General features: G+C 41.2%; 1 protein-coding gene across 3 annotated transcripts; it reads right to left on the minus strand.

Moving 5' to 3' along the window:
- Positions 1–62,314: 62,314 nt before the first annotated feature.
- On the minus strand, positions 62,315–113,879 carry bcl11ba (BCL11 transcription factor B a). Of its 3 annotated transcripts, none has more exons than XM_061243794.1 (4): positions 112,868–113,879; positions 99,884–100,262; positions 65,565–67,396; positions 62,315–63,590 (listed from the first exon to the last, which is right to left on the minus strand). In XM_061243794.1, the coding sequence occupies exons 1-4, from the start codon at positions 112,923–112,925 to the stop codon at positions 63,568–63,570; spliced, it is 2,292 nt and encodes a 763-aa protein (XP_061099778.1). In that variant the 5' UTR covers positions 112,926–113,879; the 3' UTR covers positions 62,315–63,567. The 3 variants fall into 3 exon arrangements, with proteins under 3 accessions (XP_061099778.1, XP_061099771.1, XP_061099764.1); XM_061243787.1 differs by having other exon boundaries at positions 62,315–62,789; positions 99,884–100,265; positions 112,868–113,877; XM_061243780.1 differs by having other exon boundaries at positions 99,884–100,265; positions 112,868–113,875.
- Between the last annotated feature and the right edge of the window lie 8,017 nt (positions 113,880–121,896).

Consider the following 121,896-nt stretch of genomic DNA (forward strand, 5'->3'; position numbering starts at 1 on the left):
GCAGTAGATGATAGATGCAGACCAATTAACACCCTTTCGTTTATGCTGCACTGTTGGATTCCAAATGTAACAAATCTATCAGCCAGACTTGGAACCAGCACTCTCGCTGTCCTCTGAGAGCTGCAAAAATCACCCGGAGAAGGACGCAAAACACCCCACCGCGCTCTCTATCTCCGCAAACCCGCAACTCCAAGCTCTCCAAGCCTCCTTCCACTCGCAACTTATTGGCAGCTCCGTCGGATAAGCAACCGAGTCCAACTCCGCGTCTCAAAAATGAGATTCTGCGTCATGACATCATTGTGCCTCTCAAACCCCACCCTCCTGGTGAGATGGTGTGCGTCCTGATCCCCAGAGCAGAGGAAGAGTTGAGTCACGTCGCTTCATCTGGTGGAATAACCTGACACAGCGCGCGAGAAGTCCCTTCCCTGCGCCTGGCAGTTGGTTCCCTGCCTTTTCCATCATCACATTCCATTCCATTACGGCTAAGCGGCTCCCTCCTCGGGAGCGCTGTTTTTATGCATGTGATTATCGATACGCATTAAATGTATTGACCCCACATTTCTCGTGAAGGACACGGCATGCTCTGGGGCTTTCCTCTTTTTTCCCATTCTTCGTATTGATTTTTAGCCGGAGTTCTCTGATGTAATCAAATTAAGGTCCTGCCTGATACGGGGTCTGCATACGACCCTTTCCGTTCTTCTAAAGAAAGGCAAAGTCGTGTGCAGTTCTCAGTGCATCTACATTAATTACTAAATTGTATCCGTCTGTTCACACATCTTTTTCCATTACAGTTAACGGGTGTGAGGTTAGAAATTCTATACATCTGAAAATACCGAAAGATCTCTAATTATGCGTCACTTACTTCATTAAAGTCTACTGTGATAGCACAACTATTTCATTGAAGTCGATGTGTTTTTTTTTTTTGGCTCATGACAGCTGATATAACTTGTCCTGCGGTTTTGAAGTATATGCCAGACTTGCCTGAGGGAAAGTACAGTGGGCGAGGTCATGCCTGGACCCTAAATCTTGTGAATGCCAAACTGCAGAACTCATAATGTAGGTTTGACTAGCGCTAAGTGCCAAAATACAGCTATCGCACAAAATGTAAAACCCATGGGTGTTGGAGCTTTCTGACAATGACACCCGTGCTAGCATTTTTTACGGTCAACGTAGAATATGGATTTATGGGGGAAACTATTTCCTTGGTTTGAAACTTTCAAATCAATGTATGAGGCATTATTCTGTCTTGATTATTGAAAATCTGTACGTCGCTCCTTTGGTCTATGTTACATATTTAAATGACAGTTTCAACTGTGCGGCAGTGACTGTCCCTTTTGTGCACTGACTCACCCGAGAAGGAAACTGTTAGCAGCCTTCTTTCTTTCTACAGAAACCATACTCTGTCATGGGCTTGTTTTAAGAATGTTTTCAATATTATTACCTTCTTTGAAAGTGTACCATCTGCATTGAATTCACCATTGTGGTTTGACATTTAATTAACATGTCAAAAAATATTTTGGTCATCATCTTGAGTTTCCCAGGGCTATTTGCCCACAAGACAAAAATGTTCCCATGAATTATAGCCACTCCTCTTTGCTTTTTTTTTTTTGTTTGAGCAGGACATGGAGACACTTGTAGTACAGTCTGGGTTACCGGGTTTGTTTTAGCTCCAGTATGAAAACTGTGTCACCAGGCCTTACCATCATAAAATAACATTCATTAGGGAGTTAATGTCAATCAGCGATGAAGGCTTGAGATTCTAAATATGACCAGCGATTCCACCGTGATTGACACACATGTACGAATGCACACATAGTTTCTCAGAACTCCGGCACAGAAAAAAAGAACTTCAGAAGAAACATAAATCAAGCAGCGATTCAGCGCTGTCTAGCAGTGAAACAAAATATGTGTGGATATGTCTGTATGTAGTTTCAGATTCGATTCAGAAAACGGAAGACAATTATGAGGAGACAATTACGCATTGCAATTTATTGTACACTTGTGGAACTTACTCATAAACTTCCTCTCCAAAGGTGACTTTGAAGGCATTCTGCATTTGGCTTCCAGTACCAGAAACGTTAAATTAAGTTTAATGCACTGTAAAGATTTCTCCAGCTCTAAAATATCAGTCTTAGTCAATATGTGTATATCATAATATAAGGTAATGTAATACAGTACTTATCTATAGTTTTTTTTCCATTTTAGTCATAAAACGGGGATGCAGAAAGGCTGAGATATAAATAAGGGATCAGCGTACAGAAAGTGCTTTGGCAGGGTATAGACCCTCTGGACACATGGGGATTAGGTTATGAGTGATCAAAGACCTATGGCCTCTATACATCTGAAGCATGCAGATTATGCAAAATACAGAAAAGCAATCACCAGATAATAATAATAATCATCATCATCATCATCAGCATCATCGTCATCGTCATCGTCATCGTCATCATCATCTTCAGTGTCAGGTTCATGACTCATAATATCGTGATGTTTTTGATTAGCAGTGCTGAGACTAGGGTCTAGTGAATGTTAGGTTGACATTTCCTGGACAGAAACTGTTGCCATTAGTCATTTCTGGGCCTGTGGGCCTGTTTTGTTTTCTTCACTAAAGTGTAGATTGAATCTAATTTCCCTGCAGAATGGTACAATGTATTTTTGTTACTGTTTACATATAAAATTAATAAATGGAAGGAGAGCAGGTTCACAGCTTTAGGATCAGTTGTTGAAGAGTATTCTTGTTTCAAATATATGGGTACATTTAGAAATGTGTTCATTCAATCTTTAAACTGTGTCAACTACATTATTTAACACTCCCATTTAATGAAAATGTTGGCCATTCCCTCTGCTGAAATTGCACTGGGCAGTATCACACAGTTGGCACAGGCAACACTCCCAATCAAGCAGAGAAGTCACTCTTGAGCAGTGAAGAGGGGAAAATCCTCCACACCGAATCCCTGCCTCCCTCGGCAGTATTAAGATGCCCTGTCCCTCAGGGCTGGCTGCCACGTGGATACAGAATGTGTTTAATCCCACACCGCGAGGTGTATCAGTGCAGAGAGCGCTAGTGCTTTAGCTGGACACGTCATCTGACACCACCCACCTCAGCCTGGTACTATTTCATCACAATATTTTCAGGTGATGTGAAGAGAAAAATTCATCATTTTTTTTAGTTTATGAAAGAAAGGTACAATTTTGTTAGGAAAACCTTCATATCAATCACATCACAAAGGTTCTTTTCTCATCCCAATTTGATTATTTTATGGTCGTTTAAATATTAATTTCCATGTTCAGATATGTAATAAAAAGAATGCAGTTAAAAGGAATGCATTTCATAAGTACTAATTTATTAAATCAGTGAATGCATTCTATTGTTAACCATTTAAGAGGTGAAGGCAATTCAGGTTAATTAATTACTTTGCTCAAGGGTAAAAGCTTTTGTTTTTATGGATGGGGAAAGTGAATCTCTTTATACAGATATGTACATTGTGAACTGGCTATCTTAGGTGGAACAGAGATCCTACTTTTTTATTGCATTGCAAAATCATTACATTTATGCAAATGTAGCATTTTATACTTGCAAGAGTTGCACCATTCCTACAAAAGCATAATGATGTTATTGCCGTGGAATTGGACTGATCGCTGAATGCCATGAGAGTAACAGTCAGGTCCAGGACCTATTGTGCTTCTGAACAACCTAAAGCTCTTCTTCTAGGACAGAGACATTTCGGTGAGATTATTATTGTTAACTCAAACCCCTCAAAAAAGTCTCGGTATTCAGCAGAATAGGTAGTACTTGTGTATGGTTGAATATATTGCCCCACTAACCACCAAGACCCTGTATGATTCAGGAATCTGGAGAGTTTTTCTACCTTACTATATGTAACCTTCATGTGATTAATTCAGACATGTTTCTGCATGGTTTTATCACATATCACTGTATCTTCAATTGATGTTCTACTCTGGATGTTCGCTGTTATGTTGCAAAGCATGTTCATTTGATGTTACATCCCCTATAACTCACATTGCTTCCAGTGTATATCCTTTGTGATGCACAATGTAACATTTCCTTTGTTAGGAGAGGCATATCAAATGAAAATTTGATTGACTGACTTTGAACATTTGACAGATCGAGCACTGGTCATAAGAATTTAATTAAAAGCAACTCGTATCCCCCATGCACACATCAAAATATCCTGAATTCCGCAGAGACACGTACAATCCTCAAGTGCATCATAGCGATATACAGTCTGACAAAAATATTTAAAAAATTGCTTTTATCACAAACAATGATTTGTTGTCAAGAGTAGTTTGTGAACATGTTGGGAATATAAACATTTACAAACATTTAGGTGCAACTACTTGACCAGTTGCAGTACGTGAATTGATTCCTGACAAGCAGATACAGACAAGTGATCACTGTACATGGTTTTCCTTGCCTATTGTAAGCCAGTTTAGAGCCTGTTTAAAATGGGAAGGCTAAGGATCACATATTAATATAGGCAACTTTAAAATTTCATGATCCATGATCAATAATGGTTCTATGGCTGGTCTGTCTCTCATTACCTTGATATAAATGTTGAATTTAAATTGATTCACAGTAAAAAGTGATAAATAATAATTAAAAAAGTAATAAAACGACAAACAAAAAAAAGCTTACTTTACGGTCAATACAGTACATAGCTAAAATGGTATATCTGGAAAAAATATGTATTTTATATGGTTTTATATGGTTACAAGATCTATGTTGAAGCCTGGAGGCCCTTTAAATTAACGTGGGCCTAAGAGAGACGGAAAATCACTCTCAAACGATTTTCCTTAATAACAGTGATTCCGCCTTTTGTACATAATTTGTATTTTTGCTTTCATGCTGCATCTTTGGTCACTGTAACTTCACTTAATTCCTACCTTTCCTGATTTAAACGCTTCTCTTTTAACTAAATGCAGTCAAGGCGAGTGGGGAATGGTGCTCTCTCCCACTTACTGCATTAAAATCGCCCTCATATGTTCCCTGAAATTGAAAGTGTCCAGTGTGTTATTTAAATAACACAGAGACTCAATTCTCTTTTTTCCCACTTTATTTTTGAAGACAACTGCAAGCTGGGCGATAAGCTCCTTGGTTGCCAGCCCTTCCTCTTCAACATGATTTGAATAACGAGCTTTGAATAAGTGGACAGCCCTGGAAAACCAATGGTGTGCCTTTAAGAAAGCAGCTGTGCTAAAGTAAATTATTTTGATTGACGTTACAAGGAAATTTCCAACCTAGCTGATTTAATTGCAGATGCCAGGGGGCATCATCGGGGGCCAGGTAACAGCGCTTTTTGAGTGTTTTTTTGATCTCCACGTCTCCCTATAGTAGCGTCCGCACGGGCACTGAGGGCTACAGGGCAGGAGAACAAAGGGAATTTTATGTCTCTGAATTCCAGTTCCTTGCCTTTGAAATGAAGCCTCTGGAATGGGCAATAAAAGTGTGAAAATGGATTTCCAAGCTCATTTGATGTTAAGTCTTTAGTGTCAAGAGCGGCACATTCATTGATAAAAAAAGAAAAGTAGCAGCATCTTCTAACAAACAGCACTCGCCTTCCCCAAATGGAAGAGGTGTGGACGGGTTTCCAAATGGGCCTGGAGGATTAGGGAGGGGGGCCTGAGGAGAAGCACGTCCTGCGTCAGACGCCCTGAGCTCGGAGCAGCATGAGAGGCCTGAGCTAGGCTGATGGAGGCCTGTTTCCCAGCCCTGACCAGTCTGACCAGGCCCTCTCTGGCCCTCAGCACCCTAACCCCTGTGTATTCATCAGTTGTAAGCTTACATTTCAACACCAACCAGGGCTGTCCGTCCACTTAAGGGACCAGTCAATCATGCCGATATGAAACAGCGACTGTGTTGAACCATCAAATGCCACTCCCTCCTGGGTACGCAGGGTTGTTACAAATTTTCTCTCAGAGGTCACATCCACGTGATCGCACGAGTGTACATATGCAGATACATGCTCGCACACACACTCACAAACGCACACACACACTCTCACACATTAGAGTGCACCACTACACCAGTGGTGAAGTAGTTTAAACTTTCATTTGCGGGGTTGGCACTTAGAGTACAAGCTAAAATAAGCCAAAAATTTTCTGCATTTAATAATGAAAAAGTAATATGTTAAATTAGCCCTTTAATGTGTTTGATGTGAAGGTCAATCCACTTGGAATCGAGTACTGAATATGCCCTGCTGGGAAGGGTCACAGGATACTTGAATATCGCAATTTTCTCCTCAAGTTGGTAAATATTGTTAACCAAAGATTTTTAACTAAGTAATACTCAGTGAATATGTCATGTAAATGCAAGACAGTGTATGCAATTACACAGTATATTAGGTGCAAATTGCCACTGTATTTGCAATTTCTGAATGAAATTGCCATTGACACAGGTGAAAAAGATGGATCCCTGGTATAGCAATGAGAGTCAGTCTCCACTCACTGCCTCCAAAAAACTTTTTTTTTCTTCTGGTTAGGGCAGCGCAAATGAAAGGATGTGAGACTTTAATGACTTCAGCCTTGAAGTTAATAAGCAGCGGACCCCTGGCCCAGATTCCTGACCACATTGATGTCTGGGGGCAGGGAGATGAGTTGGATGGCCACTGAGGGGATTGCTTGCTCATCATCTTCTGATAGATGAAAAAATGTAAACCAGCCCCAACCTCCACAGCTCGACATAAATTTGTCCGATTCCCTTTGAAAAATGGAAAGAGAAAAAAGATTGTTAGGCTTTGTTACATTCTTTTATGTACTTGCGCTGGCTTCATAAACAGAATATATAATACACTGTGATTTACCTCTAGAGGGTTCTTTGACACTTTGATAAAAGGCAGCTCACCATTAGCCCCTAAGTATTAGGTTTAGGCTCATCATCCTCAACTGGCTCATATCTGTCAATCTGGCCTGGATTAAATTTTAATTACAGCAAGGCTGCCCTTACAGTGACTTTAATTACACACCAAATAGCCAGACCAAAGAATAATTAAAGAATGAACTAGCATGCCCAGGGAGCATTGTCTTTCAGACATTATAACATTTTAGGCAACATCCGGAACATACATGCTCGTAACACTAGACATAGAGAACCAGGCCTTGAAACCAAGAGGACCATCAATATCTCATGCTTTCCTGTTTCTCTTGCTCTTAATGTGCATGCTATTTCCACACTGCGTTGCCCTGTCCAGCTAGCTCTAATCAAACCTTGGAATGAAGCTCAAACTACACAAGACTATTACTTTATTGATAGCACTGTGAAATGCAGTATGCAAGCATTGCATGGTTAGGCACATGAGGTGCATAGTAAAGGCTGGTTTACACTCCGTCGGGCGACCATAGTCAATGGCAGGCAACTTTAGTATGTTCATGAACATTCTGCGATTTCAGTCTCACAACCAAGCATAAACCTGCCTGAAGAGATAGCTACTGTAGGCCATCTCACAACTTCTTTCTTATCTGGTGCACACACATAGTGAAACCGTGATGAAGATTTAGCGAGAAAACTACAGGGGATGTTAAGACTGAAGAATTTCCCCAATAATTATGCTGATTTGAATCACTTGCTCGGAACATTCACATCATAATGCATTGTATTGTAAAACGGAAATGTTATATACAACACTTAATTTAAGAGTAACTCACAGGTGAACTGTATTCACGTTTGTACTGATAAGGTCTTACATCACCCCAGAACTAAATCCCTTTTAATGAGGTATTGGTGAATACAATAGACCTTTAATCAAATGACCCACCTCACAGACACATTCTCTCTTGTCTATTTAGTGTTAAAGATATCCCTTAGTCTAAACTGTCTCTCACTCAACCTTTTCTTCTTTCATATCTGTCTTATTGATGTGATTTATCACTAGAGGGCGGAAATCATTCCGGCTTTAAAAAAGCATAATGCTGTTTATACCAAAAAAATTAAATTAAAATTGTAATAGTTTTTTCAAAGTTATTTCCCTCCAAAAGAAAAATGTGTATCTTTATACTAGCAGTGGAAGAAAGAACAGCAAGGGACATTGCCTTCTTTGAACATATTCATGAGGTTTTGTCACTTCAATCATTTTAATGGATTTTCAGATATTAGCACAAAATGTGCAATTAAATGGTTGAGAGATAAAAAGTGTGCTTATGAATAAAAGCCAACAAAAAGCTCTTTAAGATAATAGATATTATTTGAAACAATTACCCCCGAAGGACAAACATTTAATTCAAAAAACCTTCCTTCAGGTGCAAGTAGTGATAAAAATCTAAAGGGTTGCCAGTACTGCTTCATTATCACTATACAGCGAGCTTGGTGATTTTTATGTGTGAGGGTCTTCTTGTTGAAACAGTGAAAACAAGAAGACCCTTATTTGTTAAAATGCTAAATGTCAAGGTTTGCAGAATATAGGATTGGTTCATGTTACTATTGCTGGGTGTCAGGAATAAAGCTAAGGCTGTACTATAGATACATCCCATTCCCTGATGCAGAACTAAGCCATGCCATCTTCTTATGTGGTGTCAGATTGTTTCAGAGGGATGATAATAGCCAATATAGAACACTTTCTCGAGGCAACACATTTAAAGAAGCATTTAATACTGTAGATGCTGCCAGTTTTTTATTCAATTCCAGTTACTTTAGTGACCACTGAACAATGTGCCATGTATGCATGTACACATAAAGTCCAGTGTCTAAATTATTAATCATTTTTAATCTTCCGTAATGCTATTAGAATTTAGTTTTAACACATACAGTACACTTGAAGTTTAAGGCTGCTCCATTATAAATCCTTGTTACAGAGTTGTCAAATTCATTACTTCACAAAATAATGAATAACAATAATAATAATGACAATGGTTTTCAATAATGGACTGGATGCATTCCGCATTTGTCCTTTAGTCATCTAAATCCGTTTAAAAGCGGTTTGTTATCAATGATGTGGTCAATAATGATTGACAATTATATAGTCATGGTTCCGTGATCATTTTATTGCATTGCTCTACTGTACTCCACATCTTCTTATTGGTCAAATTGTACAGAAATTATTTTCTTATCAAAAGAACAATAAAATTGAATTGGCAAGTTGCAAATAAACGCTAAATGACTATGCTTATAAACATATTGTTTATTAGCCAATGTTAATCAACACAGCAGAATGTGATCATTTCTGGAACCATGTTCCATTGTTTGAGATATTGTTTTTTGTAATATGGTTTTAACCACCATAATGGATATGAGTGACTGCAGGCCAGGCATATCGAACAATGCACTAATTATTGGGTGCTATAATTTAAATGGTCAGTGGTGATGGTCACTTGAACTTCAAGTTGCGATGGTCAGTTGAATTCATTTTCTGTGATTGGTGGTAACCTGAATATACACCATTATATTGATCACGTGCTGGGATCACACTATCACACCAGCCTGTGAACCCATCCCTATATGGCAATTTGTCAGTCTCTGGATGTTCATTTGTTTTAAAATGTTTTAAAGTCGTATGGACAAAAGGTCATTCATGGCCCCAACATAATTTTTTTCATACGCTTCTTTTTATTTAAAAAAACTGGTTGAGTAGAGTGATAGATTTATTTTGACTTGTACATGTTTGTACTTGAATATACATATTGGTTACAATGTGTGTGTACAGTAAGTGCCCGCATATTGTATTTTCAATGATGTTGGCTAAACAGAATGGCAGCATTCATCATGTGAAATATACAATTTTAGGTAATTTCCTGTAGAAATACCTGAATGTCTGACATTTTATGGTGTGGATTTATGCCAAAAAAATTGTCTCCAAAATGAAGTCTTCAAAATAGCCTGGCTAAAAGGGCCAGGGTACATTTGACACAATCCCAGGATTCTCAACAATCTTCAGGGTCTATTTTTTTCTCCAGAGACCCTATCTCCTGTACGCAGCTACATCCCTTAATTGACTTTGCATAAAAGCTTGCAGAGCTGGGATAATAATGGATAAATAAATGTAAACTTTGCATAGGGAAATTGAGTAACACAAGAGCTTGAACAGAAAAAAAAGGAAGATGGAGAAACGCTCTGAAAATAATATTTCTCAGTACAAGACTAAATATTAGAAGTGCAGCCACAGCTGGGGGCTTGTTGGTTGTGTATTACCAAGCTCTTGTTTGCTGAATCAGGGGGAAGCGGCTTCTGGAGGAATACCAAAACGTAGAAAATGTCTGATACACAAACACTTTATTGTGATTTATCTAGCCAATTCATATTTATCCGTTGAATACAGCACAAAGCAAGCATATAAATCCCCAAGCCACTAACTAAATAAATAATTGCCTTGAACTCTGTCATTGTGAGTAAAATAATCGACAGTTGTCTGGCCCAGCAATATGTAATATTCGATCTAAACTGTTTGTATAAAGAAAAAACACTTTATTATTAATCCAAAGAATTACTAAATATAGTGTCTGTATATCTAGAAACTGAGTAATAGTAAATCACCTTGGCATGATTCACATAATTCTGATTGACAGATAGGTGGACACCAAGGTTTTATTAGACGGTGTCTGTGGTTAGTTCTGTTGATTATATACTGTACTGTTGTCGGATCTTAAAAAGTTACATTTATTTTCCGCTGAAGCAGTTTCTACAATATGATTTCATACTTTGTGCAGTTTATTATTTCACTGTTCTGCTGAATATTTCTTATAACTGGTTTGTATACCCATTTTACATTACATGTTCAATCATTCACTTACATTCAGGTTCAAACCCCAGTGTAGTCACAATACGATCCGTGCAGGTGTCGGGCCCTCGAACAAGGCCCTTAACCCCACATTGCTCCAGGGGGGGTTGTCCCTTGGTTAGTCTCATCAACTGGAAGACACTTTGGATAAAAGTGTGAGCTAAATGTAATCTAATGTAATGCTACATGCAATGGAGCCATGCCTTAGTTTATTAAATAAACAAAGCTTTGCTTATTTGAGCCAGGGTACTGCAGTAATATGACAGTTATTGAGCCAGGGTACTGCAATGCTTATGCAGCTGATTGGCCAATCTAGTCACTTTTGTGTGAAAGGAATGCCCATCAAACTGAAGCCCTCCCTCCTACAGCAGGTTAATGCTAGTACAGCTAGCTGCATGTCACCCAATGGAACTTCTGGCCACATTTTTCATGCTCAGAGTGAGTCATTTCACCAAGGAATAATGCTTTAGCTGGACATGCTACACCGGAGGCCCAGAATCAGCTGCTTTTGAAACCAAAGATTACCAGCATATTTTTACACATAATAGGCGGCCTTTTACACATAAAAGGGTGGCCTGTAGAGCAGTTACAGGTTAAGTTACATGATTGGGACCCGCAAGGTCGGTGGTTCGAATCCCGGTGTAGCCAGTATAAGACCCGCACAGCCCTTGTGCAAGGCCTTTAACCCTGCATTGCTCCAGGGGGATTGTCTCCTGCTTACAGACAAGCACAATAATAGAACATCAGTATTCTGACTTGACCTTGTCTAATGACCTGACAATGATGAAAAATTCTATTTGTAAATTCCTCTAGAGAGAGGATACAATTTGGCTGGATACTGAATCCACCCTGTCTGGCACCAACAATCATTCCAGGGCCAAGATCACATTTCTTCCCAATTCTGACATTTGGTCTGGAAAACAGCGGAACCCCTTCATCATGTCTGCATGCTTTTATGCATTTAGTTACTGCCACAAGATTGGCTGATTAAATACTTGCAGTTACAAGCTGGTGTACAGGTCTACCTAATAAAGTGATCAATGAGTGTATATTCCAAAGAAAAGTTTATATGCTCATAATCTATTCCTGGCTCTGAATGTCCCTGAACCAAAAGACAACAAGTTAGACAAGCCATATTCATGAACAGAAATTACATTTACTTTAAAATTCTTAAATGATAGCATATTAGGACATGGCTTAATATGGGAAACAGGAGATTTTTGAATGGGTGAACATCATGACAGATGTGTGAACCAAACCCTAGTGAGTCACTCCACAACACAACAGTATTACCACATAATCAAATGGCTCTGTCTCTTGGCAGGGTAGAATATCCTTCTTCAATGCTGTTCCAAACAGTATCACCCTATCCTACAGGCATGATCGTTCCAGTATTATTCAAAAATAATTATATTTTAAATAGGCATTTACATATCTATAGCATTCCTTTTTCAGTCACGGGAGTTGTGATACTGAATTATTGTGTGTTTGATTCAGGCATGTATGGTGAATGGGTGGTTAGGGAGAGATGTAAACTATATTTAAACACTGATTAAAATTAGTTTTTATATTTGAAGTAAGAGCATTTATTTTTTATGTCGCTGTAACATTTTCTGTATATCTGGAAGGGTACAGTCATATAGCTGCCACCTCTTCTAAATCAGATTCCATGGACCACTGGCATAGGCATGGGTGGGCCAGGGTGGGCCACAGCCACATAGTATCCTGGTTCACCCATCTATCTTGGATGAACCATCACACCCAATCGTGAATGGCTACCTACGCCATTATGCAGAAAATACAAATATTTCTGGCTATGCTCCCGTTAACCAGAGTGCTTTACTGTACCAAGGACTGGTGTTTTAGTTGGATTACCAGGATTACCATTAAACATACATAATGAAACATACATAAATCATTATAATATTTCAAGCTTTAATTCACATTAGGCCATGGTTACGTATGAAATTGATGTAACTGTAAGACGCAATCCTACTGTATGCGTCTTACTCCTGACATTCCCATTCCATTCAGAAATGCAGGGACTGGCATTAAGTGAAACTACATTTAACTGTGGAGAGTAGAATCTGAAGGTAAAAAAAGAATTAGATGCATTTGGGAAAACGGTTTATAACTCGTAATTAGGGCCACCATTTTGTCTCCTCTTGTTTTCTCGCATTATACTTCAGTCCTCCACCAGCGAAAGGTTGCGATAGCCTCTTTGTCAAGCCCCTTCTCAAACAATTATCCCATTTCCACCACCTCAATAATCAAAATTGATAAATTAATTGCCACTAATTAAGCACAGGCAATGATTGACAGTGATGTTTACAAGTGGCACACATGTTAAATTCAGTTTGATTACTACCCACGGACAGGCTGCAGTGTTTTTAAATGTTGTACAGGGGCATGCTAGGTTTTGTTAGAGACAGTGGAGAATGCCCGCATTCAAAATTAAGAGCTGTTATAACAATATACCTGCACAAATCACACAAAAACGTTAAGTAAAAAAATCTAATCATGACTCAACTAGTTAACTGATCATGGTCTTCAATCAAGACCTTAAGTAGAATCAGGTGTCTTAGTGCTAGGCTAAAACAAAAAGCTGCTTTATATGGATGCATTTTTCTTTTTACTGCAGTGATACTCAATCCTGTTCCTGGAGAGCCACAGAGTCTGCTGATTATTATTTTTTCCTTAAAGGGGAAGTTCACCCAAGAATTAAATTAACATACAGTATGTTTCAACTTTCCCTGACAACTGAGAGTATTTATCTGTCCTGATAATTTCAATGAAATGTGGTGAATTTTCTAGATTTTATGACTTTTTTAGCTTTATTCTCTTTTTTTCTGGTAATGAACCTGCTGAAAATGTACATTTGATAAACTCCACAGCAACGTCCCTCTGCAAATATAATGCCACAGTTACTCACGAACATCAACAGCGCTCAAAAATGCACATTTTAATTGAAATGACTCTTTCTACTGCAGGAACTCGGCAACTGTATCTGCCAATTTTTGGGTGAACTGCCCCTTTAAGATCAACGACTGATTCAGACGCAAGAAACCAGGTGGCCCAGAATTAATTGTGTAATCAACTGCTTTATCTGATCAATTTCTGTGCTGCTGAAATGCTGAGGAACAAAAGCCAGCCCAAGTCAAGACTCTGAGTTCTGAGTCTGAAGATTCATTTCTTCAGGCTGTACCTTAACTCTTTTGCAGGAGTCTCCTAATCTTTTGTCACTTGCACGTGTCTTTAGCCCCTTGTGTTTCGTACCATAATCTAGGACTTTAATTTGTATTTGTCTCGGTACCATAGTTCATGAAGTTGTAGATGCCTTGGTATGGTAGTTACAGACGTGACCTATCTAAATGGTTGGCATTTATATAGCGCCTTTATCCAAAGCGCTGTACAATTGATGCTTCTCATTCACCCATTCCTACACACACTCACACACCAATGGCGATTGGCTTCCATGCAAGGCGCCGACCAGCTCATCAGGAGCATTTGGGGGTTAGGTGTCTTGCTCAGGGGATCGAACCGGCAACGACTACCAGACAACTGCTCTTACTGCCTGAGCCATGTCGCCATGTGACCTACCTACCTTGTGAACTGGACTTATGTTCATGGCCTTATTCATAAATCATTTTAAATTGTGGTGGGAAGTCCCAAGAGACGACTGAATCCATGATGAAATTAAATGCTTTGCCAATCTGCATCATTTTGTGTCTGTAAATCCATTCCAAAGTTGTTTATGTAAGAGATTCTTCATTATACAGGACTGGGTCCATAGATAGCTTTACGAGAAACAATATACAATGAATATAATTGTGAGTTGGCCTTCTTCTCTTGATCTCTTGAATGATTTGACATCATTTTGTGAGATACAAACAGGTGGAATTACCGCCTTGAAATTATGGACAATGAGCTGCAGTTGAAGATTGATTTTAATTGTCTCTGACTTTGGGAGTCAAAAATTCATGCTAACAACTCAAAATTCAAGCTGAAGGCTTTCTCACATAAAATGTATCTCCTCTCTAAACAAAACTGAAGTTATATCGGCTGTGGGTTGTTTTCTGGGGGGATATGGGGCTGAGATGTTCTGCTCTATCTCATTTTAATACATAAACAACCAATGATACTGTGACGTTTAGAATTCAACCATGAACCAAGTATAGCGGTCACCTGTTAGTAAAGTCATGTGAAAGACAGGAATTAACTATTTGTTCCTACAAATTAAGCTCTGTGTCACTGTATAGGTAAAGCAAAAAGGCATTTAATAGCCCTGGTGTAAAATCCAGCTATGACCATCTTGAAATATACCTTCTGTGTGTTTCAAAACATAGCTTGAGCTGGTCTAACTGGTCAACCAGCTACCAGCTGTTTCAAAAACCTAGCTTGAGCTGTTTTTTTTTCAGCAGGGAGTATTCATTTATCTCAATGTATTTGTATATATTTATATAAATGAATATCATTGCGATGGTCACCATTAATTTGGACCCCTCCTCAATACAATACAAATACTGCAAATGCAGGAAATATTTTCATTTCTCCAGGTCCTCTACATACGAGCTGTGAATGCAGAGAAGAGCAGCCCTCTCTCTATGAGAAAAGCCCAGCTCCATCAGCAGGTAGTTTTCACACACAGCCTCGTTTTCTCTGGCCATCGTTAGAACGGACGGAGAGTTCACGGCCCTCTCCTCCAGCCTGCCCAGCAGTGCCAGCCTTCAGTTCATGATTTTAAGAGATGATTATTTAACCAGGGCCGCATTGTTGATTTTATTATATAAGTCAATAATCTCTTCTATTCCCCAGATTTGGTTAATCTTCCTAATTACAAATTAGCATTCTCCGCATACCAGTCGTAGATTTCCAAATTAACACCCCCGCTTCCTGGGGACGGTGAATCAGCCATGCTCACTAATTCCTCCGCGGACCGCCTGACGCACGGCAGATTTTAATAGGCCATTTTTTCCCCTCTTCTTCTGCTTTTTTTCCTCCGCAATTGTCTGGTTTACAAAATTAAAAAAAGATGACTGCAGTTCTGGCTTGTACCCCCCTCCTCCCCTCCCTCCCTCCCTCCCCACCACACGCCACCCACCCTCAGCTGGAGCAGGTTCTGATCAGGAGCATTAATAACAATTAAGGACCTAAGTAGTGAGGTGGTGCTGGAGTGGTCTCCCTTGCCTTCTGCCATTATGGAAGGCTACGGGTTTGAATATTAGTAGTGACTGACATTCATAAGGTGGTGGTGGAGCAATGCAGTTTCAATTAGCGGGAAAAAGCTCAAGTGTAGGTAGGGCCTGTCAAAACGGAAAGGAGGGTGTAAAAGGGAGAAGACAAATTAATTATGATCTGGAAAGCAAATGCAGCAAGTTCTGGAGGATTAGCACACATGACTGCCTGCATACAGCAAAGTCAACTTTATAGGAGGTGGTAGTTTAGGGGGAAATTATGCGTTCATTTAAGTGTCTCACATTCTGTGAAGAATACTTCTTGATATGCGAACACTGATGCTTAAAACACTATGCCTGTCACACGTGCATTAGGTTTGACGACTAATTCAAAACTATTAGCATTAATTAGCTGTTCGTGGAATATTTGTGTTTCGTGAACAAATTTCATTTTATTGTTAGGGCAAAATATGATTAAAATATCAGTTACACCTATAGTTGAGCTTCATTATGTAACGTGTAATTTGAAGATACGAAACCTGCCTGTGCATATAATGTATTAAGGTTATAAAAGGACAATTAAGAACATGTTTCCTATTTGTTTTGACAACGATACATTTAAAGTGAGGTCAGTGCATTCCTTGTTTTTGTAATATGGGCTACATTCCTCTAGGGGCAGCACCAGGTCAGGCTGGCAGAAATTGGATAGAAGGAGAGTTGAGTCAGTTGGGCTTGACTTGCTCTTCCCTCCCCTGCCCTGTGCTTTGTGAATATCAGGGTTTAGATTCCTTCTCCCGCAGCAAGCGTGAGGGGAAAAAAACGCATTTATGGTCCCTCATCAAATAGAAAGTTGAGGGCAACAAGGGGAGAAATAAACAGATTTGAAAAAGCAATCAACATTTCCCTAAAGCTTGGAAGCTGATTTGCATCCGATTCCGAGATCATGTTTTATTTATCAGTAATCACAACCAATCAGGGGAGAAATTAATCAATGAAGGCGCTAGCAGGAGCTATATCTGGCCATCTGGGGGGTCGCAATTGGCCCCCCTCCTCTGCACCCCCCTCCCCCCCATATATGCTCCCCCCACCCCCTTCCGCTGGGCTTGTCATGGGCCCATATTTAGGTGACTGATTTTTTTTTCCCAATGAGCTCTAAGGAACTCCATATGGCCAGGATCAAAGGTGTTGCTGGGTGCATGGTTCTGCTTTATTGCCAGCCGCTGCTGTTAATTAGAAAACAAGATCAGAGGCAGTATTAAAATCCAATTAAATTGATATGAACAGATTGCCAAGTGATGTTCGCTAATGTATAATTGAGCACCATGCAAATTTCAGTGGCTGCCTTTTGTTTTTTGTGTCTCTCCCTTCTATCTCCCTTGCACAGAATGAGCAATGGAGCTTGAAAGTTTTTTTTTTTTTTTTTTTTTTTTTTTTTTTTGCTGGAGTAAAAGATAAACAAGTTAATGCCATGAGATGGGGGTATTGCTTTCATCAGTTAAGTTAAAGCGATATCCTCTGGATGTGGCGTTGCTGCACTGTCTGCACAGCAGCCCTGCATTCCTCCCGCCGGAGCTCACAGGAGAATGTGGCCGGGCAGGAGAGGTGGTGGCCATGCCTGTCAGAACACGCCAAAATTCGATTCTCACAAGACGAGGAGGTGAGCAGTCACAACAGCCACAGAGAGACTGGTCTAGTGAGAACCCTGATATGGGCAGGTAGTCTATCAGGTCAGCTAGACCCCTTGCTATCTTTGACACTTGGAAGTGCTTTACTGTTGGACTATATTGATTAGGGGTAAGCATGACCATGCTGTATTGACCATCAATGACTATGTTAAAGTGAGTAGCTTCAATTTTAAACCTGATACGGACTTGAACACATTGTCTGAGATACCTGCAATGAGATGGTTTACTTTATGTTTGTCACTTGTTTACTGTATATCTCTTAAGCAGAAACTATCTCTTCAAACAGTTTCCCAGTGCATATATATTTCCATGCTTTTAATATATAATAAAATATTGGCATTTAAGAATAGTCTTAGTGGCCAAAAATGTGTTTAAAGTAGTATTATTTGCAATATACTATCAACAGAATGGTATTGTATTTCAACTGTGATGATTTGGATGAAGCACCAATATTTTCTCTGTGTATTTCCTGTGAAAATAAATGATTTGGTCATTGAACCAGGTGTAATCTGAGGTGTGCAAACCTGCACTATAGCAACAATCTGTCTTTTTCTACAGTAGGTCTAACCTAAACAAATATAGTTGACATGGACAAGTGTCTATTCATATAGAGTAATACGTATATGCTGGGTAATGAATATGATTGACTTCATCCAGCCAAGTTGTACAGGATTCCTTGTAGATCCCAGTGCATTAGCTCCATCCAATAGCATGCCAGGCCCACTGCCTACAGGCGAGAAATGAGAGACACTCCACTCCTCAGATCAGTACACACCCTGCTGTAGAACTGTTTGGCCTGTAATACGGGTAATGTTCGCTGATTTGTAGGTGAGCGCACCAAAGGAACATTTGATCTGGAGGTAGAGTGCTGCTTTTGTGGATACTCGTGGCATAACAGCGACTCGAGAGGCATAGTTGCTGATTCCAAATTGGGCAGAAAGAAGGTCAGGAAAACAAAATTTTGCTCCAAGTGTGGTCAGGAGTCTCCTGGAGCTATGTATAATTAGCCATAGTGATGCCCAGGGAAGGAGACGTTCAGTTGGATGCCCCCCACCCACATTGCCCATTAGCGACTCCTCCGGTATCTGGTACTGGTCACTTGGGTACCCGCAGCTGGCCTGGAACAGCTGCCCAAGAAACGCAGCCATTGGTTGGCACAATAGCTGCATTGGCCCAGCTAACGAGCTGTGCGGTTGCCTATAACACATGCACACACTTTGCTGAAATAAAGAACGTTTCAGCGACGGAATACCAAACTGTGAAAAAAAGTATGAACAGCAATTCAGAGGGATTTCAATTGTTTGAGAAACTAATTACAGGTTTTGTTTTGTTTCTAATCAAATGTGCAGTTTTGACAGTTCAGACCAATCCAATTTACAAAATCTACATTTTCTTTAATGTTTCGCTCAACATGTCATTTTATTTTCCTCATATTTAAACATTGAAAAAACGTTCCTCCAAAATCTGTTGTGACATTGGCCTGCAGTGACATTGTGTACATTTCATCACATAGACTGGGGCACAGTTAATCCTGAAAATGAGATCCCATAGCATGTTCTTCCCCCTACATATTACATTTCTCCTTCATGAGTGTCATGTTCCTAAGCAACTGGGGAATGACTTTGCAAAAGGTAAAAAAAAGCAGAATAGCCTTGCTTTAAGTAGCACGTTTCCAACTGTGTATTGATATTCAGAGATATCACAGAAGAAATGTTACTCCATGACAGAGCAGCATAACATTGAAAGTCAGTGGTACACATCGGTAACAGGTTTTGTCTGCAAAGGGCAACAAAATATATAAAGTTATTAATACAGAATGCATTACTCCTAATCTGCGCACGTTATTTTCATCTACCATATTGACCTATGCAAATTCCGCCTGATCATTAGCGATGAGGATTTGTGAGGGAAAATGTGGGAAATGTAATTAAATCAGGACCTTGAGAGAGAAAATACTCAGCTTTCTGGAGACAACTACTAATCAAATGAGTGATCCGAGCTCTCTGATACCCATAGTGTCTGCCTACCCAGAGCCCGGCCTCGGAAAAGTTGAGAAGTACTTCCAGCTGGTGGCCTTTGTCTCGCCGTTCCTCCTCTGCAGCTCCCAATGAAAGGTCCTCGGAATCACATGAAGAAAAATCGGCAGCCCACATAATGGCATGCTAATGTGATTGTCAGGAAATAAAAACTTGAGTATCGGAAATTGCACCGATGCTCAGCCGTAAAGCAATGGGGAGAAGAAAAAAAAAAATCGAGAAATATGCTCGCCTTTATGAATAGCAATAAAATCTCAATAAATACAGATAAAAAGGAAATGCGAAATATGTTAAGTGTACGGTAAAGCGCGGTGGTTACTGTAAGAATGTGGCGTGTTGTTTGGGGTGGGTGGGGGTGGCGGTAGTGGTGTGAAAGCAGAGATCTGATTGCAGACTTTGGATCTCCATTCGATATTTGTTTCTGTGATTAAGAGCTTACTGCAGTATGTGAAAACAAGTGCGAGGCAGAACTGTATTAATTCAGTAACAGACAACAGCACCAGTTTCTCAATGACTGATCATTTTGTGCCTTCTATTTTAAAATAAAACAAAATCTATTTTGTCACGACTGCCTGTGCTAGGCTTTTCCATACATAGTATTACTTTTCAGACGAGGGCGAATACTAGTCAAACGTTTCTTTCTACAAATATTTTTTGTAGAAAGAATGGCGTGTAAAGGTCCTCAGTATGTGAATGCCTCAAATGAGTTATTCTGAGTTTGACTTGAAGACGCAATTTGGCTTTTTATACTTGGTCATCCTGAATAGGTGGCCTTGCAAATCAGATAAAAACCTGAAGCAAATAATCTCTTAAAATATTAAAGGAATATAAAGTAGTGAACATTATTAAGAAGGGGGCACATCAGAGAGAAATCCCCTTTGGTTCAGATGTGTCACAGTACATTATACAGACCAACTTAGCATGCATTTAAAGAACATTAATGTAAGACTGTAACATAAACGTCCAGCCATTACCATTAAATTATGCGCTGGAAATTCTCCCTTTATTAAAGTCATATTTTGTGACGCCAGATGGTACTGCCCTGTGCAAGAGAGGAGAAGATAATTAAAACCGACACCTTCTTCTACTACTGTTTCTGATGGTGCGGTCGCTGTCTTTACACACCAGACCTGTACTGTACCGTCGCACAACCGTCTCTTGTGTCCGAAGGCGTTACCATTCCTCAGCACATGTATGTACAGTATACCTGTGTGTGTGTGTCTGCGTGTGCGTGCATGCATGAATGTGTGTGCACGTGGCAGTCAGAATATATGGCTTTGCAGCCACACAAAGCTTTTCACTGGAAGCTCCTATCAACTTTTCTTTCATCTGACAGATAAATGTAGAATTTTCCTCTAAAAGCAGAGCTCCCCATTTCATTTGTTATTAAGGATGGATATTTTTATTCTTATTTTGAACAATATGCATCAAAAATGTATTTGCAATAAGCTAGAGCAACAAGATGTCAATTCCTCCTTTTTTAACTTCCTGTTTATTTGTGCAAACGATGAGGAATTACATTGAACCGACACTGCACAAAAATTCTCATGATTAAAATACAAACAACTTCCACAACAAATTAGCCATATTCATGCAAGTTTTAATAATTGTTTTTAATTAAAGCATGCCAGGCTATTCCCACGATGATGCTCCACACAGAAACAGAGTACTTCTGTAAGGATTTTTAGATCCATTAATGTGTGTATTAGCAGCTCTAGATAAATACTTTAATTACATTTTCAGAGTTAATTTAACTATGTTCATTTAATCGCATGCACTTATGCAGAAGTGCATGCTGGTGCCACAACTCTCTATAAATTGTCCTATGAGCAGAGTTGGGGTTAGGTATTGTAGGTAAGGCAATATGAGGTTATTGATTCTATGAATTCATTACTTAGTATTTATATAGTGCTCACTGGCCGGCGAATCAAAGCACTTTAGAGGGGGAAACTTGTTTCAATCATCACCAATGCGCAGCACCTACCTGGGTGAGGCACGGCAGCCATTTTAAACTAGACACTCACCACACATCAGCTGAGGAGGAGAGGGATTGATGATTTTAGCCAATTAAATCTGGGGATGATTTTGTGAAAAGTTGAGAGAGCCAGGTTGGGAATTTAGTTGTGTTTGTGTGTGTGAAAAAAACTGAGGTTGAAGAACAGGGATGTGACCATTAGGCAAATAAAATCATAATACAAATATTAGAAAATATGAACACAATCAATGAATATTCTCAATACGTGTGTGTAAGAAAAACATGTATCTAATAGCCTTACATATTTTCACATATTTTTTTCCCTTTTTACCCAAATCATTTATCCCTCACAGTGACAAATCTAAACCATGGCTAATTGCACATGCTCTGTTTGTATCTCATGACCTAATGAGTAACATGAGTACATTCCTTATTAAGTACTACATTACTAAGTAAGAAGCTGTTTTGTTGAACATTACCTTAATAATCCTGTTAATAACAGGCTTATTTTCTGTTTGTACAAATCAGGAGTAAACATACATAGCTAAATGCAGCTTACAGCAGCCGGAGATGAGAGGAAAATGAAGGCCGATAAAGCGCACTCAGATAGGGTGATATGACACCTAATTGGCCCAGATATCACAGCATGAAATATTCATAATGTGATGGAAAAAAAAACACTTTTAAAGGGAATTTTGGATGTAATGATGAGGTTGGAGTATTTTATCTCAGCTTTGACTATGATACGCCCCACTGACATACTTATTTCAAGCCTTACAACACCTGCTTACCCTCCCCCTCCTGTCTAACCAACCCAAAGTAAGGCAGCGCTGGAACTGAACACAGTCCAACTGCCAGCGAGAAACTAGAACTCACCAGATCCAGAGGTACCGGCACGCACCATTCTGACCTATTTCATGAATCAATGTGACAGTAACAGATTTCAGGTTGAGATAGAGAGCAACATTCATCTGAAATATGTGGATGGGGACAAGATAAAGAAAGCATGGAATTTTGCCCAGTCAGATGTGACCACCTTGTTCAACAATCAATCTGGTCACCTTTCTTGCATAATTTATGTAATATCCTATTACATTCATGCAATTATTGTCATTATTATTTTTTTGTTGTTGTTATGATTATTATTAAGCAAAGTTAATGAAAAAAATTTTGTCCCATTATTCTTCCCAATAAATATGGTATATGTACCTATACCATTGCCACTGCGTCATGCACACTTTTTGCAATGAGCACTGCAGCGAAATCGCACACACTCCTCTGATGCATTCACAACACAACAACAAGCCAAGCTATTTCCTTCAATGCAGGTCACACAGAACTACAGAAGAGCTGGCACCAATCAGAGGAGGTTCATACCTGGTAACCTGTGAGGATGTGCGCATTGATTGAGACAAATTAATGCGGCACGCACACAGGGGAACCAATACGAAAGGGTAATGTTCCAGTCCCTTAGTTTTCTCTCCTATCTCTCTGTGGCTTCTATGGATGTTTGGACCAAAGACAATGACCTGATGACTGAAAATAATTTATATGGGGTTAGGTATTGTAAGTAAGGCAATATGAGGTCCTTTATTTCCTTTATGAATTAATTACTTGCATTTATATAGCCCTCAGTGGCCGGCGACTCAATGCACTTTAGAGTGAGGGGGAAAGTTGCCTCAACCATCACCAATATCCAGCACCTACCTGGGTGAGGCACGGCAGCCATTTTGAACCAGACACTCACCACTCATCAGCTGAGGTGGAGAGGGATAGATGATATTAAATCTGGGGATGATTTGGTGGCAGGTTGAGAGAGCCAGGTTTGGGAATTTAGTTGTGTTTGTGCGAGTGTATGAGTCTGCAAAAAAAGGTTCAAGAATGGGGGTGTGACCTTAATGAAATACATAATAAACATTTTGGAAAATATTAACATAATCAATGAATATTCTCAATAAGTATGTTTAAGAAACATTTCTCTAATAGCCTTAAATATTTTCACGTTTAAATGTTTTTTCAGGTCTTAAATGTTAACACACGCGTAGGCCCAAAACCCGGCATCACTTTATACTTGAAAATGTGTGATATAAAATAAGAAATGTCACTGTGGCATCAATATTCTGTATAGCATGATGCACATCTCAAAATGATTCCAAAATGCTTTCATTAGATTTTTTCATCGCTGCATTTATCCAACAGAAACGGGCAGCTCTGTAAAACATTTCACTTTATTTACATTTGCACTGGTGGCAACAATTTCCTAAAACAATATGATTCATGAATACAATATGTCTGCGAGGGCTTCAAACATCGCATCGCCCCTAATCTATTCCCCATATTAAGGGAAGGAAAGTCAGTCTGTCACTAATTTGTGTCATCAAAGAAAACTCTTTTACATTTTTTTCTCCCTGCCACAATCACTAGGGGACAAAATGGATGATAAACTCCCACCTTCCTTTGCCTTATTGCTTAAGCGAGCATGAAGCGTACAGTGACAATGTCACATGCTCCCTGAGTTTCCTGCCACACACACACACGCGCACACACACACAGGATGTACAATGACATGATCTTCTTTTCTCCTTTTCCCCACTGCTCCCACGACTCAAATTAGCCCAGACAGTGTAAGGAGGTAAGCCTGATTAATATTGAATGTGTCCCTCTTTACAGTTTCTTTCCCTCACACCAGTGATTCTCATCTGCACAGACAAACCACCAAAAAGCAGTTATCCTCTCTACTACACATTCCTCATACATTGGTAATACAACTCAAACCTGTGAGTGTGTGTCCATATATACTCATACGCATCATTTTGTGTGTTTTTATTATTATTTTTTAAAATAACTACACGTCTTACATGTTTAATAAACCTGGGGATTTCTAGCACGGTAACAAGTGTATGCGGACATGAGCTTGCCATCTCACACAAAAGTGCGTATGATATTATTATATTTTTTCCCGTTCTAAATATGAAAACCATATTTCCGTCAATAAGCAGGGGCAAAAATTAAAGCGTATTTACAATGCGTGTTTGCCTGCTGCCAGGAATGCGAGCACTCCCCATTCCCAGCACTTACAAGGCATTGTTCTGCAAATCCCCACTCTCATCCTCGCTAAACTGCATCCTGCCCAGATATGTGTTCCTTTGGAACGGTTTAGAACTGTACTATTTTGAAGTGGGTTCCATAAGGTATTCCTGAGCTTCCTCGGCTGGCACCAGCCTTGTCCAAGAGGAGACAAAAAACACACACACTCACAGGCGCGCACACACACACACACACTAAAAAGCGGGCATTTGAAAGAGCCAGCATCCACCACCATTGCCAGGAATTCATGCGGATGCCAGGCTGCCCCCTGCTGTAGCAATCTGGAAGAATTACACTAAAAGGCAAGACAAAAAGAATATAAAACCTTCCTGGTCGGAACAGAGAGATCTCCCAGACCTCGACACGAGTGTGCTCGGCGTCATAAGGAGTGACATCAGGAGCACACAAAGAGGACTTGGCGATGGGCACATTAGAGCCTTTTGTGCACACAGACCTTGGCACATTTCACCTTAATGAGTGGCTTCCAGCTCTGCACCTCTCTATAGTTCCCCTCTTTTTAATGGATTTGCTATTCTGATTTGCCTGAGCGTGATTGGTTTGTGTCTGAGCTTGGCGCTAACGCCCTGGCCTTGGTCAGACGCAAACGCGCGCCCCTGAGCCCCCCGAAAGCGGGGAGCGCAGGAAAGGGGGGGGGGGGAAGAAAGATGGGAGAAAAAAAACAAAACCACAACGGTTTCCTTCGTTGTTTTATCCGCGAGTAATTAAATCCGTTTTTCTCCCTTTTTTTCCCTTTTCTGTTAACCGGCGCTTGTAAAATTTGGCCGCAAGATGCGTACAAAGTGGACACAACGGCAGCCAAACTATACCCATAGGAGCCCTCAGTGCTGACATCCAAACCAAGTTGGACAGGAATATTTCAGAATGAGCGCTGTTCGCGGTACAGAGCTTCATGTTCAGGGATATGAATATAGGTTTGAAAACAAGTACAACCTCCGGACTTATGCTACCATCATCTGTTATCTTACTGGTGCCATTAGACCCACAGGATATGTTTTGCAAATGCGCTAAAAACAATCTATGAATGAAATGTCAATTAAAAGTTCAAGTATTGAACATGTAAAAAGTTTTAGAAATGGAGAGGAAAGCTTAGTTTCATGATAGCATTTAATTCAATCCACATATTTTTTAGTTCTCAGTGATTAAATAGATATTGCTTCTATAGCAGCTTTAATCTCACGATTAACAAATCAATTCAGAAAACCTGTGTACAAACATACTGTACTCAACATGTCTCAACAGGACTCCTGACAGCAGGCCTAATCATATAGGGAACTGGCCACTCCTCCAGGAAATTTTGAAAGGGTCAGACGTCGCAGTCCATGGACGTCCAGAAGAGGAGAGCAAAGCACAGTTATTTGTATTATTTTTTAACATAGGCCTATTTAGTTAAGATCATGTAAATCTTCACACTTTATTCCAATTCCTGAACCAACGCATGCCTATTTCTGCAGTGGAATGAGTGGATGGGAAGAGAATAAGACCAACCCTTAGCCAGAGTCTGGACAGCCCAGCCATTTTACCTGACAGTGATTTCTTCATCTGACAGTAATTTTAGCCCCCTAAGTTAATGAATAATGGAATAAATGTGCTTAAATTTGGGAGACAGAAGTCAGTTTAACATAACCACTGCCATCAGCGCTGACATTAATTGCTCCCTAATTCTGGCAGTCATGGCTTGGAGAGGCCAAGAGGAGGGAATAAGTGCGTAAGTGGAGAATGGATATGAGACCTTGATGCACAGAGAGAGTGACAGAGAGGCCAGGGACTGGCGGAGCTCGGAGGTGCCTGAGAGCGAGAGAGGAAGGGCCATTGTTCACGCTGGGTATGTTAAAGTGGGTGGTATTAGCATTGACCTCTCCATTCGCGAGTGCTGACTATTAAATGGGAGGCAAGGTCAGCCATTTTCGCCTTTCAAAAGCTCACACGGAATCATGGTCCAGATCCGTTTTTTGACGTTAATGTTCAAGTGTTGGGTGCTTCATGTTACATACGGCTGGTTTGAAAAGGTTAAATGCTCAAATTACTGAATGATTCACCTGGAGCAACACGCAAAGGTTTCATGTGTACCATTCAGGTGGAGGCAAGACGTCTCCCAGCAAGCTTTAATCCACCACATTTATTTTTAAAAATGTACATTCAGGTGCTTTGTGTTCAATAACGTTCCTTCTCGGAAACACAGTCGCACAAACCTTGCTCTCCAACCAAATGAGGGGGCAACACACAGTAAATAAATAAAGAAACAAACCTCATTAAACTCGAAGAACACAAATCACTCCGACGCTAATTCTGAAGTGGCCAGCACCTTGTCCTCCACTGATAATGCCGGAGGAGGAATATCCCCACCAGTTTTCGACTCTCGCCACAAGAAAGGCGCGATGACATCAGCTCCCTGCCTAATTAATGGAGTGCCTTATCTCCCAGAGCGGAAAGTCTCCGTGTCATTAGCCATAACGTACTTTGGGCACTCTTCAGATTTTTTTTTCCCTTCCTCCCAGGGCATTCACTGTCAACTCCAGCTATTTGCTGCCCTTTACACAACCATTAAGAGTCGCCTCTATCCAGGCCAAATCTCTGGAGATGGCCACAGACGCTGCCATATGCAGTCCTGCTGAGAGCTGGGGTCGGACGTCAGGGCCAAGCTCTTCTATACCACTGAACCCTAGCCCACATTTCCAGCAGCATCAGAAACACCTCCTGGCTTTAAGGGCATATATGTGTCAGGAGCGATTTTCGCGGAAAAGACAGCATTATGAAAAGTCCGGCATAAACACCATGTGTTTATCCTTGCCTTCCATCCCTGAACTGTGCTCTATGAGACAGGGTGATTATGTGTAATTATGTTAAGAACTGGAAGATAACCAGCGCGATAACCTCGGAGAAACATAACCCTCTTGCTTCCAGCTTTAGACTCCATTGTTCCCTCGCCTGGCGCCTGGTACAGGCTGTTACGGGGATGTAGCTCTCATTGTCATGACAGCAGGTTGGGAGTTCAAGGTACCCGAGGAGCAGTGGGCTCACGTTGGCCCAGAATCATCCAATCTGCTGATCTGGGCCCCTTTGACCCGATCATCTGGTTCTGGCTGTCCAAACGCATTCACGCTCTGTTTACCGATGTGCCGAGACAAAGGGCCAAGATACGGATCTGATAGCTAACGCATGGCCAGCAAGCCTGAGTGATTTTTTTCTCGGAGCTCCTGTGGGTGGCCGAGGAGCGAAGGGCCGGCAGAATCCACGCGCCTTTCCCTTCCTTATCCCTTCCTTATCCGAGGATACCGGCGTCCACTACGCCTTTAGACACGCGCTTTACGGGAGGACGGAGTTCACCCTCTCGTCTTATTCGAGACAACAGCCACGAGTCGAGGGAGCGAGGCCTGCAGCTGAGTCAGTGGGACTTTTCAGATTACGGACAGATCCCGGTCACGTAATTCTAGTGACAACATGAAAACCTACAGTGCTAAGTCCTGGGACACCCCGTACGTCCTATTAGCGGGCGCAAAGCCGTCCTTTGAAGAGAGTGCGGCCTCTTGATTTCACATGCAGAGTCGGTGAGGAGCGGAGCCACGGCGCATTACAGAGGGAAGTTCAGCCCTTTCCTCGGGGTCCCTGTGCAGAGCCGAGTCCATGCCCGGCGGCCCGCGCAGGACAAAATGGCTGCCGCTTCAAGGTGGCGCTGTGTAGTCTGATTCAACTCTCCCCGCGCTCCTCCAGGGGCAGCCGCACTCCAAGCCCGGCTTTCATTCGCACCGTAGCCACAGATACAAAGGCACCGGCTGAGGGATTTGAATAATTCTGCATCTTAGACGCATAACAAAAGGTAAACTGTTGAAGCAGAAATTTTCGCTGCCACCGCCTTCGCTACACTGAGGCTTACCGGGGCGTCTGACTGGAAGCGGCAGGCGAAATTTCACACGGAAAAGAAGGCAGAATAACACAGCGGAGGATTAGGCATTATGACCAAAGACACTGCTTTTCTTTTTTCCCCCTTCTTCTAAATGGAATCTTTAACTTTCTTCTGTCAGCTCATCATGGGCAGAGCTGCTAAAGCGAAATGTCTCTGTGTTGATGTATAATTAGCCGGACATCGCTTTCACCTTGGTGGACTGCCGTCTGTCAGTTCCTGTCCCCGCAAGCTAATAAGAGTAACCCCCGACCATCGCATAAGGTCCCTGCCTCCCCTCTGCGTGCCCTCCACGACTGACTGCACCCTCTCCAGTCTGCCCCAGGTACCACCAGCGCCCACACCCAATCACCACCCCCCCCCCCCACTGCCACCACCACCACTGCAACCCCTACCCTCCCCATGCACGTCTCAAAAGAGCGTCACATTTAAACAGAATAAATGACTCAATTAAGAAGATGAAGCGCGGCTATGCGGTGGCAGCCCTTCTCCATGGCGGGAGAAATAAGCAGGATAAGAAAGAATTATCCCAGCGGGATGTTAATGCAGGATGGGGAGCATTCCGCAGCGGGGGCGGGGGCTGACTGACAACCACCCAGCAAAGTTGACAGCTCCGCACTGCTCTGAGGATGCCGGTCCGAGCCCCCACCGCAGCCACGGGAACCTGCCAGCGCCACCGCCGCACCGGGGCGGGCACGCGCCCTGTCCCTCGCCTGCCTGCGCGTAATTCAATTTGCCTGGGAGGGCTTTCCCCGGTTCTGTTAATGCGCGAGCGCGGCGCCCGCGTTTATTCTTCACTGACGTCTGTCAGTCACGGAGACGAGGGAAGAGACTCAAAATGCCTCTTCTGTTTGTTTTTTGTTTTTTTTGTGCAAGACACAGGGACGCAAAATGTATAGTGTAATTGCTATACTGCGTTAAACTCTCAAACGTATAAATGAGATTTTCTGTTTATCAGTTCTGCTTTGGTTTTGGACCTTGAACATTGGTACATTGAAGATTGCCTTTGTTCATACATTTGTTTGTACTTTTCTGCAAGTTAATACAAAGTTTAGCAATCCTCCTCACCCATTTACAGCTTCACGTTTACAATAACAGTAACATATCACAATTTTACCACTTAACCTAAATCAATCAATTTACACACCAATCAATTCATTACATGCATTTTCAAAGTCACATCCCCGATAACTGTAAAAGAAAAGTAATTATGTGTAATTAAATTAGGCGATAAGACTATAAACCAATTATGAATGATACTTGCAAATGTGCTGTAGATTGATAAAAGTTTTTTTCAGTACCTTCACAAATATGTACAGTATGTACGTATAAACTTTTCCCAATTGTCTTTTAGCAGAACCTGTAAAACTTCAGAGCACAGACTACACCGAGAGAGTGCTGTTATTTGGGGGAACCAAGCGCCCCGCCCCCGTCCCCCAAACCGCCCCTCACAAACGATGAATAAGGAAAAGGAAGGGGGTGTTGAAAGGGGGTGGAAGGGTTGGGGGAGCAAGAAAACGAAGAAAGCCATTTCAATTCTTTGCAACAAGCCTCAACAAAAAGCCGGCAAATCTGATGGAGTCCTCTTAATCGCAAAGGAGGATTTGGCTACCCCGATCCAGCGCACATTAATTTATTCATTTAAAAAGTCTTAATATGTGGCAATGGGCAAGGGATCACACAACACATATAAAGCATTTCTCTCCTTCGCTGTATTTCCTTTTTAATTAAAAGGAGGTCGGGGAATTTATTATTTCTCTTTGCAAGCATAAAGAGAAATATATTTTCTACGCTCCACAATTGAAACGACAACAAAAGATTTTGCTTGAATGGACTTTGAAGTTCAGGAGAGTTACATCGTTGCTTCCCCACTAATATCAGGTATCAGGTAATATTTATAATGGAAAAAAGGAAATGAAGATTAAGCAAAAAATAAAATGTAATAATGCTGTGTATAAAGCCCGATACTTCTGACCAGAAGTCCCACAGGATCACGGTTAAATTAATTAAAACTGAAGTGAGATTGCTCTGGTTGGTATTAAACAGATCACTTATGCTGAATTAATAAAAAAACATGTTTGTATTTTTAATTAACAATCAATTTGATTTCCTTTGATATTTGTAATGGCATTTCACATGAATGTTATATACAGTACACTGTACAGTACATATTTTTATATATGTGTGTGTGCGTGTCTGTGTGTGTGTATACTGCATGTACATGTATGTGGGTGTGTGTATTTGTATGATATATACTCTATATGTGTGAAATATCACATTTAAGTCAATAAATCATGTGTGAAATGTAAAACAAAAAAAAACTTTAACAGCAGTATATAAAATGCATGTATTGCTTTGAGGTTATTTGAAGAGAATCCCTCTCATGGTAAACTGCAGAGGAAATATGCCATCCCTTCAGTGGAATGAAAACTGTTCAGGTTCAGCACAGTTCAGCAAACGTAGTAAATCAGTCCATATCCAAAGAGGAACGTTCCCTACAACCTTTCCTTACACCTCATGAGCATGGAAGTCCGTCATCTTCACTTCCCAGGTTCCCTAGCCTGAAAGCTGTGCTACGTTTACTTTCTTCATGAAATGGTGTTTTACAAAACAAGGTCAGGAAAATTGTGCAGTCGGGTTATTCATAGATTTGTTTTTTTGGTTGTTTTTTTGACTGTTTAAGTTAGTGCCTTGTTCTATGACTGCCCTTACAACCAGTCTTAAACCTAAGACCTTATGAGGAAAGTATTTTTTCTCAGAAACAGTTCTCCCCCCTAACCAACAACCTCCCCTCCCCCCCAAAGGACCTGCTGTCAATACAGGGATAAGAAGTGTAACCGAAAGTTCATTAATTCTCCCTCAACCTCTGTCTCAGTTCTGCTAATTCCCGCCTATTGATGTTCCTTTTCCGTGGAGAAATAGCGTTTTCATGCCGCTGCCCCGGAAAAAAACCCCCGCCACAGGACCCTTCGTGGAGCCTCGGAAAGATGTGCGGAGTGACAGAATGATTGGAGCCACCCTCCTGCCCAGGGAGACTCTCCACACAGCCTGCACTGGAGCACAGTCTCAGCCCTCCTGCCCTGGGAGACTCCACACACGGGAGCATTGGAGCACAGTCTCAGCCCTCCTGCCCAGGGAGACTCCACACACTGGAGCATTGGAGCACAGTCTAGGCCCTACAGCCAAGGGAGACTCCACACAGCCTGCGCTGGAGCACAGTCACCCGGAGATCACCGGTCGCCTGGCCCTCCTGCCTAGGGAGACCCACCACACAGCCTGCACTGGAGCACAGTCTCAGCCCTCCCGCCCAGGGAGACCCTCCACACAGCCTGCGTTGGAGCACTGTCTCAGCCCCGATGCCCAGGGATGCCACAGTGTGGGCCCTCCAGCCCAGGGAAACTCCACACACTGGAGTGCAGGAGCACAGTCTGGGCCCTCCAGCCCAGGGAAACTCCACACACTGGAGAGCAGGAGCACAGTCTGGGCCCTCCTGCCCAGGGAAACTCCACACACTGGAGTGCAGGAGCACAGTGTGGGCCCTCCTGCCCAGGGAAACTCCACACACTGGAGCGCAGGAGCACAGCTTGAGGCCGGGCAGGGATGTATAGGCCCTGACCCCACAGGTCACGTTCTGTGAACGAATTCTAAAGCTTGACATCTGTTGCCTGGCTTTTTGATGGAGGAGAAAAGGAGAGAGCAGACCCCTTGTCAGCTAAACACAGGCCTGTGTAAAATAATACCCTGGCAGGCCACCTCCACCACAATTTTGTTTTTGTTTTGTTTTGTTTTTCTCCTCAGAAAGAGAAATGAAAAGAGAAACGGAGAAAAAAAGAACCTGGACGGGCTTCGCTATTTATGTGGCTGCCCCCCTCTTTTGGGGGGCCCTCTCTCTACATAAGCAAAATGGTCAGGACAAGCCCCTCACTAAAGTGAAAATGTGCCAGTTCGTGCATTAATGGTGTGACATATCTGACTTAGGAGCAGTGAAACGGAATTTGGAGATTTGAAATATATATTTGTGTGCAGATATTGCGCAGGGCAGCTCTGTTTTGCATTTATTCTGGTCAGTTCTAACTGAAAAAGCATAATAGCTTTGATCATTCGGGTACAGCGCCTTTTTTCCTAGGAGATTTGGGTTCAGCTGTTAAACAAAACAGTAATTTTGAATACTCCAGTTCAGGACATTTTAATATCAAAATGTCAGAGGCTGGAGAACAATATATATATAATATGAAAATGACTTTCAGGTCAAAATCCTCTCTGAGCAATGCATTTTGTCACATGCGCATTGAAAGTGTGAAAACTGATGAGAAGCTTAGCATGTTTTTGGCAATAGGTGATCATTTTGACTTTTGCATGTCCCAGTTTTGGAATGCGGAGTAATTCGATAGTTTTCCAATGTAGTTGGCATGGTTACGAGTGAAGAAAGCTGAGACTTAAATCTTATGACTGAATCTCCCTGAACCTGGTGTAATCTCTGTCCAATCTCAGTATTAACATCCAACTTCTGCCTCATCCGTCTTTCATTCAGCTCCCTTTGCTCAAGCTGAACCCGGGCTGCCACACAAAGGTTTTATAACAGGATAAAAAAGTATACAATGCGGCTCCCCGAATCAGTCCACATCAAAGCCTTTTATTGCCTCACGTATGGCATTTGTCTTTTTAATTTTAAAAAGAAAATATAAATGTGCCCTGTGGTGGCTACAAAGTACGGGATGAATATCAGCCCGCTACGTTTGATACCAAGAATAATAATAATAATAAAGGGCGACTCTCTGTGGCTTACTGCCCCACACAAATCTCTGAAATATCGAGAAATGTATCACAAATGTGCGCGCCAAAGCCCTTAACATCCCCGAGCATGATTAAAACAGTACATTAAAATGACATGTGCAGTTTAAACATTCCTGGCCTTAACTGTAAAGCGAAACCCAGCGTAATGTATTACCGGGCCCGACTAACAAGTATTGACTGGCATAATTTTACATTTTTTTCCCCCGCTGCAAATGATGATTACGTTACAAAGACAAAGCATTCCCTCCCTGACGACATTTTAAGACGTGACTCTCCTTTGGAAACGTTTTTTTTCTCTATCTCTCTCTCTCTCTCTCTCTCTCGGCTGTTTCCTTAGTGCGTTCGGAATAATGCATGCATTCCTTTTTACCCACCGTTGATGATAACACGCGTTTAAGGCGTAACAGGGGTGATCGAAATTACATCCGTTGCCGTGACATTGCTCAATGCCGTTTATGGACAGGGTCTACCCACTAATCCATTTAACAAATCACTTTAAAAAGACACCCCATTGATCTTTAATTAGGAGTCCCAGTTAATCACTTTTATAATTATTTTATTGGCGTGCCGAACTGCTGCGCTCCTCTCTCTGACTGAGACACAGCTACTGAGCCTTAGCTTAGCCAGGTAGAGCAGTCATTGTCCATTCAGCTCTGAGTTAGCAGTGCTAACCAAGCCTAATAAAACCTGACTGCTTAAAACAATGTTTTACCTGCCTTTTCACCACTTGAGAGCTCTTAATCATTGTATAGAAAAGTTTATAATTTGTTCTAATGCAACCCCTACCTTAAATGGTTCAATTAGTTCTAATTAGGTTCTAATATAGAACCCAGAGGGAGAATTTGGTTAGATGTACTGCATTCACCATTTATCGATAGCTCTTTAACAGAGGATTGACTTGGCATTTGCTTAATACATACATCCACCTGAGCAAATTCTCTTGGATACTCAATTATCTTTTGCATCATAAAATCAAAAATTACCCCAAAATGCCAATGAAATGAGATACATAAACATGTAAAATAGGTCAGATGTATACACTGAAAATAGCCTCAGAATCTGATTGATCAGTTGAATTTGTAAATTAATAAAGAGAAATGTGTAAGGCGCCTATCACAAATGTCCGCCTGTGTCTGTGTGAATGGGAGGCTGTACGTACTGGCAGGGAACAAAAGTGCTGGCCGATAACAAGGACATCCCCCGTAGAGCTAATCTCTGCAGACTACACATGACAGGCCTGAAGACACACACACGCATGCATGCGCGTGCGCACAAACACACACACACATGTACGCACACACATGCAGGCACACACACACATACACACACACACACGTCATTCCCTCACTGTCTACTGTTAATGCTTCTCAAAATATTGTATCTGTATATTGGTCCCTTATTCTTGAAGGTGACTCTTCACATTTGCCAATTCTTGATAACATCATATGCTTCATAATGTCTTTACATTCAAGACAATGAGTACAGGAGAATTACTCTGCTACTACAATTGCATGAGTATGTGATAGTATACCTTTACTACCAGCCTTTTGGAGAAAGAGAAAACTCAAACAATGGATGGTGTGCACATGCAGTACAGTAGCTCCATCCAACATATGGTTGGTGTAATAGGGCCACTGATGGTAAAAGTTATTCCACAACTCACCAGGACCCTTGAAATTGAAGCCATACTTATATCACACTAAACACACACACACAGGGGCACTGCCACGAATTTTGGGCCGCATGAAAAGGTCTCACCTCGGGTCCTCCAGGCCACCCCACCCCTGTACCTTTACAGCACAGTTTTTGGGGGCCTTTGTCAATCAGGTCTCTTGGAATCATCCTAACTGCCCCCCACCCTACCCTGCCCCTTATGGCACCCCTGCACACACACACACACACACACATGCATCCGGTTGGATTAATACATTATTTTGACTTTGAGGACAGGCATTCTCTATCAACTACAGTACATTGTTAAAAATGTAAGTACACATTCATGGAGAATATTTCAACAGAAGTAAAATAATAATGAGCCTAATAAATTCCACCAAAGACCAGATTGCCAATGCTCACTGAGTCAATTAATGAGCAAACAATTAGCAAATAAACCAGTTTCAAATTTTAACAATGTATTTAGTAGTTCACTATATCTGAAAACTTAGTCAAGATTAAAAAGGCTACGTAGTTACATCGATACCATTTGCAATTCAACTAGACTGTTCTCGATAGACTTGCTAAGCCAGATACCGCGTACTTTATATTTAATAGTCCAGTTAAAATGGAGACTGTCTGACATAGTGGATGTGCAAATGAAGTATATATTTTCCTATGGCAAGTGGCCCTACTATGGCACGGCAGTCCCCTCCAGGTAGCGGTGCTGTATGAAAATAAAGCACTTTGGGTATGCGGTACAGTACGCTGTACAGCCCTCTGGGATTCTACCTGACAATCCAGGTCACGGCTCGTCACTGTCAATCAATTATCAGAGCTCGCACACCTGCTGCATCCTGCCACGCAGCAGCGTCTAGCTTCCTGTGCGCTCTCCCTCTGTTTGAACACACATCCCCAACTCGCCGGCCTCTCAGCAGAGCGACTGCTCGCTAGCATCAGAATAGCAGGACCGCTCAACATTATCCAAAACACATCATTCTGGAAGAAGAAGAAGAAGAAGAAGACGAAGAAGAGGAATTTTCATCCTAATCATTGTCATCGTAAAAAAAAAAAAAAAAAAAAAAACTTTGTGATTGTGCAAACTGGGGATTTGATCTGTTGTTCGCAAACAAAATATTCAGTTTTCAAATGAAGATAACATCACTTTTTTTTTTTCGTGACACAACTCAAACGTGCCAAATAGCGTATGACAACTGCGTAGCACTGATCATGACAGCGTGACAGGCATCTTCTGTCACGAAGAATGATATCATAGGAATTTGAGAACTGTAAGTAAAGCTTATTTGAAATATTACGAAGTATTATGGGGGCATAATTCAATATTTTAGGCAAAGTACGTACGTCCGCCGCGGTTCTAAAAGACGACCTGCGCGCGGCGGCGCAACGCGATCGTTCTTGGACCTGCCATTAAAAAAAGGGACCTTTCAAACAAACTTCTCGGTAAAGTCACTTTTCCGAGGGAGAAAAGGGCAGAGCTTGTCTTGGCGTCCCCCTGAATGTCACAGTTTCCTCGGGATTGACAAAATAATATGCACCCATCGCTTTTGCTGAGGCAAAAAAAATGTACAAAAGGACGTGAAGCGCGTTTAGTTTTCCCCCTCGCTTTTTAATCAGTAAAGGAAGAATGACAAGTCCAATCATAACAAAACATCAGTTGTTAAATGGGCTTTCACAATCACTGTCAAGCAGGCTCCATTAGAGACATCCCCTCACGGACATCAATCAGTCGTTTCTTTAGTCACCCCCCCCCACCACCCCCCACCCCCACGGGGATATTTATTATTTTATTTTATTTTATTTATTATTTATCCATTCTGTTGTGGTTGAACAACACTTCTTTGTTGTGTGTCATTTTATTGCGTAGTTTGAAATAAACTTATTATTATTACTTTGGTCGAAATGATTTATTATTAATATCAATTTTATTTTTAATTGGCCCTAACTTAACATATTATTTTTATAATGGCAAGGTGAATGGTCAAGCTTAGTAGCCTCCAAACAGACTTTTTTTTTGTCATTTAAATGTTACGCTTTCTTCATCTCAAATTTCAAATGTCTCTATCAGAAGACCCCCGCCCCATCCTCTGATGTCATCGATGACCTCAGGAGAGAGCAGGATGGCATATGTTCTCTTCCTGACCACACACTGTCAGTCTTTGTATCTATCGCCTCTAAAGTCCAGTTGCTCTGCGTGCGAAGATTATACATGTGCTCCCAGTGCAGGCACACTTTAGGTGCTCTACGAACCAGCCACAATGTGGATTACTTGGAGTTGTCCTGCTAACTAAATCCCTCCCTCCATGGGCCAATGACAGTACTCAGTCAGAATTTGATATCAGGCCAGACATATCATCCCACTGAGATGAGCAAGGATGAGCAACACAACAGTCCCTCCAACCAAAAAAAAACATTTGTAATGCTTTGAACAGGAAGTGGTTTACCCTTGAAATGCAGCAATGCTGGATTATATTTTATGTAAATTACTAATTTTGTTTTGTTCCAAATATTGTACATTACCCATTAAATGAATTGTTTTATTTTAAGATGTTTGCCATCATATTAAAATGCTGCACACGCAAGTCGGTATTTGATTTGCTGCAAGTGAACACACATGAACAATCCTCTGTTCAAGGAAACATGAAAAGTCTTTCTTGAAGCCTGATTGGAACAAGAATGATACAGTCAGTGGTGATGGCAACGTACAGGAAATTGCATTGGAGGAGGTAAAAGTGTTCCATGTGTCCTTGCTTATGTTTCGTACGTACAATGCATTCCTATTTGTGAATGTTTACCTTTTTGGCTTGAATATAGCATTTCTATGCATTACATATGACAGATATGTGAAGGCTTTGTATTCGGTGTTACTGGAGTTGATTTGCATTGTGTTTGTGTTAGACTTGCAACACCCTCCTGGAATCAAGTCATACTGCTTGGTTTTTAGTGGAGTGGTTGGTTCCAAACTTCCTTGGCTCAAGGTTATAGCAGGAATTACCCAGTACTCAACCCCCTATCCCTCATATAACGAGTCCAAAATCACGATCCACAATCCATTGTGCCAATTGCTGGGTTTTTATGAATGTCTGCACAGTTAAAGAAGCATGGATAATTTGTTCAGCTAGCATCAGAACCACACAACTGACTCCACTATCCACAGCATCTTCCATTCTCTGTTATGGTGAAAACGAATAATCAGAAACCAACATATGTATTTTCTAAACCGTGAATGGATAACTGATTTAGAATATTCCGTCGCATTATTTATTATACCAAGTGGTCATTGCAAGTAGCCTTGGCAGTGTGCCAGTAGGTTCAGTCTGCCCCCAGCACACACTGGACCATTGTGCAGATCACATTGGCCTGAGAGGAACTTAAGGAACTAGAGAGCGGCCCCTGTCCATTAGAACGATTGCTCTCCGCAGGGCTGGAATGGACAAGCCTGGGTTTTTTTTTTTTCTTTGCCCATCGGGCTGAATGTCAATTTATCAGGAGGTCACGGGATCTCATCTCCTCAAAGTGACATCCGCCTCTGCTCTGTGCTCTGCCACACAACGTGCTATTAAGCAAATTACCATACACCTTGTTAGTGCACTGCTGGACCCGGCGTATAATTCATTCCCATTTTCATATCCATCTGACCCTCATCCACTCTGTGTGGTTTGTCCTACTAATTTATTGATTGATTGCTTGTGTCTTTTTGTCATCAGCGTGGACGATTTACACAGGAAAAACAAACATTGTTGCACTTCCTGCAGTTTCAGATGCATTATAGTGTGAGCATTCAGAGCTATGTGTAGAATGGTTTGTGTGTGTGCGTGTGTGTGTGTGTGTGTGTATGTGTGCGCATGTTGTGTAAACAAACTATTAATCACTGTTGGACTTGTTGTCACTTTATGTTTTCAGAATTGGACTAGGGTACACTATCTCTTTATTTACATTGCCTTGTTCATTATAGGAGTCAGCTCAATTTACTTACTTTTAAGAATATATGTAAGACTATTATGGTTATTTTCTGGTTATTGTCCTTGTTCTTATTTTTTAATACCAGGAAGAGTCCAAAACCTTGTGGTGTCTTATACACTATATTCAGAATATATTCCCACAAAAAGCCAGAAGGAATTTGTTTGCTTCACAAATTACTTGACAGGTTTTACTGTCATTCTTGGCCCATAGAGCTCTGGCAATAGATTCTGATACATAATTATGAATCAGAGAAAATATTTAGGCACTACTGAAGCAGAACAACATGGTGGTCCGCACGGTAACATCTTGCAAAACCTCTTCATGGAGGCTTTTATAGACAAGGATCTGTTTCACACCACTGTGGAGGTACCATCACCACGTTACCTCTTCCTGTGGATATTTATCACACACCTGCATACCTGCATTCTGTGCTCATTGTGTCCACCTCAAGGCAATGCTTGCAATATGTGTGACGCACAATGCACTGAATGGTAAAAATGCCTGTTGCGTGTAGGTAGGTTATTGATACGTTTCCATTCCTGTTTTTAGTGGGGTAGTGTTGTTTACAGTCATGGGAAACGGTAGCATTTACGCAATGTGTTTCTCTATCTTTCCAATGGGAAGTGTATTTCCTAACCACGGGCCTAGACCCGTGTCATACGCTACCCAGCTCCGTGCCTGAGCTAAACCGGCCCAGCAGACAACCTCCAATCTGGGGCCGTGATTGCTCGTAAAGGCCTCTTTTTTTAATAAATTAGATAATTGGCTATCATTGTCTCCCCCGCTCTATTTTGCGAGCGGGAATGGAAATGGCAGCGGCCAGATGCCGGGCTCTCTCACTCAAAGTGCTTTAATTAGAGGAGGCCTTCTGAACCTGAGGACCACTGCACTACAAAGCAGGAAAAGGGCAATTAACGCTGGTGCAGACCCCGCTCCATCCATCTGTCATAACGCAGGTGAAGAGATGATGAAGGACCCTGGTCTCTCGCACACAAAAGAGCTGGCCGTATGGAGACCCTTATGGTCAGGCCCCCGCCCCCTTACATTTCCTTCTTTTCCAACATCAAACCCTGCCTGGGAATTCGAGGGGTCGGCGCACAGACGGCCCCCGTATTCTTTTCTTTACACCTCCCCTCCTCCTTCTCCTCCTCTTTCTCCTCCCGATTCTATCGCAGCCTTTCATTGGAGAAAGCGGCGGAGGCGCCGGGCAGGACAGACTCCCCTCGCCAGCACGTTGTGTTCCGCACCTCGCTAAATCCCATGCCTTGTTCTTTATCCCTTTTTTAAATACCCGGACATGCACGTTCCGCGCTTAATGAGTGCTTTATCAGGTCTGACACGCTGATAATATTTCATTTGAGGATCCCTAAAAGTACTGTATGGGAAAATTCAGAATAACACACCGTTGAAGGTGTGCATTGTCAGGAGTGCATTAATCACTGGGGACTTGTAATGTGGGAGTCTATTTAAGCATTATAATCACCATGGACAGGATTGCTGAATGTATAGGGGATACTTGTTGTTTCATAGGATTAGTGTATGTCTTCCTTGGGAGAAATCGATTTAAGAGCTCCAGCATTCTACTTAACACATTTTCAGTTATATGTAAATGAGCACTTTAGCCGTGCACCGTAAAAAAAAAGTATATCTTAAGTGTCTTAGTCTTTACTTTTTGCTCGGAAAGTAAAATTGTCTTACCACATTTTGTCTTATTCAGCAAAAAAAGCAATAAAAATGAGATTTTAAGTCAAAATATAAAATGCTTGTTCAGATTGACCTCTTAACAAGCATAGTTTTTGCAGTGTGCATTGTTTATGTAGGATTGATTCCATGAGAAAGAGAAGAACCTTTTAGCACGAAACTATTTTTATTTAGTGAAACATAATTTATCATTCCTTCTTTCCATCGGTACAGTTACATATGTAGTGTACCATTTACCATTCTCCATATACAGTGGATATGTCAGGAGCAAGGATAGTTTCAGATAGGGTAGCACTTGTGACTACTTCAATGCAGTCCTTTGAATGAAAGACTTGAGTGGAATCGCCACAGTTTTAAATAGGGTATTGTTAAGTCCCAACCTTAACACATACAGTACATGGTAAAGTAGCTCAAGAGACAGGCATGCAAATTATTCAGATACAGACTCAGAGAGTTACAGAGTAATGAAGCATAAATGTGAAACTGACACTCCACCTTCATTTCATTTCCCTTCTTCACTCCAGAGTATTGCAGACAAATGAAATAAGGCCAAACTGTGATCCTTTCTTACAGTTCTGATCTAAAAGAAAAATACAATATAGTTTGCCAGCCTATGTGTCTACTGACACATTCCCAGACACCCTGCATTTAATACATCATTTATAATATACCATTCATTAATATTAACTCGAGCATGTTCATGCTTTTTGAGACATTTTGAGTTTTTATCATTTGTTATGATGTTTGCGCTAGACTATGGCAGACACCTTTCAATGCTCTTATTTGTCTGTGAATATGTAACACGATTATGGATTATGTAGTCATCAGCACAATGACTATAGAACCAAGCAAACACTTCATTCGTCGCACTGCGAAGACCACTTACATCTAAAACACAGTCCGTTCTTCACCAGATGATGCCTCAGACAGGATGAACTAACAATTAATTGCTCATAAAAAGTGCTGATAACATCTTCACACTCTAGAAACGGTGTGAGAAGCGTTAAACGCATCCTGCAGGACGCTTCGTCAACACTCCACACACAAAGCCCTCCCCGTTTACAGGGAAAGTGGAACAAATGTATTATTTACACTACTACACCTTCCCTGTAACATCTTACAATTCTTATTGCCAGCACTGCCACAGCGTCTTAATTCAAATTAGTACAATCTACAGTCAGTACAATGTGCATATACATCTTGATTTTTCTCAGTTCTCATAGCCTCCGAAGATAATTCATTGTTGTCCACTGTAGAGATATAAATCTTTGGTCTTAATCTTAAGAACCATGTACAATATCCTGGCATGCCGAAACCTAGACTACAATCGATATTCAATGAAAATAAAATAAATAATATTTTGTAAAATATTTTCTCTGCAACGTGTTTTTATGTCAAAAAATTAAAATACTAAAAACCTTTTTTCCTTCCTGGTCTCGGGAGGGTAAATATTGCTGGAAATATTTTGTCATTTTCCCCCTCAGTCTCTCCACAGTTTCTCAGATCACAGCACTTTGTGAGTAAGGCCTCCTTTGCTGACGGTGAGACACTAAACTAGCAGGATTTCTCCCTTTCATTCCCTCATATTAGGACGAATAGGCTCAAACCGCAGCCTGCAAACTTTATTAAAGGTAAAAGTTTTCCTTAGCTGTTAAACACCACATTTTTTATTAATGTATTTTGCTCTCTTTTTCTTCACTTTGTCTAAAGTTAGCTGTAAATGCATTCCTGTAGATAGACTTGAAGTTTAAAACAAAAAAGTATTAAAATCCAAAAGTACTGTGGTTTTCTTGGAAATTGCGAACCTTGGCTCAGGGTCTACATCAAGGCCATTCATTTTGGGATATTCAATATTTCTTTTTTTATTCTGCTTTTTTCATGTAGATTTTCCAGTAAGATTTGGTTCTGTTTTCATGTGTAAGATTACTAAACAAATGTAATTACAAGTAATTATTTGGGCCCTCCAAATAATACATGAAATAAATGTATCTTACAACTTACAAGAAGTTAGTTGAAAGATGATATCTGCATAAGCAAGTCTACCATTGGGAAAGGTTTTTTTTCACATACAAGAGTTCCATCAGTGATATCATTCACAACTGATTTTATCTGATCTGCCCGCAGAGGCTAAATTGATTTACAAAATATGGAGGGTTATGGGTATCCTGAATCCTAGTGGATTAATTTTAGGAAACATAACCAGACTGAAAATTACACAGCAACATTAACAACTTTATATACTTTCATTTCCATGCCAGCCTGAATGCGATGCCTCTAAACCAGCAATCCCCACTCACATTCCAAAACAACAGGAGACACAATGTAGGATCCCTTATCAAGAAGGTTATAATTAAACTAGTCCGCACTTGATGAAAGCAGATTCCACTGCTGCGGTACAGTTCCACGGCTTGTTTGCTTTTATGACATAATTACAGTTCAAATGAAATAAGAAAACGAAACATTTTAAAGGGACAAGCATGTGTCCAATTTCAGCCATTATAATGACTCCAAGGTAGATCCACCCTTCAAAGAAAAAACCCCAAGCCTATATATCACTCTAATTATCACTGGCAGATTTTCGGTTTGGGTGTTCTGGGACAGTCTGACTAAGGGAAAACACAACAGTGGGTCGTGGGGAGTGAATATTAATAGAAGCGGTTGCAGACATGAGATGTGTTTTATTATGAAGACTAATGGCACGCTTGAGTACACCTTAGTTCCAATATCTCAGCTGGTTTGACCCCTCCAAGGCCTATTTTAAATATAATGACTAGGACGGCTCAGATTCGCTCAGGCCTCTGACCACTCCTGAATATCACACATTTTAATTTAACCCCTCCAAGGCCTGCTATGTAAACAGATGTAAATCATTTTAATGCAGTGAGGCACTGTTGTATTTTCTACCTTGTCGTTTCCAGGAATGGAATGCATTGGTGTGTGCATACTGTCGGTAAAAGAATTTAGCCAAACAATGCTCAGTTTGATCTTCATTTTTCCTCATATAGAAACATTTCAGAGTGCGGCATTGCTTCTTGTTTGACATTGTGCCTCTAAATATTCCCCTCCACAATGGGGCATGCATTCAAAAGAAAGGTTTACAAAGCATTGATATTTTGTTTATTGTTACAGTACCTGTGTAATACTGGAAGGTATTTTTCTCTTGTTAAAAGTAGGGTTGGTTTACATTTTGGAGAAAATAGTCTTTCTCCAACCCGTCTACAAAATATTTTCTCTTTAAAAATGAAAGTCTCTATTAAATCAAGCTATCGCTGTCTGGTCTTGTTCTTCTGGAATGTGGTTGTGACCAGACAAAATGGCACGCAGAGCTCTGAACAAAAAAGGCAGACCTCTCCCTTTGATAGTATGAACAGTATGTACAAATACCACAACTGACTCGCAAACTGCCCTTTCATTTAATCTTGCTGCATGGGAATATTGCAATAACTATTCCATCTGATCTTGGACAGAGATTTCCAAAAGGTCAGCTTATCTCTCAGGCACATATGCAAGCGATGAGAAAAATATATATATATATGCAATGATAATTCACCGTTCAGACAATGAAAGCAAAAGATTTTATCATTAAACAAAATATATACATATAGGGACATGGTTTTTTAGATTCACCCTGGCAAGGAAAGTGATTTGCCTATCACAGTTAATCGGGAGATGGAAAGACACAATTCACCCGCACCGCCGACCTCTTCGACACCCCCCCTCCCCCCCTCCATACCCCAAGACACTTTCATCATCTCTTTTGGCACTGGAAGAGGAGGTGAACAGCCCCACACTATTAGTCTGAACCCTGTTCAAGAGTAGTCAGATGTGGTGCCGCACCCCCCTCCCTCCCTCTCTCTCTCTCTCTCTGCTCTCATTCTCTCTCACACTCTCTCACTCTCTCTCTTTCTCTTGCTCTCATTCTCTCTCACACTCTCTCTCACTCTCTCTCTCTCTCTCTCTCTCTCTCTCCTTTTCTAAAGCCCCATCTAAGGTCACATTAAAATGTAAAAGGGCTCCACTTTTCTCTGGGAGTGAAGGGGGGGGGGGCAGGGGGGAGGTATTTGGAGGAGGTGCAGTCTCCAAGCTGAAAGACTTGGCAGTGACCACAGGCTGAGGACAATAACAAAAGCAATGCCAGGCCTTTTCTATTGCGAGCGCTAGATCTAAGGTTTCACTCCTCGCTGGCCCTGGGGCTAGGTGGCTGGCACTGCAAGGTATGTAAACCCTTGGAACAGGTCAGAGCAGCTCAGACAAATGTCTGCCTTAACCCCTTTGTGCCCAGCCAAACACGTGTCGTGTCTCATGAGAACACGCATGTCATCCCGTAAAGAGCTTCACGGTCTCTAACCAATTATACTAATTTCCTCCACCAAAAGGAAACCGTGGTCAAGTTCAACATGACCAGATTGATATCTACAAGAGGTCCTCAGGACAAGAAGTGTCCAGTGCAGAGTTTAGTTTTCTCAAGTATTTCTATTAATGCTTCTATTAATCCACCCTGATCTGACCACGAATCAAATCAAATATCAAATATCTATTGTAATTATCGCACCTATTGTAATCTTATTTTTCTATTCTTAATGTTGTATTTCCAATAACTGTTTTAGTACTGCTTCTTTGTCAAGATTGTATCTATGTGGTCACTTCTAGCATTCTCAACTGCACTTCCCTCTAGGCTTTTGTCCTTGGATATGGTTTTGCACTTTATTGTATGGAGCTCTAACTACGAGCATGTGCCAAATGCCTGTAATGTAATGCAATGTAATTAGCATACAAACTGTAAGGAACAGCCTATATCATTGACATTTCTTAACAGTTACAGTTCCAAACAATGGCCAAGCAGTACGTAAGAGACACCATAAAATGCTGCACAATGTTCAGTCCTCCAAACTATGTGAATCTTCCATTCACGTTTTGAGAAACTTGCCTCTCTTTTTTTTAACCTGCACATTTTTTGTTCTGATTAATGAACCCACATTTCCCAGAGATATCGTCTTCAAAATATGTCTTTATGCCTGTCACTGCCACGGTTGATCTATTATCACGTAACGCCCTTCAGGTCAAATATTCTTCAAAGGAGCCTGTCTTGAGCACTGTTGCTAAATGCCACACTGTGATCATGCTCCTCTATGCTGTTTTCCTGCTGAACAACCTTTTCAGAATGGATTTTTGCTCCTTGGGAAACTTTCCCCCTATCTGTTCACTTTAGTTGTATTCCGAAAGAGGTTCTTCCTTTTACATGTTGTTGGAACCTGTACCTAATTTCATATTCATGAATGTATCGACCTAACCCCAAGAAGTTTATTATATGTAAGAGTAACATCACTAACAGTGAAGCGTCAGGGTTATACAGTATATACTGCTGTCAATTGAATGGTAGCGTAGTATATTTACAGGCAAAGCATATTAAGTGTGACGGAAGGGAGTCAGCTCCAATGTTAGCTGCATAAATCCAAAAAGGTTTGTTTTTACAAAAGCAAACCTTGTTAACATCAAACATCCTTTCATTTGCGTTATCTCTCAACTGATATCATATCATACTTTATGAATACACCTGCTGCACATTATATAAACAGCCAGGCTTTTCTAGAGACTGTGAGAAGCAGATGCGTTTATGCAGTGAATGAGCAGTCCTATCCAGCATTTAGGTAAGCATAAACGAAGCAATACTTTACTGGAAGGAAAAGGCAAGCATTGCTGAGCTGAATGGTCTGTTCTTGTCGTTATGCTACTCTATGTTATGTTATGTTATGTTATTGATTAAATGAATGGATTAGTATTATATACATTATAGGCCCTTATACAGTTTTCAGGTGTGGTCTGTGGTCAAAAGGGGCTTCTTTTTTAATCATTTTACTTCATTTTATTTTATGGACTTCTTTTAAAGAGAAGGTTATAACCTAATATCTATCTTAGACATAAGGAGTCAATGATCTTGCTGGCCTACTAACATTTCTGAAAGTTTAAAGCATTCAAGAAAGTGCTGAATTAGCCTTTGAATGGGAGAACGGGATTCTGCATGAAGAAAATACCAATACTTTATGCCGTGCATATTCTGCCAGCAGTCGGTATTTCTGGGGTATTGTGTTGGCAGATCATCATTATTGGTTGCACCTTGGAGGAACTGGTGCCAGCTTGTTGTTTCGGAGTTGCTGGCCCTTTTCATGTATATTCATAATATGGTAATATGAAACAGTGTAATTGTTGAGGGAAGTCAGAGACAGTAGTTAGATAATCTGTGAGGAAGCACAGGTTTTAGCAGACTGCTGCGTCATTGCATGGCGCTCTAGTTACCGAGATTTGTTTTGTATTATTTTGTAATTTTACTCATGTGCATGGTGCTAAGCAATATCTGGCCTTGTTTATTCATAAAATGGCTCCCTGTTTATAATTACTTAGTGCAACTGAGCACAGCTATAAAATGTGAATATTCACCAGGTGTCATATTTGGGATAAACTAGTTATCCAGATCTCAATTGGATTTGAAGTTATCAAATAAAAAAACACACAAGTTTCTGTGCTGGTGTAACTGGTGCATGGCGTTTCTGGGCAAGGCTGAGTTTTACAGTCCCTGGCAATAATATTGCTACTTGACATGCTATTGCCAATATATGGCATATTAATCATGCTCTTTGTTGTGGAATATGCTTTGTGTGGGGTATTATGTCTGCGAGCTGATATAAAAAAAGAAAAGAAAACTGTAATGCAGCAATTTGATTGTATTTGCCATAAGTGTAGCAATTTTTTAAAATTAATAAATAAAAACAAATCCAGCATTCACAATGCTTTAGGTCATAAATGAAGTAAATTAATAACCAACACTAAGGAGTTCGCATTCGTGTACTAACATCTTTGCAAAATCAAAGGATCAAAACCATTACTGAGCAACAGTCCCATGTTATGAATATTCATGAGAGGAACTAAGTAGCAAATGCGACAATCCCATATTATGAATATGCATGAGGGAGCCAGCTAGAGTAGAAGAAAATGTTTTTAACTATATAGTATCAACCAAACATATCATGCCCTACCCACATAATACCATCTGGGGGGGAACACCACTATATATGTGAGTTTGTATACCAACAAATGCAGTGTCGCTAAATGGTAACAGTAGAGCTCAGAATGGATTATGAGAACCATGTTCTCCTGGTTTTAAACCTTATTCACTGGAATGGGAACAAATGCATGTATTTCAATAGAAAAAATATCTACATTTTAGTAACATCCATCCATCCATCCATCCATTATCTTAACCCGCTTATCCTGAACAGGGTTCGAGGGGGGGTTGGAGCCTATCCCAGCATACATTGGGCGAAAGGCAGGAATACACCCTGGACAGGTCGCCAGTCCATCACAGGGCACACACACCATTCACTCACACACTCATACCTACGGGCAATTTAGACTCTCCAATCAGCCTAACCTGCATGTCTTTGGACTGTGGGAGGAAACCGGAGTACCCGGAGGAAACCCACGCAAGCACGGGGAGAACAAGCAAACTCCACACAGAGAGGCCCCGGCCGACGGGGATTCGAACCCAGGACCTCCTTGCTGTGAGGCGATTTTAGTAACATCCAAACCATTTATGTCTATGAACAGAATATTAAATTGTTTGTTTGGGGTAAAAACACTTATAAAGTTGACTGGGCTAGCTAAGTTCGGGCCACAATTTCATAGTTGCATGAGCATGTTAGCTACTAGCTAGTGCGGGGACAGTGGACCTAATCATTAGAATTCTTTTTTGAAAATACTAAATAGTGAGATGGGAATGATTATTAGTATGTGTTATTGCCATTTAATACTTAAGTCTGCTACTCAGCTTGTCTTCTAACACACCCCATTTATTGTACTCCATCGCACAGGTCTTTTCATTTGATCCCCGTTGTTGCTTGAATTCTTATCAAACCCTGGCTCTTGTTTACAACAATGCCAACAGTTCTGATGCTTTTATGTTCAATCTAGCCTTTCTTCCTCCACTCCCTCTGGTCCACAGAAGAAATCTTATGGCAGAATCACTCTTCCTTCTTTGTTCTTCCGTTACGAAATCTTGATTTTTGTCTTTCTTTGTTCTCTGGTGGTGTAATGAACTGCGCAACAACATCACAACTGTGCAGTCATAAATTACATTTCATCATGTACTAAAAACAAATCCTTAAAAGACATAGTTCTGAATATCCTCCACTTTTCAATGAAATGTTTAAGCAAAAAATATATAAATAATTTAAAATTCCAGTAGCAGTTTCTAAATAAATATGGTCGGTAATCTTACATTTTTCAGTTCTCCAGGATGCAACCACTGTGTATTTTCATATAGGATAGTTTGATTGTGAGCTGGTCAGAGACGCTGACCACCTAGACAGTGATTAGTAACTGGATATAGGCAGTGGGCAGAAGCAGCCTTGTCACAGAGATCTGTGTGGAGCCTGGACCACAAACGCTGAAAACACCCTGTTCTCCAAGGGTGTGGTTTTACCATATCCTCTCATTTCAGTCACTTCTCCTCTACAGACTCTCTCTCTCGCTCCCGAGTAGGGAGTGAAGCATCACCGGCTCATTCAAGATTAAAAAAGAAAAACCATTTTCACAATACAACAGGGCCATTTTTCTCCATTACCAAAGATGCAAAGACGTTGCAGAACTGCAATTTTGCATTGGTGTAACAGGGATAATAGTGTTTTATGTTTGCGGTGACACAAGCATGTTTGAGGATGAGATCTGTGCAGTATCACATTTGTGTGACTTGTCATAATTACAGCTTGGGAACCTTGAAACCTTACATTGAAACTGATCCCAAGGAAGGGATTCTCACAGTTTTACAGTCTGTCAGCTGCAGGGCAATGGCAATTTACAGATATACACCTCAAGGCAAACTCAATGCAGTCGTGGGGTGCTGAAATGCATTCGAGGCAGAATACGCAGTCGCAAACTCCCTTTATTCTGCTCAGATATACTACAAGTGAAATGTTGAGTTGGATGTTTGCAGACCTATGAGACTGCTTGAGGCACAGAGTGGGCAGTTTATGGAAAGGTCACACAAAGCTGGACCTGCGGGCAAAAGAGACTTTTAATTCCCATAAAATTATATGTGTAATATTTCTCAAAACACCCTTTGGAAAAGGGCCAATACAATTTCATGAAACACAGTGTAAACCTCCTGGACACACTGGCTAATTAATCAGCAATTCAGAGTCTCATTAAATCATGTTTATCATCTTCAGACCTTATTATGTGTATCATCATAAGGGCTTATTGAAGAAGACATTGGCAACACATGGTTATATTTATTTTTATGGAAGAAAACAACTTTAAGTTGTAGAATTTCACTATCAATTGGTTGTTTTGAAGTTTTACCAGTTCACATTATTCACACCAAGTAGGTAGGGTAGGCTGTTCAGTAATATGCATATAGATAAATAATAAATAAATTGCAAATATTATGGTATGGATGTCACAATTTTGCAGGTCTAGTCGTGCCATGGATAATTGTTTTTCCCTTCACAATGCTTCCTCTCCTAGTTACGTATGTTGTTATGAACATTGTTATGGGGAAAAACATTTGAGCAATTATGAGTTGTGCACAAATGAAATAAATTTGGCTGAAAGATATACAAGAATGTGGCAGGGTCAGAAATAATTGATTGTGATTGTATGTGCTATAGATTTGTAGATAGATATGTATTTATAATATGATATATAATAACAATGGGGGTAAGAGTAGGAAGGTTCCATCCCCAACCCTGGGTGTGCCATAGTGTCCACTCCTGAAGAACTGGTCAGTGCCATGCATGGCTGCCTATCACTGTTGGTGAGTGAGTTTGTGTGTGAATAGCTGAATGAGAAGCATTAATTGTAACACGCTTTGGATAAAAATGGTACATATATAAATGCAGTACATTCTCCATTTATCTAATGTACATATATGATGTAAAATATAGATAAAGTATATGCATATTTTATTTGCATTTATTCAGCCCCCACATGCATATTGACTAGTTTTCTTTATTTATTCATTTATTTATTTTCAGCTTTTTGCAGGATTCCAGCTAGCTTGGTATCGTTTTCTACTCGATATTCCTTCACTCTGTTTCCTAGCAACATCTGCTAGTTACAATGCAGGCTGGACTGAAATCAGCAAGATCAACAGCCAATCATTTTGGAAATGTATTTTCTTGTTGTTGTTGACATTTATCTACAGTTGAGACTGTTTATTAATGTAGCTAGCTAGCTATTGATCTGTCTCTGGCTGTCTCTTAACTGTCTCTGGCTGAAATTAAGTTGGATTGTTTTCACTGAAGTCACAATGTTATGTACATAAAGGTCTCAGGGCCATTTTCCTTTCCTAGGGCCTTTCCTGCTCACCATAGTTATGGTAAGTTACCAATATCACCCCTGCTCGATGATGTTTTTTTAAGTGCCAGTTTGTTGCCAAAAAGCTGTTGACAAAGGTGGAAGGTTTTCTACAACTCCCAAATCCCAAATTAATTTTAAAGCAAGAAGAAACAAACATAGAGCAGGGATGAAAGGAGGGGCACGTGGAAGACTGGCCTAGTATTTCCAACAAACAGTGGACAGAGCTGTGGCTTCGCAGCAAATATTTTGGAGAAGGTACTTTATGAAATAGTCCAAAGAGAAGCTCAGCACTCACAGCCAAGTCTTTCATTTTGAATTTATTTTCTTTTTATTTTCTTATATTCCCCAATTTTTCCCAATGTTCCCCCAAACCCAACCTCAGCCAAAGTTGGTCGCTATTTTCCACACTGCAGAGGCTCCACACACAGACATACTGGTCAGCGTGTCTTTGGTTTGGGTATCCACAGGCACTTGGTCTGACCAGAAGTGCCTGCTATAGAGCAATGAGACCAATGGAAATGTTAGAACTCAGCCTCCCATAATGCTTTCCCTTTCATAGTAACGAGCCTTAGTAAACTGGAAATCTAAAATAGTAGCACGGTTAAACTGACACGTATGCATTTGGTAAATTAACTGCACTGAGTAATTCTCAGTAATTCTGCATTGTGAAATTAATGACTGGCTGTAATTAATTAGTATTGCCAATCATCAGACCAATAGCTACCATTATTTCCATAGCGGCGTAATTTAAAGATTTATTGTTACGTTGTACTTGCTGTATGTCTGATTTTCTTTGTTTGATTTCATTCATTCCTTCCCATTGTCAGATGCAAATTCTGTTTTTCCCACAAGCAGTTTCAAAATGTACCTGCTTCATGAGCTACCCCTCCAGAAAGAAATATTGAGGGGAAACACTGCCAATACACCCTAAATACTCACTAGTAAAACTATCACCCCAAAATTGTTACTTCTTGCCCACCATGTTTTCTTTGAAAGTAGAAAGGAAATCTGATATGTACCTAATAGTGTGAACAGAAATGGCAGCAGGCTAGTGACATGCTAGTGCATCCAGGCATTTGTAGGCACAAAGAGGTTGAAATGCGATGAGTCCTGCAGCAAATGGAGCACATGAGATTTGCCATGTCACACAGGAGATGCAGTCCAGCATCATTTCACAGTGCTGAGCCTTATGAAGTCATTCTGTCACATATCCAGCAGACGTGAGTGTTGCTCTCCTTCTTCAGATCCCATTTACCTGGAATATTATTTTTTAATTATGGCTCTGGTCTTTTTTTAAATACAGCTACTCCGCTGAAGACTTGTAACACAAAACAGATTTGTATTGTGTGTGTAGATGTACATGAGTACATAGAGTGTGTCTTAGGTACTAGAGTGTATGATATATGATGAATCAGACTGAAGAATTAGAAAGGAAAATAAAACAAAAAATGTAATCACTCTTTTTGGGAGATTGCCATCGGCTAATGCCGCGACGTTCATCGAAATAAAAAAAAGAAGGAAAATTAATAGAGATTTGCGTGTTGTATGTATTTTCTGCAAGACAGGTTTATGCCTATCAAGGCCATCTGGTCCTAATAGAACATCAATTGATGTGAACAGGAACAGAGACCAATTTGTTTTCTCACTAGGGGGCTGGGAGCTGGTCGGTGCCTCCCCCCCGTCCCCCTCCGAGAAGCAGAGAGAAAATAGGCGCTGCTGGATGGCGGTGGCTGAACAGTGGGGAGACCCGCGGCTGCCCACGTCCTGAGCCTCTCGTCTGGGGAGACAAGTGGACAGAGGCTGGAGAGAAGACGGCAGTGTCGCAGGAGTGCTACAAGCACTCAGACTGTTCCTGGTGACCCTGCCCCCATTCAGGCCGGGGGGCGTTTGTGTCTGTGTGTGTCTGTGCGTTTGTGTGTGTGAGTACTGCGTGCGAGTGCGCGCGTGTGTTTGTCTGAGTCTGCTAGGGGGCTGGCATCGGGGGTAGGGGGGGCTACATACCCACAGTGGGCCAGCTGGCAGTCTCAGGCCTTTGTACAGCCCAGCTTTCATATTGTCTGCTCAGTTTACAAATAAACATGTCCGCGCATGAGGCCTCTAATAAACAGATAGCCCCTTTCATTGTTTATGTTGCGCGGGCAGGCCAACGCGAATCGCGGTTTTTTTGCAGCTTAGCGTTCATTTCCAAAGCAGCAAGGTAGTCTCCACTTATCTGGGCCATTTATCACCCGCATCAGCCGAAATTCGGCAGGAATCCAGCGAACATGTGCGTGGTGGCGGCCCCCATACACGCATCACCTCATGATCTCCCTCGGATTCCTTTCCGGACAGACTCTGTGTTTTCTGTTTGAAAAGATCCGGCACTCACACCAGTCAGCGATGGCTGCATGCTTAAGCTAAGATAAAATATGACAAAAGACCTTTTGAATCAGACTAGTCTCCGGCAAACCTTTTCTTTCTTCCCTTTTTTTAAAGAAATAATAGCTGCCTGGTTGCTTAAACCCCACCTCCGGCCCAGGGAGCTACTTTGTCTTAATTACCTCAGGACGAGTGAAAGGCCCCTGAAGCAATCATCTTTGTTTGTTAAAACAGCCGTTATCTGCTTCAGTAAGGTCCATAAATAAAACATGGCCGAGATTACAATGTCATGTTCCTGAGGACTGCAGACCCCAGGAAGTGCTCACAACAGAATGCACAAAAACATCCCTGAGCACAGCGACGCAGGGGAAGAGAGCCTGTCTCTTTTTCTCTTCCCTTTTTTTTGTTATCTGATGTGTGCTCGCAGGACCTGTCAGGCCTAAATGATCTAGCGTAGACTGATTATAAGTTTCAGAGATGTAAATAACCTTTTCAGTAGTTCAAGGTGGGATGTTGGCCACTGTCATTTGTTTATTTTATTACTGCCGACTGGAGGATCAGCGCGTTGCTCCACAGTGGAGGGAAAAGCAATAAATAACGACCTTTCTATTGGAATTATAATCACCAAAGTGTTGCTATGGCTGTGCTCAGTGGCTCCTGATCTCACCAGCAGGAGACAATCTAGGCATATGCCTGACATATGGATCCAGCTCCAGCCTAATATTGCATATGTTATGAAAAAAAGATTCACAGATACAGTATGGAAATAGGCGGCGTGTGTAATAAATTAATTGTGGTCATTTGTGGATTTAAAAAAGGATGTTTTTTTTTGTTTTTAATTATGTATATAGTCCATAATGTTTAACAGGGGGGTTGCCCTCTTGACCTTGGACTTTAACTAGGTTAGCCCTGGGACAAACAAAAGATCTTATCCAGTCTGTAACTCACTTTACAGCCTGTGTTCACAGCCAATGACAAAAAGATTTACACACCACTGAAGTATTCCTCGTTTGAGTTTTCTTAGAAAGCCCTGCCATACAAATGCTCAAGGACCTGCTAAATACCCCAGAAAGAGAGAGCAATTCAACAAAAATGATATCAACTGGGAAACAGCACTGAGTATATGAATCTATACTAAATGCACAAATAGATAAAACTATATAAAAAATAAGTGTACATAGTAGTAATTGCGCATCTGTTCCCTCCTATAGGGCAACTTACTTTTAATTATGTCACATAAAAATTGACTTAGACAAAAACAACATGGGAGATGTTATATATGTTTAATACGTGTGTGCAGGTGTGTGTATATGTGTGTGTGTTGAACAAAAAAAAAAAACTATGAGTCTGCGCTTAAAAAATAGGTTCAAGGTATAGAGTGGGCTCATCCACTTAACCATTCCTAAAAAACAATAAGAAATTTAAATCCTGTGCATTAAAAAGTATAAACGCGGGTCATAATACTATGAAGTTTCTTAATGCCTTAACCTGCTTAGCAGAAACTTCCATTTCAGGATAGCCACATGCCTTGTCTTTAATTGCCTTCAGTGGTCAGACTCCGGTCCAATCTCGTGGCTTAATATAAACAGATTCACAATCATGTAGAATAAATCCAATCAGGGAGAGGGGGCGCAACAATCTAGGTCAGTTTTCAAAATGACTGCTACAGGCAACATGATTAAGGAGCAGAGCAATCCAGTAAAAATGCACCACTAAATCAGCCATGAATGAAACGCTTTCCCCAGCATTCTCTCCCGTACTGTAGAGCTAATGCTTATTTCTCTTCTTCATTTTTTTTACCACAGAGAACAGAAAAAGGGGGTATAATGTATCTTTGTATCAACAGTACAGTGGATGATTTAGAATAAAACTTTATCCCAGCCACCCCCCACTTTTCCCCATTTCCAAAGCTTAACTTCATTGTCTCAAACCTTTCTTTCATCTTAAGACAAAGATTTATGTAAATCTTTAGGCCTGGCGTTAATGCGAGGCGCAGTGTGAGAAACAGCATTCCTAAATCGTGGTATTGTTGTTGAAAATGACAAGGCAGCCTCTTAATCCCACAATGCGATCATCCAAATGTGTCATAATGCTCCGTGTAGGCAGGCGAATCTGAATATCAAAAAGCCGGCACGCACCTCAGGAGCGCTCCCGGTTCTGAGTGCACTTTTTTAAGAACTCACCCCTTTGTCACTTAGCCCAGAGAGAAAATCACATAAATGTGATGTCTGAGCGACTGCTGCAGTTTGTAGCTTCACAAACGCAGAAGTGAAATAATTAAAGGGGCCTCGTTCTCGTTTTAATTTTTTCGTATTTATTTAGTCAAAAACATAAGCATGATGTTAACTGGTGAAGAAGGGGGACTGCCGGGATGATAAACGCAATATGATTATTTATCTTTGTTAGTGGGTTATGTCTTTGTTTCTTGCTTCTAAGAAATAAGAGGCATTGCAATGATACATAATTCCATGGTAATGATGATGACGGTGACGATGACAGCAATAAATTAAATGATTTCAGTAAATTTGTAAAAAAAAAAAAAAAAAAATGTACAAATGTAGTCACACCATTCAAAATGAAAGCTTTCTTGGTATTACAATTCGGTCTTATAATTTTACCATTTACAAATCTGTGTAAAGAGAAGCATTTCAGAATTTTGTTATATAGTTTCTATTTAATGTATCAAAACCAGATTATATGTTTAAAAATGCTTTAAGGGACATGACCTGTTGGGTGTGGTCTGTTTATGCGTACTCCAAATTTTAACATTGTGCAACACAACTTACATACTTGCGTAATTCTAAAAGCTTTCCTCATCAGAAAAGTCATCACCAACTTGGCCAGAACCTGCTCAGTTGATTCAAGCACAAAATATATGTCTATACACTTCACATTTCGTGACGCAGTGAGTTTGTTTTGTTTTTTTTTCTTTGGAAGGATACAGTTTTCCTAATAAGACTTTAATTACTTTTGTCGACATTTGTCATGCTTTCAACATTGTTGTAAAAAAATGTGTGAATGGAGAGTGTGATACCACTGACTGGAGATACGCATGAAACAGCCATACCAATCAATTGGATAAGGACAAGCCTGGTGAATAATAATGGTAATAATTACCACGGAAGTCTGGGGAATCCTGTGATTTGCCATGACACCCTCACTGAAAGATTCTCCATTGAGACTTTTGTTCTGTTACCATAATTAAGTGTAGCCCCTTCTTTTGAGCGTTCTGAAGGTAGGCAGAAAAAAAAAAAAACCCTTTCCACTCCCTGAATGATGCCTGTTATTTACTACGCACTGCTCTCAGCCATCGGGAATCATGACCCTCTGCCAGTCCAGTGGCAAATTCCTGAGCCATCATTTAAAGCCCTTTGGGGATTTTGTCAGAGAGAATAGCCATGTTGATCTTGAAGCCTTAAGACCTACTGTACCTGTCAACACTCTGGCTTTAAGATGAAGACGGTGGCTTTAGTCATTTGAAGTTTAATGAGACCGGCCCTGCAAATTCTGACAGGCCGGGGTTGAAATAATTCCGTACCTTTTGAATAACCCATGTGTGTCTTTTAATCCTGTGTGATTTATATATTGGCGAGAGCCAGGTGCAGTTGTGTGAAAGGCTGTGCTTGGCTGCATTCATACTCATCTGCGAGCTACTCGAGAGTTTGTATTGATGTTTTGAAAATAGAAACCGCTGCCACTGAAAGTAGTTGCTGTGCTGCATTGTTCCATCCAGACAAAACTCTTGAAGGTATTTGACTCAGAGACCAACTACTCCACCGCTTATCACTTGTCAGGGTGTTTCTTAGATATGTAGGCCACACTAATTGAAAAGCAGGACATGTTGGGAACCTCCTTAGCGCTTTAGCTTTCTTTTATGGCATGAGATATCTCCTTAAGCAGTGACTCCACCGGTAGGCGTGACTGTTAGCTCTGCCTAAACAAACCGCGCTCGTATTTTTTTTTAGGCGGAATTTCGGCACTCCTCCCCTTTCCCCCGGCGCCCCTCCCCCGCCCGGCTCCTTCCCGCTCGACTCCGTCTCAGACACTGACCTGCAGAAATTGCTCCATTCTTCTTCACGGCGCTGTCTGACTGTGCAATCTTCTGGTGTCAGCTGCGCTGCGCTGGATTTTATCTGCGCAGACTTTGTGACAGGCCAGGCCAGGACGGGACGGACGCGCGGCACGGACTCCCTCCCGCCGTGTCTGCCTGGCCACGCTGAACCCTGTCGCTCACGCTAAGGGCGAGAACACGCGCGGCGCTTCTGTGTCTGAACAATGCCTGTTTCTGTTAGGGACACTGGAGAACCGCGTGTGTCAGGACGGGGGCAAAAAACCGAATTCATTAAATAAATGTAACAACTAATGTTAGTAAAACCAAAAAAAAACAAAACAATAAAATCAAGAAATACTATTTGTATTTCTGTGATCTGTACCGCGGAAATGTTAAATTTGTCTTCCGGTCGGGAACAGGAATCGTGTTCTCACATACAAAACATGGGTGGAAATTATAGAGTATGAAGGGCGGGGGGTGATTTTATGATTTTGCATAACTCTTTTGAGCATATCGTGTTTTAGATGTCCTGTAGCCAGTCACGCTGTATGATAATGCTCACACCACCATGCAGGAATCTACCCCTGAACGGCCACTTTATTCCAACATTTCCTGTCAGGATCCAGAGGCTGGTTCAGCAGCTCACAACTCTGCAGGATTGTGCTCTCTCTCCATCCCTCTCTTTCTCTCTCGCTCTAGCTCTGACTTTAACTCTCTCGCACTCTCTTTCTCCCTCTCTCTCTATCCCTTTCTCCCTCTTTCTCACACTCTCTCTCTCCCTCTCTCTCCATCCCTCTCTCTCTCTGTTTCTCCCCCCTTCCTCACTAGGGATAATCCCCCCTACAGGGCACTTCAAAGAGCAGGCCAGTCAGGGATAGGCTTAATTACCCAATTGCCTTGAAACTGATGCCAAATCGAGACTCACCCGGGTCCGACTCAATTCTGTCTCGCCAGGGCTAATTGTGGGCCTGGGTTTTTCAGTATTAAAAAAGAGAATTAAATCAAAATGAGAAAAATGAGAAAATCCCACAGGCAAGGCAACCCACATAATGGCCCTGACTGTATTTACTACCCCGAATTTTAAGTTTAGAAAGCATGAAACGTAGCTAAATGTACACCACTTGATACCATAAAGTGGGATTTTTATCTGTGGAACGATAACATCAGCTTTGGGATGGAATGTTATCTCCCTACAGCGAAAAATGTATTGGAAGGAACAGTTGACGTGTGTGATGTAAGCAGTTTGTTTAATTAGGAGCACTTTAAATTCAAGTCCCGAGGAGGAGGAAGTATTGTCTAAACCACCTGCACTTTATGTAGCAGACATGCTGGCAAATGGCGGTCGTTAGGATTATGTTCATGTTAATTTACTTGCTTATTTCTTCTTCGCAGAGGTTATGCTTTGTTGACGCGCAACCGCAGTGTACAAATCTCAAAACTGCTATTGTAATGTCACACGTATTTACAGTGGATGCAGCAATAATATTTGTATCCTTCAGAAGTGTATGCAGAGTGTCAAGTGTTTGAAAGAAAAGCGTTTTGCATGTGATTGTGAGATTCATGTTATATGGCGGGCAGCGTGCTCTAAATTGGTTTTATATATGAATCAAAGTGACACTGCCATTTCGGGCCCAGCGACACCGCAGAAAATGAAACCGATCAAACTCTGTTCGTATCTCGAAAAGTAATAAAACGTGTTATACACATACTTTCATAAGAAGAGTGTCATCCTTATGCATGTATGTCCTGTTATCTCTGCAGTGATTAATGAGCATACCCACAGCATTGTTACACCATGGGCTCTCAGAATATATATATATTTTAAAGTAATCTGTTGACGCCACTTGTAGCCCTTCCTCAGTTGGTGGGGTGGGGTGTTGGCCCCTGGGATATATTCGTATGAACGTGTAGATTGGTTCGCAACTCCCACAAAAAAGATCCACCACCGAAATATGTGCAACTTTATTTATTATGCAGTGATAACTACAACGTTGATGCATTTTTTCCTCAGAGCAGAATGTGGTGGTGGATAATTTTGTGGAAGTCGCAGAACAATCTATACGTATATATAAGCATATGGAATTATTTGCTACTGTTTAGGTAGAATGTCAGGTAAAGTTAGAGCCCCGTACGATTCTCCTCAAGTGTCTGTTCATGGCTTTCCTGCTAGTTTGTTCAATAGTCCCGAGTCCTTGTTGGCGGAGGAGTTTCATACCACAGAAAGTACATCAGCGGGTCTTAATGACAGAACATGTGCGGGGAGAGTGCTAATTCTCAGTCCAGCGGCACTGCTGATCAGACACCTGCAGCTTCCCCGTCAGTCAGCTCAGCCAACCTCAACAGGCCCCACGGAGGCCTGCACCTCCCCCTCAGCGCAGAGTGAACAGACACTGTCGTGTGGATCAGAATATCTTACTGCAAATCTCCCAGTGAAATTAGCCCCTCATGTAGAGAATTAATAGGATGTTTAAAGGGATTTATATATAAAATAATTTTTGCCTGCATGCATGTGTCCATGCGTTCTTGAACGTATAGGGTTGATCAGGCATTGAAAAGCACTCTCTAACTGAATTAAATGAAAGCTTTGTTGTACAGGCATTTTGTGATATTTGTGTTATTATTTTGAATGTGTGTGTTTGTCCAGCTTGGCTAGATTTGTCTATACAGTCTTGGAGAAACACTTGAAGGAAAAACAACAGAATTGTAAATGTTTCAGGTGTAGTAAATGGAATGGAGGCACGGTGCATGTTTTGCAGCGGCAGGTGATGCAAGGGCCTGTGTGAATAAAGAAAATAGACACGTCTGGTGAAGTCTGAACGTAATGTTTTACTACAGTGAATCAATGTTGGCGGAACGTGGCCTGAGGATGCTGGCTGTCTGCAGCTTGGAATGACATCATAGACAACACACGCCGTATCAATTCATGTATTTAAATAAAGTGACATCACACACAGCATAACATCCCTACTGAAAGGCCCACCCCCCTCCCTGCCACCCCAGCCCCCATTTTGCGAACATTAGGACATATCAAAAATTACAGATTTGTGTTCTCATCCCAAACCCTGTATAAGTTTTAAATACAAACATTTTCTTTTCAAAAAAATCATAATTATGGAATGTCAACTGAAGGGTGAACAGCAGCAAAGCACGTTCCGTGTCATTCCGACAGGAGGGCAATAGCTCCTGAAGTTTGAACCTCCCCAAGAAATATAAAACAAAGTGAAGAATTAATACAAAAAAACCCAGAACAAAAACAAAAGGGTCACGTTCAATGAAGGCAGATTTACAGGGGTGGAAAGTTCTAGACTGCTGGATAGGGAACCACAGTGCTCGAGAACGGACGAGCAGCTGACAGGACAATCTCTGAGCACTTCTCCAAGCACCACTTGTGAGAGACAAGTTTAATTTTTTTTTATTTTTTATTTTTTTTTATTTCAACACAGTTATGAGGGTCCCTTCTGGAAAAAAAATGGAGGCCAAGATGTCTGACTGTATGTCGGGGTAAGTGCAGGCTGCGTGTAGGGCAAGATTGATATGTATCCGTATGAATGTGGTCAGTTTCGGCTGCAGTGAGCACCTCTAATTGTACCCTATGGTTCGTGGCTAACTGCACTTCGATCTGATCCAGCTTCCGTTATGCTGCAATCAGGGTACACCAAGAAACAAAACAAAAAAAAAAACAGGCCAGAATTCCCAGACACATTCAACATTTCTACACCTCACCAAACCCCGCCCCCACCCCCCAAGTCCTCAACATTTTCTGTGTTGATGCCACAACATGACAACCCCCCCCTCACATTTACTTGCCTCCACCATTACAGATCCATGGCTGAGTCTTTTAGGATAGTGCATAGCGCATTCCAGCCAGCCAGTTCTCCTCTGCCCAAGAACCCTGTCCGCTCTGAAGGCCCACCGGCTCGGACACTCGCACGTCACGACGGACGAGACAGATTCACAGGCAAATGAGACGGCGCAAGGGGGGAAAATGAGAGAGTTGGAACAGCTTGTATTTGTGCTCTATGCTTTTCATGCTGAGAAAAGTGAAGGGCAGGTGGCAGTAAAAATGAGCTTTCACACTCTTTAAATGAAGAGGACGGGTCAGAGGTGGCCAGAGAAGCAGCCAGAACACGCATCAACAAAAAAAACTAAGTAATAGTAAAGTAAACCAAAATAAGAACAGGGTCATCATAAAAAATATTTACAACCAATATAATAGTAAACAAAACATTTACTTTGTATTTTTTGTAGCTAAAAAGGCTGTCAGACAGCCTTTTAACCCCTTCTGTACAATATGACTCCTTTTAAGAATACAAATTCTTCAGATTCTTTTTTTTTTTTTTTTTTGCACTATTTTTATCCTGCCAAATTAAAAAAATATATTGTGGCAGCTTGTGTGTTGTATCTTGAATGTTTTTTTTTCCATTGATTCACCCTTCCCCACCCCACCCCCCCACCCCCCCCCCCCCCAAAAAAAAAGAAAATGACATGAGGTACCCAGAGTACCTTTTCTCACAAAGGATGCGCATACAAGTTAAAAAATACAAGCTCCAGTAAAAAGACAGCAAGTGCCTACACAAGTATTTAAACCAGCCATTAAGAATATCCATTCCAGAAGAAGAAAAATAGGTACAGGTCAGGAATGTCAGTATCTTCCTGCAAAGCAATAACAATATGCAATATTTTCTACCAGGGATTTCTCTACATGTAGCTGGCCCCAGTGCCCCCCAAGATGTCTTTACAGTTCAGTTTTTTTTATTCATTTATTTTTATTTTTTACACCCAAGGCAGAATGAACGTTTTACTAAAACTCAAGACTTTTACAGTTACAGTGACAAAAACATTTTAATAGACCCACAATTCAAATTGAACTGCAAAAAAAAAATTAAAAAAAACTTTTTTTTCTATTTTTGTAAAATGCCCAGGCATTCTCCAATATTACAAATACTGGTATACTTTTACAGTAAACAAGAAAAATGTAATATATATTTATATATATTTATATACTAAAACCCCGTCACCAAAAAACCAATATACACATAGCCACTATGGCATTCAGAGAAACTTTATAAGCAAATTTGGAAAAAAAAAATACTTGTTTGTTTAAAACACACATACACACAAATATTATTTTACCCTTGTACTTGTTTCAATACTGTAAACGTATTTTAAGACAGAGTGCACTAAATTCTTTTTTTTTAAGTTTCTGCTGTTCCTGATTTTTGTCCAGTCTCTTCCTTGACTATCTGTGGCATAACAATCCACTCCGGCGATTTTTCTATCGAGGGACGCAGTCTTGTCCTGAAGTGAAGAATTCAATATATATGTTTGTGCCTTTATATGTACATATGCATACATATATACACACACAGACACATAAATGTTGTGCTGGGTACTTTTTTTTTATCTAAATGCCTCTTTCCTCTCCTTTTAGAAATTATTTCTGATATTCTATTGGAATCTTATACGCAAATTAGAACTATGCTGAGTAATTGATATCTTTCTTTTTGTTCTCTCCATTTGCTTCACAAAAGAGTTTCATTTGTCTCGAGAGACAATAAATAGGAAGATCAGTATTCAAGGCACACTCATGTCAAATTGAATGGCAGTACAAAAACTGTCCCAATAAATTATTATTTTTATAGTGCCAGCATTGAGAATGCCATGCCTAGCAACGCTGGCACTCGAATCTCAGATGCTCCCTTGTACTATAACCCTTTTGCAAGGCCAGGTCAATCCATTAAATGTAATTTCTTGCTCAGAAGCCGTTCTTCCCTATTTCTTTTTTTTTGTGTGTGTAAAAACAAATTATAAAGTGCGGGTCAGCTGAGTAGAACTATGTCATTTTTCAATTCAATTTTTATCATTACGATTTTCCCTCTATGCTACAGTGTGGGTTACTTGAAGTCAGGGCAATGCAATGCATTATTCAAAATAATGCAGAGTTGGGATTTAGGCATAGGTGGTGCTTGCTGAAGACAAAGTAAAACAAAGAAACAAACAAACAGAAATGACAAAAAAAACTCAAAAAATCAGCTGTGCATTCTTTATGTGATAAAGTTGCTACTTCTTAGACTGTTCAACTACACATCACAGGAAGTCCTAAATGAAAGAAAGAAAGAAAAATAGTCTTACTGTTTTAGTACATGCTCAACAGATTTCTACAGACACTGATACTGTGCATTTTACTCAACTGCATACAGTAATTGGCATTGCTTCTGTTCAGATGGGAAGAAACCAGGTTAACCAGAAAATTGAATATCATAAACATTTTTGACTATGGCACACTAATTAATCAGATTTACTGTACAATATAAATTCATTTTTTAAATGATCTATAGACAAATCTAAAAAATGCATAGGGAAAAGCTATATTCAAGTGATATTACAAACGAGATATCTGAATGCAAAGAGTATCTTTCATTTGAGTTTAATCAAGTTGTTTTAACCAATATGTCTGGTTAGCGAGGTGACATCCACAATGGCTGAAAACACTATGGCTGTCTGAGAAAAATGATCCTTCCCCACCCAAAAATAATACAAGGTAATCCATGACATGAACAGATTACAAATGGTAATCGTAAATATCAGGAGTACTGCCAAAATAAAATAAATGAAGAAATACTGCACTGTCAAAATCCTGATTTTCAGTTTTTTCTTAAGTGACTGGTTTCAACTGTTTTTATTATTTTGTTTTCATTACCCTATTTTTAGGAGAATTTTACATTTTAACAGCAAATATTTGTCAATTTAGTGTATGTGTTTAAGTCAATGAGGAGTAACATGTACCTGGCAGTGTACAGAAAAACTAAAAATATGGAGGATTACTTCTTGGCATGATCAAACTTTGAACTACTCTGCAGAAAGATACCAAAAGAATGAATCTCACTTAAATAAAATGGCAGGCCATTTCTCTGATCCTGAGATGTTTAACTTTCCACACAGGTTATATGGCCAGTTTTATTTTTTCAGTTTGATTCAACATAATCCAAAATGTCATAATGGAAAATATTTGCATTGATTTAGCATGTACCTGTTAAATTAATTAAGAAGGAGTAGGGTTAGTTTGTCTCAGTGTAAACAGTTTGAACATGCTCCAATTAGGGGACCAGTATGGCGATACACTAGTAAAGTTTATTGATAGCGTTGTCTGTTTTGGTACTCGGTACCTAGAAGCAGCTGCCTTTGTAATGATCTCTTTACAGTTGTATCTCCATAATTTATGTATTCTAAGGGATTAGAACCCTCAAATCACATTTGCGTTTACTGTCAAAACTGACATTCAGTGCTACATATCCAATTAGATTGATACATTTAAAATCAGTACACGCTACAACTTTAAAGGATTGTTGTCCGCTCTTAGCCTATTATGTATAACAACCAAAAAATAGCTTTTTTAGTTTTGCTTTTAAATTTGAAGATTAAATTCGGCTTCTCTTCAAGAAATTACACGAGTAGCTTAAATATACAATTGTCTAGAAGCAGCGGCCTAAAGATTATTTTATAACAATTGTATTGTTTCACTAAAAAAATCTCAGGATATCCTCTGGGTTTAAGAACTAAAATCCCAGCCATTAAAATTCAAAATAAAACAAAGAAAATGAGGAAATAAAAATGTACCTGCACATGCCAAAATATTACAAAAATCCAATAAATACAGAAATTATTGCACAGTTAAAAGGCTCCAAGTAAGTTACTGCTTAATTCATCCTCTGATAGATTGTTTAAAAATGCAATGCCAAATGAGGCAGTTTAGGCCGGCTTTAATTTTAATTTCCTGTTACTGTATTTTCTTTCTTTTTTGCTGTTTTTTTTTTTTTTCTCAGGTGGCAGTTTCTTAGGCAAAACATAAAATTAACCCAAAATCAATATTTAGGAAAAAGGAATATCCAGCTACCCACTTTATTCAAGAAGTGGCGAGGAGGAATAGGGAACTGGTTTAGCTTCTCTCTGCTTGTTCAATTTTTACCTCGTTCGTCATCAAATGTTCTCCATGCCACTTTTTCATGTGTTTCTCAAGGGTACTGTACACGCTGAAGGGCATTTGGCAAATGTCGCAGCGGTAAACTTCCTTACCGAGCTGGCCGTGGGTCTTCATGTGGCGGGTGAGCTTGCTGCTCTGGGCGCAGGCGTAGTTGCACAGCTCGCACTTGTAGGGCCGCTCTCCCGTGTGGCTGCGGCGATGCACCGTCAGGTTGCTGCAGTTCTTGAACACCTTCCCGCAGTACTCGCAGGTGTCGCTCCGCCGGCTGTCCTTGGAGCTGGGCCGGCCCGGCCCGGGGCCTCCGCCCAGGTGGGGGGTGCTGCCTCCGCTGGCCGTGCCGCTGCGGCCCGAGAGCCCCCCGTCCAGCATGTCCCCCGGCGGGGTGGAGAAGCGGAGGCTGCCGTTCTCCGACGAGTGCTCGGAGGACGTGGCGAAGGGCGATTGTCTGGAGTCGGTGAAGCCCAGGAAGGGGTCTTTGATGAAGTGCCGCGACGCTGCGTAGCCCACCAGCCACTGGGAGTAAACGTTCTCAGACGGGATGAGGGGGGCGGGGGGCATGTCCAGGTCTTTCTCGATCTTGATCCTCTTGGCCGAGGAGTTGGACAGGCTGGGGCTGGTGATGGGGGTGGGCTTTCGGGGGAACAGGCCTGAGAAAGAGTCACCTGAGCCACAGTTCCTTCCGTTCACCGTGGCCTGCTGCACCGGCTCCATCTCTCCCACCACGGAGTCGTCGTCCCCCATGTCTCGCTGCCCGTCCAAGCACCTCTTGGAGAAGGGGAGCCTTTTCCGATTGTCTATCAAGTTATTGTACTGCTGTATAGTGCTTAGACCTACATTTTCTACAATCTTGCCTAAGTGGAGCGACTTCTCGTCGGGCAGCGGCTTGGAGCCGTTCTCCCGATTGCGGCAGAACTCGGAGTCCATGCTGAAGTTTGACTCTGGCCTGCTCTCGTTCTCCAGTTCCTCTTCCTCCTCTTCCTCCTCCTCTTCCTCGTTGTCGCCCCTGAAGTCGCCGTCTCTGTTCTTCATGCCCTCGCCCATGATGTCGCTGGTCCCCGGCTCGGGAGAGCTGGTGGCGGAGAGGCCGTCGTCGGACCGGCCGGTCATGGAGCCGGACTTGTGCATGTGCGTCTTCATGTGCCTCTTCAGCTTGCTGGCTTGGGAGCAGGCGTGGTCACACAGCTGGCACTTGTAGGGCTTCTCGCCCGTGTGGCTCCGTCGGTGCACCACCAAGTTGCTCTGGAACTTGAAGGTCTTCCCGCAGAACTCACAGGACTTGCTCTTGGCCAGGGGCTGGGGAGGGGTGGTGCTGTTGGGGGGCATGGGAGGCAGCGGTGGGGTGCTGAGAAAGGGAGACTTGGGGCTGGGCTGGAAGGGGTTGGGGTTGAGGAGGCGGTGCATAGGGTTCGCGCGACTCGGAGACAGCGGAGGAGTGGAGTTGTTCCCGGCCAGCTCCCGGAGTCGGCGGGAAAAATCCATGGACTGGGACTCTATTGCCATGGGCGTCAGGCGCATCACTCTCTCGAAGGCACTGGGATGCTGGGAGATTAAACCCATTTCCTCGGCACTAAGGCGTTCCAGACGGTGGGGGTCCAGGTGGTGGCGGGGCGGCGGGCTGACGAAGGGGGGGGTGCTGGGCAGCCGGTTCTCCACGAACCCCGGAGGCTCGCGGAGGAGGGGGCCAGTCATTCGGAGGAGGTGGAAGGGGTTGTTGTCCCCCAGGAAGTTGGTGAGAGTGGACTGGGGCATGGGCTCCGGTCCCATTGGGGGAGGGATGGTGATTCGTGGCGTCAGGGAGCTGCTGGAGGGGTTGGTCTCCAGGTAGATGCGGATCCCGTGTGTGTTCTGGGCATGCTGGAGGAGGAACCAGGCGCTGGTAAACGGCTGTTTGCAGGTTGTGCATATGTAGCTAGAAGGTTCATCTCTACCTGCAGGAAAACATAAACACAACACTCTATTTAGGAACAATAAGCGCGCACTTTCCTTTTGAATGTTTTTTTTATTTATTTTTTATTGAAATAAAATCATTTCACGAGCATATTTATTCGAAGAAAGGCGCGTATTTTTCTAAAAATATTGCAAAATCGCCGAGAAAATGCGTTGCCGTACCGTAAATAAAGGCTTATTATCTTAGAATTCAAAAGCCATCACACATCGGTACAAAGTAGGAAATTGTGGACGCTGTAGAGAGAAAGCAGCGATGATTAAAGGGTGAAGCAGTGGGTTTATGCGCAGCGTGAATTAATGAGCCTTGCGTCAAAGTCTACTGTTCTTGCATTATGAGATACCAATATATTCAATACCATTAAATATGTTACCGTATTTCTTACAACCTTTTATCACCGTGAACACCGCAGTGCTTTGTCCACCGCTGGAGCAGCCCTGAATTTGCCTAATTCTTTGGGTCTGGGCATTATTTTACTCATCATGTTGTCACATGAATGGGACACGCTTTACATGTTCTTAGCGCCCGCATTTCCACAGTCTACAAGGCTGGGCTAGCATCGCTGGGACGCTGCATGCATGATTTAAGAAGTTTTTAATCACCATCTTTACAGATCACTGAGTTATTTTACAAGACTAACACCAGGCAAGTCTGCCTTCCCAGCTCTCCCAGAGGAGAGAACTTAATCCTAACCAAATCTGTGACGCCAAGCACCGTGCCTGCATAAAGAAAATTCAACTTAAACAGCCATTCCAGGCATTGTTATCAGGAGCAAATAAAAGCTTTTTTTTTTCCCTCCAGGAAACAAATAAAAAACAGATAAAAAATGGGGAGCATTAAGATAAATGGTTTCTAATAAAGAATTGGGGGGAAAAAAAGAAATAAAAAATAAAGCAGAAAAGGCTGTGAGTAAATTATTGCTGGTCTAAGGTTGTTATTTAGTATTTAAGTCACTGGTATTTAAAACAGGGCCTGCAGGCATTCTGTGTCACTTCAGCCTCACAAAATTAATCAATTACTGCAGATGGCTATACTGCACGGCTCTTTTTTTCTTCCTTTGTGGATTATTCAGGGAGATTTTTTCCCCCTGCAAAGCTATTCCGCTCATTTTATTATTAGAATCCCAAGAGTAGCACAACCCCTTTACCCATCTCTTTCATTTAATTGTGTAAGGAGATAGCTGGTTGAAATAATTATAAGGAGTATGGAGGGGGCTCAAATATTGACTGGGTACTCATTGGCTGAGAGGGATTTTAGAGAAGCACTTCAGCTTCGGGATAGGGAGAATCAATTCTGAACAAAAATCAAGGTTTAGTGGAAAATGCAATTTTTTATTTTTATTTTTTGCAAGGGAAAAAAATCAAACAGAATTTTGCCTGCCAGGCAAGACCTGTGTTTATCGAAATAGCCATTACAAGAAGCAAAACTGAGATTCTAAACATATGTTTGTCTTCGTTTCACTTTTTTTTTTTTTTACATCTATAGGAGCTCTGAGGGTGTACACGAAATCTCCTCCATGATCAAACCCCACTTTGTGGTGAGAAGGCGGGTATGGGCACTTTACTTCTCAAAGCTCTGTACCTTTAAGCACACATGACTAATTGATGATGCAGCCGTGATGTTACACAGGTTCCGCAATGCAAAGGGGACTCGTTACTGCAGCAGTGCAAACAAGCAGCCGTATACAGTGTATTCACTAGAAAAGGATGCTAAACAGAGTCTGCGACAGTCCTGGGGGATTGTTATAAAAAATACACTGGAAATGGTAATTGTGCACTCGGAAAACGAGTTTCATTTATTTATTAAATGAAAGCTCGCTGTTCTGACCTAATGTGGCAATTTGGAAGACGAAGGAAAACATATGCTGCAGTAATTGTTTCGGTATTTGATTCCGGTTGCGCGTTTACGTGCGCCCACCACGCAGGGCGGCTACGGGTGCGCGCTAGGTTCACGGGGAGCCCGGGAGACAGAGCCGGAATGGACGACCTGCTTTTTTAACACTGGCTATTGTCAGGAGTCAGAGACGTGAACCACATGACTGAGTGGACCGGCTCAATCATTTCCATGGACTGTCATCATACAGGGGGCTCTAGTAAGGATGAAGGGGATAACATTATTTGATTCATACTCAATAATACAGTTTAACGCTGGTTGGCTATTTCATCATATACAGCTGAATGGTCTTTATCAAATCCCACCAACAAAAAAATCGAAGCATTTAGTTTCCATCACAGTGAATGAAACTTCCAGTGTGAGTAAAGACTGTTACACAACACATTGCATGTATGAAATTACCGCATATACGCAAAATTGCAGTAGGCTGTTTTCTTTCAAACATAACATAATATAACATAAGGTAATGGCAAACATTAGCTCTCTGTAAATCAATTTGCATGAGAAAGACCTTCATCTTTAAGGCATGCATAATTGCCTACCTGAATTACATGATACATGGGTCTCCGAACTAATTGTCTTCCATTTGTGAATGTTACAAAACAACACAAGTACACTGGACTACTGCGAGACATGTACCTCCCATGCATTCTAATATTGAAGAATACACAGTAAATCACACATTTAGCTAAGAAAATGTCACTGAGACCACAAGGCAATACTTCAGCATGCATTATCCACAGCCACAGTCAAGCGCTACAGTGAAAATGTGAAATTAAGGTTGTTAGAGCCAACATGTCTCGCATAGTCTTTAATATTTCAGTCACACAAACCACTGTCGGGGTGTCCATGCAGAAAGAGGTTTAATCTACTACATTATGCAGACAACTTACAAAATCAAGACTGTCAACACGGAGCTATTTAACAAATACATGTAAGAAGCCTCCTGGTAAGTGCATTCACTGCTAAACGATCATTTTGTGTGGAGATGACTATAAAAGAGAAGGGGTGAAACAGCTGTTCACATCTGCAGCGAGACTTTGTCCTGTAAACTCTTTGACTTAATTACAGTGGACAGAGCATAGGCTCTTAGACAATGCCTGGCCTTTGTATGTGCCGGGCCTTCTGAGTGCTGTAGTCGCCTGGCCCCCTCCCCCTTTTTGTTTTATGGCCAAGGCTTTCAAAAGACTAATGCTCCATGAAAAAAACACGCACACAGGGCCCAAGAAAATAACAACAGCACATTTACTAGGCTGATTCTACTCCTCTCTCTCTCTCTCTCTCTCTCCTCCCATCCCTCGCTCTCCGTCGCTCTTGTTTCTGGTGTAACTGCCGGGGCGTGAAAGCGTACTGTACTGGCTGAACTTCTCACAGACCAACAAAAGTCATCGGGGGGCCGAATGTTCATTTTTGCCCCACAATTAAGACGAATCAATGCCCGCTGCCTGAAATGGTATTTCTCCTCGCGATAAAGGGACTCAGGCGTGAGTTTATTGAGAAGTGTTCAGCGTCTGCCCTCCCGGGGGGATCCGAGTCCGACGCAGATGGCAAATAAAGTATGCAGCCCGAGGCGAGAGCACATTATGCTAATTCTAATGTCAGCTGTACTTTAATATACAGCTCTATTTAATCACCCCATTATTTCACATTTCCATATGAAAAAAGGGAGCGAGAGAGAGAGAGAGGTGGAGAGAGATGGAGAGAGAAGAAGAGAAAGAGAGTGGGAGAAAAACCTGCGGCACTTCTTCCAGTGCAACTACTGCTGTGGCGGATGGTTCCCCGCACAGCAGTGTGGCAGTCAGGAGATCTGGGATTGTTTCCCGTCAGCAGCCACAAACACACGCATGCACACGCACATATAAACACACACACACATACAAACACACACACACACACACACGCGCACACACACACATACACACACACATACATACAAACACACACATACACACACATACAAACACACACACACGCACACACACATACACACACACATACATACACAAATACATACAAACACACACACACATACACACACGCACGCACACACACATACATACAAACACACACACACGCGCACACATACATACACACACACATACATACAAACACACACACACACGCACACACACATGCGCACACACATACAAACACACACACATACAAACACACACGTGCACACACATGCACACGCACACACATACAAACACATGCACACACATACAAACACACACGCGCACACACACACATACACACACATACATACAAACACAGACACACACACACATATACACACACACAAGCACACACATACAAACACACACACACACACACGCACACACACACATACAAACATATACACACACACACACCCACGTACAAGCACATGTACACACACAGACAGAGGCAAGAACCCATAGGTAAACAGCCACTGTAAACACCAGAATCTTAGACACACCAATACAAAGAAAGTCTAGTTTTTACTTTTGTCAGTATGTGAATATCAATTTTAATGTATTAATGTATTATAAGTATACCTGCACTGTGAGAGCTTAAATTTTTTTAAAAGATTTTTTATCATTTTTAACTCGTTTGAAAATATTAATTGATTAAAATGAACTTTTAAAAAGTCACTGAATTAGTATCAGATATCAGCAAGCTCTATTTCGAAAAAGAAAGACAAATCATGATTGTGTTTTCCTAGACAACATATTCACAGTGTGAACCAGCTGTTTGGATGAGGGAAATTGAAAACGCCACTGTGTCTGTGTCATCCATGGCACGACTGCACGCCATGAAGGACTTGATTCAATTAAGCAGAAATTATTGCTAATAACGATCTTAGGTTTCAAAACAGGCGATGTCAAACACAGTGGCTGCGATTCCAGGCTTTAATGGCACATTAGAAGAGACAGCACAAAAGTCTTTAAATACGTCTTCATGCTTATCACTTAGCAATAAGATTGGACTCTTTCAACAGGAATAACCAATCCGCCATCACTTTGGCAAACTACAATGGCGCGCTGAGAACTGAGGTAAATCATTCATGGCATGATTTGTCTGCTGTTTTATTTGAGCACATGGCTCAAACAAACCAAGCAAGCCTTTTCTTTTCTCTTTTTTTCAAAATGTAAATAGCTATTTTGACAGATTTCACCAATAATCATATTTTTAGCTTTGTCTGTCGGTGAAAAGCAATGCAGAAGAAAATGCTAAACTGTGCGTTTGTTCTCGAATCATCTTCCAAAATAACTGCGGTTGTATTGTGCCACGGTTGGGACTCGATTGTTATTTCTTCATTCATAAGATTCAAATAACACCCCGGAATCATTACTACACATCACTTTAGTTGTTGGTGTGCACAAGAAAGGCACTTTCTTATTTTTTATTTATTTGGCAGATTGACATTTATTGTCATTATAAGCCCGAGTTTCTTTTGTTTTGTTTTTTTCCTGTTGTCTTATAAGCAAAAGATGCGCAGAGAAAGCAGCTGAACCGAACTGTAATCGTGGGGACAAAGGGGCCAAGAAATCTCCTGGAATTCTGATTTCCACACAATAAAGGCTGGTTCTAAATCGAAGGGAAAAAAGGATATTGCATCCCTTAATGAGGTGCTCATTTGCTGACATTGGTTTTTACTATGGGGACTTCATTTAGGCTGTCATTAAGCTATTATCTAGCGTAAAGAATTCTGCCGTCCTGTAAGTAGCGTGTTAGGTCTGGAAGCCTTTCTCTCTCTATTAGTGGAAGCGTGCCGCTTTGGGCTGGAAGACTGCCTGTGTTTTGTTTGGCTGTGGTTCACACAGAGCCTTGGCAGGAGAGCTCTTGGATGGCTTACAGAGAGAAGGGGGGAAAAGAGAGGGAGGAAAAAAAATCACTGGTGTACGGTAGCACAGTCGATCTAATGGGAGTCCATCTCTGGCTCTTTGTAACGTACAGTATGAAAGTCCATGTTTCCCTCCAAGCAGAAAATACTGTCATCCTACTGTAAAAACAGCTTCTTACAAAAAAGTGTTTTGGACTGAAGAGGCTTCCCAATTTATTCTGCATTACTAATATATTCACTGCAAGAAAGTTTTTTTGGAATTATGTTTTTTGCATGGAGAAGAAGAGAAAGAAATGAAATTACTAAAATGGTTTCTAACAGGGATATTTCTTAATACTTTAAAACAATTATAAAATATAAAAATGACCATAGCCATGTACCAAAGCAAAATGCTTTGTCTGGTTCAGATATACATGTTTGGGACGTATTTAATATTATGCATTATATTTGTAATACAGCTTACAGAACGTGACTATAAAACCGTACTTAAATAATCATACCAATTTAAGCAAAATACCAATTTACAGTAATTTACACATGGGCTACTATGCATCCTTATCAAACACAATCTGGAGAACATTCCACCAGTTATGGTAAACTGTGATACAAATAAATATCTCATGGGAAGGTTATTTTCGCATGAACACTTTTTTTATCAGCTGTACAATATCTCAGTAACTATCAAACTATGCTACATAATGCTATCACATATTAAACAAAGAAACGACACAGGTCTGAATGGAATGTTAATTTCACGAGGTGAGAAGTGTATGGTGGAACATAAAGTCATTTTTATACTTACAAATGATTCTATAATTCTTGTGAAGCAAACTCAAAAAAATACATAAGCAATGAAATAAAAAAAATTATATTAATGAAATGTACATGAAAGGTACATGAATGTGCATGAAGAGAATATGTTGCGATGGAAAAATCTTGCACAGTATAGTATAGCAATTTATTTATGTACTGTATAGTCAAACTAGTTCCAGTTCAGTGAAAAAAGATTTGTTGCACTCATCAAATTAAATACATTCAAAGGTTGAAGCCTACATTCAAATAAATATTATTTAATTTTCACAGATAATCCCTTACCGTTAAAAAATGAATGCAGATTCATTTCTTCTTGACAAAGGTGTAAAAACCAATGCATCATAGGCCCCTTCGTGGAGCGATGGCTTCATATTATGACTGTATATTCAGCTAAACCTTGCCTGATGCGTTCTTGGACATTTAATGTTGATTAAGTACAGTCTGCCCTTAATGATAATTCAGAGGGACTACACACACCACGATTCTGAGATGGCTGTTCTGTCGAATGATTATTCATGTGGACGCACTGTTTCAAAATGAAGTTGGATCTTCTTCAGTTAGATATACAGAAAGACGTATGTCCTATTAATTACAACTCAAGCTGCTGTTTGCTGTGAGGGGACCCAAGTGAGGAACGGCTGCAGCCTCCATTACAAGTCACATCCCTCTGCAAGAGCCAGGCAGCTGACTGTGAACAATCGCCCTGGCTCTATTCAACCAGATGAGCGCATCAAACGGATCTGTAATTGTCAGGCAAATACTTGTCTATCTGAATCTGGTGGATTAATAAAGATTATTACACGCATCACTGTGAGGCGATACGCAGGCAGGGATGCCCACGCACATACCAAACCATCCACGCACTTATTCGCGAAAGCTATGTGCACACACACACGTGCGCACCGTTCCCCGTGCACCGATATCACGTGCACTTTGCCTACCTATAGCCATGTACACAGAGCAACCATGTTTGCGTTATAAGGCGAAATAATAAAAATACAAAATACAAATGCAGGAGTCATTTGTTTTTATTATTCGAGGATTTTGAGACGGTCCCTAATTTACCTATATTTCTTTTTGAGGAGCATGGGCAGTGAGATGAAAATGTAATTGAGAGCCGTGTGCATACAGTAGGCCCGAGACCAGGATGATGAATGCTATTGTACTGTAAGGAATAGGTGGGTGGTGGAAAGCGCTGGGCATTGTGGGGCTCCCCGCTGCTTCTCCCCGGAATGCTGTGATGTACGCTCTTCAAAAGACTCATGTCACTGTCGCTGCCTAATTTAAAGTCAGACTCCCCCGAATTTGCATCTCCCCACGTCTTACAGGATGTGCCATATGTCGTTAAAAGACAATGGCTACAAATAAATTGGCACCCCTAAAAATAAAAAAAAAGACGCCATCTGAGAAAAGGATGGCGGCTGTTTAAGGATAGCCAGGAATGCATTCCGTCTGCATCCCGAACAGACGAGGGGGGAAAAAAAATAATCACGTCGGTCTTAAAAATGCGCAAACAATAATGGAGGAGACGCGTTTTATAATGACGGCCTCTGCATGGCGCGGCGGTACAGCGAGGTGGTTTGACACCATTCACCAAATGCATCAAAATAAATAACTATGGCTGTTAATTTAGCACGGGGGCCGGCTGCAGACAGCGACCAGGAGCCTATCGAGCTGAGCCGCGAGACGTCATACTTCAGAGCATAGCTGGAAAGTGCAATAACGAATAAAAATGCTCATTATGGAATGATTTCAGTTTTCACTATGATTCAATTTGCAGTAATTACTGTGGCCCGCGCTAATAAAAACTGCTACAAAATGCGAAGGTCAACTACCAGTTAGGAGTGTTCATTTTCATCTCAATGTATTCATCCTCCGCGCCTAATGGCCCAATTTTCTCCCCTCGCTCTTCAATAAATATTGCTGGAATTACAGGTTAAATAGCTAAATTAAATCATGGCTATTATGGTAGGCTGCACTGCACTGTGAGGGAAACAGGTTTACCTCTGCTTGTTCAATTACAGGGGAAGTGCCAATAGCCAGACAGTTTGCGATTAATGTCACAAGTGTTGAGGCGATCAAATTATAACATTCCTGCCCCCCCCCCCACCCCTGTGCCTCTCCAAATAAGACAAATGTCTGCCAGGGTTGTGTTACTGCACAACATCACCAGGCCCTGTTTCTTATGCTTAGGAGGAAGTTTGAAGAAAATGCAGAACTAATTGTTTTGAAAAAAACATCTTTACATATTGTAAAGTGCCTCATCTATCTTGCTACACGCTCAAGAGTAAAGCCGCAAAGTCATGTCAAAACCAACACCATTTAATTTCATGTCTGGTCATCCAAACGATGATTTTCAGTGTACAATAACCCATACATTTTTCATCGTACAATATTTTGATGTTAAGAGAAGAATTCGCCAGGTTATGAAATGCACTTCAGAGGGCATTATGGGTCACATTTGATTTTTGAAATATTACCAGCAACCAAGCATCCTACAAATTCAAAGGTGGACCACATTCCATGGTAGTTCTGTTGTCCACTACATATGGATATTTGTTACATCTGATTCGTAGGTAATTTGAATAATAACCTAATAAAGGCCGCCAAATAAAGATTGCTCATTCAAACAAGAACATATTTTATTACACTCATTTATCCTTACTCAATTAAAATTAATCTGATATTCTGATCGGTTGCCATGATCTGAATTTATTTTGCAGAACCTGAGTAAAACCTGGTCTAATGCAGGATCTTACAGGAAAGTCACGTGGTCTATTCTGTTTGTCCATCCAAAGGGGCTCAGGACAGAGAGTGAGCCTGTCTATTTGTGCAACTGTCATCCCCTCCTTCAGCCGGATATATTTAATTAATATAATAACCTTTAAAGTTATTTCTGGTGGCGTCTGCTTTTCACTCTGATGATCAGTGAAACAGGAAGGGGGAATTGGAGGCAAGGGACTGCAAATCCTACTTCAAAACTGGACATCCTGTTAACCACAGCTTACTCAGATAACCTTGGAATTCCCAGAGTGTTAGAACCTTGCTTCTTTAAGCCAGAGCCACCTCCTTTGAACTACCGGAATTTCTCACACTAAGGTGCTTAAATTATTAAGAGTAAGATTAAATTTCCTTTACCTTCAACCCAAATCCATACTGATTTCTACATCCTATTTTCCTCCCTCTTCCTCCGCCGGTTTGCTGTCCGCTGATGAGATTTATCTGCGGCTGAAGCTTAAGAAACTCCTGATGAAAACGAAAGGGCGAATCAATACCGGGGTCATATTATTTACAAGGCACCGCAGGGAGAGCGGGCCTCCGCATGCAGGCGGCGGGGCCTTACCGCGCGGGCCGCCCTGAGGATCGACGGGCGGCTCCGCGGGGCCCGCTTTAGAATGCTGTACATTCGACGGAGTCAATGTCACGACAGGCCATTTGCATTTAGAACAAAGATGACACGGGCGGGAGCCGCGAGGTGCCTCCCTCCAGTACGCCGCCGCGCGCCGAAAGTTTCCTGACATTTCCTGCATTATTAAGCCGGGGCTTCATTACCATGTGTGTGATCTTCAAGTCCCAGAAGCTTCTAATTCCTCACCTTGAATTGCTAATGTCTTGTTTATGACTATAATAGCAAATCGGGAGGCAACAATTACATGCAAATCAGGTATTGTGGCGCTGTGTGAAAAGCCGCAAAAGAACCTTGCGCCTGGTTAAAACTGACTTCCGTTGGGCACGAATGTATACGTCTCAGTTTATTTATGTATACTTGTAAACTTGTTTTTATTACTGACATAACTATCATTGTGTAAAATGACCCAGTACAGTACAAGTTTATTTGCAAACATTTATCTTCAAACACACACACACACACACACCCACAGGATACACATACACTAATACCCACACACACACAGACACACCTAAATGTATTAATTTTGCCACACTTATGCACAGCATGTGTGTCCTTTGTCTACAAAGTGTAGCCACTGGGAGTAAGATGTGAAAGACATGCTAACGCACGGTTAAATATTCCAAACGTATGAAGCGGTCTCAGTAGCACAGTGCATTTTGGGGCATGCGTAGAGACGTCCTCCCGATCACTGTCCGCACTGACTGCGGAGAGAGTGTGGGCCGTGCAAGGGATCCTGGGTGATTTACTAAGTGTAAATGAGCCGAAGGAATCTGGAAGCAGCTGTTTTTTACAGCCTGTTTGACATACTAGTTGAGACCTGGAATGGACAGCGTGCACAATTTCCCACTGCCAGCATCTGCTTTGCATTCTCCTACTCAGACAGTCCAAATCCTTCACTGGACAGCTTCAGCACTAAGGAACAAAACGCATTTTCTCCTGCTTTCTTCCTCCTAGTCTTTATTATCCAGGCAAATTTATACAGGCACCATCCTCGCTATCCAGCAGAAAAAAAGTTGTTTATTCCTGAATGTTTTTTTACAGAGCTGTTTTAATCCTGTAAATTCTGTATGGCCTCCATTGCACTTCTTAGAAGTGTGTGATGCTAGAAAAATAAGCCCACACACAAGCACACTTAATTAAAAATAGACAATTAAATAAGAAAATAACATGCATGTCTGCTTATGGACCATAAAAAATATATAGGCCACTTCCAGGATGGATATTTCCAGACCATAGCCATCAACATGCTTTCTGTTCCTTCACTGCAGTCCAACCTTAATGGATGACACTGACAAATGGAGAGGTTTGATACAGAATCATTTTGGGGACGAAAAAGACAGACTTCTGAAGTCAACGCCACCAAACTGCCTGGTGCTTTTCACAAAAATATGTCCACGGAGCGAGCAACAAAAAAGGGAATTCACATGACATTATCGCTCGGTGTCATAATTTTTGGGGTATTATTTACTTTGGTTTTCCGAGTGTAAGAATGCAGGAGTGTGAGGACTGACATTTGTATTCTAATCTGTGTAAAGGCTTGGCTTTTTTTTCGCGAAGGCACTCATCCCATTTGGACACATGACAAGCAATCTCAGTACACATGGTGCCGTTCGCACCCGTCTTCGCACGTGTGATTAAGAGAATGGAGGATTAGCGGGGTGGGGGGAGGGGATCCTGCGTTTTCCCCTTTCCCGTTCTGAATTTAAACTAAAATTGAACAGCTTAGCGAAATCATTATGAATTAAGTCCATTGCCAAAGCAGGGCAAACTGTAACATGGCAGCTCTGTGAAAGGAATTAAACCACTCTCTCCAATAATGGCACGCCACTCGAAACTGGCCTGGGGGGTTCGGGAGTCGAGACTTTTAAACGTTCGGAGCCCATGTGTCAGAAATCTGTGGCCGAGAGGGTCAAAACGGAAAAGGACTTCTCTTCTCATAACATCTTGTGTGCCGCACGACGTGGGCGACAGCGATAATTTAAGCGTCAGCACGCAACCACACATATTCTCAGCTGACCAGGACCGCTCCCTCTGAAGGCGCAGCTGTGAGCTGTGGAACCGTTGAGCCACTTGTTCAGGTCAAAGAGAAGCTGCTTGAGAGAGTCGAGCTCAATACTAGCCAAGTGACCCCCAGCTTGCCTTTAGTATCTCTGTGTAGTTCCACACAGCAGCCTCACAGGAGCCAGTAGTTCGAGGCACACATGCCCGGCACAAGGCGCAGGCTACTCCAGAGGCTGCATTTGGGAAAGCATGTGTCACGTTAACAAATTAGAGGGATTAGAAGCAGAATGCCAGACTGGGTTTATCCCATGCCTGGGTCCACTCAAATCCTGGGGAGACAGGAAATGGGCAGCGGGGGATAATCCCCTCTCGGTGTAGGACTAATCCCGCTACACACGGGGTTAGTGTTTGCCCAGCTCACCTGCTAACGCTCACCTGTACGCGTCACACCTCAGAGGCTCGCCGCAGATTTCCCTCGGTCACTGAATATCCCTGTAAGGTATTATCCCCTGTAATGCCAGCTAACAGAACCAGCTCTGTGCAACATGCAGCCATTTGAAAGTGGTATTATTTATTTGCTAGCTTGATTCTTTGTCACTGTCGCTTCAGTACGGCTATGCCACAATCAGGGCGGTGTGACTAAAGCAGCCATGAGCTCGATTTGCATGGGAATACAACACGTTTTTGGATGCTCTCTTCTTCCTCCTACGGAAAGTGATCTCAGAGCAAGTGGGCAGAGCAGGAGGACTTTCACGGTGCCGCTCCCTCCATCTCACCAGGAGCCCCTTGAACTCTGATGTAATCAGACGTGGCACCCTCCCCTGAAGGAGCAGGGAAAGGATGCGTGTTTCAAGGGCGAGCGCAACCAGGGAACAGCCTCCAACACTGCGTGGCCAGCAGACTGAAAACAGCCACAGAAAGCTCACATTTTAGCTAATGCAATTAGCCAAGCTATGGTGTGGGCTGCATTCAGAAGTGTTCATATCAATGGGAACAGTAGCAGTAACATCGGTGTGGGAAGGGTTAGCGCTATTAGATTGTGGCTATTTGAATAAACCGGATGCATGTTTCAAATATGAGCTAAAATTATGCCGGGAACATTTCACAAACAGATGGATTCTTGGACAGATGGATCAGCCAGCTACCTTTCCTGTCACAACCTGCCATGGTGCCTTAGACTCCTCCAAGTGTCAAAACACATCCTTGACAGCCTCGTTCACAAAAAAAAAAACTTGCAACCCCTGAACCCTCCCACAGTCGAGGAGGGGAACGAGATGAGCTCATTTACACCGCAGTCAGTCGTAACCCGAGAAGATGCCGGATTCGAGGAAATTCAAGGAAGGAGAGCGAGAGCAACCGGGAGGAGAGAATAGTGATGTCAGATTCCTAAAAATAAAGTAGGCCTACATTCAACACATTCCTGGTGGCATTATTACCTTTCAATTATATTTCAGGGACACCAAAACAATTAAACAAATACAATCCCTGCTGAAAAGAACAGCTCAAGTTAGGTTTTGAAGCAGCTGGTATCTGGTTCACCAGGTCAGACCCAGCTCCATATGCAACATGGTTTGACCAGCTTAACCTATGTTTTGAAACAGCTGGTAGCTGGAAATTTCAAGCTGGTCAAGCTGGATTTTACACCAGGGATGTAAAGTCAAGGTTGAGACAAACCATTTCATTTAAGGAATTAAAAACCCAAAAATTCAAAAGTGACAGCTCGGGCTTTGCGTTGCTTCGTAAGGTCGCCCAGCTGAAGACCTGAAGCTGAAGCCAGCGTGCGTTTTCAGTGTTTATGTAGCAGCGCAGGCAGTCTGAAGCTCAGGGCTGGAAGTTTACACAGCGCAGGCAGGCTGAAGCGGGGTGAGGGGGTCCGGTTGGCCCCGCAGCACAGATCCACACCAGATGAGGAAGGGGACGCGCTGTTCCAGAAGACCGTATAAGGCGCTGATAGCAGGAGCGTTGCATCTGACAGGAGACAGTAACACCATTTATCCCAATGCCCTTGGTCCCCCGCTACAGGAGGGGGGGATGCAGTACCGAGAGCGGACAGACGGCGTGCGCTCCCGTGCCGCTCCTGAATGTCCCTACACCAGGCACTGCGGAGTGTGAAGCCTCCTTTTAACAAGCACCTGTAAAGCGTAATCAGCCGTACCAAATGCACTCAATAATCGCGCCAGCCTTTGTGCCCAGGCCCGCGCGCTATTCCTAAACAAGGGGAACCGCCGACAATAACCCACTAATTACACAATCGCCGCGTTTCCTCCGGATTCTTGTTGACAAAAGTGCGCTCTCCATACACAAATGTTATTCTAGAAAATAAATTCCCTCGACAAAACAATCTGCAGCCAATGAGGAAAAAAAAAAACACAAAGGCGGACGGCACGGCCAGAGCACATCCAGGAAACTGGAGAGGTGGACCTGTAATTAATTAGCAGAATAAAGTAGATTTTAATCTGCAGAATGGGTTGTAACGATTAAGCGCAGCCCAGTGCAAATAGAAGGAACAAGGCTTTTTTCTACCTGAGGGAGTCTGACAGTGCTATCTGGGTAGCATCAACTGACTTCTGCAGGCAGAAGCTTCCAGAACTTTCCAGAACAGCCTTCTCTCCACAATATCAATTTATTTAAAATTCACAATGTATTCAGGTAGCAACCATAAAACCGAAAAGCTAAAATTCACTTTCAGGGTGAAGAGCATACCTCCTCTTCATAAAATCTGACAGTGAAAAATGAAGCAGGCTAATGTAGCCTAATCAAGATTATATCATATAGATATATCTTACTTCAGTTTAATTCTTAATTACAAAAAAAACATTTGAAAATTGAAGCTCAGAAAAGAGCACTCCAGAGTAATGCTGGAAAAAACATGTCAAAGACAGTAAACCCAGCAAAGGGTGGTGGAGGTGGGGGGTACGGCATACACACAGTATGACTGGCTCCAGCATAACTCAAACCAGGCCCTCTCCCATAACTAGTCCAATCTGTTTTCATTTGCAAGAAACAGTGCCCCCCCCTCCGATCCCACCCCACCCCCCGAACAGAATGAGGGACTTCAAAAATACAACAGACCGTCTCCGGCTTTAAAGAAACAGCGCTGACATTCCAGCTCCCTCGCGATTACGGAGGTGGGCTTTGCGGTCGGCGTGGAAAAAGACGAGGGAATAGGTGAACGCCGTGATCGGAGAATACGCCATCGCTCCACACGCCAGAACCGCCAGGAAAACGCAGATGCGTTCTCGGCCGAATTCATCTGCATCACGAGCGTAAAAGCCGTAAATCTCACACATTATCCAGACAAAACAGCATGATATGGGAGTGAGCAATCTTTGGTCTTGTGTAGCGTAAATTGAAGCGATAACGTGGGGAAACAAGGTGTAGAATAACAAGAGGAAAGGTAAGACAACAAAAGATTGCGGTGTGGTCTCGCACAACGAGAGCTCCTCGTCTCACAAAATATGTAGAGGCTGAGGGGCGGGGAGAGACAATGAAAAATAGCTGGAAAAACCTCTCTGTCAGTGAGAGCTATGATTCTTGGCATCGCTTCAGTAAAATAAAAAAGGCGGACTTCAAAAATTGCATTAGCTAAGCTTTTCATTTCGTTTCAGTGAATTTAAATCATTGCTTCTGCACCGTCCTGTGCGTCTGATACCCAGCCTCTGGTGTCCCCTGCCATGGTGAAATAACTTTGGCTGATCAACCTCCGAATTCTGACCGGGGGGGGGTGGTGGCAGAGAAGAAAGAACAATTTACAAAGAAATTCAAGGAAAGCTTTTTCTCAATACAAGGTCCAGTTCATTACGGTGTAATTTGCACAGGTGCCCCCCCTCCCGAATTTGGGACTAGAGGAATGGGTACAGTAAGCGGGGGTTTCAGTCCAGTGCGAGGACTGCTATCCCTGACGCCAGGTATTGATCTTGAAGCAGGCTCGTGCTGTCTTCAGAGAAGTCCTTCAAGGTCTCGGTGCTACAGGAAACAGGCAGAGGCCAGGCGGGTTTGTATGTGAATTAATTACACGTGCATTTTTGGATACTATATACCATAATGAGCCCCAGATGCAGCAGGCATCCAACCCCCTTTAAATGTAACTATAAAAAGCTGGGGCATTCAGCATGCCTTCAGAAAAAAAAAGGGGGGGGGGGGGGGGGGGTGCTATAAAATGTCCCTCAGATGTGCAGCTGAATGTGTGGGAGCTGGCGTTTGGTACTGTGGGGAGCGGCGTTATGCAAATGGCCGAGCCTTCACACGGTGCGGACGGGCTGCATTATGTCCACGGCACAACCTTGTTTTTCTGTTTTGTTTTGTTTTACGCCCCCCCCCCCCCCCCCCACTCTCCACCACCACCTCTCCGCACTCCTCTTAAAATAACAATATTGTAAATTGCAGTTCTTCAGAGGCCTCGTTGACAGATTGGTGCTGCCCCCACCCCCCCCAGGACTGCGATGAATGGGGGCCCACAGTGAGGGTCGAGCCCACATGTGTGCACAAAGCCGGCGGGAGCCCCTCCCCTAGCGCAGGGGCGGACGGCGTAACGATCGTAACGCACGATTTTCACACGCGCGTTTTTACATTTGTGCTTCCATCACCTGGCTATCGCCATCCCGCTACCCCGCCATCCCGCTCCCAGGCAGGCCCCGTGAGCAGCGGCCTCCGTGGCCGTTTCTCCCCTCGGCCCGTAATGCTCCCCGGCGGAATCGCGCCCACGACTAGCAATGGGGCACAATCGGTTGCGCGTCAGTTCAACCTTTACACGCTATTAAGCTTAATAGTGTTCGTTTGGGCATTTCAGTCATACCTCGTGTTTACCCAGTGAACATCGGGCACCGGTTTAGAGCGGCAGAGTGGTATACGTGTGCCCCGTGTGTATACCGGAGCGCGCCGGATTACACACACCAGCAGACAGAAGATTCCGTAATACGATGAAATGATGCGGTGATGTCCCTTTAATTTAATTTCGCACGGCACCTCTCACTTTCAAATTAGGCAAATGGCCAAAGTTCTGCCAGCAGCAAGACTCCACATCGCACGCTCCTCAAAAACAGCAGGCCACTGATCCAGGAAAGCCTGGAAGAGACCTTCAGGCAGATTCACTCCTCTCCAATGCTAAAGCTACAGCTATACGGAGGTTATTCAATGCTAATGCCATCCCACTGCTCATCCAGGTAGGAAACATGTCGGGGAAAAAAACACAGATGAAAGCATGGGTGGCCAAACCTGGCAGATTCCACGGGCCAGTTTAAATAATATGATCAGAATGAAATGAAAACTTTTATTTAATTAAGGGTGGGGAAGAGCAACCGCACGCTGAAACACTCAAACCCTTCATTTAGTTCAAGGTATGCCTTTTATCTGTGGGCTACGTTCAGCTAATGCCAGGTGTGTAAAACACCTATTCATTCAGACAACAGAGATGCCAGATTAAAATTACAAGGTTGTCTCCTCCTGCACAACTCCGATCGGCAATTTTGCTGGATTAAGCCCAGGGCTTCTCTTGCGGCTTTTTGGCCTTCTGCGATGCGCTTTCCTGTTATTCGTACTGGGAGATTGGTGAGTGGCTCTGGTTGGCTAGGCTCCAACAGTATTTACAGTCAGGTATCAAATACATTAGCTTACAAACCAACGGGAAAATGCACCCGCCCTACAGCTTGTAACGTGTTGCCTACACCAATAAAACCAAAGGAACCAGGTTTTATCGTATTCATCTATTTTCTTAGAGAAACAAACCTTGTTTTTTAGCTTAGATTTTATTTCATACTCGCATTCCCCTTGTGCTACATTAATTGCTGCGTGAGGACTGCTGTTCATTTTTATTATTGTATTACTGAAGTCGATCTGAATGTGCGCTGAACCACATATGGGCTTTTGTATAGGCCCGAGGCCTGAGGAAAACTGTGCTGTGGACCAACCAGCGTTAATCGCGCAAAAGCCAGGCCCAGACATAAATCACTTGACCAAAATCTGGTTCTTCGTAAAAGCAAAAGCACGCTCCTGTTTTACTGCCTGCCACCCAGAATGTCCCCATATAAAACAAATAGAAAAAAATAACGCATACGTTGGCGGCATTTTGCCATTACGGAAAAAAAACAGCCCTCTAAAAGCTACATTTGTGCATCATCCCTGAAGTAAAACCCAGCTATGACCAGCTTGAAACACCAGGTACTAGCTGTTTCAAAACATAGCTTGAGCTGGTCAAACCATGTTGAGTATAGAGCTGGTCTAAGTGGTCAACCAGCTAATAGCTGTTTCAAAACATAGCATGAGCTGTGGTTTAAGCAAGGATACAATTCACCTCCTGCTTCTGCTTTGGGGGTGCATGGGGTCTTTAAGAAATGGAGGTTCAGCAAACGGAACGAGACCCAGCCTTTGGCCGGAGCCTTGGCAGAAAGGGTTAACTGTGCTCCCCAGCCCATCCCGGGGGGTGTTCCAGCCATGCCAGGCCTGTTCTAAAACTCCAGCCTGCACTTTGATAGAGCGCATTTTCTGAACTCCACAGACGAGAGCAATTATTGTAAAAGACCCATGATTACAGTTCTGCCATATCCACACAGGGCTGGCATTCACTTTTTTTTACATGCAGAGCGTTTTACAAAAAAAAAAGGGAAAACGAAAAAAAGAGAAAGAAAAACGAAAGGAGAGCAAATATCAATATTGCAGGAGGACGTGCCTCAGCTTTGAGAACTGCGAGCCGTCACTCCGCAACCTAGAGTCTGAAGCTTGTCGCCGACCGTTAGCATGTGAAATTGGGCAGATTTAAAACCCCTAAACAAGGGGATCAACACGAATTCGTCAGGCTGAGCCGCCCGCGTACATATTGCTACATGCAATCTTCAAAGTGCACTGGTCCGTCAGACGGATTCCGACCACATCCTCACCTCTGCCGACGACAAACAACTCTCCATTCCTTGTAATTGCTGTTTAAATCCTCCTCTCCCCACCCTCCCCCCCCGCCTCCCCAAAATTTTACATTATTCCATCACCGGCCCTTAATCCTCCCAGTTAACCGAGTGAAAAATTAGCTTTTGTTAAGTGGTGATTTCTCCTGCTAAATGGCAACACCCTTTTGTCAGAAATACTTTGGGCTGAGAGGCCTCATTAGACAGTGGGATTTAAGAAGTAAACAGAAAGATCGACTAATTCCTTCCGAGGACGAGTCAAAAGCGCGCCTGACCACAGAGATTCTCTACGCTGCTCGGAACCTGCACCAACCTGATAATCCCATCCTGTCCAGCGTACTCTCCACAAACATAATTGTTTGCACCACCAATCCTTTCCATCAAAGCTGCTTTACGGCAGTGTATGTGATCTGCGGACCAGGCCTGCTTAGGCCAGATCCTGAGAAGCTTCCGGCTTGTATTACCTACCTTCTGGGGACTTTGTGTGTTCCCTACATAAATCAAATCTTTCAGGAGATGACTGGCAAAGGCAAACACCCTCACATCAATATAATAACTGTAGTGGTTTACAGTGGTATACACTTGCTATTTCTGATGGTTGCTGTGGCATACGTTCAAAGCTGCCATATGATTATTTGCATTTTGGCTTGTTCAAAAACAAAGGAGGAAAAACATTATCAAATCAAGACTGGTTTCACATGCAATGAGCTCCCTGCATAATAAAGCTCTACCCAGTTTGCATATAATAACCGTAACTGTTTTCAATTTCCACCGTAATGCAATTAAAGGCATGCAGTTACCTTTCAAAATTCCTCAATACCAGAATAGTGGTGACACAGTTGGATGGCATGCCTTTTCTCCACATAACTAGCTATATAGACAGTTAATGAGAAATAAAAATGAATCGACAAATACTGAAAAAGCTATCAGCATATGCCTACATTTTAGCGGCATTCACAGTCCAAATTAGTGGCAACTTTATTCCCTGCTGTGGTAGGAAAATGCCTAATCTCCTGCCATGTGACTACCATAAACCTCCATGTAAAATGTGGCTTGTTTGATGTCTTAAGGGCACATTTTAACCCCTTACAGTTAGAGGCCTTCACAGTCTGGGGTGCATATTCATCTATAAGAGGTGACATGTTCAATAAGATCCTCTTCTACCTGAACACGTGAGGATGTGTGTGTGTGTGTGTGTGTGTGTGTGTGTGAGAGGCCCTGGCAGTGGAGAGGCCCAAAAACACCCTCGTGCTGTCAGCGAGAAAGACAGCCACCCTCTGCCACGGCGCTACATCCTGCCCCGCTCATCGCCAAACTGTCGGCGCATCGACATGTCACCGCAGCGAATCTGCCAGTGTAAAAACGTGTAAACAGGACGGACCGGAGGCTCCAGCAGCCTCCTCCCGGCTTGTATCCGTGCCAAGCAAGGGGTTCGGCTATCGATTTGACCCTCGCTTGCCAACGGGCCCAAAATAAATATCTGAGCGGAGAAAAGTTGTGATGACATCATCAGGCGCCAGAGTGCTAACAGTAATTAGCATCTGAAAACCCTGATGCTGCAGTTACTTTTTATCTGAGGATGACGATCGATCATACAGTTTGTATAATGCACGATATCCACTGTATTTCTTCCACGATAAAGTGTGCACAAGTGATCGCAATCAAGCGTACATCACTTGAAGCTTACAGAAAAAGAAAATGGATAAATATCTAATTACAACATACAGTTTCAGCTTCTGCTGAAATGTGAAATGTGGATATTGGGTTCAGGGCATTTAAAGTGGTTGGTTCTACAGCACTGAATACAGAAACCTGCTCTTTCCCAAAGGGGTACCAGATAAAATATCATTTGATAATGTTGCTGCATTCACGTTACAAATGAATAGGGAAGTAGCCATTCTTTAGTTTGCATAAATCTATTGTTATTAGGACAATGCTGTCAGGTATCAGTGCTTTTTAACCTGTTTAACAAGTAATCACAATAAAGCTTTGGATAACACTTGAATAAAAATGAAAAAAGAACATAAAGATACCATTATAGGCAAACTTTCTCACTCCGATATACCATATTATTAATTCAGTTTATTAACTCCTATGAATGGTACAGTCCCTTCATATTCTTAAGGGCAGGGCTTCTATTCAATAAAATTCATCTTTTCAGATAAAAATAGGATGACGAGATTTTTAAATGTCATTTTCTACATACTTTTTTTTTGGGGGGGGGTTTTGTATTTTGTATTTTTTTTTTGTATTTTTACTGCAATTGTCACAATAAGGACAGCAGTGCAAGCCTTTTTTAATTTGCAGAACTATTTTGTGCCAAATCTGTCAAACACACTCTGGTCTGCATTGGAGTGCTGCGGCTTTAAGTGTCTGTGGGCACTGCATATCTTTGTTTTGGCATTGGCCCCAGCCTCTCCACGCTGATAAAAGCACTGTGTTTAATTCTGCCTTCATTTTAAACAACTGGGGGACCACCAGATTTAAACACATAAACAAACACACACACACACACACACACACACATCCTCACGTGCTCACATTCACACACACACACACACACACACACACACAAACACACACACACACAAATACACACACACGCTCGCCTGCACACACAGACACACACACATGCTCACAATCACATTGCCAAAGGCTTTTGCCAAAACCACAAGTAAAGGGCAAAATTCCTTCAGTTAATACTTGAACTCATATTTTCAGCTGAGCAGCTATTTTTCTGAAAAATGCATAAATAAATATAAAAGTAACTTTAACTGCAAATCAATATGATGGTCACCATGGGAAATATAAAACAAGTTTAACCTATAGGGAAATGCTTAAAATAAAATTGAGTATTGAGTAATGTTTTGCCAATGCTTTTCCTGATTAAGGGCCTGTGACTACATACTTTATGGCACTGCTTGTAAAATAAAAAATGCACTTTCCTGAAAATATGACATCACTGCTTTTGTGCCTTAAAAAATAACAGACATTATTTGAACTCATATTTTATGACAAGGGAAATATAATTAACTACTCTGAACTCAAGCGTACATTATTATCTAATTACAAAATAATGCCTGAAGAAAATAAACAGAGAACATGAAAGAAAATAGTAAATAGTACAAAACCTGGATAAATTAACAAAAAAAAAAAAATAGTGTCTCTAAACCCAATTAAGCTCTGTTCATTTTGTACCCTCCATTAGAATTGTGTAGCATACTGAAGACACAAGCCAGATTCGCACTGTATTGGTGAAATAATACCTTGCTTTGAAATAAATAATGAAGAAGTAAACAATAGATCTGAGATGCCTGTCAACATATGGCAGGGTTTTTTAGTCTCACTCCTTTGTGATGTTTCACAAAATAGGATGGCGCTGAAAAGACTCCCCTTTTCTCTCACCAATTAAAGATGGCACAGAACAGTAAGAGAGCAGTGCAATAAAAAGCTAGCACAAACACACAAATGTGCCATCCTCCTCTCTTTGCAACACCCACTACCCCTTCCCCCTCTAACCATCCACCCTCCACCCCTCCTCCCCACAGCCCCAGCCCCCAGCCCCCACCCCGCCCGACAACAGCCAGCGCCACCACCAATCACAGTCCTGACGCCGGGACATCAATTCTCGCAAGTCGCAGAAAATTACCATGCATGAATGCAAAAAAGCCTGATCAGGAGTAATTAACACGGCTTCATATGCAAATTTTATTAATGCAGAACTACAAAGTCATTATGCAAATGAAACTTTCGTCAAGCCTCTTGACAAATATTCAGCGCCCTAGCCAGAGAACAGGTTTTTCTCTCTCTCCTTCACCCCTTTTCTTTTTCCCAAAGCAGAGGGAATGTATAACAAGTATGTAAAGTTATTTTAAACTTGATGATAATTATAAAAAATATTCTCATTTTCTACACACATAGTACATTTATGTACTATATACATCTATCTCTCTCTCTTTATATATATGTATACGTATATAGTATGTTTGTCTCTCAATCTCTCTCTCTCTATCTATATAGATATTTATATTTATTTATTTATTTCTTTTCTTGGAACTGAAAATCTTGGTGCTAAGGCGAAGATGGCCAGGCATCAGCAATTAAAAAGCTGGCTCTTGGTAATGACTGTTTGGCTTTGGAGCAAGGTAATGAACCTGTAATGCAGAGGAGGGGGGTGAAAATATGAATATGCATGAGGCTCGCTGCCTTTGATGATTAAAGAAAATTTTAATATTTAAATGAGTGCATGCAAAGTGATTAACAAAAAAAAAAGCAACGAGGCAAAAATATAAAAAGGATTTGAAGATGCAAAGAAGTATATAGATGCAGCTTTCCTTTCCCTTGGCATGTTAATGAGTGAAACCGTTCTCTCTCTCTTTCTCTCTCTCTCACACACACACACTCTCTCTCTTTCTGTTTTTCGCTCACTCTCTCTCACTTCCTTTCTTTCAGTAGCTGGACTTGGCTCAAGACGCAGGATTTTGAAATCATTTCAAATACCACGTAAAAGTGCCGCTTTCCTGGATTGGGTGGCAGTGGATTAACCGCAGAAAAAATATGTCTCACCAAGAGACCCTCAACTATGAGTCAGGCATTCTAATCGCTACACATACAACCCAGGCTGCACAATCCATCACCGATTAGCTGAGATGATACAACGTAGTCGTATTGAAAGTGTGAATCCCTACAGTGAGCAATAGCACTGTGGAACACAGTCCACAGAGTATATTATGAGAGATAGCTTGGGTTGATGAACACGACTTCTGGGACATTATATTAAACATTAAACATTAAACATTACATTAAACAATGCTATGAAGACACTGATGCCAGAAAGGTCTTGCCAGTGAAACACAGAATACTGTCCCCATCAACTTCTGATAAAGGGTAGCTGTGAAATATGTTTTAAGGATGACCCCAAAAAGGCATTACAATCTTCTGAAGTAAGCAAAAATGTCTGGCAACTACTCACAGATTTATACACAAAAAAGTACCATAATGAAATATTTCATTTTATCCGTCCGTTATAAAAATGATGTATTATCATTTCGATTATAGCAATGGAGGTATTTGAATAGTAAATTAATTCAACTGGAAATAAATACAGAAAACTAGAATAGTATGCATTTGACTTTCTTAGGAGAATTGTGCATATTAAATAGGTACGCGATTTAAGTAGGATGCACAATGCGGAGGTACAGGAGTCCCGATTCAGTTGAAATCAATGTGGAGGATAAACAGCACCTCTTCACACGTTCAACAGCAAGAGCCCCCACATCTATGCACTCACACAACCCAGCCTGGCAGACTTACAAGCCCATTAAATATGCATCAGGACCGCATCGTACGGAGTGACATTTCATTTGAAATGCATATAAAAAAAACTCTCGTCGGAACTTTGCCAAAAGCTTAAATAACAACAAAAAAAGTGAACGCCGTGGAAAAAGGGAGCAAGACAAAAGTGAGCAATTACCACTTCAAAACCCCTGCTACATCTCAGCACTCCTGGCTTTATTGAAACAACAAAAAACAAGAACACCAGCAGGAGTAATCGCTACAAAACAGCACATTAAATCAGATGCACATTCCCCATGCCACATAATCGCAGCGCATCGATTCTGGCACCGTCTCAACCTTACAGCGTCCCCCCAGCCTTTGTAAATTTTAATTGAAAAAAGCATATGTGAAGTAATATGGAGACACATTTTCAATATTTCACTGCCCGTGCTGTATCATTATTTATTGAAGAGCTCTCCCTGTATGTGTTGAGTCTGGAATGAAAGCCTCACAATTGAGATGTTTTCTAAAAGGCGGGGAATCAAACTGGGAGTGAGACGGCTCGTGTGTGTCTCCGCTCACGAGGGGGATGTCTGCTGTATTATCAAGGGATGGCCATCGCTGCTTTTCTGCCCTTCTTTTACCTATCGCAGTACAGTACACACACCAAACACCACACACACATTAGAAGCAGCCTATCTATATCTGGCAATATCTCTCTCTCTCTCTCTCTTTCTTTTTCTCTCACACACACTATACTATGTATATATATATACATAGTACAGTGTGTGAGTTATATATATATGTGTATGTGTGTGTGTTTGTGTGTATGTGCATGTGTGTGTGAATATATCTTGTGACAAGACAGCTATATTTTTAGAAGGTAACTATTATGTTTGGAGTGTGACTGTTTTGCATGCAAGTGTGCACAACGCATGCCTGTGTGCACGTGCGTAGCGTTAGGTGTGAACACACAGGTTCATGTTCGGCTCTGCCAAAAACAGAGGTACCCACTCAGCCACAGGAAACCCCCCAACCAAAGTTTGAAAATAAATTCATACAGAGCCGAAAAAAGAGAGAGAAAACGTCACTCATGTCTGCCATCCAAAAACGCGGCTGGCAATCAGAGCTGGCAGCTGCCACACGGGAGACTTTTCTGACAAAACAAATCTTTCTGGGCAAGAGCTCAAAAGCAGGTAGGGAGAGAGGGCTGGAAACAGGAAGTCATGTTTGCTGGGCAGTTTCTCTGCTGTGAGAGCCAAACAGGAATTTAGGTTATCTCGTGCTATTACACAAAATGCTCCTCAGTCAGTTACACAAAATGACAAAGAAAAATGTCACATGCTCAAATTATGAACACGGGGCTTGAGTGTTTTTTATCTTTCAGCAGAAAATGGGTCAGGTTTTTTTTTATTCATGCCGTGTTTACATATCTACAAATATTATAGTTACTAAGTACAGTACAGCATATAAAACACTGTTTGCCTTTATAAAGTTTAACATAAACTATTTTAAAATACTATTAATAAGGTTTAAATTAAAATGAATCATTAACCACCACTAAACACTTCCTATTGCCGTATTATTATTTTATGATTCTTCTGATTCTGATTCTTCTGATTCTAATGATAAAACTAATGCTGATGAAAATGTACTTAGGTTGGATAATAATTGTGCACTGTGTGTAGTGTTAATAATTATGAAGGTGACAGTTAATTTTCACATTTGTGTTAAAGATGTTGCTAAAACATACACAAATATACAATGTGTGGGATTTATTGCAATTTGGAAAATGACCTTGTAATTAATTTGATTAATAATTTACCTCTAATGTAGACACTGGAGTGTCACAAATGTTCACAAATTCCCAGAGCATTCCCAAACCATCCCCACTGAGAAACATGCAGTAATCACAGTGTGGCAGGGCTTGTTATGCCAATGCTTCCAAAAACAGCAGTGCTTTCTGCTGCCCAATTCATTAGTGTGGAAATAATGACCTCCATGAAATACTGACACTTATATAGTTAAATGCAGACACAATCTGCATCATACCCCAATATGCAAAGACAAATACTTTTTGAATCAATAGTCCACACACAAGTGAGGGGTAGTATAAGAGCATAAGCCTGGGAGAGGTCATAATGACCATTACTTATCCGGTTATTTTAAAAATTATTTTCATCAATTACCCTCAGCTACAGGACCAGCCAAAACCCTCAGCCCTAATTGAGAGTGAGCGAGAGTATTTTATCCAAATATTTCTGATACAAACTTTCATAACTAAAATATCACCATTGATTTTGACAGAAACAGAGCCTCCTCTGCCAGATTTAGCCTAATTTAAGCAATATTATTGAAAAGCAACCGAATGAAGACAAACACTGATTAGACGGATAATCGATGATAAATAAAAATGTGGCATTTCCGTTCTCAAAATACGATGCTCATACAACAGTGATGCACAGTACCGAGTTCGGTAGGGGGAAATGTGAGATTGCTGTGTGAGATCAAACCTACGGGGGGGGACGTATGTTTGAGGTAAATATTGCAATAAATATAGCAGGTCTCATGGTCTCATGAAATATTCACCGGTGTGGTGGTGTGAGCGAAGGGTCAAAATAACTTCTTGCTGCACATCTTATGTCTGTAAACCATTCAAAGAGAGCCTGGCTAATTTTAGAGTCAACCTGAAGTTGCTGCCGTGGGTGCGTAGGCAACAGGGACACAGTGAGATGGATCTTATGTAGCAACTTTAACCAGCATGATGATGAGGCACACTGGATTGTACACAGCAGTCACAGTTGTATTAAAAAGGCAGGGGGAAATATGATTGTCAAGCGTTTTCAAGCATTTACTTTTTAAACAAATTCAGATTGTGCTAAACTGCCGGGCCGTGTGGGTCGGTCATGGTCCAAGACGGCTGTTTTCCGTGCCACGGTGCGCGGGTGGCTACGTAAACCGGCTTCGTAAACGCCACTGATCTCCGAGCGGGGGCCTCGCGCTCTTCCCATTTCGCTCCGAGCAACAATGGGTCACTGTGGCCCTCCACAGCACAAACGATGTGTTGGGACTCATCCAAATCGGAGCAGCATTGTTAGTTTAAAAGAAAGAGAGAAAACAGCTTCAGACACTTCCCCTCCAATCTTCATGTGACAACAAAAGCCTTCCCCCCCCGTTTCCCCTCCACGCCACGCCAGACCTAACCAAACACAGCAGGTTCATTCCTGCTTAACTCCTTCTCTCCTGGGCCCTGGGATGTACAGTAAACATATCAGCATGCATGGACGAGAACGGCGAGCGACTGATATGAAACGCTCGGATGGAGACGGCACAAACGGCACTCTTATCGCATGTACTGTATTCGCAACTGAGGATGACTTTCTTTTCTTTTTTTTACAAGAATTTGCTTACTATTTTATCCTCATATGTGTGCCAAGCAAGTAAGTCACCTAGCAGCTCCTTAGTCACACAGCCAAAGGATACCAATCAAAGGCCTGATAGCAAAAAAATGTTTACTGTATGTTATCAACTTGGATTTCCTTGAACTGTGAATCTGAAAAAGTGACACCTGTGTTTACCCTTTCCGTAATCACAAGTCTAAAATTTGACGTGTAGGCCACTGGCTGTCAATCTGTATATGATAAAGAGTGAATTATGTTTAATGCGCTCATTAGAATAACCAGCTGAGCCAACCAGATACATTAAGGGTGGTGAATATGTATGTGGAAAAAAAAATGTGACTGATTGGAAATGCTTTTTAACGTTTTGATTACTAATGGCATGCAATTGAATATTGTTCAGCAGTTTGCCTCAGTAATTTTCATTGTCAGTCCCATTAAGCAACACTATTTTAACCTGGATGTGCTTCAAAAACTGCTCTGCTGGGCCTTTCCAGTACTATGGCTCCCTGTGCCCACAGCAGTTGTTCCTCTTGCCTAGGGGTATGCAGAATGTCATATTTTATTTAATTAGGGCTATTAAATATAATTAAATTCTGCTGAAACTTAAGACGGCTAAGTGGCAATATAATGCGTTGCTGAGCAAGCCTGTGTCCTGCTGATATTTAAGGGAGAAATATTGAATTCAACCCTCAAGTGGTTCATCTTCAATGACTGTCCTATATACTCATAGATAACATTGACTTTTCCTGGAGTAAAAACAGGGAAATTACCACTAAAGGGGCATACAATAGTAGAAGGAGGTGTAGGGTTTGTCTTCTGGCCATTTCGTTCTTCATATAGACTTTCAAGATCAAAGGCTTTGTGCCCTGTTTTTCATAAATACCCTAAAGGAAAATAAAAACATACATGTAGTTCAATGCAGAATTTCTCATATTCTCAGCATTCCGTTTCCCCAAAAGCATTGTATAATGCAGGATCATGCAAACAGTGCTTTCTAAATAAATAGTGGTGATATAACATAGAGACCTCGACCTTACAGCTAAAAAAAAAACAGCAGTCTCTCCCTTTCTAGTTATTTCTTTTTGACTTAACTCTTTTAATTACCCATATTTACTCATTCTAGTTTGCACATGATTTTTCCATGCAGGAAGTGAGCACAGTTGCAGGTCCCTCCCCTTCCTGTTTGAAGAACAGTCATTTTTCAGCTCCAGACAGCTCACTGGAAAATGGCGGATGGAGGAATGGCTTAAAGCCTTTTCAGTGCAATCTGGTTTAAAGCTTTCCAAATCATTCATTGCATGGGTGCATAAGGAACCCATATAAAAGTATTTTTTATCACGTTTGTAACCATTCCTGTATATACAATATACCTCAAATAGCACTGTTCTACTCCAAATTTTGTCAGACCATCTATAGGCCTGGTGTCTAATGTACTGGACTGACAGGTGTTTACATATATTTATAAACACTCTCTGTTATTTTTAAGGATAGCGGTTGTATATTGTTCTTATTTCCCCAGCTTAAAGACTAATCTTTCTTTCCATATTTATTTTTTCACATATGACTTATGATGGGTATCACAGCTATGCTTAAAAGGAAGGCTCACAGTATGCTTTTCAGCAGAAAATAACACTTTTACCTGCGGTAGGGGAAGTTTGAGTGTACCTCCATGAGTGCATGTTTAGTTTAATCTAAAAGCTGACATTCAAGTACCTTAAATGCATTCTGTGTCTCTTGAGCTGTCAATTCCTTGTATAGTGTAGTACTTCCTCACCAGTAAAAATGCATTCCCCATTATTTAAATGATAACACTTCTGTAACTCTCTGAAAAACAAACAAGTGTACAGCTTTTTGATCACAGTATTATCACTAGACATAAATTAGACATAAATTCCAAAAGTGCATGCATGAACACAATTATCTTATTATCTTAGTGCAATTTGATGCAAGAATTCCCATGTACAGTGACTGTTTACTGTAAAAATAAGTTTCTAGGTCAGTTAATTACAGTAAATTAAGTCATGTAATTTTCTAAAAAATAATAATAATAATAATAATAATAATAATAATAATAAAGAAAATGGGAGAGCTTATTAGATTCATGTATGCCTACATATATAAGGAAGTATTATTATTATTAGCAGTAATAGTAGTAGTAGTAGTAGTAGTAGTAGCAGTAGCAGTAGTAGTAGCAGTAGTAGTAGCAGTAGTAGTAGTAGTAGTAGTAGTAGTAGTAGTAGTAACAGCAGTAGTAGTAGAAGTAGTAACAGCAGCAGTAGTAGTAGTAGTAGTAGCAGCAGTAATAGTAGCAGTAGTAGTAGTAGTAGCAGTAGCAGTAGCAGTCGTAGTAGTAGTAGTAGTAGTAGTAGTAGTAGAATATGGAGGATGATGGAGGGGGGGAGCGAAGGAGGAACAGGAGTAGTATTGATTATAGCCATAATATAGTGAATATTATCATTGCAAGTATTGCGCATCATTAAATGGAAATTACATGAAAGTGATATTAATTTAAGAAAAAACAATCCCAATAACAGTATTTCTTAACTGACATAAAGATTATCTTGGCTCCCCAAGAGACATGACTGTAAGTGCTGAATTCACATTGACTTTCTCCCTTGTTGTAATGTTGCTTTGTTAATGCATTAACTTGCAGCATCCCTGGAACTTTTCCCATTTCCCAGAATCTTAGCTGTGATTGCATTACCTTACAAGCCGATTATTTTTTTTACAGTGTCAGTTTCATTGTTTCTGCTAGATGCTTGGCATAATGATGCAACCATACTGTGGAGAGTATTATCATTATTGCTACCACCGTTAATAATACTGCTGCTACTAGTACTACTCCTACTACTACTACTACTACTGCTACTATTGCTGCTACTACTATTACAACTTCTACTACAACTGCTATTTCTATTATTACCACCATCACAATAATAATAATAATGCCTTTGCTATTGTTGCTATTGTTAGCAGTAGAAGTCACAGTAGAAATAGATAAAGTGGTATTTCACATAACAGTAATAATTTTTCAGGAGATAATAATTTCTTAGGGTAGGTAGAGATTATTGTATGTAAATGACCTCAGACCTTCCTGCATGCGTTTTACAACTGATTTATTAGTATATGTAACATATACTGCACACAATGGAAATCATCTGCTGGAGGTGCAAAGTCGGTTCAAAACCTTGTCTGGCACTATAAAAGCTCTCTCTTGCAATGCAAGAGAAGCAAGATTTGTTTTTTTATTATTGAATTTCTATTCTATAGACATAACCTAGCCATTAACTTTTTTTAAAGGACAGTAACACAAAAACATAAAATGTCACAGATGCAATTAACAGCACAAAAAAAAAACGTTTTGGAAGATTTTTTACACTGAAATTATGACTACTGCTAGTTGTCTCTATGTAGAAATTTGTCAATTTGTGTGTGGCATGTGCTGTATTGAGTAATTAAATGTTATCCTGATTTTAAGGATGTTGAAATATGTGATACATTGTGCTTCCACAGAATAAACTGTCTTCGCTGCCGCAGGTAAACCTCATAAATAAGAATTCTCAATGCAAAATATTATGTTATTAAGACTGTATGGTGGTTTCATAAGCCATTCCCTCCCTTTTGCCTGGAAACTTTGTCCAATCCTGAATATTATTTTATGAGACCCATTTTCCAAGATCCCTCTGGGTTTTCTGTGAAGGACTCGACTGCACTGTTTTGCAAGATAACTACAGTATGAGAGTTCTTTCCCTGCAGCTGGTCTAAACTAAACTGCCTCTTTACCCTATTGAATAGGAAACTAGCTTTTTAATCCCTTTCTCTTTTTTTGAGTATTTGAATTTTAATGAGCTTTTCACCTTTTAAGCAGATGGCTCAGGCTGGATTTCTCCATGAAAGTAGGGTGAGTTCTCTGTCACGTTTTGCACAATTTGTTTCAACCTCCAGTCCTTCGGGGGGTTTTAGGGCTTTGAGTCTGAAATGTGATGTTTCACTCCGAGAGGCAGACTCCTCTAATGAAATCCGCTAAAGGAAAACAATCTCTCTTGAAGGTTTGTTTTGAGCAGTATCAAACTCTCTACAGGAAGCTGTGTGCCCCACTGAGGTGGGTGTGTGTCCTTAGTGCAAATCTCATTGAGGTGGATGTGCGTTATTTGTGCGAATCTCACAGATGTGCTCATATGTAATTTGTGTGAATCTTGCAGAGACTTTTTGTTTTGTGTGTGACTTAAAAACGTGAACATGCATACAGAGGTGGATGTATGTTTTTAGAAATAGATTGCACCGTGATGTGCGTGCATCTTTAGTGATCATTTCATACAGCTGTTTACATGTCTGGGTGTGAATCACACCAAGATGACAGAGTATTTCCTGCAGCATGAATCTCACCAAGACAGCTGTGTCACCTGTACACATTTTATACAGAAGGTTGTAAGTCACCTGTACAAATTTCAAAGTGTTGTGAATCTCACAGAGAAGCTTATGATTCACTTATGTGAATCTCAAGAGAACTTTTGTATGATTCACTCTTGTGAATCTAACAGAGAATCTTGTGAATCTCCAAGATAACCTTGTGATTCAGTCATTTGAATCTCCAAGAGAACCTAATGATTCATGCATAAGAATCTCCCAGAGAACCTTATGATTCACTCATTAGGCAACAGAGAATCTTGTGTGTAAATCCTAATAATTTCAAAGATATGGATGTGTGTATTTAGCTTGAATCTCAAAGATGTATGCACACACAATTTGGTTCTCAAAGGGGTGTCTGTATGTTATTTGTGTAAATCTCATACAGGAAGTTGGGTGTCTGTGTGCATGGGTAGGGGAGACACTGCAAAGCTTCACATTCATGTAGGGCCAGCTGTCAAGCATTGACCCAGGTACTTCAGAGCTTCTACTCGCCTGTTACTGGGGAGAAGGTTTCCTCTCCCAGAGTCCCGAGTGAGAGACCTACCTGCCGGGACGCTCTCTTGCTTGGGGCAAATTCCTTTTGTGGGCGTCAACAGTCTCTCGTCCTCCTCCTCGGGTGTCACCTGGATTCCGATTTCGACCGGTTCCACCACTTTCCTAAGCTCAGGGCGCGGCGGCGAAGGGCTGCTGCGGTCCACCATCTTGTCATAGCAGCCGGGCCCGGACATCAGGCCCTGGCACTGCTTCTTCTTGTGCTCGATAAAAATGAGGATGTCCCCCAGGGGGAAGTTCATCTGGCACTGACCGCAGGTGAGCAGGTCGTGGTCACCCATCCCACCCTGCAGTGCACCGGCGATGGTGGCGTCCAACGTGGGATGGGCCTCGGCCACTGCCAGTCCCACATCCACATGGTCGGTTTCTGCTGTCGGGGAGAGGGGAAGACACGGGCAAAACATCACTCTCACTGTCTGAGCTGCCCAGAAACCTGCCCAGAAACCCATGCTCATCGAGACATAGGAACTAATAACCGTTCATAATCAGAGAAAAGTGTGAAACATGTGAAACCTCGACAGGACACCCTTGACTTTGTGGCCTCTTACAGACGTTCTTCATCAAATTGCATCAGCCGGAACAGCATCTACCTTCCTTCTGGGTACAAACCACCAAATGCACTCCACAGTCTCACAGCCTGTGAGCCGATTTCTGCACTAAGAAGATAGAAACCGACTTCAAGATATTAAACTTGCAGAAGATAAGGCATCTTTCTGATCGCACCGATGGCCACATCCCTGTCAAAGTTCCCCTGCACGCCATCTAGGGCAAGAGTTTTAGGAGCGGCCAGCGCTTTAATAAATATGCATGTGGCTGGAACCGAGCACAAAAGTCAGCATTATTAATATGCTGCACCAATGACTTTGAGGGAGAAAGGGAGAAAGAGAAAGAGAGAGGGAGGGAGAGAGAAATGGAGAGAGAGTAAGAGAGAGAGATGGCATGAGCTGAAAGAGGTCTTTGCCTGACCACAAAACATGAAACCCTGCAGATCTCCCTGCTGATACTGTCACCTCGATAAACACTCCAAATGGCCAGGACTGAAACCACAGAGCACACTACTCTACCGTCCTCTCACTCTCACCAGCCTCCATTTTGAATTTCATCCACACGCTTTAACATGTCATTACAATCAGCGCTTTGTAGTTTCCAATTCTTAGCAGCTTCTTAGTTTCATCAATAGCCGCCAAAAAGTGAGTGAGGCTGCACATAAATTTCGACCCAGCAGGGATCTTTGTCAGATCTTTTTTTTTTTGACAGCTTATCCTCTACCCCAAGATCTGAATGAGCACTAGATGCCTTTCTGCTCCTATTATTAATTGTGCCACTTTACCTTTCTTATTACCTGAAACTGTTTATCACTGTCACTGTGACCCAGGCTAGTCTAAGCTGCTTCAGATAACTTATTAGCATTATTTTTGTCAGCGAAGTGAAGAAAACAGACTTCCGTCGCTGTTGTGGGCTAAGTCTGTGCTTTTTGAAGAGTCTGCAAAAGTAACTGTGGTGAGCTATGATCATGACACAAATATTTTGCTGGGAACCAAATACATGTGCTCTAAAGAAACACCAGAGCTTAGCTGTAGAGACAAGCACAAACAGAACCAGGACCCTTCTTTTTCACAGTACAGGTAGCACTGTTTACATTCCCCAGGGGACTCCCATCACCACTAATTTTAGATGATAAATTACAATGAGGACTACACTACCTTCTGCAATTTATCTGTGAGGTAAATTATAAATGCAGAACTGTCAAATTCTGTCAAATGGAACGCCAGCCAGAAAAATATGCATTTACATGTCGCAATTTTGCTTTGGTTTCTTCAGAATCAGCGGACAGAATAATCTTACATCATAGATTATATCACTGGTATTCTAGCTATAGCTATTCTAGCTATGCAACCTATAGCAACCACATGCAACATGTGATGTGCCATGGAGGGAGTGTTTTTTACATTCACAAATGAGGCCGAAGTCAACGTGTGAATGCCACGGAGGTGCACTTTTTCCATGAGACTGTTGCATGAGTTCAATAGTGTAGTCCAGTAGTAGTTGACAGACAACTTTATTTGTCTGTCAACTTTATTTTTTACTTTATTTCGTGTTTGCATAGATTACTTATGTAAATAACAAGTTTTGTCATAGTATCCAAGTGAGCAAAAGCCAGACTAAGGATCTAGGTTGAGAGTTGTTTTGACATGAACGGACTTGGTTAACCTCAATGTAGCTCAGGTTTTACCCTGATATAACCTGGCGTAGTTCTAGTCGGCTAGAAAACGTCTACTTTGTGTGGCCAGGTTTTCACCTGAACACATCGATGCTGTTTCACAAATTTTCCACCACAAAAATGTTTACTGGGATGCCACTAGTAAATTGTGTCCACCCAATTTATCATAAATCATATACAGTACATAGCAAACGTGTCTATTAAGGGTAATACTATATGCAAAAGTATTTTTAGCATTAAATAAATAATGTGAAAAAAAAGAGTTAATTATGTCTTACGTCTGACATAACATTTTTGTTTTGGGTGGGTGGAAACCAACAAAGAATGTTCATGCTGGAATGAATTAACCCAGTTTGCTTAATTCAAAGTCATGCAAAACATGCAGTTAGAAGCAAGCAGCGCAGATGTTTAATGTGTGTACTGTGTGTGTGTGTATACTTCATCGCCTAAGCACTGTCCTGCACTGTGAGAACACTTTGCAACTCCTCCTAAAGCATGAGAGCGACCTAGGTCCATCATTTTCAGTGAACATAAGTACAGTCCAATTCATACTACATGAATGCAAAAAAACAGTTCTTAACTGGCAATCACATCAATTATGATCCATAAATAAACGTGGGCTCTCAGGCAAGACTGGAGAGAGAGACATTCAGAGCTACCCTCCAAATGCAGGATGCTTTTTCCTGGACTACTAGTGAAAATGGCAACCTTTGTGCCTTATGCCCCCGAATGCATGCTACTGTAGCATGAAGACCGATGAGGCCCATTCTTCCTAAATGCCCAGTTCCTGCTTGTCTATGCAGAGAGCAGGTCGGCACACTGGCTGAGACAATGCAATTCAAGGGAGGATATGAGGAACCCATGTGACCAGAGCTTTATACTATAGCAGACATCATAGTCACCCACAATCAGCTTGAATTGCGTAATTAATCCACAATAACGGGGCTGAAGTTGTAGGGAGTGTCCATTTATATCACTGCCCAAAGCACTTGTGAAAATTGTCCATGATTATGATCTTGGCATAGCGTGTCCCACAACACGTATTTCCTTTCTCCAGGACCAGGAGCCAACATATGGCAACCGCACACACACACTCCTGGCAACAATGCTGTCACCTAGGTAACGTTACGGCTCATCATTTCTCTGATCCCTCAACAAATACTTCATATCATTCTATCAGCGGCCAGAAATGTCAAATGTTATTTGTCTTCATGCAGGCATTCCACAGCAGAATGTAAGAGGAATCTTTCCAAATTTATATAACTTTATATATCCTTCTTTTCCACTGTATTTTCATACTTTCATACAGACCAGGGCCTATCAAAAATAATAACACATTAATTCATACATTTTTTCTTTAAGGTAACAGGTATTTGTAGTTCCTCTCGTTAGTAAAGTTTAACATAATTTTTTATGAACCTAATTTTGAAAGAGTCCTCGCTTTGGCCTAATTTACGTAATAAGGCCAGATGACTCAGCACTCACTTTCATAGGATTTCCAGTGCTGGCGTAAAAAAACAAACTGAAGGCATTTTAAAAAAATGACAGACAGTTATGCTTGCAGTTGAAATAAGAACACTTCTGGTATGTGTACAAATTTCTTACATTTCTTTTCAGTGCCAAAAACTACATTATTATTGTGGACAGACATTTTCCAGGCAAAATTTAGTCAGAGAATTCAGTTTTATGCCCAAAAATTCATTCCCGTAGGGTTACATAACATTGCCTTAGGACCACATCAATATTCAAGCTTTGGCCACGGTCATAATGCTGCAGGAATGTCACCTCACCATCTCATTACCAACCAGCCGCAGTTCCATTTCACGATCCTGTTTAGTAGCCACCCCCCTCCATCTTTAAGGTAGCGAAACTATCAACATTTTCCACACAAGATAACTACTCATTCAGACAAAATGTAATAACATTCAAACCCTAATGCTCTTCAACCTTTCTTCCTGTTCAGCTCTCAGGGACTAATTACGAAACAATATGTCTAAAAAAATATTGCTTTTATATGGGTTTAAAATGTGACCATGCATTTCTCCAAATATGAATATTTAACCAAAGCTAATTGCAAGCATTCAGAGTGTCCATATGCTGAATTAAAGCAAAAAAAGGCCACGTCAGTGTATAACTGCAAAGTTTGCAAGGGTTTTCCTTCAGTGTGTCTAGGCAATTCCATTGAGACCTCTCCCAAAGCAGTTTTTGCCACACAGAAGCCCAAAACAGCAGAATCTGTAGTTGGAGGGACTGTCGATGAGCCTGCAGCCAGGGTAGGCACACACCCACCCTGTCACCTCCCACCCCAAACCCCACTGTCACCGGAGGGCAAATGGGAACCCCCGTCAGAGATGAAAGTGACCCCCTGCCCTGCCAAATCAAGATGGGGAAATTCAGCCTGCGTTTCGGAGACCGGCTTGGAATGGGGGCTGACAGGCGGCATTTGGACAAATCCTCCCGTTCAGATAGTCCACAACAAACAAACAGGCTTGAGTAATGAGGCTGTGAAGCTTGTATGGCAACACCCTTTGTGCCCTCTCTGGAGCACCAGGAGCATCTATCAGAAGTGCTGTGCAGCATACAGACCTGACTGCTCCCTAGCCCCCATAGTGCTCTCTGTCGCTCCCTCACTCCAGGTAGCAAAGTTCCACGATTTAGAGAATTCAGAGAAATTAATCAGAGAATTAATTAAGACACCGTTATTTCTCAGAACCAGGCCGCATTCAGATCAAAGACAACAACGCTATAAGTAGCTGCAAGTAGGCCTATAATACATCTCGCTACATTTTCACGTGGTGTTCAATGTCTGCAACAAAAATAAATAAATAAATAATGATAATAATCGGCGCAAAAATAGCCACTGCTTCAAAAGAAAAAGCAAAGCTGTATTTGCTGAAACGTTTACTCTGAAAGAAATGCTTTTAGTATTCATGTCAAATCCTCGTTAGTAGCCTGCTTGAAATTATTGGAAATGCAGAAGCGGCACAGAGACAATACAAAATGGAGATAATACCAAGTGCAATTACACAGGTTAAACAGCACCACAATGCACCAGGAAGGTAATGCGCGACCCAGAACAATACAAGCAGATGCACAAGGCCAGAACAGGGGTCAAATCAGCTTATGTACTAAATATATATTATTAGGTAGACCTGTACACCAGCTTGTTAATGCAAATAATTAATCAGCCAATCATGTGGCAGTATAACTAAATGCATTAAAGCATGCAAACATGTTGGTCAGCTGTTTTTCAGACCAGATGTCAGAATGGGGAAGAAATGTGATCTAAGTGACTAGGAATGATGGTGCCGACAGAATTTGCAGAGAATGGTGCAAAAGACTAAAAACAGCAGCAGTTCTGCGGGAAAAACGCATTGTTAATGAGAGAGGTCAGAGGAGAAGGGCCAGTAATGCAAATAAGCACACATTACAACAGTTGTATGCAGAAGAGCATCTCTGAACACACAACGCATCATAACTCTAAGTGGATAGGCTACAGCAGCAGAAGACCAATATGTCTAATAAAATAAGTCTAATAAATACCTAATAAAGTGCTCACTGAGTGTATATACTTTATACTGTATATATAATATATATATATATTATAAGTGAAGCTGTTAACAGGATGAAACCAGAGATAATCTAGAGAACACAGTGCTAGATTTGCTAGCGCCAGGACCCAGTGCAAGTGTGCCTCGGTGTAATTAAAAAAGAGGCAAATTAGTCTCCTTGCAGGTAAAATGAGATTAACACAAAGGCATCCACTGGGAGGGAGTATGAGCTGGTCTAGCCCTCTATCAGAGAATCTCATCAGGGAAACATTACCAAATATTTTCACTTGGAAAGAAAAGGGGTTACACAGCAAGCTGCTTAATCTCACATCACCACAAGCTCAGTCATGGTGCTAGGGACGCTGCAACATCAGGTATTCATTTGTAATATGAATCGAAACGTGCTGACAACTGAAATGGCTGGGTTTATCTTTTCTGAAGAATATTATCATTGAATTCACGCAGAATTATCTATGCACGTAATCAAATATGCTGCCACCCAAGTCAATAGAAACCATAAACACAGAGGTGTGTGAATTCCTGCAAACGTTACTGCCATATTTATGTGCTGGTTTCCCTATTTTATGTTTAAAATAATTAAATTAGCTACTGTCCAATAGCAGTCTGCATTTCTGCTGATGCAAAAAGGGTTTACATTAACAGACATGCAAACGTTACAAAACAGTCCAAATGAAGATCGCTTCAAAGCAAGCAATGACCCGACTACGCAAAGGAAGAACAGTGAGCATATTGATCAAACTAACGAGGCAGACATTTTGTCAAATTGCTTTCGGAGAAAATGTGTTGTCTCATTTCAGACTCCACGGTCATCTAAAGTACTATATATTTAACCACACAGAAAATTAATAGGCTTTTCCGCAAACATATCTACTCTGATTATCGACATTGATTTTACACATCGCTCACCGTCAGTCAGAGGCTTCAAACACACAAGTCATTAGCACATCTTTGATAATTATATTTACATCTACTTTACAACACTTGATAGGCATTTTAGTTTAAAAAGCAGCTCAGCATATATGTGAACCAATAATGAGGCAGTAATAAAATGTACAATGATGAGGACACAGTGGCTCGTGTTTGTGTATGAGTTTTATCTCATGACTTATCTTTTTCTTGGTGAAAATGAATGATATAACATTGATAAAGTTCTAAAAAGAGATTCTGTCTCTACTGTCTGCCGTATCTGTACACTGAGTGTCAGTGACACGGAGGGGAACAAAAGTCAAGGCATGCAGAAAGACCAGCTGCTACCAAGGTGAAGAATCTCCTAATCTAAACAGTATGTTAATAGTAATACCTACAGGAACATTGATGCAGAAAGTCATCAAAAACTACTGCTTAGAACTTCCTTTGCCCAACCCCCATAACAACAAAGATTTAGGAAATATGTTTGTATACTTTTACAACTGCACACAGCCCTAACTCACAGGCTAAGAGCTCCCCCTAGCAGGTCAGACTCAGCACACTAGCAGTAAGGGAGCCCACTCCTACAAAAGCATACAACTTCAAATTGGGAGGGATTGAAAGAAAATCCATGTCAAGAGGTAACTCCCATAGTGATAAGCTCATCCACAGTAGTAAGCTAATAAAATCAAGGTAGGAATACTATAGCTATAGGAGAAAGTCATAACAAGTCTTGTACATGGGAGAGCATTACTCCAGAGATATTTCTACTTATGTGACAGCAGTGAAACACACCCTTCATCACTAAAATAAATTGAGACAATCATTTTGAGTTCTTTGACTAAACTAAAATGAGCCATTTGGTGGGAGACTTGTGATTATCTCTTTTTTACCATTAGTGGTGACATCAGGACTGCCATGCAAAAGGGACTTTTGCTTTCGGCTCATGCAAGAGGGACTTTGTATCACTTGCTTTTTCCCTTGTTTTGACCATGATTAAATTGGTTTCATGATATATTTTTAAGTGCAAAATTAAAGTAAAATGCCAAATTTAACCAATGCAATGCAAAAATCTAAGATTTCATGACAATAACATATTTCCACCTTGGTGCATTTTTGATGCACTTTTCTTTATTACAGACTATTTTTAATGGAAATTTTAAATTCTGTTTCTTAATTGAAATGTGGTCCTTTGAAATACTGAATGTACATTGTCACTCTGGACAATGTGTACACAAACACACAATCTTTCACCCCCCTCTCTCCCTCTCTGTCTCTCTCACACACACACCCACACACACACACACTCACACTCACGCATACAGATACCCACGTGTACGTGTACACATTGTGCATTCAATATTTAAAGAGGACCTAATTGAAATCGTCATAAAGGCAAAACATATTTTTACTGACTCAAATTGCTACCTTCCGATCAAAATCTAAGACAGTTTAATTCCAAAACTTCACAACAGTACAGACCATGACCATGATAAATCTCATTAAATGCTATCAAGCCCACTTTGTCTGACTTAAAGACGGTTTTTGTGTAAATAATGTTTTACAAATAAACATATAATAGAATTCATGAAAACTGTAACAATAAAGATCTTAATTTTTTTTTTTATTATTAATGCTTAGCAACACATTCTTGTGTTTTGGGGAGTTTTTTTGTTAAATCTAAATGAGAAAAAATCATATCACTAAAGGTGGATTGTATTATACAATGTATTATAAGTGTAAGTCAAGAGCGGATATTCAGACACATAGAAAATGGCTGAGCACAATTCTTCTCTCACAAAACCAATGAGTGGCTCAGGTGGCGTGTAGAAGCAGTGTACAGTAGCAGTGCATTCTCTCTCTCTCGCTCTATCTCTCTCTCTCCCTCTCTCTCTGTCACTATCTCGCTCTCTCTCTGTGTCTCTCGCTGAATTTCTGAACAAAATGTGAAATATGCATCTCAGGTAGTAGCCTGTAATTTTAGTGTGCTCACACATTTTCATACAACTCTTCCGTACAAGCGTTACATCATTCGAACGATAACCCTCATGTGTTCCCAAAATATGTATACATGTCTATACATATAATAAGTGTTTCACATATCTGTTTGAATCCATACACGGAAAGAAAATGCATGTATAACAATGTGACATATAGAAAATGTATGTGACATATAGAAAATGACATATATAGTATCCCTAGGTTGCAAAATTATTGAAGTACACTACGACATTCTCTTATGCTGGGAACTCATACAAATTAACTTGTGCATCTGACTCTTTCAAAAAAAAACTTGCTCCAACTGACTGAGAGACCAGTGGTTAGCAAACCTAAATACCACAGATGACATGTTGACTTGCTGACGTGCGCTCTCATTTTGCAGCTTTCTCAAGACCTCCCCCCAAAAGTGAAGTGAGGAGGGTGAGACTATGCTTTTTTATCTTTGTGAAATGTTTCATTTGAAGTTGCAGCGTTTTGCAATACACTTGCCCAGAGTTCAAACAACATGCATTTAATAGCCTCTTGAATTAATTAAAAGTGACTATAAAACTAGCCACTTACAATATAGTATTTCCACATGCTTCTAAAAGAAATTCTTGCCATACTCTAAATAAATTCCTTTTCTTTAAGACCGTGGTTTCAATGTGCCGACTATGTGTTGACAGTTTATATGTATTATGCATGTGTGCATGTACGTTTGCGTCTATGACTCTGACACTGAACACAGAGCTCTCTTTCTTCTGTACATCAATGATGAAACATGCAGAAATTCTGGTTCACCTCTCAATAGACTGTGTGAATGCACCTGTGGACCCGTGTATTTTGGTGGCATATCACTTTGGAGTGAGTTTTTCCTCAAAGCATACCCCGCTTGTGCCAAACTAGTAAATCTCTGTTTTTAATCAGATGAGACACATTTATCATTATTCAGTTGTTTACTGGGAGCACATTCTCAAGCTTATCGTTTCATAACATTATTTTAAAGGTTCTGCTGTCACAGGTTCTAACCTCTCCATCTGCCTCTTGGCTTAACCTGAAGGGCTCTGCGTATTTTTAGCCTCTTCATTGTGTCTGTGTGTACACAGACTCTTTGAAACACCCTCTTGCAAAACAATATTCGCTAACAAGGTTTGTCACAGGCATCGTGCGTGCTGCAAACGTTTTTACATCTATCAACTATTTCAACCCAGCCCTTTGCTTTCACTGCACCACCTACCCTCCTTCAGAGATTCTCAGATGGCGTCTAAGGGCAGCTCAAGTTAGACACAGGCCCTGCATGATCATACAACCTTGTTAAATAGGCATTAGAAAAGAGATGATCTGGCCATCATGGTGTCCCACTCTATCTGTCCGTCCTAATCATAGAGGACCTGACTTTAGCCAGCTTTGGCATGTGTGAGGCACAGTGGTGCATGCAGAAACTTCTTTAGGCATCACATTATGGGGGGCAGAACACAAAACTCTCGCCCCTTACGAGAACCAAATAATTAAAATGTGAATAATCTTCACAGCAGCTATCCGTGAGATTAAATGATAGGCAATTACTGCAGCCAAACAACATAAGTTTCGTATATCACAAATTCAAAAACTGAGGCCTTTTTCAGTTATTGTTACAGTGCTAAATACTGCAGCCATTTATTTTGCCAATTCACCCTCCATAATTATGATATTGCTATAAAATGACCTATACTCTGCAGGTGCAATTTACAAATGCTTAGAAGCATTTCCCCATTTTGTTTTGTAATACATCGTATCTAACAGGTACCAGGGAAGGTCCTCGTACACTGCCTGGTAAGAATAATCTCATTATTTATTGCCCCTAAGTGTGCTGGTCCATGGTGTGATTTGCATCTATTTGCATCAGAACAACAGCGAAAAAATGAATGGATAAAACCATAGTTTGGATAATAGGGAGAAAGCTCTTATTAAATCGTTGTTAACTGTTCCCACAGGGGATGAGTCTGTGTCCAGAATAAGAGGTTATGTGCCAGCCCGTTAAAAGGCACACCAAAAAATTATTAGTCCGTAAATGAAAGGACAGAATGTGCAGAGTACACAGTTCTAACCCTACACAACACAAACCAGATTCGAGTCGGATTACATCATACTCTTCTGTTATGAATTAGCTGGATTAGACCACAACAAGACAGCATTTAAGCACTGAGAAACACTTGGAAAATACTGGATTGATTTAATTGACTTAAAGTTGGATTCTCTCAGAGTTGTTGCTTCTATTCCTTCAAAAGACGGATTAAAATGTGATTTACAGCTGCAGAAAAAAGTAGCCTTCTCAGAGGCAGTCATCTGCACAATTGCAGAAAAAGTGTCACATTTCTTTGGGTAAACTAGCTGGAACCGTGCATATGAATGTATGCAACATTCTGCAAAAATGCCATCAGTGAAAACATACTACAATACTACATTCTGCAAATAAAGTGTTGCTACTCACATAGATGTGTTGGGTATTTTTTTTAAGTTAAGTACTTAAAACAAACATAAAGCTTTTCTCATAAAATGCACTGCCTTCCACTGTGCTACCTTTGCCTTTCGTTGCACAGCCTTAGTCTAGACACTTAACTGTAAGACACTATATACAAAAGCTTTCACAGAAATGATTGCATGATTAAGAGACACACATTTAGTATAGTAAATGTGTAATTGAAAAGTAAAACTGGGTTTCTGTGAAACAATTATTATAAGACGTCTAAGAATTCACCTATCCAGACATTTTACACCTAGCACCTATACACCTGCAATTAAGTGAAATGTTTGTGCTAAATGGAGAACTGAAATGAAAAATCGAGATCCCACATTTAACGTATCAAGGTAGGGCCAAAATACGTAAAGGTGTTCTGAGAAAGTAGCATAGAATTACGTATAAGTAAAAACAATTAATACACATTTTATCCTATTTGATGCAGTCTACAGTTTCTGTGCATTACGTCCATTTCTAACACCTATAAATAAAACAGAGCCCTTTGGAACTTGGTATAATATTCTATAAATAGCTTCTCGCCTCAATATCTTACAATGATTACAGTACAGATTCTGAATGGTGTTTACATTAAAAATAAGAGCAATACCGTAGGTGGCAGATAACATCTCACCTCGATGATTGGGGTTTCTGAACAGTGTATTTGCTATGCTATACTCCATAATATTTATGTATTTAAATTCGTAAAATAAAACAGAACCAGCATCCTGTTTAGGCACCCCCTTAATCTAATAATAACGCGCTCTTCCAATACCTATATTTTGTTGTTGCCTTACATTGTGTTGCCTAACATTTTCATAGAGAAACGTCTCTATTACGTTTAAAAATACGACACGTGTAAAAATGAAATATATCTTTTAATCGAAAATATATATCTATTTTTCTCATCTTTATTTTAGTATATAGTCTGTGCAGTGATGTCGACACGGACTCACTATCATATGTTGTATTGCAGAAACGCTTGGGTGTGAGTGGAATTAAATCAGCATTGTGTTTAAATGTGTATGCAGTGTGGATAGCCTACACTCCTGAACCCATAATGGTGCGCAGACGCTTAATTCACCAGTAGCACACTGCAAACACGCGCAAGTCTGTTTACTCATGTAAATTTCATTATATTGTCGATTTCAAACGTCTTACATACTCCGGTAACGTCGTACTTATTTTCATCACGTGAAGAAAATGTACTATCCTCTACTATTTAATACAAAGTTGACGTTTCCTCCCACGGAATTTATATAAAGCCACAACGGCCTAACAAACACCGAAGCGTTCCGATAACTTACCACGAAAATTATTTTGCTTGTTGTAAAACTTTCATTTTCGTCTCTAAAAAGATATTTATTCCCGCCGTGACTACACTGGTATATATATTGTTTAGTTTTATTTTGGACTTGTTCCAAAAATAGGGAGGCAGTGAAGTAAACTTATTTGAAAAGTAAATAAACTACATGTTACCATTATCATGAATAGCTACAGAATATTAACTTTCATAAGTGTCCATTCTTGATGTCAAGTTGTATCATACTTATTCATTTCATTTTAACTTGGCTAACCACATGCTGTATATGCTACTGTGGGCTAGTTCGCCCTCGGTTTTTTTTAAAGACATCAGGTACACCTCCGAATGTGATTCCGTGTGCCGTATTAGCCTACTGAACTCGTCGTTGAGGGGGGTTTAAGTAACACATAAATCAATCTAAATCTTAAATGCAGGAAAACAAGATTATGTTCTAGTGCATGTGTGTTTATAAATATTAATAAATACTGCGACTTACGTGTTATTATTTCCCTTTGAGACAAGTGCTGTGGGTTTCCCTGCTTGCGACGGGACATTGCCCTGGCATTTACACACGCATCGCCCGGAGACCTGCACTCAGAAGGATCTGTTCGCTTCCCCCCTTTCTTCGTTCGTTTTTCCTTCAGTAACTTTTCCTTGGACCTGCTTCTGGTCAGCTGCTCGGATGGCCAGTCCTTTTAATCAGACTTTATAGTGGTTCCTTGTTTTAAAAAGAAAGAAAGAAATAGAAAAATGAACCAAAAAAACCGAGAGTCTTTGCACTTAGCCTTGAAGTCCACTCAAGTCTTCCCGATGACCAGACCTAAGGCAGACCGGCTTCACCTCCAGTGTTCTTTCAGTCACACCATCTGGCAAAGGTGCATGGCGAGTGACTCTGACCGGCACAAAAAGCTGGAAATATCCTTGATGTTTCACGCCTGTGAATGACAGTTACGAGCAAACCACTCCGAATGTCTCTTTATCTCTCTGGACAATCAAAACACGATGCCCTGTGCAGTGCTTTGACAGCTGGGGTACGGTGAACACCACTGTTCGCCAAGTCAGTGGCTCAGGTGTTTGGTTGGGTTTAATGTTGCTTTTGCTTGTTTCTTAAAGAAAAAAAGAAAACAATTCATAATAAAATGGAAAAAAAAAAGAATCCAATGTCCTCTCGGCACTTGGGTTTGCCAAGCGATGGGCACCTCTTCTCTCTGTACACTGGCACTACCCTAGAGTATGGAATGCCAGATACTTTTCACTCTCTCCAACTCTTTACACTGGCTCCCCTTGTACGGCGCTGAGGAGACCGGGGACACACACTGCCACCCCCTTTCAAAATAGAACAAGACCTGCCTTTTTTTCTTTTCTTTCACTGTGAAGATGGCGGAGTCCTGCTTCTCCGGGAGCTCTCTGTCTCTCTGTGGCTGGGTCTGCCTCTGTACAATGGGATAAAATTCAAGTTCAAGTGCGGACGTGACGTTAAGTCTACAGTGAGAAAGAAAAATTGGAGACTGCGAGAGACTGCAAGAGCACTGGGGGCGACTAGTGGTGGCTTTTTACAACTATCGGATCATCAGAAAGCAGTGCGGAGTGAGAGTGTACACATGGACATCGCGCGCCTGTGACTCGCACAGGGAACAGTGTACTATACAGCGACCCACCGACTAGCCTACTCTACAGTTTTTACAAATGGGATCATATTCATGCATCATAATCAACGTTAATATTGTATGAACTCGTTCAAATGATTTAATAATGCTAACTTACACTTTGCACTAATTATTGACCCAACACAATACCAGATCTTGCCTGAAGTTTACAATAGCCGCATGTATATATGCATATACATATTATTATATGCGTTTCATATGATATGTATGCAGCATCGGAAACCCTTCAAATGTTATTCACTGTTCTTTAACGGAAAGGCACAGATTTGCATATAAGGTCATTAAATGGGTTTGGCGGTTAACCTTCGCACGCAACTGGCCTTGAGTTTATTATTCATTGTAAATTTCAGAAAGAGCTCTTTTATTATGTGTTGATGCTGTCTTGCATTTTGGGGTAGCCTCGTTTCATGAAAGAGGAATCTGGGGAAGTCAGGTTACGAAGTACGAAGAATCTGAATTGGAACAATAGTCCTTGAATGGATCATTTAATGGTCACCTGTTTTACGCCTGAAAAATCAGCACTCAATATTATGACATCCGGGGTCACTTACAAATTGTGCAACCCTCTAATTAGATACACGATACGTAACATTTGTTTAAAATTATTTAAACTGGAGCATTTTGTCATAATTAATATCCATTTTGTGTGGACACTATCACGAGGAAACTTGAATTGTGGTAAAATGTGATGTTAATCACACTGCTACTTGTCAGACATAGATATTCCTCTAAGTATGAAACATTTTGATTACATGTGTGTAGAGACTGATCACCACATTCTCGAGACATTATATGACGCTGAAATAAGTGTCTGGAGACGAGGACAGAGTCGCATGAACATGCTGAATACATGTAATACGCTTCGCCTGATTTCACTTACTAGTGGAAAGGAACAATATCGTGCTCTAAAACGTCTTGTATGGCGCGTGAGAAAATGAAACTCAGAAAGCACAAGACAGCCCACACGTATTATGTCTTGCATGCATGCATTTATATTGCTGAATTATTAGGGTCTTTTAAACAAGGTCGGCTGTGGGAAGGGGGGACATCCTCTACTGGAAACGTGTAAGGATATTTGTATTGAAATAAAGAATACATAATGAAGAAAGAGTTCAAATGCAAGGGATAAAAGTTACGTTTGAAAATGAACCTAGTTTATAATGTTGTCTAATACATACCAACTTACATTGATAAAGGTAAAATCGTGTACTGGAGTGTGCAAAATATAATTAGCATGGACCCGCCTGGACTTGATAAAAACGGTTTAATAGTAAATTATTCTTGAGACATAGTATGAGACCATTAGGTTATAGTTACTGTTTAGTAGTGGATATTTAAACTGGAATTTCATTCAAATTTACTACTGCCACAGGCAGCCTCATATTGAATGCTATGATCTAAATGGGGATTTCCAAATGTATTTAAGCATATAACAATCTACATGACTATGCACTTTTACTAACAGAGACTGTAACTGCTTCTGCTTTCATTTTAAAACCAGATCAAAACATCAAGGTCTTAATTCATGATAATGCTTTTTCAGGGGCCAAGTATGAAAGGAGCCTTGGAAACATATTTTTGATTTAAATTTTATTTTACTTTATTTTATTTTATTTTCTCACTGTGTGTGTTCTCTATAGCCTACATGTAAATATGTGCACCAACGAGTGCCAAAGGTGACTTAAACAAGGCACGATGTCACACACAGCTCTCTTCTCCATGAGCTTGTGTACCGTGTTTATAACATTCCCTGTAATTGGGGGCTCCATAATAGTGTGGCTGTTGCAGTTGTCTGTTTTCCATTCCAGCCCAGGAAAGGAGAACGTTGCCAATAACAGGAGACCCAGAAAGGATGCGTAGGTCTAGGAGATGCAGTGTCTGAATGTCACGTGATGATCCTTGACAGATCTACTGGGGCATTGAATCCATTTACATATACTGTCAATTGGCGGGGGTGGTGCGACAGGAAAAAGAATAATTTACTGTGGCAGATTATTCAAACATCCATAAAATATTCAAAATTATTATAAAAAAAATAACATTAACCGAAAAAAAAAACAAATCTTTGGGGTTTCATGTTGGTGGGATATTGCTTTCAGACAGATGTGGGGCAGCCCCTCTGTCCCCAGTGATGCGACGGTGTTTGGGTTAGCCTGGGCAGAGGGGCAGGGGTGCAGGGGGTACGCTACGCCTCCATTGATTGATTCTATCAGATGAAATGATGGCTGTGGTGATCCATCTTTCTGCGATCTGTAGAGTGCGCTGCTGGTCAGCCAGCCCCATAGATTGTCACCCTCTCTTTCTCCAACCGAACCCCCCCAACCCCACCCCCCACCGCGGACTCCGGGATCAATCCCAACCCGTGTCACCGAGACAAACTGCCTCACCCCTGACCCCCTCTTACTGGAACAGGGTCACATCCACTGCATTTACTGTATCTGCCCATAGTCTCTCCCATAGTCACTTTCACTGTCACAATTAGCGGCACATAGAAAATAGTGCCGGTGTTGAGGCTTATTTTCTGCATCACACAATCATTTTTAGGTATGATTATAAAACTATTTCCCGAAATGTCCAAAAGGATCTGTAATGCAGGGGAGTGAGTGAGTTGGTGAATATCAAATTCGCCAACTCACTCATCTGAGTATGTCGGTGCATAGGGAACTGTGTCTATTTCCTGACTCTGGAAACCTTTAGTGATACTGTACGTGGACATTCAGTCTCAGGCCTGGTCTCGGCTTTCATCTTCCCCTCATATGAGCACTTTCTAATGGAGACCGGAAAGAATGAAAGCACATGAAAGAACAGGAACTGTTCTTTAGTGCGCAGCCCACTGATTCAGCCACAAATCCAGAATCATGCGTTTGTGTTTTCGGTCGTTGCTCGGGGTCTGTGTCAATGAGTTCACTGTACAGTGTCAATAAAAAAACATTTTATCTCTCCATTTCCCAAGAAAAAGAGATGCAGGCCCTGTAAAGTGTGTTCATTATCACCCACGTTAGGTGGGCCACAGATCTGCACATTTAGATTTCATACACCTTGCCATTGTTGTGATTATGTAAATATCACTGCAAAGGGTCACAGGTGTCTCCTGTATCCAGGCACGCAGGAGGAGAGAGCTTTGGCCATTCTACCCCAGGCCACCTCTTTGTCTTGCCACACACCAATCAAAGACAGGAAAGTTTGCCTTGGCAAAGCGCTGTTGATGCAGCACATCATCTTGTTGTGCAAGCCATGAAATATGCTCTGAAAGCTGAGGTGGCCCACTGTTGCGATTCATTTTACATTGAATGATTCATCGGACTCTTATATGGTTCATTCTCCCATATTGCCTTCAGTGCTCTCCTCTCCATCAATAAATAGTCTTTTCTTCAAGGATAGTTTTGGCTGGGAAAGCAGCCTTCAGTACCAGCTTGACACCCTCTGAGCCAAGCGCTTCCTCCATCCACCAGCAACAGTGGGGGAGATATAAATAGCTTCCTCTAGCTAATTTACAAATAAAGATGGAATAAAAAGGGGATTGCATGTTCTTCCAAAAGATTTATTTGTTATACATATAACAGGACACCCACGTCTGCTTGGGGGAGAATTTGAACTGCTTTGTCCTCTTAGCATTCATGGGAGGGCTCATCGTTTAAATGTAAATAATTGTACATACGAAAATTTTACCTTAATGTAACAGGATTGAAAGATTTATTATGGGTGAACAGACAACTGGTCTGCAGTCTACAGCAGCTCTTTGGGAAGTGGATTAATGACCATACAGTTTGCATGGAGGGTTGCAGGTTTAAATCCTGGGATATGTGGCCTTACCCTTGAAAGTGGGAAGTGGGACGCCTGAACAGCTTCAGTAAACATTCATACATGTGCTAAATATTAAATATGTAAATTTCTCGCTGTAACCCAATTACAAATGTATAAATGTATAAACGCAATAAATAAGCCAAAGGGTAATAATAATAATGTAGAAATGTGTACTTTCATATGTGCTGCACTATTTATTGTTGTGTTGGTTTCCATGGTGTGGTTATCGTTACTATTATTAATACTTTTCATCATTGCAATCATCATCAATAGTAGTGCAGCTTGTAGTCTTGATTTTGGGAAAACACTCCATGTAATTTTGGAAGTTATGGACATATTAATACACTCTAATCGTTTCATACAGAATATGTGCTCCTATCTAATCGTAAAATATGGCAGAATAACATATCATGTAATAATATATAATGCATAATAATGGCTGAATACCATGCATGTGAGCTAATAATGGGCTCAATGTCCTTCTGTTTTGATGAGGTCATTAGTCAAGTAGCCAGCAGGTACAGGCCCTTGTATATTATTTATTTTTTTCTGTCTTTTCTCCTTATTTAAAATGTAAATCTTTTTTTATAGACAGTTAAGTGAGGTTATCCATATTCTTTGCCTCAGCTAGAATGTCCTGTTTATGCCCTTGTTAATTTGCATATATATGTGGTGTTTGGTTTAATGTTAATGCTAAACAAGCCCTTGCTTCTACACTGCCTCTGCTTTGTAATCACAGTTTAATTGGATGCAGGTAAGATACCCTTTCAATACTTAAAACCAAGTGACACTTTACATTAAAATGCTGCAGAATTACCCCTTAATGAATATCTTGATTTTTGCAAGTGTTTGCATAATAAGGGGATTGTTCAAACCTGAATTTTACAAGCATATAACAACAAAGTTAAAAGCCTTACAAACCATCCCAGATATCAATGATACATTTGCCAGCATATTTTTTTGTGTTGAGATATTTAATACTTAAATTTTTTTCCAGTTGAAATTAGTGAAAGAGTTTCTGCAAATTAGAACTTGTAATAAGCTAACTAAAAAAAAAAAAAAAAAACTCATTCAAATTACAACTTTGTGCCAAAGTACATTTTTGTATGCATTGGCTGTAGTTATGAATGATTATTTTCTTGTTAAGTTATGCAAAAGCCTTTAATTTTCGAGTCAGGCTCCGTGTTTCTTTTCTTCTGAGGCTTCTCTCTTTGGCTCAGAACATTGATAAAGTATATAGCAGCTGAAGTTATATTCCCAGCGAATGTTACGATGGACGTAAGTACCCTCTTTCATCTTTCACACAGATGGTCTTCAAACTTAGCTGAAAAATGGTACGTCGACTCAATGTGTCGTTGAAAGTGTTATAAATTCCAATAATGAAATCATTGCTAAATGCCCAATACATTTTATCTGACTACTTGAATTACATTGTCTAGTTTTTGCTTTTATGTCAGTTGAAAGAAAAGTGGCAAGGAAAATTGAAAGCTGTACAATCAACTAGTTACCCTGCAGCAATGCACCTAATGCTTTTCAATAACAAATATAATATTATAATATAAATATTGAGAGAGGGATGAGACTTGGAGAACAAGTTACGGTTAGCTTAGGGGGAGTGTTTAAGAACTACTGGTTTCAGCCGAACCTGGCAAACTGCTCAGAGATATGATTCTAATAGTTAAATTAGAGGTGTTAGTATCTCAGGCCTGGGAGATATCCCTCTGACTTGCAATACAACAGTACCCTCTGTTGGCTAACAGCTGTCATATGTAAATGAGAGGGATGCGCACTGCCATAGGGACTGAAGGGCCCTGTTCTGCATCCTTCACAGGGAGCAGAGAGCACAGGCAGTCTCCTTAACTTCCTTCCAACGAGATGCTACATTCAGCAATACCTCCATATGCTACTGTCAGTTACACCACACTCCACAGACTGCCAACAATAGCACTCGCACTATTTTTATTTTGTACACCATTTTTTTTCTCATGGAGCAGCAGTTTTCATGTTCTACTTCTTCATTTGTGATTATGCTAATGGAACTATTTCAAATAATACAAAACTGTACTAAACCATCTCTACCTAGTTTTTTCAGGAGGGTTATCTACTCTTGAATTGCCCTGGCATCTGCCTTTGGGCACACCTATACATATAAATAAGTTACTTTTACATTAAAGGATTTGTTCACGTAAAAAGAATGTGTGTTGAAGATAATTATTCAAATGAACCGTTAAGTGTAAAAAAAAGTTCTCTCAAGACATGCACGTGTTTAAGAGGGAATACATGCTTGAGAGTGCACAAGCCTCTAAGTGCAATTAACAATATCAAAGTTTAAATTATTCCTTTTAAATGTGAAAATGCAAATGATAGGTTTATCTTGAAGCAGTTACCACATTCAGTAGCTCAGCTGTATTCATAATTAACACTTGCATTGACTTATTCACTTGTGCTGCTTTTAATCAGGAAGTTTTTTTTCCTTCTTCTTCAAAAGGACCACATTTTCAGAATAACTAATGTTGTTACAATTAGGCGGTACCGGTATGTAATATACATATTGGTCATTATCTGATGAGCATTACACATTGAAGCTATATTTTTTTAAATGCGGAACACTTAGATAATCTAGTCAAAATTCAAAGCAGTAATGCATTTTAACTTAATCACATGTGCATTTAACAACAAAGATATCCATGAATAAAAGTGTAATTATAAAGGACCACATTATGAAGAGCAGTTGCATATCTCATACAGTATTAAATAGGCCTTTCACCTGCATGGAATGCAATTACTGCCTGTAACACTATGTCTTTTAATTAGTGAAGCGCTCTTTGATGAGAAAGGAAATTACAAAGGATAGTCACGAGAAAAGCCTTCTTGTATAAATGTTAGCAAAAATAATAATGTAGATGAATAGCGATAAAATGTAGCTAATTCATTGTTACTATAATGTTAACAGCGATAATAAACTCCCCGTGGGCATGTGTTCAGAAGAGGTGTACAGTTAATTTTAGGATAGAGATGTTTTACATATTTCTGGAGTGTATGCAGCCGTAGCTAAAGGTTCTGATAATATGGTCAGCGGGGTTAAATAACTGAGACATTCGGGGTCAGAATTTGAACTTCCAAGTCACACATCTCCCAAAAAAATGAACCGCCAACGCACGCTAACTGATATTGTTTACAATAATCACTCCTGAAGCGAGTCACATTCCTTTAAAAAAGCATTAATCTCCCTTTAATCTGGAGGAATGTCTTCCCTAATTGCTTTTTAATAAAAAAAAGAGATGAGGCTTTGTCAGGTGATAAAAGATGTGTGGAATAAAGGGTTCTGATGCACCATGCTTCAGCTGTGTGTCAATATGGGCTGCCAGAGGAGAGGCCAGATCGCCGGGTCGCCTCTCTTGCCCCGAAATGAGAAATAAACTGGGTTGCCGATGCCAAGGGCGCCACAGATCTCTTTAGGACCTCCCTCTCGGAGACTCCCGGCGGGGCGGCTGGGCTCGCACTTTGACGAACCCACCGAGCAAACACGGGGAGCAATGTGATTGTTTAAGAAGAAAAATGGCAGTGGAGTGTGACTAAACCCGTTTGCTTGGCAGTCAGATGCAGGCATACTTCCCCCGTTCCCGAGAGAAACGCGCGGCCTACAAATTTGGCACGGAATGGGAAAGTTTAATGTTGCCAAAGGCACATATTCACAACAATTAGGTACGTTTCAGCCCCTGTCCTCTGGGTTCCCCCGTCCCATAGGTAGATATCTAATCACATACTATTGTTTAGGAGAGCATTTCCCTTTATTCTGCGGCTCGCCTTGACACCGATGCAGCAGTCGGCTCCCAAGCTGGGAACGGCGCGGAACAGAACTGCACAGCTAGAGGAGCCCCTCTGAGATTCAGCCGAAAAGGTGGAGATTCAAATTGATTATGCAAATAGAATAATCCTTGTCATTTCCAATATCGTACAATACTCTCCAGCCGATGTCCAATTTCCATTCGTCCCTAATTTGTCAAATACAATATAAGAAACTACATATCTGGAAAATTTGGTTAATCTTCAC

Source organism: Conger conger, chromosome 1 (genome assembly GCF_963514075.1).
Source record: "Conger conger chromosome 1, fConCon1.1, whole genome shotgun sequence".
Classification (NCBI taxonomy): domain Eukaryota; kingdom Metazoa; phylum Chordata; class Actinopteri; order Anguilliformes; family Congridae; genus Conger; species Conger conger.

What these genes read in the sequence shown, in the direction of transcription:
- bcl11ba (XM_061243787.1), bottom strand. Translation starts at nt 112,925, where the DNA reads ATGTCCCGTCGCAAGCAGGGAAACCCACAGCACTTGTCTCAAAGGGAA. An exon ending in GAGAGCGTCCCGGCAGGTAG is followed by an intron (nt 67,397 to 99,883) that starts GTCTCTCACTCG and finishes TCCTGCAGGTAG; the next exon opens with AGATGAACCTTCTAGCTACA. An exon ending in GAAGACCCACGGCCAGCTCG is followed by an intron (nt 62,790 to 65,564) that starts GTAAGGAAGTTT and finishes TCTTCACTTCAG; the next exon opens with GACAAGACTGCGTCCCTCGA.